The following is a 133,404-nucleotide window of genomic DNA, read 5'->3' as shown; positions in this document are numbered from 1 at the left end:
GTCTTTTTTTAGAGCAACAGCCTCTTGATAGGCAACTTCAATCCTACTGCTGAAAAAAAGGAAGAAAAAATTGTGAAACAATGATATAGAAAAGGTGAAGCAATTAACAAACATGTAGACTGAAGAAAAAAGAAGAAACTTGTAAAACTATATTATTGAAGAGGGGAAAGCAAGTAACAAATATGTAGATATTAGAACATAAAAAAGCTGCAGAAGAAGTTCTCTGTTTAGAGATTGACAATTAACAGATTGAGAATTGGAAGATTATTCCGTTAAATGCAAGCCATGGAAATAATTAATATGCAGATACTGGGAAGAACATTTGTTCAATAAAGCAACTTGAGCAAAGATACTCAGAAAGATTACAGGCTACATATTTGAAAGGTATGTAGTAATCATGGAACACCATATGTATCTGGGCAAACTTCCTCTAAAATTTGAACAGCACTATTCAACAGTGTACCACAGCTTTTCTACCCCACAGCACACACACACACACCAAAAATAGAATAAATCAAATCAAAAATAAAATCAACAGCCAAAAAGGAAGCCACATAAGATCATACTAGCAAATAATTCTAGTATGGCATAATAGTAATACCATTGCATATTATCCAATAAATATCAAACCAAAGTTAGATTATCTAGGAGAACAGGTCTCCCAACAAAAAGAGAAAAAAGAAGAAAGAGAGACAGCTAAACTCTGTATTTCAGGGATTAATGAGTTCTCTGAAAGATTAGAACTTATATTTTGAGAATCCAATTAACAGGCATCAATTTTATATGTTTGGATCATGGCAACAATTATCATTGGAGACCTGAGCTACTAGAAACTCTGTTTACCAAAAGTTGTGATGGATTCAGCAAATGACAAATGCACTGAAATCAACGAGAATGGCTGCCAATTGATCTTGATTGTAAAACTAAATATGGCAGGTGCTGAGGAACTAAAAATTGATTGCAAACACATTCCTGCTGGGGACCACACATTGATTTCGGCATTCCCTTAACCAAGGTAGTCAAATCGAGATTCGAATCATGAATCGAAATTTTAAATTTATGAATCGAGAATCGTGAATCGAATCGTAAGATTTCAAAATCATACATATATATAATATAAACATATATAACATGATTATATCAAAAAAAAATTCTAAGTTATACATTAAACAAAAAATAGTTTGGAGGACATTTTCTTAGTTTGAGATATTTTTTAAGCTTGGAAGACATTTTCAAGTATTAAGCAAACCTATATATTAAAAAAAAAAATTAGTTATTTAAAAAATGATTTAAAAATTAATAAAATAATCATAGAATAATTAAATTATGTTAAACATTAGTTTTTTAATTAAAAAGATTTCTTTCCGTAACAAGATTTTTAAGATAACAAATTAATTTGATATTAAAATTTTAAAATAAAACATTATCTTTTAATTAATCTTTGAATTTGTTTTTCGATAACAAATTTAAAGATTAATTAAATAAGGGCTGATTTGTCTTTTTTTTATTTTAATTCAAAACTCGTATTAATTAGGAATCGTTGATCTTCGCGATTCATATCGATTCGACCGATTCAAACGATTCATTCATGATTCTAGATCAATTTCGATTCTTTTATAAGATTCGAACCATTACGGATGAAAAAGTATGATCCGTAGAATTGTACTATTCTACCTACACTGCCTTTAACAAAACTAAACATTGAAAGCAAGTTACATACCTGAAAATATGAGTGAGAACATAAATCTCTACAGTCCTTCGACCAAGCTCTGTAAGGCGCCTCTTATCCCTCTCAATAGTATATTTATTGAAGTCATCCAAAGAATTTGGATCCTGAATATTTAAATGATAGCTCTCACAAATAAGTAATGCACTCATTTTATTATCCATAAATAACTGGATAAAGTCACAAATGGCATGAAACTTCATGAGCCCATGGGAAAACGCAGAAGGCAAGCCATATAAAAGAAAACAGAAACTCTACAATGTTTTAACAAAGATCATGCAAGAAAGCAATCCAAGTTTACATATGTTGTTCAGAACAGAGTACACAGATACGGAATTTAGGATGTATTCGCTCCCAGTACCAATTCCACACGTTTGTGTTACACATCGCCTTAACCTTTTTTACTTAACATCTCATTACTTTTGTTTCTCACAATAACAAGAGCATTGTGTAAACCACATATCAGTGTCTTTTAATTTGCATCAGAAATGCCCAACATAAAAAGATTACTGTAATATGGTGGTTGGATCCACAAAAGATACAAACAGCATCTAAAATCACCAAGAATTTAAATCAAGCACGTGCTTAAAATATCCTATAGTAAGTATGACATGCAGCTCAACAAAGGTATGAGAACATGACTCACTTCTCAGTATAAGTTTGATGGCCATATTAGCTACTTTTCCTTGCATAATTCCAGAATGACAGTTGACATTAGAAGGAACACTTTCTAAATAGTCTACACAATAGAGCTATAACACATAATGTGGAAAGACTAAACTAAACAATGTCTTGATAATAGCAACAGGACAGAGTAAGAGACATAAGTTAGTTACTTAGTTCTCGAACATACATGGATATCTCTAAAACTTCAAAAATCTCAAGCATAGCAAGCAAATCAGTAAGACTTCAAATTAGAACACATGAGAAAAACAATCAAACAGCTTAACAAGAACAAAAAAGTCTGAGAAAGCAGGAAAATCAATAATCAAATCATGCAATATTATTTTCCCTACCTTTGTACGGTTTTGTGAACCCTTGTCATCCTTAGGAGGCAATGGCAGATGAGGCAAAGGCTCTGATGCTACTCGGTCAAGTAATTTCAAGACATCATCAGCCAAAACAAACATATCTTTCTCCACAAAGACCATAGGAGCTGGAAACTCTTCCATTTCCACTGGCTCTGACTTTCCTTTCTTGTTCTTGCTCTGACATTCAAGAGCCTTTAAACCACTATATAGTGAATCCATTACTAAAGTCGAGGTTACTTCTTTCTCGATGAAAAATTGCTTTACAACAACTTTCAAAATTGCTTCAGTTTTATCCCTTGACATGCGACGCCTGGCATTTTGATCAATTCCTACCCAGAAGGCATGAAAACTGCGTCCACAAAAATATCACAGGTTATCAACAAGATTAAAGGAAACGCTGAATTAATTATGAAACAGAGACCATCAAAACACATGACTATGACAAAAGTGAGATTTACTCAATTAGTATTTGTAGCGCCTGTAATAACATCCCAAAAAAAAAACAAAAAAAATTGAAGAAACTTAGCTCTTACCTTGACCATCTTGAGCCATCCTCAATTAACTTGCAAATCTTGTTTCTTCTTTCTTCAACAAACCGCCGACAGATTTGTTCCACATTTGACAAGTATACCCTTACAAGTTCTCTCCTGTACTGGCAGTCAAGGCAACGAAATGGACGGTGTGCTTTCTCCCTCAAATAACAAATACAGAACCACATGAAGTAATAAGTATCAAGCTTCAAAATCATAAAATAGCAAAAGTAAAATATGGAAAAATAGTTTAATTGCCAAAAAGGTAAGTAGATGCTAAATGTTATACAGAATTTTGAACAAAAATGGCTGTACTGAACTACTCAAAAGTCAAAATGGCCATATTGGTTCTCAGGAGGTCAATATCCCAGATAAAATAAGTTTCTAATAATACAATATAGAGAATAAACAACCATGAAGTTTAAGAATCAAATTGTAAAGCAGAAACTTGTCAGGGATAAGTCATGTTCGGAAAATAAATGCAATGAAGGTAATGAAAAAATTGTTATTGGTAAACATCTAAAGAAGCCAGCAGCTTGAACATGAGCAGCAAGTTTCATTGATGATTATGATGGTATAAACAAACAGTGCATTTGAGATGGTGAATTGGAGATACCTAATAACTTGAACTTGAGCTTTGATCATTAGAGTATCGTTAACAATGAAGCCATCTGACACCTTTGACAATTCCATGAACTTTTTCCATCCCCAATCATGCTCTTTTTTCCAAAACCGATGCAAGGTATCTGTTTGCATGATTGCATCCAATAAAGACTTAGTTTCTATGTTTTTTACAACAAAAGAAATATTGGAGTCACAGTATGAGCAAGCAGCAGGTCACCTATTGAATTTAACTTACCAGAGTACTTAGATTTCTTTGGTTCTCGATTCACCACAGCTATTGTAAACTGTGCAAAATGACTCCAGCCTGATAAAAGTTGAAAAGAGAGAATATTATGCCCGCCATATTAAATTCAGATCTCAAAAGTATGATACCAAGTAGACAAGAACAACACAAACCTGGAAGAAGTTTGTCATGATTAGCAACACAAAGAAACAAAGAGAGATGGTTGCAGACATCACAACCCTGTGGATAAATTAAGATATACCTGAAATCCATTTCAGCAAGATCAACACATGGTAAGGCAGACAATAAGTAATGAGTTGGTCTAGTTCAAATCCCTGCAAGGGGAAGTATGTCTACTAATATGGTATACTTGCAAACAAATAACAAACTAGAAGCTTTACAATGAAATATCAAGAATTAAAACTGAAACTTAGTGTAACCAAGAATATAAACAAATTTAATAAGTTATTTTTCAGTTAATAAGTAAAAAATATACTGAAAGGCAGAGAAAAGTACCCTTAAACATGTAAAAACCCAGCTTTATGTTTTACATGAACCATTCTAAACTTTTGTAAAGGTATTCCACCCGAAGAAGCAATGAATAGATAAATAAGATCCAGTCACATATATCATTATATATGCAGCAGATTTGGTACCCTTCTAACTGAAGTACTCAATTCAGCTGCTTCCTCTTCTATTTCCCACGATATCTATGACATGCTATTTGCACAATTAGTTATACGCACAGGGGGACAAAATAAATAAAGCCTTCTATATTTCTTCTACTGTTTTGCATAATCCTAGAAGAGAAAACTTGTTGAATCATACCAATATTAGTGACAACATAAGTAATGAGCCCACAAACAATAAAGAGCTTCAATCATGAACGTTGTGGTAGCTAATGATAATTGTCCTCAAAAAACAACTGAACTCAAGGATTGGACAAGAAAAACAACAAAGAGAAGCCAGTAGATAGTCAATTCTAACTAGAATGTGAAAAAAAGAAAGCAAATGCAGAGTCCAACGTATGGCTCCTCAAAACAAAAGGTAAACAACTGCAGCTATCCTGGATATAACAAATATTAAAAATTCACTACTGGTAAAAGCTAAATGCTTTAGTGTTATACCATTTGTAGCCACCAACTTCAAATGCATTACTACGCAGTTCCCTCTTGTTGATTGTAGAAAAATTTTCAATTTTCCAAGTAAACTTCCCATAAAGATCAGAAGGCTTGGGGCCTGCAATAAAAATGAGAACGTGTGCGAATTATTTCTGTAGCATAAAGATATAATAGATGTAACTGTCAGATAATATAGAAATGTAAGCTCTTGGATATAAATAGCTAGTAGTACTACCATTGGAAATTACAATTAAATTCTCAATATAAAACCATCAGTTCAGTATTTGCATTTGACACTACAACATTGAGAAAGAAAAATCAAGTTGCAACAGACACTAACATGAACTCAAATCGCAAAAGCAATAATGTCTTTGTAATATATACAGCATAAACCAAATGAAATGCTTTAGTAATAAAATTAAGTTGTCCAGATCCAAAACAGTAAGCCAAAAAACTTTGCATAGGGAAAAGCAAATTCTTATGTGTTGTTCGAAAATGAAAGACTCAGTTTCACAAGAACATGTCACAAAACAATTATTATTGCTTACAAAACAAATAACATGTTTAAAGCCCTAAGAAGAACATTTGCACTGAGTTCTAAGCTCAACAAATGCACCACTAGAATATTCAAAGGTTATAAGGCATTCTGTACATCAGATTACTACGCCATACAAAAAATATTGATATGATATGACGCAAGCTTTTCCAAGCAATGCAATAAGAAATGTAGAATAATGATTTTAAAATCCAATGCTTACAATAAGCAAAAGTAACTGACAACAGTTTTATTTAATTAGCATAACATCAAATAAAGCGACTACAATTTAAAGTTTTGATTTATTTTCATTTATTAAGTAGGCTATAAAAGATCGTACCATGTGCAAACCACATTGACTCAAAAGATACTTCCTCTACCTAAATGTCCTGCTCACAACCATGAATCTTCAGGTAACCATGTTGTCTAAGTCCTTTATTGAACTCCATACAATGTCATCTTAGTTCTCTTACTCCTAGAATCAAACCTTCCACATGAATATACTGTTACAATAATAAAATTACTAGTTACCCGGGTATTAAATGACAACCACTTCCATAGCATTTAAATGATCTCATTTCAGGACGCTCAAGTATCATCTTTTGTATGAAATGCAATCAGCGGCGCATGTTTTGTCCTCTGTGTTAGCATGTAATATGCTGCCCTATCCACAAAGAAGACGGCGAGTTTGCCTTCAGATGGGAAAAAGTTCTCACCTCAAACTAGACATCCTGTCCCAAACTCGCAGGCCAATGAATATCTAGGCATTAAAATATACCTTGCCATTTAAAGTGAACAGCGCAATAACTACATTTCATTTTTTCCAACTCTTAATAGGAAAGTGAGGTAATAGACTATGCACCAAAATAGTCTTGATACAACCCCTATGGAATTCCTCGTTGCTTCAGAAGATAGAAAATTGGCCAACTAATAATATTGTGCAATTACTAAATACCAGGCTGGTAGCTCTATAAAACTATTAAACATTGAAACAGCCTGATCTGCACCTATGGAGAACTTGAGCATCGGTTAAATGTGTACTAATTCAATAAGCTTCCGCTCACTGGAACTCGAGAGAGTGGTAGATTCTACGCTAAAATAGTTTTGATGCAACGCATGAAATTCTTAACTGCTTCAGAAAATACAATCTCGGTGAACAAATAATACCCTGCAATTACAAATGCAAAGGTGATAACTTCAAAAAACTATGTAACATTTACAGACCAGATTTGCATTCATGGAACAATCAACCATTAGTTAATGCTATGCAGTTAGCGTTAAGCCTATGGCTCTAGGCTATCCTCAAACTTTCAATAGGTTTCCACTCAAAGAAGAAATGACACAATCGCTACAAGAAAAACAAGTTAAAGAATGAACCAATGATTTCCTCAAGAGGACAAAAGGTCAAAACCACTGTTGCCTTGTTGGAATATTTACCAAAAACAAAAAATTTCCTTCAGGTTGCTTGATCAGCTCAAAGAAGATCTCTCTTCACAAAAGAAGACACCGCAAGTGTATACACGTGGCTCTATGCAAGGGAAACTCAAGCAAAACACTATGCCTGTATGTAGTCCGTTGCTTGTCAAACTAGGAACAAGAATGTGTTTTTCTCTATAACATGTCACACATTTGCGAACAGATAGAACAATCAAAAGAACAAGTTGACGAAGATAGCTAATAAGGTGATGCTCAACAAAAGCACTACGCACCACAGTCATCTTCATCATCATCAGTGTCCCAGAAAGGTGGTGAAGTGGAAGGTGTCCCATTCTCAACCTGCTCAGAAGATCGCCATTCTGCAAGAGAATCCCCGGATTGGCTTGACATCGCATCTGACAATGTATACCTACCCTCCGTCCCATAATCCTCTGTAATAGTACCGGCCATTAGCCCTCTCTTATGGCAATCAGTAAGCACAGCACACCACCCCTTCTCTCCCTTCTTCTTCTTCTTCTTCTTCTTCTTCTTCTACTTCTTCTTCTTCTTCCAACAAGAAAAAAAAAATGCATAAAAACAAGAGGAAAATGTCATACAAATAACACAGCAAACAATATCAAAACCCTAATTCAACTGAAAACATCACAAAAACACAAACCCTAAACTAGTAGCAAAACCCACCCTTTGATCCCCATTCCCCAACCTCACTCACAAAACTCTCCAATCTAAAACTCCAGACGCCAAACCCCTAACAAATCCTTTTCCGATAAAAGTAAAAACAAGAAACAAAATCCAAACATCAAAAAATAAGTAAATAATAAAAAAACACTAACAGACCTCAAGCCCACAACCGCAGACCCTCACCGACAAAAAAACCCCCAAAAAATCGAATTTTTAATCCATCCCAATACGCGAGAATCATCAAAAGCACAGAGAATCAAAGAATCAGTGCATAAAAAAGCACCAAATAAACAAACTAAAAAAAGGGGCTTGAAGGCAATCCTTCGAATGGGGAATCGAAATCGAAAACGGTGCTAATCGGAAGAGAGGGATCTGTGTGACCAACAGGACTACCTTGGAGCGCGAGAATCGAAGCAGATGGTCGCCGAGAAGAAAACCCAAGAGAGAGAGAGAGAGAGAGAATGGAAAGGAAATGGAGAAAGGGGGAAAACAAGGTCGGGGGCGGAGTAGATTGGGGTGAGGAAGGGCGACAAAAAATAATAAAGAAACGGACAGCTTAGATGATCATTTTTTTTTTGCAAAGAAACCCAAAACAAGTCCTAAATCTTTTTTTTTCATGTAACACCCTCAACTTGTGAATATTTAAGTTTTTTTTTATCTAAAAAGTTGGGTGGAATAGATTTTATTTTTAATATGGTATTTTTTTATTTTTAACATATATATATATATATATTTTAGATTTGATGACGAAGAATGAAAACTAGGATTTTTTTTTTTAATGGTAACTGTATGGTTAAAGAATGATCATGGAAATTGTATTAGTATTTTTTTTTTCTTTTAATAAGTGATTTATTTATGGAAACATTGTTTTTTATATTTACATGAGCTACGGGGACATGAAATACATGCTTTACGGTTTAGTGATTGTTTGTAAAATTTTAAAGATAGCTATGATCTTAGAAATTGATATAAATAGAAATAGTAATAACTATGAGGCTTCAGTAAAATAGAAGGTGAATGAAGATAATCGATAATGAATGAGAGGGATGTATTCTTATCAAATTTAAATTAGTGCAATTTACAAAATTGGTTTTTGAACATGCTTACTTTTTTCAATGAACGAATGATGATTAGGTTACTTTGGTTGTATTATATTATGCAATAATAATTTTTTTTCATATTTATACTAGTGAAAGAATGATTGAGAAAATTGTAAATCCTAGGGTAGATTAGTACTTATTGATGAGAGGAATATAGTTTGGGATTTGTTTTTATCCTTGAAAATGACAAATTTTAGATATTTATCTTGTTTCTAGGTGCACAAAATGGATTAATTGTTATGTATGTTTCTTCTTTTTTTTATATATTAGCTACACCAAAAGTTTTTTAAAAGAAATTCTTATCTTAGTTTTAAGTATCAAACAAATATAAAATAGAAATTTATATGAATAAAATGTAGCAATAGTCACGAGGCGTAACAACAAAAGAGTGAATGGAGATAGTCAATTGTAAAAAATAGGAGTCAGTTCTTAGTGAACTTGGAGTTAATGAAATTTAACTTAGAAAGAATTTTTTTCATTTGACATTTCTATTGTGAGTAGTGTTGGACTTCATTATACAATATTATGATTTTTCTAATGTTCATTATTGTAAAAAAATATATTTATTTATATTTATTAGTAATAATAAAGTTTGGGCAATTTTTAAAAAATTATAGATAAAATTTAAAATTATGAAATAAGTTTATTTAAAAATAATTAGCATGGGTAAACCAAGTGTTTAGTTGGTCATTACTATTTATAAAAAAGTTATAAACTGGGGTTAGTCTAAATGTAGGGATGGCAATGGGGCGGGACAGGGGTGGGGCACGCCTCTACCATCCCCACCCCAAATGGCAATGGGGTGGGGCGTGCCCGGCCCGCCCCATCCCCCTTTTTTCATAAACCGCACGCCTCGCCCCGCCCTCCCTTCTCATTGTTACAAATAAGTAACTAAAATTCCTAAAAACATTTTTAAAATAATTTTTTTTATAAAATATATATTTATAAAAACAAGCTCATAAGAAATTTATTGAAAATTTTTTTAAACAAATTCATTTACCCTTATACTATATAGTATTTATAATAAGTTAAATTACTAGCGGGGCAGGGCAAGGCATGGAAAAACTAAACCCGCCCCGCCCCACCCAAAGCCATCTCGTTCAGGGCAGATCGTGTTTGAAACCACGGGTCGGTTCGGTTTTTGTCATCCCTATCTAAATGGTAGAGGCTTAGCTCATTTAAGCAAGTGGGTTAGATATCAAATCCTTATGTTTGCCCCAAAAAAAAAAGTCACTTAGACAAGGTTGATAAAGTTTCCATTTCCAAACTCTTTTTTTTTATACTTTTAAAATAATAATATTAAAAAACTATATTTCTTAAAAAGGTTCTATGTACTATTTTTTTTAATCTTCTCCTATCTATTTCCTCACCCCTTTTAGAATTTTGATTTTAATTTCTACATTTTATCATCTCTTATGTTTAAAAAAAAAAATTTCAAATTTTTTTTTTTAAACATAAGAGACCAATGTTTTATGTCTTATTGAAAAAAAATCAAGAAAACAATCTATATATTTTTCAAAAAAAAATTAAGACTAGCATTTTAAAAAAAAATCATTTGAAGGCTTGAAGCCAGTATTTCACTGTAGTTTCTCATGTCATGAAGGTATTAGGTTACTTATTAATTTTTTGAAATAGAAGCATTTTTTTTAAATAATAACTTAGTTTTCATAAAATAGTGCTCTTAAAATTTTGGGTTTTTTAAAATAGGAAAAACAAGAAATTTTGCATCTGTCTTTGTCATTTGATGCATTAAACAAAATTAGTTATTATATTTATGTTTCTTCTAAGTACTAGGTACAAGAAAAAGTAAGCGGTTATCTTGAAAATATTAAGTAGCAAACAAATATAAATGGATATTGATATGAACAAAACATAGTAAATAGCTAAAGAGATAAGGTAAGAAAGTGAGTGAAGAATATGATCAATGGTGAAGAGTGGGGTAGTGGTTTTATTGAACTTGAGTTAGTGATATTTACTTAAAATATTTTTTAGATAAGCTTGTTTTTAATGATGAGAAACAACAATTGTTATTAGTAGGGTTGATGTTTTTTCTTTTAACTTTCACTATGGTCGTGAAAATTATAACATATGGAATAAATTCTTTTTATTTGTGAGAGTAGAATAACAATTTAAACTTTTTTTGTTATCATAAGTATAAATTTTAAATTTTAATTTGTGATTATTTCATTTGAGAAACATACAAAATAGTCTCAATTGAATATCATCATACTGTTTAGTAATTAACTAATACAAATTGAAGATAGCAATAGTTGAAAGGCTTGCCTAAGATAAAAGGTGATTTTAGGTTGTTTCTACATATTTTTTGTGTTTCTCATCTATTCCAAAGATGCCCAATGTTATTATGAGAGCATCTAATTTAATGGAAATATGCACCCTTTTGACAGTTTGGTGCTTTAAGATGTTTTTTTATGTTTTCTTGCATTTTAGTGTATCTTCTTTGAACACCTAATATTATTATCATAGTAAGTCCTTATTTAATGTATTAAAAAAAACATATTTTAGAATCTTTTTTTATAATTTTTAGTACCATGTGTTTAGTCATATTATTTAACTAATACTATTATCATAAACACCAAATTTAATGCTAACATGCACAAGTTCAACTTTAGACATTTTATAATAACTATTATAAGTTTTTTGGGTACTAACTTTTTATCCCAACGAGATGCCTAATTTAATGGAAACTTGTGCATTTTCAGAAATTAAGCATTGCTTTTTTATGAATTTTTTGTAATTCTTTTTATTTATCTCATTCAAATACCTACTAATATTATCAAAATAGTTGATATAATAGAAATATAAACTTATTCATCATGGTTGATAATATACTTGAAAAGGTACGAGAATAATGCTTATGCATTAAATATTGGTGATTCAAGTACATTGATTGAATTGGGTGATTCTTTTTGGGGTACATAGTCTAAATATTCATTCATCAATAAAGATAACAACACAAAGGCTTTGTTAATAGACATTTAAATGAGGAGTTTAATCTTGAACACTTTTGCAATGAGAAGCCGTTACACATGAGTTATAGCAAGAAAAATTGGTTTCACCATCAATGTAGATGTTTTAGAAAGTCAACTAAAAAGAATCTTCCAATTTTAAGGTGAATGTGTATAAAGAAAAGATTACACTATTCTATCAACCTGAATAAAGACAATTTTTGTATGTGAATAGTGAAGAATATATAGATGCATGTACCTTCAATATTAGAAATTATATATTTGGTAGTTGTATGTTTGGATATTAGTTGTATGATTGGTAACTGTATAGCTATTATGGGTAAGTGATATTTTAGGAGACAATACTTTCGGAGGACATCTAGTTGGTTGTATTTATAAATACTCACTCTTGTATGCATTGTATCATAAGAAAATTAAAGGAAATCTCTTTTTCTCTAATTTGTTCTCTGTCTTCCAACATAGTATCAAAGTAAGTTTAGAGAAAACCCTAAACTTAATTTCCTTTCTATCTCACTGCCGCCGCCACCTTGCCTTCTTGTACTATCGTCATTGGCTTGCACCCTTTCCCTTGGTTCAGCCTCAAGCTTACCATCCTCTCCAAGACCATAGCCCAACTTTCTGTTGCCACCAGTGTCTTAAAGAAGGTGATTAATGTATCATCACCTATCTTCTTATACCCTCAGAGAATCCTAAAGCAATTATAACAATATGCATATTGAATGGGGATAATTATGACTTATGGAAGAAGACATTGTTAAACCCTTTGAGGGCGAAAAAACAAAGAAGGATTTATTGATGGGTTTATTAACAAACTTGCAGTTGGCATGCCTAAAGTAAACAACTGGAAGGCTTGTAATTCCATGCTAATCTCATGGATTATCAACTATTGACAAGTCTATCTAACCTAGTGTTACATATGAAGATTCTGCTAAGTGCATTTGGGATGATCTAAAGAATCAATTTTTTATTGGGAGCACTCCAAGAATCCATCAATTGAATGGACTAATCACTTCAATTCAGTAATAGGGTATAATTGTGGTAGCTTATTACGCAAAGCTTACAGTGATGTGGGATGAATTGAGTAGCTACTTAAAAGTCTCAAGTTATTCATGTGGAGCTTGCACGTGTGGGCCAATGAGAGTCAATTTGGGAGAGAGACGAAGAGAAACTGCATAAGTTTTTGATGGGCTTGGATGATGCGGTAATTTGGAACAGTTCGGTCCCAAATGTTGAGCATGGACCTAGTTCTTACAATCAACAAGGCTTATGTGTTGATCACTGGAGAGGAACATCATAAATGTCTCATTCAAGACCATAAAGAGTGTGTCAAGGTTGTTGTATTAGTGGTTCAGTATGTGACCAAACCATAGAAGAGGCCTTTATTTGGGAAATCAAAGCAAAAGGAGATGAAAGAAGCGATGCACCCATTGCAACAGGAGATATCATGACACTTTTTTATGTTTTGAGGTGAATGAATACCTGACGTGGTGAAGAGGACCATGTGGCCCTGTGACATCTCACGGTCAAAGCATATTAGCTGGGCTAAACCGTTGCAAGGCCACTATGATTCACGCAAGTGGTAGTTAGCCCAATAACCATGCAAGTTTTCAAGATTTGTCGAATGATCAATTTCATAAGCTATTTAATCTTTTAGAGCACAAGAGTTTTGACAAGCTTTCTAGTAACACTTCTAATAATCGTACTTGGATTTTGGACAGTGGTACGTCCGATCATATGATGGGACGATTGCATCTTATGTGAGATATTAGAAAGGTGAGCTTCCTCCCGTGATTGTGCTTAATGGGGCAAAGATGGATGCGAATGAAAGGTAGAGTTGTATTGAGTGATGAGATCACTTTGTTTGATGTTCTATATGTCCCAAATTTAACATGCAATTTAATTTCTATTAGTCAATTGGTTGTTGACTTAAATTGTCAAATCTTGTGCACTAATGAACTTTGTGTGATATAGAACCCAGCCTCGAGGATACCGATTTGAGTGGGTGAACTTCGAGGTGGAGAGGGTCTACTACTTCAAGTCACCAATGCTCTTTATAGCTTTAAAGATGGAGAGATTGGACTCATTCACAATTTGGTATCAACATCTTAGGCATCAAGTAAGTTAAAGTTTATCTCTTGTTTCTTATGTTGGTAGAATAGTTTCTAAAGATAGTGATCTTTGTGATGCATGTTTCTGAGCTAAGTTGACTCGCTCTACTTTCCCATTAAGTAATAAGAATATGCTAAGAACTCTTTTGATCTTATTCATTGTGATTTATGTGGGTCTTATCATATAGTGTTAACTTGCAAAGCTTATTATTTTCTTATTGTTGTTGATGCTCGTAGTCATGCTATTTGGGTGTATCTGCTCAGAGTAGATAGTAAAGTTGGTAAGTGCCTTGTAGATTTCAATAAAATTGTTGAACCCCAACTCCAGAAGAAGGTAAATGTATATGGAGAGATAACAGGTTGGAATTTGATTCGGTGCCCATGAGAAAATTTGATAGAGATCGAGGTATTTTACATGAAAATAGTTGCATTGGTAGCCCATAGCATATTGGGAGGATTGAGCATAAATATTAGAACATCCTCAAAGTAGCTAAATCTTTGTGTTTTTAAGCTTCATTACCATTTTATTTATGGCATCAATATATGTTGACAACAATTTATCTAATTAATTATACATTCATTGTGATCCTATTTGGAGAAAAGCTGCCTGTTTATCATATTACAGTTTTTTGTTGCCTGCATTCTCTCTAAACCGAATGGTAAATTTGCATCTTGAAGTCGAAGATGTGTGTTTGTGGGATATCGGAATGGTAAGGAGGCATGTAAACTCTCTAATTTTAAAAGGTGAGTTTTCTTTTATTCTCTCAATTTTACTTTTCATGAAGATATTTTTCCTTTTGCCGAAGATGATAATTCTAGCAAGATTGAGGATGTTGCACATCCTCTTCGGGGAGATATTGATTTGGAGTTGAGTGAGAATGGTGAGGATGAAACCAAATCAAGGCACCATGAGTAAGAATGGAGCCAAACAATAGGATTAGAGGGAAGCAAATTGAGGAGTAATGGAAGTGCTTTGCATGGGGAAGAGGAGCGAGTTGAGGGTGTTGCGAGTCATCCAAGGAGAAAAATTTGTCTACTTGCAATATTGGATGATTAAGTAGTATTTTCAGCTCAATGATTACCTTTATCTAAGAAGAACAAGGGGGGAGCTTGAGTCCTTGGTTTCTATTAAAAAAAAGCTCCATTTTCGGCATGAAAAGAGGTTTCAATTTTAGCTAGGAAGGCTTCAACAACATGATAGCTCCTCAGGCATTATGTATCCCTTAGTGAATTATATGACTTTTGATAGTTTTTCTTATGGTTATAAGGCGTAATTAGAGGCAATTAGTTCGAAGAAAAAGCCCAGGAGCTTCACAAAGGCTATGAAAAGACTCGAATGGTAAGATACGATGGTCCATGTAGTAATGGCGCTTGAGGCAAAATAAATGTGGGCTTTGGAAACTTTATCCATGTTGAAGAAACCCATTGATTGCAAATGGATTTGCAAGGTCAAGTACAAGTTGGATTGCATCATTGAAAGATACAAAGCGTGCTTGGTGGCGAACAGCTTTACGCAAATTGAGGACTTGGATTTTCGTGAGACATTTGCACTAGATGCCAAGCTCGTGTTGCAATTGTGTGAGGATACTTCTTCAAGTGGTATCTAAGTCAAGGGATACTTCTTCAAGCACCTCCCATCCTCAATGATGCAATTGCAAGGATTTTGTGACTCAGATTGGGTGAGTTGTCTTATCATGTATCACTCCATGATTGGCTATTTAACCATGCTTAGTTCATCGCCAGTCTCTTGGGAAATAAAGAAGCAGAGCACCGATTTAAGATCGTCAGTGGAGGTAGAATACAATCCCATGGCAGCTGCTATGAGTGAGCTAATTTGGTTAAAGTCTCTTTTAGCCTCTTTGTGTGGCATGCAGTAAGAACCTATGACACTTTTCTGTGACAATTAGTTGGTGATACGCATAGTGGTGAATCCCGTGTTTTATGAACGCACCAAGCATATCAAGATCGATTAATATTTCATTTGAGAACAGGTTCAAGAAGGCAATATTACTATAAGCCATTTCCAGTCAAAGTTTCAGCATGGTGACATCTTCACAAAGGCTTTTGGACACTCACAATTCAACTTTTACTTGGCAAGTTGAGCATTCATGATGTGCATGAGCCAACTTGAGGGGGAGTATTCAAAATTGTATATTTAGTAGCTATATGTTTGGATATTAGCTGTATGCTTGGTAACTATATAGTTATTCTGGATTGCTGATATTTTAGGAGATAATTGTTTGGGAAGATAGATAGTCAGTTATATTTATAAATACTCTCTCTTATATACATTGTATTATAAGAAAATCAAGGGAAATATCTTTTTTCTCTAATATATTCTCATTCTTCCAGTAGCCAATCATGCCATGCCTCTAGGTATACAATCTTTACTAAGGTTAGCCTTTGTGGAACATATTTTAACTTAATTGCATTGTCAAACATGTGTTTGAAGTATTTAGCTTTTATTGGATTGTGGTACCCTGTCCTGATTTTTGACCTCATGTTTTTTTAGATTCTTGTGTATGCATTAGGGGCAAAATGGTCATTTTGCACTAGTGGCATCCTTGCATAATTGTACAGTAGGTTATGTGTGAAAACCAGCCGAAAACCAAGGGCAAAACGGTTTTTTGAACTCATTTCTTTCTATTTTCTATTATTAAGGGCATTTTGGTAATTTCACTTTTCCTTAAAAAAATTGAAAAAAAATTTGAAAATGAAAGGATAAGAAGCAACCTGGCACCTTATCTTTGCTCTCATCCCTTTCTTTCTTCTTTGCTTTCCTTCTTGTTTTCTTTATTCGGCCGATCACCCCATCTTTGAAAAAAATTCACCATCGAGCTTTCTCGGTGAATCAAAGCTTCTTCCTCTCATCCTCTTGAGCTTGGTAAGGCTTCGATCCAAGGTTTTTTTCTTTGTATTTTCGTCATATTTAATCGTTTTCGAAAATCTTTGAAACCCTAAAAATAAACCTTGGTTTGAGTTGTTTTTGGGCTCAAATCGAAGCTAGTGTCATTGTTATTCATTTGTGTGTATGTTTGTAAAGAAAGTTAGTGATTTGGTGATGTAAATTGGCAAGAAACCATTGTTTAAGGCCCGATTATTGTAGCAATTTCTCGAGTTTACTATAACAATCCTGAGGTTACTGTAGAACCAAAAAACTTTGGTCTTTTCTTGTATTTCTTTGGTCCAAATCAAAGTCCTTCTTACTTGGAATCCATTGGAACTAGTTTTACTTTGGTTTGAGGTCGTTTGGGTCCAAAATGACGTCGTTTTTCCCTAAAACTCTAGAATTACATGTTTGACATGTAACAATGCATTCGCATGCATTTTGTTTCCATTCTTGTGTTCATTGGTTCTTGGATTCCCTGCTTGATTCTAGGTGACGAAGGATTCTCCAAGGGGAAAGAAATTGCCGACAAGTGAGTGCATCTCGAGGGGAGATGACTGGTTCAGTGAGTGGTTTAATTGTTAATTGCATAGATTTAATAAGAGTATTATAGTATTTCTTTATATGTTTCATACGTAAATTTGATGATAAATCAGATTTCACTTAATATACATATATATGGATTGAGCATGGAGTTATTTGGCAAAGATGATTCTAGTATACTGATACATATGTATCTTGAAAGAAGCATGTTTACATGTGTACATGGAATATGATTTGATGTTTATATATTAATTTGGACATTTGGATGTTGGATTCCTTGAGTTGGAATCGGAAAGAATTGCATTGTGGTATTTGATTTTGATGGTGACAACGGACATCAGTCCGATACTGCATGAGGGGTTCCACAGTCTGACCTAGTGGGAGGCGTCGTGGTCAACCTTGAGTTTTTCTTGGTCAAGAGGTGCGTGGAGCCATTGACAGAAGGTCTTTTATGTGAGAAACTCGGGGTCACCACACGGGAATCTCAGTGGCCAACACCAAGAAAGGCAGCATTGTGGATTTTAAAAGTCTTAAAACACCTTAGTGGTCCCGTAACTAGTCGCGACCACGATTAGCTTGGGAATTGTTTGAGGCCAGCCTGTATTTTGAGCGATGCTCAATGTGTTGGAAAATGTGACTTACCTGTACTATTTCTAATCATTGTGTTATTTCTTAATCTGTTGAATACTTGGAACTACCTTTTTATATTATTATTATTGTAGTAATTACTATTTGAAATGCTTTATTATTCTGTTATATCTATGTTGTCACCACTCACTGAGTAACATCTATTACTCACCACTATCTTTCTTCTTTCTCAGACTGCGACGTTGGACTGAGTTGTGCCGGATAAGTAGTAGACTAACCTATCTTTTCTACTTGTCTAAGTTAGTTTGTAGTGTGCATGTAAACTTATTGGATACTATAATGCACATACTTATTATAACACATTAACTTGTTATTATTGGCTAAATGTGTAGCATTTAGAGTTTACTAAACCATATATGATATGCACATTTTGGATTCAACTACATATTTTGACTTATCTTCTATTTATGTATATTTGACGTTATAGTTTTTACTCTATTGTATGAGATAATACCGTTTATTACAAGAATAGCTTTTCGAAATAGTTGACTCAAGGTCACACCATACATAGATCCTATATTGGAGCATATTGAATCCATTGTAGCTTTCTTATTGGTGAGCTTAGTTTTTATGTATTTAATAAGTTATTGCTTATTTTCTATGATTTTCAATTTGAAAATGTAGTTTCTATGATTTTTCTTTCTACTTGTGAATCCCTACCCCCTCTTTTGAATTATTTTGTCAATTATTTTGTTTTTTATTGTTAGTTTTTTTTTAAATACCAAGTTGAAACTTTTATTTGATGCAATATTCTTATCAAAATCATACATGAATTTTACTCCATGAAGATTTCTCTTAGGTTACATCATTGTTTTCTTTCGTTCATTATTTTTCCTCAGTGAGTAAAGTTAGCCAAATTTTTTTGTGTTACTTCTTTTCGGTTGTTGGAGCTCAGTGCCTTTTTTTCATTCACTTCTACTAAATTTTTTAAACTCAATATCTTTCCCTTCCATAACTTCTTTTAGTTTAATCTCCTCAATAGCAATAAAGTCAAACATTGTTTAGTATTAGAACAATAAATAGTAGTTAATTAATCAAAGCGCTATAATATACAAATTAAAGACTTTTGTAGACTTTTATTTTTTTTCCTTTCTCTTATTATTATTATTATTATTATTATTATTATTATTATTATTATTATTATTATTATTATTATTATTATTATTGCTAATATACATGTAAAATCTTTGACATCTAACACTATGTTCGTTGTATTTTAGCTTATAACAAACTGATGGTTAATTAAAATTCAGTAGAAATTATTAATTATTCCAATCCCCATACCCATCTTCTATCTACTAGCAATATTCTTTCATGTTCAATGACTTATTCTCTCCCTTGTTTTTTTATCTAGCCTAGATCTATAACTACTAAGCTCTATTATCATGTTCCATCGTCCTTAATGACATTTTAACCTGATTTGACTTCTAGCTTTAACTACCTTGATATTATATCTTATCTTTTAGCAAATATCTTCTCAATGATAATCTTCAAGAGATATTCCCATTAGTCAAAGACATCTAGTCCTCCGAATATCAACAAATCACAAATAAGGAAATGGCTCTAACGCGGAACAACTTCCTTGTCAACGCTTAATGCTATGTAACTTTTGTCATCAAAATCCTTGCGAAGATCCGATCAGATATGACAACATGTCACTGGGACCTTCTTTAGTGAATGTTGTTAGCCCTATCTAGACCTCACTAGCTTCATCCAAGAATAGACCATCTTGAATAAGATAAAAAAAGGCTTTATAATTCAAATGATTGCACATTCTAGATTAGGACGTCCAACCTACCATTTAGGCCTCATTATGTCAGCCTTATTCTTCGGATGCCCGCACCTTAGGAAGTGATCAAGCATGCATATACCCTCTTGGTTTATGGAGCGATATTTGATGAAGGCTTGTATCTGAAAGCATGAAGTAGTAGTGCAGAACCCCCTCCCCCCCAAAGGCTAAGAGTGCTTATTAGTGAAGCTTCTCGTTGCATACCTCATAGGCATGTTCTTTTGCAGCACACACAATGGTTGGTACCTACTTAGGTAGTGTAGTACACGGATGACTTTGACAACATCAACAAATATGCCTGGGCTCAAGCTATCCACAAGTTCATGATCACTGTTAAAGGAAATAAATCATATAGCTAAAATTAGGGATGTAATTAGGTAATAGATGTAATTATGTTGTTAAAGGAAATGAATCATATAGCTAAAATTAGGGATGTAATTAGGTAATAGTTGTAAGTATAGTTTAATTATGTAGTTTACTATTTTTAGATTTTGTCTTCTCTATTTATGATAGGATGGCTCCTTGAATGATATAGTAAATCCGTGATTTGTTTCTCCAGTTTACTTTCTTTACAATCACCAACACTCTCACTATGGCAGAGCAATGAAACAAAGGGACCAAGGATTAGACACTATTTGGGGTTACATTCGGTGATGTGCCATAACCATAACAATATGGTCTATAAGGTCATTGAATTCGGGAAATGGAGAGGGCATGGTCGCTTCCCAAGGATACTCAACTAAGGCAAGTATCCCTATAGTGAGCCAATAGAAGGATAATGTCATCTAATGTCCATTTTTGAAATATATAGGCCAATCTAATCAAAATTGACCATTGGTCTCTTTTGAACATAATTCTAACTGCTTTAACCAAAAACTGAAGGGGAGGTAACCCCACCAGACGAGTTGCCCAAAGATGAGATGACAATACTTGAGGAAGCCCTCTAGACATTAAAGGGCCCCATGAGTGGTGCTTCCTCTTCGTAGAGAAATTCGAGAGCATGGGAGGGCTCACGATCAAACTGGCTCTTCCCTATTCAACTACCTCTCATTGGTCCTTGAAACATTACAAAGGCATAACAACCATATTGATAAGGTCGAGGATGCCGTGGATAATGTCCACATTAGGTTGGAAGAAGTTTGAGAGATTATTATTTAACCAACTAGACTCATTACTACAAAAGCATATAAGGGTGAAAAATGACTCTAATAAGGTCCTTTTACTGCATGCTGATTACTTTGCACTATTAGAAGTAGGTCATATAGGGGCACCTAAAAGGGGTGCAATGCATCAGTGAACACAATCTCTTTGATGGGCCCTACAATAACTCTTGAAAAAGATAGTCAGTGAGTGGATGCAACATCAGCCATCATCTTGTCACATCGCCAGAGATGGAGTAGGTTGGCATGGCCACGCTAGTCGATGGTCACACAGTCCCTTAAGTATGGGGTACCTCTAGTGACATGGAGAACATATACGCTAACATTTGGGCAATAAAGACTGATGTGTGCCTTGAAGCTTGGTGGCCACCAAGTTAAAAATTTAGATGATGTGTTCAAGAGAGATAATTGTGAGGGTTAACGGCAGCTAGCATAGCATAGGGGGTCAAAGATGTTACCAATCAGCTCTGCCTACAAGGTGAGGCTTCTGTCACATATGTAGAGGACATAGCTGGTTGGCTAGGTGATGTAGTAGACCAGACCAGTTGTCCAGTTAAAGATATCACTAGTTAGCTATCAACTGTTATTAATGAGCCCTATGGTCTACTTGAAGACATTGTTGACAGGGTAGGCACTGTGCAGGATTGTGGACCCAAGGCTAATGACTAGATGGCCAAAGCCATTGACCACATATCGACCCGCCCCCGAGCAAGCCACAATTATAATCAAGGAAGACGGTAGTCAACTAACACTACAAGAAAAATAAGAATTTGGCACGATCTACTTGGCACAGTTTTGATTCCATGCCAAAATTTTCACAGAAATCGGCATGAAACACAAGTTAGTCCCAAACTTGTCATAGTATTTGGCATGACTACCGAATTGTGGCAACTTTGTCATGGTATTTAACAACATTTATGTTTTTGTCTAAAATTTTAACAAAAAAATCGTACCAAAACCGTGCCAAACATATTATCCATTTATTTGGCATGGTTTTAGGCACTAAAGGCCCAAAATTGGGCCAAAAAACATGCTAAACGTCATATATTTTGTTGGCACAGAATGTGGTATGGCGAGCCCAAAACCATGCCAAACACATCATTAACTTATTTGGCACGGTGCTTAGCACGGACGATTCAAAATCGTGCCACAAACGGTGCCAAACATGATATATATGTTTGGCATGGAGTTTGGCATGGAAAACCAAAACCGTGCCAAAAATCGGTCAAACATGTCATCCATTTATTTGGCACGGTATTAGGCACAGAAGGCCCAAAACCGCTCCAAAAACCATGCCAAACATCATATATTTCATTGGCACGACAAACCCAAAACCGTGCCAAAATATTTTTTTTATATGATTATATAACTCAATATTTACCTTAGATCCACTTTACCCATCCCTTTGTCTCACGCCCTTTACTGGTTGCCTTCATCGAGCATATCACCTTTTCACTACCATTGCTTACTCCTTTTTACCGTCGTTGTTTACTGTCTCTTTACCGCCATTGCTCACCACTGGCGTGGGATTGTTTGCTTTCACCACAGGCGTATATAAACCATATTCTCTTTTTCTCCTCCCCTTCTCTTATATAGAAAAACCAAAGCCCAAGAGCTAAGCTAAAGCTCAAGCCTTTGGCAACACCGCTCCAGACTCTCCCGTTAGATCCCTAGGGCAGAAAGAGTGCGATCTTGATCTGATTCACTTCTCTCTTGAATCCCCATCTTCATGCTAAATTTTGAGGGATTTTTTTTTTCCTGAATTTTTGGTTTTTTTTGGGTTGTTCTTGAGTTTGGTCATCGTTGCGGCTTGGATCTTGGTTTTGAGGTGCGGGAAGGTGGATGATGATTGTTTTTTAGTGTTTGGGGTTTGGAAATGGTGTTTCGGATGGAGGGTTGGGAGATCGGGATCAAGATCTTGGTTTCTTGATTAAAAACCGTTAGGTTTTTGGAGAGTTTCTAATTGTGATTATTGTTTGTGGGGCGTGTTTTGTGGAATTTGATGTGATTTATTGTGGTTTGAATGAAGGTTTTTGGGTATTGGTGATATTTATTGTGATTTTTTCTTTCCTTTTTAGTTGTTGAAGCATTGTGAGGCAAATGTGGGGTTTGCTCATTATATTTTGAAGCTCTGAATGAGGTGCGTTGTGTTACGAACTCTCTTTCTCGATCAATTTCTTCTTTTTTCTTGAATTTTCAATCGTAAAATTAGCGTTTTCGCATTCATGGATCTCGATCGGTGCTTTTCTTGATGTACGGTGTTCAATGTTGGATCGTAGTGAAACTTGGTTTTTTTTTTTTTATGAGTTTTTGGGAAATGCTATTTTTTGATATTTTTTTTTTACTATAAATTATGAATGTTGTTTCAAATAATTATATCGATGCCAAAATGATAAATAAAACTAGATTTTAATAATTTCTTTTTTTTTCTTTGGGCAAAATATGGTGATTTTTTTAATTTGAGATCTTTCAAGGTGTTTTCTTTTAGTTCTCGTTTAAGCAGGGATGTTATAGCAGTAGAAAATGGCAAACTTTTGGTAGCTTTATCTCACATTGTTACATGTTAGCTTTGATCTCTCATTTAAGATTGAGTCCTCGTACCACAGAAAAACTCTCTTAGTTTTCTATAACTCTCTGTAATCTTCTTTGTGCATTAGTATATTTAGTTTTGCTTGCTTCCATGGTATAAATTTGTTAGATCATTGGTCTTATTAAGATCTATGTGGCCTTCTTGGTTATCACTCATAGGCATAGTCTCTTTCTTTGATATTTCAACTCATGAGAGATTAATTGTGGTAAAATGGCAAGCAAGTTATTATATAAAACATAGGACATGATTTTCAAGTTTGGTGGCACTGTAGCAGTTCATTTGATCAAATCCTTATCAAATTGTCCTCATTTCTACATGCAGATTGTGTGAAATGTGATCCCGAGGTCAATGAAGAAATGGAGAAGAGCTTCACCGAACTTCTCTTGGAGGAACTGAAGCGAAGAGAAGTAGAAGCAACAAATGTTAACTTTTTTTCTAAAGAATAATTAGTATGTTTGGTTGATAAAGAAACATATTTTGCTAAAAGTATGATTGGTCAACAGATGGTAGATTTATTAGTTACCCCCTGCCTCATTCTACTTTTGAGAAAATTGTTGAAAATGTGAATGTTTTGTTGGTCCATAGAAGAAACAATTGGAATTTTGATAAAGGTTATACGTGAAGAAGATTGAAAAGATAAAGATGCATGGTTTTTTTCTTTTTCTTCCTTTTTTTGGTTCATTATTAAGTTCGAGATGACTAATCTAACTTCTAAGACAAAATTTTTTATTTCTATTGTCAAAATTTTTTCTTATGAACTTTGAAATTCAACTCAAGGTAAACATGAGGTTGAGCTTCAAAAATCATAGTCAGTGCCTTAATTTGGGTTACTATTTAGTTATATATTTAGTTTGGCTTTTTATCCACATATTTTTAAGGAGACACATGCTCTAAATAAATGATTACTAAGAATTAGAACTTGTTTCATATTTCTTTTGATTTTGATTTTGGTTTTTTATCCACATATTTTTAAAGAGGATATATTCATTATTAATGATTTCTTACCAATGATTACTGAATTAGGACTTGTTTTATTATTTTATTTGTTGAAGAGTTCAAACATAATATGGTATATTTATACAATGTTCAAACATTAATAGTTGGAGTTCACTAATATAGGTTTTGGATTTGTACAGATTTGGAACTTGATAAGCCCTTTCCACTAATAAATTTTGTGAAGCAACTAAACTTGAAGGTAACCATCACAAAATTTAAATTTCGCTTGTTTGAGTAGACAAATGATTCTGTCATGTATCACCAATATTTATAGTCTGTATGTTTCCTATTGTCCTATTTCTATTATTAGATTGTACATTCATGTGCAACTTGTAAATAGTACCATATTTGTCATTTTTTGGTGTAATCAATATATATATATATATATATATATATATATATGAAGGTTTTATTTTAAGCGAAAACTAAAATACGATATTGTTTCCATTTTTATTTTTATTTTTTGTGTTCATCTCTTCCTAAATTCACATTCTAGATAAATACGTTGTTTGGATCTGCAACACCTCCATTAATAGTTAATCTTGTCCAAGCATTCAGCTCTTCTTCAAAGGAAGTCCATGCTTTGGAAAATCAAGTAAAGTATTATACAAAATTGTTTAATAATGTGCTTATATAATGGTGATCTTGTTTCAAAATTTTTCTCTTCTTGTCTTAAGTTTTAAATTTTATATAATGGTGATTTTTGTGACAAAATTTTCCTTGTACACTAGTTGTTGATATCCTTTTAAATGTATGCCCAAGTTTTTATTTGATGCTTAATGGAACATGCAATTTAATAGAACAAATCAATTGTTGCTTCATTGATTAGCTATTAGTTGATTAAATAAATGATATCAACTTATTGTGTTTTTTGCATTTATTCTATTTTCTGGTTGTTCAAACTTATTAGTTTTAGTTCATTGATGTATGAAATGATATCTAAACTTGACTATGAAAATATTCTTCTTGATCAAGTGAGCCACTGCTTAATATTGTGAATTGTCTACAATAATTGTCTGCCATTATTGGTTATAAAAGTTATGTAAATCTCATTAAGAGTAGCATGGATTTATTATTAATAAAGTTTTTAGGAAAACACTTGCTGTAGTGCTCTTTAATTGAATGACATCTGCCAAATGATATTGTTGAATACATAATTAAAAATGTTGTTCATAGGCCCAAAAATGTTGTCAAGAAAGTGGATGAATAATAGAAATCTACTGGACGAAAATGATTGACTGATGAATTTATTGCTAGAGTGGATGAATTCATCTAATTTACAATTAGTAAAGATGACTCATAAAAAACGAGAGAATATTAGGTGTCTCATATCAAGTGCAAAAATACACGATTTCTTAATCCATATGATGTAGTTTCACATTTATATTGCCGTTGGTTTAAACAATGTTATTGGAACTAGACTTGTTATGGGGAAGAATTGTTCCCAGTTAATGAGGAGCTAAATGAGGATCGTGACCAGAGTGTAGAACATGCGATGAATTTGGGTGACAATGAGTAGATAACTTGGGATAAAAAAAAATGGTATATGATTATCTTTGTTCTCATGTTCCACCATGGGACCCATCTCATTGTAATGATGAAGATGGTCCAAGTGTGCAACCACCGTTAGATGAGCCAATTTTTGGTTTTCGAATTGATGAAAAAAGTCAATTATCTGATAGATTTTTTAATGTGTTAAAAATTGCTGACCAACCCCTGTGTGAAGAATGTGAGAATTACTCTCAATAGTCTTCTGTTGCTAGGATGTTATCTATCAAGTTCGATGCTAACATGTCTGAGGCTGATTTCAATTCCATGATTTTTGCAAGTAAAGAAGTTCTTCCTCTAGATAATACAATGCTAACTGATTATTACCATCATATGAAAACAATGAATAAATTGGGTTTGCCCATGGTTAAAATCGATGCTTGCAAAAAATGGTTTCATGTTGTATTGGAAACATGATGCTACAAAAGTTTCTTGTAAATTTTGTTATGAGCCGAGGTATAATCACACTCATAAAGGGATTTCACAAGAAATACCAAGATACTTATCACTAACACCAAGATTGCAAAGGTTGTATGCTTTTAATGCTATAACAATGCATATGACTTGGTATGCTACTCGTGAAAGAAACAAGAGAGTAATGCAACATCCATCTGATGTGTTAAGTCATTGAAACATTTTAATAGAACTTATCCTAATTTTGCTGAGGAACTTCGTAATATTCGTTTGAGTTTATGTGCTGATGGCTTTGCACCTCATGGGCAATTTGGGAGGACTTATCCATGTTGGCCAATGGTTATGACTCCTGAAAACCTTCCACCCGGCATGTGTATGAAAATACCTCATATGTTCTTATCTCTAATTTGTCCAGGGCCTACGAATCTGAAGAAGATCGTAGATGTTTTTCTACAACCTTTGATTGATGAGCTGAATAATTTATGGGATATGGTGAAATGACTTATGATATTTCCAAAAATGAATATTTTCGTATGAGGGCTGCACTTTTTTGGACAATTAATGATTTTTCTACATATGGGATGCAAATTGGGTGGAGTACTACCAAGGTTTTGGGATGTCCAATATGTATGGAGAACTCCAATGCTTTTCATCTACAACATGGTAGAAAGGCAAGCTATTTTGATTGTCATCGGGTGTTCTTACCATGAAATCATTCGTACCGTAAGGACAAGAAGTTTTTCATCGAAGGTCATGTGGAAAAAAATGGTCCACCACTAAGACTATCGGGGGATGAAATTTTTAATTGGGTTATGATGTTCTCAACAACAGTGGAGGACCCAATTAACACTCCCCCAGGATATGGAGGAGATCATATATGAATGAAAAGAAGTATTTTTTGAGATCTACCCTATTGGAAAACTAATTTGATCTAATACAATCTTGATGTGATGCACATTGAGAAAAATGTTTTTGATAATGTGTTTTGCACTATGACGGATGTGAAAAAGAAGAGCAAGGATAACATTAACGCAAGAAAAAATGTTGGAGTTCTTTGTGACTGTAAGGAGATAGCAGTTACTTTAAACTAACATGTCAAACTATTGATAAAGCACTCTACACTTTAACCAAAGAGCAGAGGAGGGTTATTTATGAATGAATTCACTAATTAAGGTCTCCAGATGGTTATGTTTCTAATCATGGAAGGTGTGTTGACATGAATAAATTGAAAATGACTTGCATGAAAAGCCACGACTGCCATGTGTTTATGTAGAGGCTCATTCCCAGGGAATTGCTGCCATCGTTCATTTGGAATCAATTGATAGAATTGAGCTTATTATTCTAGACTATATGTCTGTTGTGCTTGACATTGACAAACTTATTGACTTAGAAAAAAAGGTTGCAATGATTTTATGCAACTTAGAAAAAATATTTCCACTAGTATTTTTTGATTATGTAGAGCATCTTGTTGTCCATTTACCTTATGAGGTTAGAATTGGAGGCCTGTTCAATATAGATGGATGTATCCTTTTGGGAGGTAATACAAGCCATAATCTAATTTTACACATTAAAATATTTTTTCTTGGCATAGTTTATGTAATGTTTTGTCATTCCTATATTTGTAGGTTTCTTCAAGAATTAAAAAAAAGACATTAAAGAATAAAGCACATGTTGAGGTTCAATCTGTCAAGCATATATTGCATAGGAAATCAACATTTTTGCAGAGCATTAATTTGAACCTCACATATCATGTAGGAGGAGGAGATTGCGGCGAAATGATGAGGATGTGAGCAACGACATTTTCTCACCTTTCTCCATATTCAGTTATATTGGTCGAGGTCAAGGTCGTCCAAAGATTAGGTGGCTATTGAAAAATAAGGTACATGTAGCACATACTTGCATATTACGAAATTTCTAGGAAGGGCAACCATATTACAAGTAAGTTATTATCAATTAATAAAATGTATAATCATACAACGTGTAAATATTTAACTATTAGTTCAATCCATATTCTTAGGATATTCATCAACTAATTGCAAGGAAACCCCTCTGATGCCATCAAAAAGGCGATTGAAAATTTTGTAAGTAATGATATGAATATGTTGAAACTGTATGAAAAAATGTTGCACTTACAAATTGCATTACTAACATCATGCATTTAGCTAATATTCATGCATTTTTCCTAGTCTTTATGATTATTTCCCCTTCTTTTTGTACAAACTACTCTTTTTAGTTGTTTTGATTGTAGAAAGCTGGAGATGACTGAGGAGACTGTCAATCAGCCTTTCTGATAATACACAACCTGTCTGTGGTCTGCGAGAAGTACTTGTGGTCTGTAAAGTGATCTGGGCCCAGCTTCCATATTTGGCTATAAAAAGGACCAGAAAAAGGGTTTTAAGGCAAGAGAGACAGGGAGCAAGTAGCTGGCGGCTGGAAAAAGAAGGAAAGAAGCTCTAAAGACTTTGAAGAAGGCTGAAGAAGGAAAGAAGAACTGGAAATTGAAGAACAGACCCCTGTAGACATCATAGGGAGTCCTCTCAGCCTCGTTGTGCTGCTTCTTGCAAACTTATATTCTTTCTAGTTTTTTTTGTAACTGAGATGATGCGTATGTAAAACTTTTCTTAGGTTTGGGATTAGCCCAAGGTGTTGAATGTTTGATGTGTTGATACTTATTGTATGGATCTTTGTGCTTAAAGGTAGATTTCTTGAGTTGATTTCTGATTTGAGTACACAGCTTGTGATTGTGAAAGCATTGCTTGCTTATCTTAGAGATCTAGGTTAACTGAAAGGGTAACCTAGGCCTTGGAACCTCTTAAATCACCCTGAATATAGTTAAAGGTAATTCTTGAGGGTTTATCACTTAATAACTGTGCTTATTAAGGTTTTGAAAAGGTTTATCTACCACGAAAGTAGGAGATGGCCCTATCAAGACCTAACTTGCTATCTCTTGAAGGAGAGTGACAAGTAGTTTAGGATTATTGCCCTTCAAGAGATCTACCCAAATCCAGTCTAGATCCAACGCATCATTCATGTTCCACCTTGTGGTGAGTTCCCGAACCTAAATCTATTTTAACCTGAATCATAATCCACAGCTTTGCATCCCTGTGATCTTGATTATGTTTTATTTCCTGCTATCTGTTGTTCCTACTTACCATCTTTTTATTGTCTAGATAACCCATTGCTGCAATAGATTGGTAATCATACTTGGTTCTCGTGGATCGATACTTTATTACTACTTGGCAAAACCGTGCGCTTGTTGTTGTGCAACAAAAAATAGTGAAAAATTTCATGAACATTTTTTGGGATGTAGGTTGCAAATGAGTTCAATCAAGTCACAAATCCTCTCTTACAGAGCTTGGCTTGGGGTCCATCTAAGAAAGCAATAACACAACCGGGATATTTCATTAATGGCTATAACTTTCATAATGTCACACATGGCAGAGAAGATCACCATGACTAGTGGTGTTCGTGTACAAGGGGCCAATGCTAATGATACATCTATTGATTTCTACGGTTTACTTGAGCATATAGTCCAACTTGAGTATCATGGTAGTAGATGGAATCATGTCGTTCTTTTTGAGTGTACATGGTTTGACCCAATAAATGGAACTAAAGTTCACCCCATATATAAGTTGGTTGATATTAATCGTAAAAGGATTTATCCAAAGTATGATCCATTTGTGTTGGCACAACAAGTCATTCAAGTGAACTACATTTACTACCTAAGCACAAAAAAAGGATAAGGTTGATTAGTTGGTTATGTGCAAGACCAAAGCTAGGAGAATGGTTGAGGCAAGTTGGCCAGAAAAGGATGGATTTGTATATCAAAAGAAGGAAATCAATCCTTAATAGGCGTCAGTAGTATAGAATAAATTCCTCTTTTGTTTGATCTATAAGGCATACAACTTATTGTTTACTTATCCGATATGTTGCAACCTATATCAGAAGGTGAGATGGGGGAGGATGACAAAGATGAATTGACAGATGATGAAGAAAATGAACAATCTGATGAATTGAAAGATGATGAAGAAAATGAACAATCTTATGATGATGGTGATGATGATGATGATGATGATGATGATGATGATGATGATGATGATGAAGAACATGATTTTTAATAAACTATGCACTATAAAGATCTTCTCTTGTTTTTGTCTCTTTTAGATATGAACCTATTATTTTTTATTTTTCAAATTGGCTATTATACATTTCTTTTGAATAGAAGTTTTCTTTGTGATTCCACAGTGAAAATCTAATATTTTCAAACAGTTTGAGAAATAATTACTTTGGAGAGATGCAACACACACTTAATTTTACCATTTATATTCACATTTTTGCTTCTATGTAGGTGGATAGATTGTTTCACTTGAAGATTGATGGAATGTTTTCAATATTCTAGCTCAACATCAGGTTTGACTATCCATTTGTAATGCCTTACTTTTTCCAAACTTGCATTCAACTTTAATTTGTAAACACATTGAATATTTCTTTGAATGCAACAGTAATAAAACATGTTTTCTATAATATGAATTTAATTGTTATTAGCACAATATTGTGCCCCCACATATCATGTGTTAATATTTTGATAATGAATGTAGTATGTCTTGCGTTAGATATTGTATTTGAATTAATTTAGACATTGAATTTTATTTTATGTTTCTTTGAAAAGGATTGATTAGGTCTAGTTATAATATTAGTGATACCTTTGCAAAAGACTCATCTCACACTTATGTTCACCAGAATTATTAGATCAAAGCTAACTTAATCATATATGTCCAAATGGCATGGTTTTTAAGCCATTCAAATTTGAACTTAGGTTTGAGAAATACCTATATGTCTAAATATATATATATATGTTATATCATGTTAAAACTTCAAAAAACCATAGTAACAAAATGAGCTTGTTCCTTGATGCAAGTGAATTAATTTTTGGTTTTGGCACCTATGCATCAATTAGCACGAAAGGTATATCATATGCACTTATTGTAGGATTTTTGGTTTAGCTATTTAAATTTATATACTTATCTCATTATTGGCCAAGTTGGTTTTTTAGTTTCACCATTCAAGATTAATTTATGGTCGTCTCAGGACGGGGTCAATCTAGATATTGATCTAGTGGTCGATCAACATCGAGTCATGGTGGTCGATCCACATCAGGCTGGGCCCGATGCACCCTAAATATTTATCAAAGATCTATTAATGATGCAATAGCATCTAATACAACTATAGATTTGGGAATACCTCTGTGTATACATTCAAATATTCAGGCAACAATGGCTCCATCGACACCAATTCCACAACCTGCAATAGTTTAGTCAGTTGCGCAGAGTTCTCCAGTTCCACATGCTGAGACTTCTGCTTATGCCATTGAGGACCTGCTCGTAGCAATGAAGTAGCCCTCTAATGAATCTGCGAGAACTGGGCCCCATAGTTTATCACCTAGATAGCCTAATTATGTAAGTAAAATTCCATATTATGATAATTTTATAATTTTGTGTTTTTTTTTTTTAAAGTGTTGTTCTTCATTTTTTTAAAAAAAAAGAGTTTTTATATCATGTTTTTTTTAGAGATCATGAAGTTAAGAGAGCAATCCATGAATTGGTCGAAGGCCACTATAAAAGGTCATGGACTGGATGGAGGAGAGTGGCCAAAGATGTGAGACAAAGGATATTCATCGCTTTTAGGGTAAATATCATTTAAACCATTAAATTAATTCATGGTTTTTAATTATATATGTTAACTATGAGGAAAACAATAACTTAATTAACCTTCTTTTTTCTCAGGGCATATACACATGGAAGGCGCAACATAAATCTTCAGTGTTGAGGTATTTCAACCATGAGGCGAGTGAATGGTTGAAGAAAAATTTGTATCTTGCACATAATCTTTACAAGACTCCAGATCCATGGATGACTCCTACAGTTTGGGAAGGTTTACAGGCATTGGGAATCAGAGGAGTTTAAGAGAATTAGTGAAAAGAACAATCAGAATAGGGCAAAAATTGGAAACTCCTCCACCGTTATTTACTGTGGTGGATATGTCAGTACTGCTGTGCACCACCTTAGACTGGTCGTGCCCCTAATCCATATAAATACCATTAATATTGTTTTTTATAATTTACCCTAACTTTTAACTTTTCTTTAATATGTTCTTCTTTAGGTGGAGGAATTAGGTAGAGAGCTGACATCGAAAGAATGCTTTATTCGCATGCACAAAAAGAAGGATGGCACACTTGAGGTTGGTTGCACCACAGAAATTGTTATAAGTATGAGATAACTTTCTCAAAATAAATGCATTTGAAATTAAAGTGAGACGCTTTATTTAATTCAAATTTTAAGTTTAACATGGTATAAATAAATAAATTAAGGATAAACTCCAAGAGATTATAATTCTATGCTAGTGTTGTTCCCTTTTGTTTGATTTCTTTGGTTTATTTAGCTTTGTCATGTATCATGAGGAAATTATGTGTCTTTGTTTTGTGTTGATTTTGATTAAGTAGGCTTTAAAATTTAATTTTGTGTATTTAGGAGGGACATACTGTTGTAGTCTTCCTTCACAAGCTGATGACCTCTGACTTTTTTTTTTTTTTGAATAAAGGCTAACCACTGACTTTCTGATCATTTTAACCTTTAAAAAAGGAGCAAATATAAAACAACATTGCTCTAGCAATGGACTATTGTTTAAATAAAATGTGATGCTAGCAACAAACTAGTTAATTTTCAGCTAGCCATCTCTGGATAACATGAGCAATTAAAATATCAGATTGACACATCAACAAGATGTAGAAGGAACAAGTTACATAAGGATGGAAGTTAGAAAGATCTTTAAAACCTATTTTTCCCTTCCTAGAAAGAAATTTCAAAAAATAAAAAACCCAAATATATAGATAGGCTTCTAAAAGTGGCAGGCATAAGAAATTAAAATAGCAGAATAGTACATCAACGAGATATAGAAGGAATAAATTAGATAAGAATGCAAGTCAAAAAATATATTTAAAACCTTATGTTGTCCTCACCTAGAAAAAAAAACATATATAGGGTTTGATTTTGATGATAATGCTTTTTAGAGAACATTATACATTTTCAAGATCATACTCAAGATACACCCATGACTTTACATGCACAAGATCACACAATCAGCATGTTGAACCAAAAGTAAAATAAAATTTATTCTTCATCTGAAAAACAGAAAGAAAAATTCACTTACACTTATTGAATTCAGACTCATGTGCATTTTGTACCATCTCATCCTTAATATCTTTTATTGACTTATGAAGTCATTCTTGAAGCTTTTCCTGTAGTTATAGCATTTTATAGATGAACATAGAAAATTTTACAACTGAAACAATGGCTTTCAGACACTTTCTCAAGCTAATGAATGGTGAAATTGAACCAAATAGATGATCCTCAAACTTTTTTTGGTGCCATGGTTCACAAGATAGCAAAAAATACCCAAAATAAGACAACAAGTTATATCTTACTATCCAAGCCTAAAAACACTATTATTCTTTATTACTAAATAAATCAACAAAGAATTATAATTGAGCATAAGATTTCATATTATTCTTTATTACTAGTAACCCATATACATCACCAATTATAGAACAAATATTTTATTCCGCCAACCTTAAAGCTTGGCAAATATGCAACATGAAAATCCTATGCCACTTTAATTTAACATGCAATATGATTATATGTTATATATGGTTTACAGAAGTCGTTGCATAAGCTATTTAGTTTGACCCAAATCCTATGCCACTTTAATTTAACATGCTAAGCTTAGTTTAATTTGGTTCAAATTAGATCATACATTTCACACATATACTATAAACAAACATAATAAAATAGAGTGGGAATTTTATATATATATATATATATATATAAGAACATGTATTAATTTGTATTTATATGTTTGTGTAGTGATTTCACCCAAAAACTCAATTAATAACTAAAGGTAAATTGATGTTTGAACTACAAGGCACCATATCAATTCACATCTCATTTATTTATATTCATTTTGCAAGCTTATTTTCAACTTTCAATGTCATGCATGCTCAAGAGAACAATGGAGGTAAAATTACTATTGTGTATCATGACAAATTGCATGAATATCTTATACTAGTGTATGATGATTTCCAGGGTTACATTCTGAGTATCAAAACCTTGGAAGGTACATTGATATTTTTGTGTTATTTGGATTACGATTAGGTAATGACTTATGATGATTCTAAGAATCTTTATGGATTATAAGTCTCGATTATGTAGTTTTTTATAAAATAAATTAAAATTATATAGTTTACCATTGAAATGGTAATCACATGTCCATAAGTTTGTTTATTTTTTAATGGACGCCAAAGGAATTTGACAAAGAAATTGTAGATAAATGCAGTCACAAGGTAGACAAGAATTCTATTAACCAAGATGAATTATGGGATGAGATAGCCATCGAGAGTCATAACAGAGTGGTAGGAAAGGGTAATATTGTTTGGCAGATGTCTTCTATCAATTATAAGCCATTCTTGGAATCTTCTAAATCAACTGAACAACTTCGCGATAGAGTTAAGGAATTGGAGGCGGAGCTTGATAGGTCTCGAGATGAGGCTGCTGATCGGTTATAGACTAAGTTGGCTCATCGCGAGTTATTTGAATCATTGTTGCTTACTTCACTTCATGGGCAAGGTATTGACCTTTCTAGCATGCCTATTGTTGCTCGCATACCACATGCCCCTCGAGCATCAACGGGAGAGTCACAAACACATGCCAATGAGCACTCTCCAATGTCGAAGAGAGTTCATATTTCTTCGTCTATTGATAATTCTCTTGAAGACTTAGAGGATGATGTAGAGGGTTTATGATGATGTGCATGGTTTATGTTAGAGTTTTGTGGAGTTATGTTAGTTTGGACCTAATTGTTGTAATGCTATGATTATAATAACATTTTTGCTTATTTTACAAATATTGTAATATATTTTGATGAAATTAAGTGAAGGTTCTAATATCGAATAAATCCATTTGTAATTTATTTTATTTTTTCAAATAAAATTTTGCCAAATTTCGTGAAAAAAAAATATCCTAACTAAATTTAAAACAGTGCCAAAAAACATGACAAAAAATGTGTCCGATCATGTTAAATTTAAAATAGTGACAAAAATGTGCCAAATGTAACCATGCTAAAAATCATGACAAAAGCAGTCGTGCCACAAACCATGACAAAATCAACTGCGCTAATAATCGTGACAACTTTGATTGTGACAAAAACCATGATAAATGAAATCGTGCCAAATAACCTTGCCAAATGAAAATATGGCAAATAAGATGCCAAAAAGCCGTGCCTAAAACCATGACAAAATTGGCACGGTCTAGTAAAATCATGACAAAATTTGGCATGGTTTTACTATTCTGTGACAAATTATATTTGACACGCATGCTATAGGCACGATTATTGTTCTGTGCCAAAATTAGTTTGTCATGGTTTTTTTGGCTCATTTTTGTGCCAAAACTGTCGTGTCAAATTCCTATTTTTCTTGTAGTGTATGTAGCAATGATAAGTAGGTGGTGAACTCAACTTATGTGGCGAACCCATATATTGCTGAACAACAAGGTTCAGTAATGGCCTCAACTAATCCAAATCGGCAGGCAACCATACTCGATGATGCCTATGACCTTATAGGGGATAAAGCTCAAATGGTGGCGATATTGGTTAAAGAGATCATAGCTCAAGTTATCGACAAACATGATCGATAGGAGTGTTTAGTTGATAATGGACAGATTATCACCATTGCTAACCAGGTATCTGATGGTTGGGAAGCTACTACATAAGCACCGAGTGTTGTCCAAGATTTCGCTTGTCGGGTACACTCCGAACTTGAGCAAGCAGCACATATGATAGAAGAGATCATTGCCCTTTAGCGCTTAGTAGGTATTTGTGAGGGTCACTGTCCGTTAGGTACAAATATTAAAAAGTTCCCATCTATAGCTTATACACTTAATGGTATTGATCGACTAACCTCTAGATATTAACAGGTCAAAAAGTCAACTAAATAGGTAGCTTAAGCACTCTCTGTAAAACAGCAAGTCATAAGCTTCAACCAACTCATGGTTGGTGAATAGCTTAAGAACGAAAAAGGCATCTCCTGAGGAAATTCCACGATCAAGGAACGTGGGATGTTATCTAGAAGCACGAAGGAGTGCAGTACCTGCTAGGCCGGATTGCCAAACTTATGCTCAGTTAAAAGGTCGAGGACGATGTGATGGATATCTTCTCTATCTCTAGAGGTCGGCCATCATGGTGAAAAAGTACATGCCTACAACATATCATATGAGTGTGGATGTTTGCGGTGGCAAGTTCTTGTGGGATTCGTCTTTCTTGGGTATGATGGAGCACATGTTAGGCACAAATGTAGTTGTCAAACTTGTCTTAGTCCCCATTGTTAGCAATGACCATTGGTACCTTCTGGCGATGGACAAGTGGTAGAAGTAGCATATGCACTACTCATCGTCTTAGAAAAGTCCCAACTACATTGACGGCTTTGGAAATGGTACAACATTCTTCACTCATCACTTTTTTCGAGTATAAACCTATTAGAACAATTTTAACTACTCTATTGCATTTACAAATGTAATGGCAAGGGTTTAATAAGTATATAATTGAAGTTATGAAGTAATTAAAGACTAGGATGTTGTCGTTTATGAAGGATAGAAAATGTCCCTAGTAACCACCGGAATCCAATAATTACAACACCTACGTAATGTTGTTCGCAAAGTTATTGATGTTTAAGCAACATCTTAGCCTAAAAAGGGCTAATGTGCTGGTGTTGTGACTTACATACCTATACCGATTACTACTGGACACAAGTCTTGGGAGCAACTGATGATATCAACACCTAATAACATATACACAGAGCCGGATGTAGGTGCTTAGTGCTGTGTTTTTTTTCTTTCCCTTGAAGTGATTGTGCAACTCCAAGTGCAACCACATATAATTTTGTGGTTTTCTTATAACCAATATAGAGGTATAAAAGTTGATCTATGATTATCTATGTGATCCATAACCATGTATTACCAACATATATATGTAATGAAAAAAGCTACTGTATTAGCTAAGAATGTTATAAATTTACTAATAAAATTGATAAGTGCTATATCATACAAATTCTAGTACTATCTTATGCACTTAAAGTTGTCCTCAAAAGTGTTTTTATGAGTGATTTGGTGCTTAGTTTGTTCCATTTATACTTTCAGGCCAATATAAACACAACTCGATCTAAAGCATGAAATTGATAGTGAAAAGAAGCCAAAAAAATATTAAAAAAATAAATTGGCAAAGTACACACCAATGTATTTGCTTGTGTACCTCTCAAGCATTGGCAAAGAGGAATTTTCAGAGAAATATATGGACCGTGTACACGCCTGTGTACATGGCCGTGTACTCCCTAGCTCGAGTACAACAAGAATCCAAAGAAATACATGGGCGAACTACATGCCCGTGTGCATGCCGATGTAAATCTCAAGATTGAGTAGCAGATTTTCCAGAGAAGTACATGGCAGTCCTCGAACTACATGCATGTGTACATACCCGTGTAACCCCAGAATGGATGTTTTTGAAGTTTCCAGAGAGTTACAAGGGCAAAGTATATGCCCATGTACTTGCTTATATACTTACCCGAATTCTGGGGATATAAAAGGAAAGCTAAAAAAGAGAAAATGGGACTGGCTTTTGGGATTCACTTGGAATAGAATGATGGCGAGGAAAAAGAAGAAGATGGAGTTTGAAGGAGTTGCCATAGGAACGATCCTTGGTAATGATATCGTCTCACATCAATTACCATTGTTGAAGACATTAGAAGGGGGTTCTTTCTTCATAAAGTTTGTTCTAGTGCGTTGTTTTCTTTGTTTTGAGATGATCATTACCCCAATGGAAGGCTAGCTTCCTTGGGTGTTCGGATTTGATGTAGCTTAGGATATTTTCACTTTCATATTGTTTTTAATATATATAGTCTTTGTTGGATTCATCTATGTTCTTATCTTGTTGAATGAGCGTAACGCGAGTGGCTAAGTCATTGTGATTGCGTGATTGATATCGAAAGATTCATTTCGTTAAGATCATCCATAAATGAAGGGAATCAATAGCGCGCACTAGAGATAGGCCGCTTTGGCTCTTTTGGTTAGAATCGTTGTAGCAAAACTCGGATTTTTTATTAGGGGTTTCCTAAATCTCATTGCAATTGTATGAAAGCAGAATTTAAAGAGATTTAATTCTACCATAGTATAGGATTAGGTATTGAGATGTCTCGAGAGACCACTTGATATATTCTTGACTCCTCTTGGTCCAACAACACTTAGGCCTAATCTATGTTAATTGCAATTACTTTATTTTAGTAACCCCAAGTGAAATCTTATCCGGACACCTCTTTCATTCAATTGGTTAAACACTTCTTCGAGACGTTGATCTTAGTTCTTAGAAATTTTGAATTTTAATTTCACAATTCACTTCTCTATAACTTGATTTCTAGATGAACGAGGATAGAGTTAGTACAAGTGATTTTTAGTCCCTGTAGATACAACAACCTTACTCATGCAATCACTATTACTTAATGACATGTACACTTGCAGATTAGTGCATTACAAACCTAGGCATAAAAAATGGCACCCCAGTAGTTAGACTTGCAAATTAATTTCCTTCTTCTGGAATTAGAACCTCATTATCAAGTACGAACAAGAATGCTCTGAGAACCACTAGTTAATGCATAGTTGAACCATGTCTTCAAAAGAATGTCATGTGCTGAGTGCCTTATGTTTTTTTATGCTATCAATGCAAGTGCATGCCTACTATTTGGTGATGACAATATTATGTGAACATTTGTTAAGGACTGCGCTAGTGCAGTGGTTGCAGTGCAATGGTTTTATGTCAAAACACCTTACAACTCGATTACCTTACATCGTGGTCAGTCAGGCCTCTTCTTCATCACTTTCAGCGACATCTGAATGTCATCTTCAACAGGTGTCAGCCTGTCAGTATTTGGTATTGGGTAAATGGTTGCTTCATAATAAGCCCAACATAACTCAATTGTGAAGTAGCACTCTACGTAGGAATAGATTTTATGTTGGTTGGTAAAATTGTGGCATAAGCATGCTTGTAGGGAAGGTCATAGACTTTCCACTGTCTATAAGAATGTATGTGCTCTTCCAAATTAATGATGTAACTCTGGTCATTGACTACCTCAAAATGCACACCATTCAATCTCTTGACACTGAGGAATCTAGCTACTATGATAATATCTTCTAGTTTTCTGTGTATTATCAGACACAAATGAGTCTCCCATTTTTTTAATTACTCCCAATGATTCCATAATATTGTCATCATTATGAATTTATTGCGAATGAAAAATGTTAGATGAAGACATGATAATGAAAACCACCGACCCTATTGTGGTGTACACTAAAGGGGTAGTAGTTATATGTCGATAGTCTTTCAAATAAGGTTAATGCAGCAAATTGCTGGGTTCAGTAGGTTTGCCGGCTAGCCGGCAGAAACCCATCTTATCATTTCAATCATCATTATTATGGGGAGCATTCTCGCATCCTGAATCCATGTTGTTGTGGAACAAATAGTTGCACCACTATTGCTAGTTGGACTTCTTTGTAAACCACTTATAAGCATGCTCTGAAGCATCGTGCAGTTTAGCCACACTGGCATTATACTTTGACTACATAAGTGAGAAAGTTATTCTTTTCAACAACCACACAGTTTTCCCTCAAAGGTTTAGATGTATTTGCCAACACTTTGTTGAAGTTGGAGTTTAGATGTCAGAGGCAATAAACATCAGGAAAACTAGGGAAAATGGTCTCAATGGCATTGATGAGGCCTTTTGATCCGTCAAAGACAAACATGATGGTTTTCTTATACCTAGCATAGCCTCCATGTAGCACCGCCTTAACATCTCCATAAACAATGTACAATTGTTGTTTGTCTTATTGTCGACTATGGAGAACATGACATGGAACTATGCATTGCTCCAATCCTTCACAATTGCGACTAGCAGTGTTCCTTCGTACCTTCCAAGCAAGTATGTGCTGTCCAATCTTGTTATCTAGCTAGGAACAAAGTATCAATGAGTGCCAAATCAATTAAATATAAGAATGGAAAAAAATCAAAATCATAAGTTAAGGGTTGAGAAATCAATAGGAGAAGGTGTTTGAATAAGAACTCACTTAGGAATTTAGAGTTAAAATAATTGCAATTAAATATAGTTAAACCCTAGTATTGTTGGACCGAGGGATTTCATATATATATATATATATATATATATATATATATCGGGTGCTCTCTCAAGACTCCCCAATACCAAATTCCATGTTACGGTAGGATTGAATCTCTTCTAATCCTACATTCGCAAGATTGCATAGAGCCCTAGGAAATCCCTAATAGAAATCTGAGCCCTCGCTTCTCGACTCTAATCCAAAGAAATTACAAGTGGCCTATCTCTAGCACACACTCTTGATTCTCTTCATTTATGAATGATTTTACATGATAAATCTCTCGATCTCAATCACAAAATCAATATGAAATAGCCACTCTCATTATGCTAGATCAGCAATATAAAGACATAGATGAACCCAACAAGCCGAAAGAAATCTATATTAAAAGCAATATCAAAATGAAATTATCCCAAGCTACATCAATCCCGACACCTAAGGAAGTTAGTCCTCCATGGGGTCAATGTTCAAATCAAAGTAATGATAATAAAACTCTAAAACACTATTTATGGAAGAAGAAACCCCTTCTCAATATCTTCAATGCAGGAATAGATGTGAGCCGATATCGTCACCCTTGGATCGTCACTCCGGAGACCCCTTCTAACTTCTCCTTCTTCCTTAGATTTGCTTCGAAACCCTAGCCATCAACCCTCAGTCACTTTCCCAAAATCAGATCTCCAAATAATTTTTTCAGCTTTCTATTTATATCCCCAAGAATCTGGACATTACACAGGTAAGTACTTTGCCCATGTAGATCTCTAGATGAATCAAGAACTCAATTCCTGGGGTATACAGTTAGGTGTACACGACCTTGTATCTCTTTGTCTGGTCATGTATATCTCTAGATGATCTTCTCTTCAGTTCTTGAGATGCACGGGTGTGTGATTCTCTTTAGCTAGTGTTCTCCTCTTTATCATATTATTTAAAATCCTAGATGTATATGGGCATGTATATCATTTACATGGCCGTGTTCTTCTCGAAAGGATTTGTGTTTGGGGAGTGCATGGCTATGTGAATAACATGTGTATTTCTCTAGATGCTCATCTTGCCAATGTCTGAAGTGTACACGAGCAAGTACACAGGCGTGCACCTTGCCGGTGTATTTATTTGTTTGTTGCTTTTGGCCCCGTTTTGCTCTTGATTTCATTTTTTTGGATTTTGTTGTGCTTCTTTTGTCTTGAAAGCATAAATGGAACAAACTAAATACCGATTATCCATTAAAAACACTCTTGAAGACCACTAAAGTGCACAAGATGATCAATATGATATGTATAATATAGTACTTATCATAGTATCCAAATTGTGGTGGTACATGTCCATTGAAGACAATCTTGAAATATAAACAAATGTTGGCTACAATAACATCCTACATAAACCTCTCTAGACCCTTGGACAAAGTTAACACTGAGGACATCATCTAGAGAGTTGCAGTACATATCATCTTGTCTAGACAATCATGAAAGCTTAACTACTATTGGCTATGTTGACTGCTTACATAGACCTTGCCAAACCTTGGATGAAGTCAACGCGATGACTGAATCAATTGAGCATTTGTCTAGGTAAATGTAAAATATAATGTCATGTGCAAACCTTGCTAGTCGGCCTAGACGGAGTCAACATGATAACAATGCCCAAAGAATAGCAATGCACGTGCATTCATGAAATTATATAGTTTGAATAGTTGCATTGACCTTCTATTCAAACATGATAACAACATCTAGAGAACAGTTGCATGCCCAAAGATCAGCCTATTCAAACAAATTGTGTATTGATATTAGATAGCTGAACAACTAATAATGCTAACAACCAAGATCTTACCCACTAGGAATACAAGCTTGACTACTTTTACAATTTATGCATAAATTGCAAATTGGACACAATCAGATAATGGAATTTTATACCGTGAATGATGCGGGCAAAGGTCTTTCCAATGCACCCCCCATGTAATCGACCTACATCTCCACGAGTTGCTTCTTATATAAATTGTGAACTGTGCATATCATACATAAGTCACCCTCACTTGTAACACAATAAGTAGTCTTGTTCTCATCGAGGATGATATACTTCCTCTTAATAGAGTTTGAGTGTAGGCCTTAGCTGGCACAGATGCTCTTTAGTACTGATTGCCATGGTGAAACTATAGTAAAGTTCACAGTGAGATGTTCTCTATGCTTTCTCACTACGTTATTGAAGGAATCCATCAAATAGCTCAAAAATTGAAGCGGAAGCACAATTGTGAATGAGTGTGATGATCAGGGTGAGGTCCAAGATAGCCACTAAGCACCCTTAATCAGATGAAGCATCCACATTTGGTGGAAATTTTTCCCACTAAAAACATAGACTAAGGGATTGCATTCAATAACAAATTGTAAAATGTCTATTAGATGTTTGCAGAAACTATAAAGTCATCTAGACGTCTATTAGATGTTTGCAGGAACTATAAAGTCATCTAGATAAAAAGCAAAGCTTTTACCGTCAATAGGAAAGTTAAAAGCTCTTATTAGTTAGTACAAACTATTGAGGGATTGTACAGTAATTTTCCTTTATTTAATTTATCATCCAAAGAAACAACTAATGGTTCCACATCACAAACAAAATAAATAAATAAAAGTAAAATAAATAAAGAAACACAATCCGGTTTAGACTAATTTTGGCCTTAATTTTTGGTAGTTAATTCATTCAATTTAGTATCATGATCTGAAACTTCAAAGCTGAACTGATAACAGAAAACAGCACGAATAAAACATAAACAAATGAACACTTTTTTTTGTTCTATTTTTTAATAAACCGGCCTGTGCAACATTTTAGTTTTGACCCAAATATGCACAACCCTGGAAAAAACAATTTGCAGGACACATTTAAAAAAAAAAAAAGGAAAGAAAAAAAAAGACAGCGACGATGACAACAACAACAACTACTCTAAAAGTATGCTCTGAACGCCAGAAATGAAAATTTAAAAACCAAATGGCTGTTATTCCTCTTGCCAAAATATCATTTTTCCTCTCAATAACCAGAACTATGACACTTTTTCTGAGATACAAGCTCCTGATTCATCACTATAATTATACGAGCTGAAATCTAAACAGTTAAAACAAGAAGAAAAAAAAAAGGGTTGACTAGTTGCATCATATTTCTGCAACAATCAAACACATACGTGTATCAGCCTAGCCATGGGATGAACTTGCTGGTAATCTTAGAAAGCATTTTGAGCATAGGTTATAGGGGCATCCTTGGATGTTACAGAGATTTTGGCAATCCTACCGCAAACGGCTCAGGACTGTTGTTCAATGTCTAGACATATTACCTATCTCCTCCGAACATACCACCTAGACCACCCATACCACCCATCATGTCCTTCGAACCCATCTGCTTCATCAGACTCTGCAGGCCACCCATCCCACCAATCTGCTTCAGCATCTGTGGAGGAAGCACCTTGCTCATGTGCTGCGCATTCATGTTTCGTGACAAAGCACTCATTTCGCCCTTCTTTGGGATTTTGAGGCCCTTCATCTTGCTCCAGATTTTGGCTAGGCGCTTGTACTCTTCAAACATATCCATAACGTCTCTGACAGGACGACCGGAGCCCCTGGCTATTCGCATGATTCGAGACTCATTCATAAGCTTAGGGTTTGTACTATCGAGCTCTGCATTAAGTATACATAATAACTTTCAGATTCAGCATTTTATAAGTCCATGAAACTAACAATGTTTAGCCATGAATATAAGTTTTGCCTTCAAATGAACTTCAAACAACATTCATATATATTACTTCAAAACACAAGTCGCAATACCTGCATTTGTCATGGAATCCATCATGTGAATGTACCTTTTGATCTTAGCCTGGCTTTCCTTCTCATGACCCTTGGGCATCAATTCTGCACTAAATCCAGGTAACATAGAAAATACCTGGGAATGAAATATTGTGCTTAGCATAAGTTAGAAAGAAAATTAATGCAGATCTTATCACATAAATAAGAGAGAATCTATGGTAGCAACGACAGATCTTTACCCATGGGGAAGATAATGCTTTCCTAAGAAAAAGAAAAGAAAGCCCTAAATCAAGATATAGGTAAAGAGCCAATGTGGGAAAAAAAAAATACTGAAGAGACTGTTAATTATCAGAATGCACATAATCAATACAGAACTCCTTTCCAAAATTTCAAGAGGGGCAAATAATTAGTGAATAATGCATAAAGATAATTATCACTGTGATCTAGATGAATAAATATAAGAATTCACTGAAGCATACCTGGCCAATAGGACCCATTTTGAGTATATTTTGAAATTGCTCATACATAAGCCGTAGAGTAAAACTACCCTCAGATAGTTTCTGCAGAAGCTCAGGCTGTTGATCAGTAGGGACGACTTCATGGATTTTATCCATAAATCCAGACCAGTCACCCATACCTAAAAAAGGAAGCATGTATGTTAGCAATTGCATATATGACTGCAATAACATTAGAAAAAAGGATGCAACAGAACAAGTAATAAATCACCTAACAGACGGCTGACAAATGGTTTGACATCAAAAACTTCGAATTCATCCATATGCTCTCCAGTACCTATAAAGATGACTGGACTTTTTGTGGCTGCAACCCTGCATATAAGAACCACCCAAAATGAACATGTTTAATAAGAACTTTTCTTGTTGAACAAAATTCTTAATGTAGAACTCATATTGTTGACAAAAATAGACTAGAAATACACAAATAAACTGAATAGAGCATTACAGTAAATGCAAAGCATCAATAGCAAAGGAGGGAAAGGACAAAAAGTGCCAGACAGAATGGGCAGTCATATTAATCAGAGGAAATAGAAAGGAATGCCAAGATGTAAAATAAGCTTCCAAAGTCTTGACTTCCTCAAGGTGTTGACAGCTACCTAAAGCATTGATATCTAACCAAAGAAATATGACTTGATCCATTTTATTAAACTTGAAGATACAGGCAGTCACTATATGGAGTATTATTATTTTAGTCAGTCACACAGAAAGCCTTCCTTAGGTTCACCAGAATGAGATAAAAAACAACTTTCACATTTTAACATGCTAATTTTATTTCTTCAGAAGGAAAAGCTAGTCCTCTCTTTTATTTTCTAAACACAAAGCAAATTTATAAATACTAAAGCAGACTATTTAATACTGCACACTCTCAAGTCATCTTAATTCTTGAGCAATCAAGTTCCAATTCTGATTTTTGCTCTAGTACACAACTACGGAAGATTTTTTATTGCTTATTGTAAAATATTCTAGCATTAGAAGCAAGATCAATCATTCCCATCTTGGGTATAACCAAAATCAGTTCTGTCAAGGGCAGTCCATTTTTTTAACCCATATTTTAAAATCTAGCAGACAATAAATTTTGACTAGACATGGATGAATTATAGGAGCACAAAGGCAGTAACAAAAAGGAACTTCAAAATCAAAGCGTTGGAAAGTGTTATTGCATAGGTTTGCAACAATGATGGGGCTTCCAACAAAGTTAGCAGATGGTGTTCAGGTTGCGCTCATGTCTACACAGATTCAACACAATCAACTTACACTTGAAATAAACACAACATATTTATCAATCAGGCTAGGTTCCTCTACAATGAACATGATCCATTTGATAAAACCGTCGATAACACAAAACACATAACTGATTTGATAAATATGTTATGTTTACTAAACACACTTAACTCATGGCATTGCATGAACTTTTCTGTATCAATAAACAAGTCTCTGTCTAAACGAAATCCCTTAACCTGCCTTGGATCCCTGTGGCATGGTTTGCACATTGATAATTTAAAATCTATATTTAGTTCTACCTAAATAGGAATAATACTCTGAAAGCAAAATCCTTATACGCAATGCAGAGAAAAAAACCACTACAACTCAGATTAAATATCTATATTTGTCGAAGATATTAATTATAACCAAATTTAAATATTTTGTGGACCAAATGTTGATATATTTTGTGTATATCAAGTACTTATTTCATTTTAACTTGAAAAACAAACATGAAGTTACTCTTTTTAAACATTTGTATTCAATAAGGAATTATATTTATAAGAATAAAAATTCATAACTCCAATTAAGTTTATGAACTAGTATTTCATAAAATATTATAGAAAATTGGTAGTGTGCCCAATTAGCCTTTTGGTGTCTTCAATCATGCCACTACATTGAAGTAGTAATCTGACAACTGCCTCGTATATGCTTGCTAACTAAAGCATCATCCTAGGTAGTTGCATGTGCGCTTCAGTGGACATCTTTTATTTTCTTGAAGTGTTCAATTTAGAATATTTCACAATCAAAATTGCACTTTTATATTAACAAGCTGTCTGGAGAACTCTTTCATCTTTCACAACTTTTAGCTCCCAAATGATTACCATAATATATATCAAATATTATTGAAACATCCCAAAACATTGTTCCTCCTATTCATCAGTTTTGATAAAATTTCTAGAATGCCATGCCTACGAAATCCATCTCTAAGGGTGAAGATCAAATTCAAGCTTAATACTCAACTCAAGTACGCTTCAGGTCTAGGATTGAATTTGGTCAAAACATATATACCAAGATAGGAAAGCTTAATTCAATACCAGCAAGGCAACAAAATTGTGTCTAAAAGCTATTCTTCCAAAAATTCCTTTTGAACTGTACTATTATTACTCTGGTGACCATTTTCATTTGCCAAAACTTCCTAACTTCTCATGATAATTGTCAAATTGGCCTTCAGAGAAAAAGGTAAAGTTGTCCCATTACAAGGAGTGTGAGCTAATGAAAACTGAAAGCAAGACTAGTTTGATTTTTTTCCCCTATAATAACAAACAAGATTTTAAAAATACCATATTTGTTTTTAAGCAGTAATCTTACATCCTGGCATAGTGAATGTGTAAGACATCTATTCAACTAGATAACGCAATATCTAGATCTGGATCTGCACGCACTGAACAAATCCAGTTCTATGCACAAGTCCAGGAAGTCAAATTAAAATTAATGTGGTTTTAAATCAAATCCAAAAAAGATGGCCAGAAACATATGCAAATCCAACTGAACCTGAATTCAGCTTTAGCAGGATTTGAACTCAGCTGCTTTCAAATCAGGGTCGTATGAGGCTGCTTGATCATAGTTCACAAAAACACCAGATAGCTGGATGTGATGCAGCTTTCATAGTCAAATATAATAACTAAATCATACTGAAGCAAACATCACCAAACTTAATATTCAGCTCATGTTTAATGTATTCACCAAAAGGACAAAATAATATTCAAGCCAGACACCAGGACTCAAACATTTCAGTAAGTTCACATTATTTAAGCTTCCCAAGGCATATGCCCTCTTTCATTTATTTGAGTGAAAATAATTCCAAAAAGCAACAGAGCCTATATAAATCAAGACATGGTAAACACAACTAAAATTAAAATGAAAGCGTACTTACGCACTAAGGGCACCGCCTCCTTTAGCATGACCATCCATTTTGGTAACAATCACAGCTCCCACTGCAACACTTTGCTTGAATGCTTGTGCTTGATCAAATGCAGCTTGGCCAATACTGCTGTCCATGACAAATATCACAAGATCGGGTTTCTGGAATAACAGAAAGAATAATTAATTCTTCAAGTAAACACATTTAAACACAACACAACATTTTAATGAAAATAGCATATCTACCGTTGCTTCAGAAACTTGGCGCATTTCTTCAAATAGAGCAGCTTCCTGTTTGTGTCTTCCACTTGTGTCTACAATAATAAGATCACAGTTTTCTTGCTTAAACCTATCTACACCCTCAACAGCAATTTTTACAGGATCTGATTCTGTATAGCTGCAATGATGATAAAAGAAATTTCATGCATCAAATCAAACATCAGCTTAACTAATTACCTTCAGCATAGAGTTCAAGTTTTTGCATAATTTACACAATCACCATATATCTTTTTCCACAAAGAATATATAATACCTTCCATAGAATGGAATTTTAGCTTTAGTAGCATTTTGTTTCAGCTGATCAAAAGCACCTGCTCTGAATGTATCTGCACAAACCAACGCTGGCTTCCACCCTTTCTTTTGATGATAATATGCATATTTTGTACAGGTTGTAGTTTTTCCAGAACCTGTAAATATAGTTAAAATTGGAGAGTAACCAGTAAGCAGATTAAATTCACAAATAAGAAAAAAATAAATCAAAAAGCAAAAATTTTAACTTACATTTTTCAAAAAATAAAGAAAAAAGAAAGAAAAATTTAACTTCCAGAAAATCAAATGTATCAAGGTGCAAGGCAAATATTGGTGTATATGCTTAGACATAATATGATAAACATAAAATTATCATAGTAGGATGGAAGTGCCAAAGTCAATTACACAGCAGGTTGCAGATGATACTTTACAAATGCAAAAACGGATCTTTACTTTTATATAAAGGAGACTATGTGTTACCTTTACAAATGATAATAAAATAGATTTTGGGTGTTCCCACAGTCAAAGTTATTCATAATATTAAAGAAAGACCTATAAAATGTCCACTGAATCAAATCCTTTAACACATTACAAATATCAGTGGACAACCTAATTAACATTTAGAGTGGGCAAGTTAACTGTTAATAATGTGCACAGGAAATAGACAAGATATACTTCTAAGCTCTCTTGCATGAAATCCATTTGATTTTAGAACCAAAACTATGCTATCCAACATAAACATAACATACTTATGAGCTCTCTTAAATGCAACCATGTGTTTTTAGAGTCAAACTAAGTTACTAGATAATGACTTTAATCGAGGTGCCAAATTCTTTCTTGAGGAAACAAGAACAAAGCAATGCTCCAAATGTGCTTATGCCTTATCTATCTATATAAATATCCCGATTAGCTATATAAATATTGATCTTATGCTTTGCAAAGATTCACACAAATCTTGAGCATTTATCTCAAGCATTTTCTTTTTCCTTCAAACAGAAGATAGATTCTTACATTATCCAAAGGATTCATGAGGAATTCACCATGGGAGTAAAACCAACTATAAACTATCAATGTTTGCAAAACAGATCATGACATGGAAACTAGTATGCACAGTATTACTGTCAGTGTAATTAAAAGCGCTAGTCACCCTTTAAGGCGCTGAGACTTTTTATTGTTTGAGGCGAGAAGTGCCACAAAAGGCGTGAATGTTTTTAACACTTGTACCAAAGAAAATCACAGCACAAAGAATAATCATGAAAGTGCGAAATATGGAAGCTCAAAACTCCAAGGTCTACCAATGGGAGTCAAACTAAACAGTTTAGTAGACACTAACAAACACATTGACACATTCTTTTTATATACATCTAAAGGGTGACATCATTAATTTTCATTGTATTGGCTGGCCCAACTTTTAAATTCTCCAGTGTTATAAATGACTAACAGTAAACATAATCTCCTAAAGCTTCAAGTTTATCATATAAACACCTAATAATTTTGCAAGTGTTTCTAGGGTTTAAAACCATTGACCAATAGGGTAACACTTCAAAATATATATATATATATATCATGCTACTGCCAAACCACATGTTCTAATAGTTCTTAGTACCTCTCAACAAAAGCAGGAGGATATTCCACCAGATCAATTTAATTCTGAGAGGTTCAACATCAGAACAGCATATTTTCTCTTTAAATGTTAAGGCAATTTTCATATAATTGGGTTTTTATTTCATTTCATGAATAAGGATCATTTAGGTAAATATGTTTCTTAAACTTGCCTTGTAGACCCACAAACATGATAACACTCGTCTTCCCTTTCTTGGGTGTGAAGGAAGGCTTTCCCGGATCTAACATTTTGCATAACTCATTAAATATTGCCTGCAAAAGAAAAGCAAAAATGATTTATGGCAGCCAAAAACAAAAGTATGATAGAAACCAAATATTTTAAAAAATGTCATTTATACTGTCAATAAGGCAGCTTCTATTTCCTCAGCTGAGGCTAATGCATTAAATGATCTTTCCTCTTGCATATAAAAAATGGAAGTCCACAAAAAGCAAGGGATGCTCATTAATTATTTACATAAAGAAACATGAAAACATAGTCTTAATATTCCACCAAAACAAATTCAAGATAATTACAAAGAAAGTATAAAAAAGAGGAAATGAAAGAAAAATACCACAATGATAAGATAGAACCAAAGTTTCACTTCTGAAAATTATGAACTACCCAAACACAGGATGGCATAACACAAAATCCAAATTAATATAATATGAAAGCAAAGGGACATATGATATTAGATTACCAAAATAGTTGAGGGCAATCCAATATGCCATGTAAACCTCCTAATAATCATATGGTATTCAAGTTTAAATTGAATATGCTAGATTGCACAAGTATTGATAGAACCAAACAGACTAAGTTACAAATCACTCAGAAGCTAATTTTTTTTTTTTTTTTTCTCTTTTCTCTTGGTGGAAATAACTTGGGACTTGATGATTACATTGCAATTAAAAATATTAAGTCTATTACTAGCATTAAACAAAATTTCATAAAATATATGTAAAATAATCTATTCATTCGACAGATTTGTCTAAATCACCTAGTTGCCAGAAATGTGCCTGTAACATACAATTCATGGAAATCCATAAACAACAAACAGTACAAAGGCCTGATTGAAATTACAGAAACATGCCAGTGTATCTTAACAGGCCATGGTGCACTTGCTAAAGAACAAGCTCAATTGTTTGTTTAAGATATTTAATTATGCAAAAAATGGTGAAATACTTTATGATTGTTCTTCCTCTACATTTCCTTCATGTGCATATCCATGGCCAAAATGTCATACATGACACTTGATGGGAAATAAATGTTATTATCAATAATTAGGCCAACGGCAATGGTGGCTTAATACGACATGAAAGTTAGAACAAGGTCTACAAAGGAGAAGCCAACCACTATTACTGATGAGGTAAAATATTGCACCAATATGGCTGTTATCATGCATCTCCTCAATAAGGTCGACAACTAAATAGACCTCCAATTGCACAAAATTCTAGTGTTAACTGGCATCAAAAGTAAAGTTTGATGTATAGTTTATATTTTATATTTTATATTTTGATCCCCTCATAGACAGCCATATATTCTTCCTGATCGCAAAACAGTCTTCAGCAAAAGCACCTTTAGTACTAGGTACTGTTCCTAAGGTTTACTAATATGACGCCCTTACATAACAAGTTTAAAAAACACCACATGACTGAAAAGAAATTGTTTCGATTTACATATTTAATGCAAGAATCTATAGCATTGAGTTATGAAGATGCTCATCATTTACCATTCCCTGAACATGATCTGCTAATTAAGCGAGCAACATCAAGATAATAGATACTCATTGAGCAAGTAAAACTTTCACTAAAGGTTGGAAGAGACTAAAGTGATCACCCTCAACCCAATACCTACCAAGCAAGTAAGCAACCAACCCTACTCCTCATTGGGAATTTGACAACCTAAGGAGTCAATACCAGGTTCACCAAGGGACTAAAAACTCTCCAGCTAATTAATTATTGACACCCAAACCAATCAGCCCAGGCAATAATTTTCACTATTTTTTTTTTTAAAAAAAATTGTAACTCTAGAACACACTTTAAAATCCTGGACAGAGAAATGAAAAACATGAGGCAAAACGAAACTTTGACATTAACATCCAAATCCACATACCACATTACACATCACAACCGCAAAACTTCCCCAGCCACAACCCCTAAACTCCAGTATCAAAATTGCCTTTGACACCACACTTCAGGACTCCCAACCCTATGCGCTCAAGTCAGCACTTCAACAATAATCAAACAGAAACCTTCGCATCCACATCCACAAACAAACCTAGATCCACTCCAAACCCAACCCTAAACACCACCATCAAATATCCTTCCAAACATGCAAGACATCTCAACAATTTGGAACCCTAATTGCAATTCGAACACAGAGATTAAAAAAAAAAAAAATTCACCTGCTGGATGATGCGACGCTTGTTGTGGCCAGCCGCGAGGTCATCCAAATTGACGATGCGCTTGATATTGGACTGCATATCGCGCACCATCTTGAACTGAACATCAGCCTGCAGCAGCGCGCGAGAGATCTCGTTGAGGCACTCGCTGAGCACCTTCTCGTCGATGATCGTCGCGTTGCTCATTTGCTGCAGGGCGCGGGAGATGCTCCCGCCCAACTGTGCGAGCACCATCGTCGCCGATTATGGGTAGAACGCCGGCGAACGGAGGAGGAAGAGGAGAAGGACGAGGGTTTCGATCGCACGATTTCTCACCGCTGTTCCCAACAACGATACAAGGTTTCGCGAACTCCTTTTGGGGATATCATGGGACGGTTTGGTCCGGTTCGATTTCGGATCGGTCCGGTTTGAATTTCGAATCGGTTCTTGTGGCCCGGACCTACTTTTTGAATGAATGAGAAATTAGTTCAACTTTGAATTCACATGGAAGTAGAAATTTTATTATTATTATTATTATTATTATTATTATTATTATTATTTTAATTTTAATAAAACTGGGGTTTGTTTATTTTGGATTCTTAAAGTTTTTTTTATAAATATTATTTTATTTTTATTCTATGTTTAAGAAAAAAAAAAGATGTTTATTTGAATTGCTTTAACTCCGAGTTTTAAAGATAAAAACACAAAATGATTTTATAATTATAATATAATGAATAATGAATGCGCAAATGTATTTTTCATTGCGTTATAATTAAATCATAAATTGTTATTAAAATTTTTTTTATGGTCAATATTTAATAAATTTTTAAACTAAAAGAATATAATATCCAAAAATATTTTAGTGCATCTTTAACGGTTAGATCATCCAAGTTTTTTATTTTTATGCCAACTCATCAATCTATTAAATTTTTGTCGGTGAGTCATATAAATATTATAAGTTTCTTTATCTCACAAAAATATTTAATTTGTTCATCTCACAAAATTATGTCATTATTTAATAAAAATAATTAGTGAATATATTATAAAATTTAATATTTTTAAAAATAAATTATTAATATATTTCATAAATAATAAAACACATTAATTAAAAATTACATAAATAATAAAATTTCAATACATTAAAATACAATAGATAAATATGAAATATTATATTTTGATTTTATGACATTGCACATCATGATTTTTAAGTTATTCAACATTCATGTTGCTAGTAACCAAGGTCAGAATTTGATCATCAACCACCATTTTAAAAGATTTCTTCAAATTTCACACTTTAGCTACTTTTGCTTTTCTCCATCTTGTAATTCAACCCACCTTTCTTCTATTTCTTTATGATAGAATATTCATTTTAGTTCATGTACTTATTTTATTTTGCCCTTTTAGTCCTCCTACCTCAATTTAAGTTCTTTCAATCTCTCTACTCTTTGAATGAGTGCAATCAAGTCTCCTAAGAATGTTCTAATCATAAAAATAATTAATATATTACACAATTCATCCATAAAAAATCTTTGTAATATACACAATTCAGGTTAATAATACAAATTCTTTATTTTTTATATGATTCATAGAATATATGAGCAATAAAAATTAGTAATTGGTATGTTCAAAGTGTATATGGAGGACTTGATTGCACTCATTCAAAGAGTAGAGGCATTAAAAGGGCTTAAATTGAAGTAGGAGAACTAAAAGGGCAAAGTGAAAAGAGTATAGAGACTAATATGGGTATTCTACCTTTCTTTTTCCACATTTTACCAATCACACTTGACTTCTATTCTTTTTTCCCTTTTTTCCCCCTCTTTTTGACTAATGGGATGAACTTCAACCTCATTACCATTTATATAAAGACTTATATCTTCATTAGATCAAGAAGTGTGGGCACCGCTTTTGTTGATCTTTGTTTTCTTTGAATACCTTGGAAGAGGAGTGCTTGCTTTCCATTTTGTTGTCTTGTATTTTGTTAGATTTACAAGATATATTGTTGTTGTTATTGTTATTATTGAAAAGTTAACATGAAGAGAGATTGTACTTTAGATTTTATCTCAAAACAAGCATGTTCTTCGGCAATCAATTGAGGCATGCTAAGTATTTTGCAACAACAAAGGGTTTAGAAGAAAGATATTTAGAGAATGATATAAAAAAATATGTAAGTTCAAATTCTGTCTTTGGATTAACACCATTGCTTGTGACTAAGGGCAACTTTAACAACATTAAACAAAGAACTCATTGAGCGCTCAATGGCGGCGCTTCTCATTAGAAGCATTTGGTGCCCACAGCCTCTTATTGGCAACTAACTGCTCAAAGATGGGCCCTTTTACTTTTGTTTTTTTGAAAAAAAAAACTAGCCGTTACATTTAAATTAAATAACCATTGCATTGCAATGATCATTTATTTATTTATCAATTATTTTAAAATTTAAACTTCTATAAATACACCATTGTCTTTTAATCTTCTACTATTTTTTCATTTCTTTCTTACACTATGACATTCTCTTTCAATCTTTCACTCATTGATAGAAATGCGTCCTCATCCTCACAAAATCCAAATTCAAATAATTTTCAAAATTAGCAAAATTTTCCATACTCTTTTCCCCACAAAATAAATAAAATTTTTAATATCCGCCTTCACAAGATTTTTCTTACTTTCTTCCAAATGTCCAAAATCAATAAGGTTTTCTATATTCTTGTCCTCTGTATTTGAGACTAGGTCTTTCTAATCCATGCATGCCAAACCAACTTCCCAATGTAGAAATGAGTAACCTTCCAATTCCTACAAGTGAACCCAAAAATTGTGGTGGAGCTTCTCATACCAATCATCGATGTGGAATGGAAACCATTTTTTTTTTTTTTTTGGACTCTCAATTTCCTCCTTAATCCACATAACCAAGGATTGAGAATGTTGTTCTAGATGGAGAACAACATGAAGAGCAAGTGAAAAATTGTCCACCATAGAGCATAGAAGATGATAAAATACTATGAAAGAATGAGTTGAAAAGAGATGCTCAAAATAAGAAAAAAAGAACCCTTCAAATGTGCAAAGCCGTTATGTTGCACTTGCTATGTTTATTATTAATTGGCTAAGGTTTTTGCTCACTTCTAGCCCCCTTCTGCAAATGTGGCTCATGCTTGATTGCATCTACTATACGAGCAACTTCTTGCTTTAAAGCCTTTTTCACTAATTGTTTCTTCGTAGGTTCTCTATCCAAGAGGCTTTTAGGATGTTAATTATACTCTCTTCAACTAGAGAATCATTAATGAAACATTCAAATTTAAAATAAGGATCAATATTCTTAGATACGTTTAATGAAATAAGGATAACATAGGGGAAAAAATACAGTAAATCAAAAATGTACCATCCACTATGAGAACAATATATATTGAGAGAATTAATGGTGTTTTGCATGGAGGTCATGATGGAAATTGTTGCTGGTTGCCAGGTTAAAATGCATATTGTGCTGAGAAGTATTTTATCAGTGATGGAGTAAAATATAAAAAACATTAAAAAAAAACAATGATATAGTTACAAAAATGCAAACAAAAAAAATCATAATATAGATGAAGTTTACATATTGGATAGCAACATAAACTTAATAAAAACATGGAATAATGAGAAAAAAGAATTTATTTTTAACATGCAAACAAAGAATTTCCACATCCTCAACTCTATTTCTTCCAACTATGAAGATTATGATTGTAAAAGAAACAAAATAATAATAAAAAAACCCCAAAAGATCAAAGTTCAAGATGAAGAACCAATATCACTGTGAATAGTCAATATAGATGCCCATTCTTTGGCCTTTTTGCTTTTTAGGTAAATACCATAAGGGCATCATTCATCTATTGCAACATTATTAGATACCTCAACCTAACACAAACAAGATATTAACAATAAGAAACAATTCACACAAAAAACATGAATTTGTATCATATTAGAAAAAAAGGTATCATAGAAGAAACAAAACAAATTTAAAGTTTCAAATATCCAAAAGGAAAAAAAGACAGGAAATGCATACGTACATCTCCATTTGATGTTATTGGTACGTTGTTGTTCTATCTGATACTGTTGCACGGAAAGTGGTGGCACTATTCATTATATAAACACATCAAAACATAAAAGAATCAAATACTGTATAATAAGTATGAACCATCCACTAGGAGAATAAGATATATTGAAAGAATTAAATGGTGTTTTGCACTAAGGACGTGATGGAAATTGCTTGTTGGTTGGCTAGGTTAAAGTGCATATTGTGCTTCTCAAGCATGAGAATTATTTTATCATCAATGAACTAAAATATAAAAAATATTATACAAGCAAAAAATCATAGTATTTATGAAGTTTACAGATTGGATAGTAACATAAACTTAAAAAAACATGGAATAATGGGGGAAATAATTTATATTTAACATGCAAACAAAAAATTTTCACATCCTTAACTTTATTTTTTTTTTTTCAACTTTGAAGATTATGATTCTAAAAAAACACAACAAAAAATAAAACCCAAAAGATAAAAGTTCAAAATGATGAACCAATATTCATGTGAATAGTTTAATGTAATTGCACATTCTTTGGTCTTTCTACTTTCTAGAGAAACACCACAATAGCCTCATTCATCCATTGCAAGATCATTAGATGGCCCAACCTAATCCAAGAAAGATATCAACATCAAGAACCAATTCACACAAAAACAGGAATTTGTTTCAAAATAGAAAAAATGTCTCATAGAAGAACCAATTAAATATTCAAAAGAAAAGAAAAACAAGTATGTAACATCTCTATTTTAATAAAAGAAAAGAAAAAAAAATTAAATATTTAAAATGCAAGCATACCATCTCTATTTGATGTTGTTGTTATGTTGTTGTTCTATCTGACGTTGTTGCTCTATCTAATGTTGCCGCATAGAAAATGGAGGGACTATTTAGAATATAAACAAATCAAAACATACAAAAATCAAATACAATAAAACAAGTATGTACCATCCACTAGGAGAACAATATACATTGAAAGAATTAAATAGTGTTTTGCACTGAAAACATGATGAAAATTTGCTTGTTAGTTTCTCAAGTTATAATGCATATTATACTGCTCAAGCATGAGAATTATTTCATCAGTAATGAATTAAAATATAAAAAAAACATAAGAAAAGAATAATATAATTACAAAAATACAAGAAAAAAATCATCGTATTGATGAATTTTACAGATTGAATAAGAACATAAACTAAATAAAACCATGGAATAATGCAAAAATTAATTTATATTTAACATGTAAACAAAGAATTTCCACATCCTTAATTCTGTTTCTTCCAAATATGAAGATTATGATTCTAAGAGAAACACAACAATAAAAAAACCCAAAAGATCAAAGTTCAAGATAACAAACCAAAATACATGTGAATTATTCAATGTAGCTGCCCATTTTTTTTTTTAGGTCTTTCTACTATCTAAACAAATACCACAAGAGCTCCATTCATCCACTGTATGATCATTAAAAGCCCCAACCTAATCCAAAAAAATATATTAACATCAAGAACCTATTTACACACAAAAATTTGTATTATATTAGAAAAAATGTATCATAGAAGTAACAAAAAAATTTAAATATTCAAATATTCAAAAGAAAAGAAAAAACAAGAAGACAAGAAATGCATACATACCATCTCAATTTGATGATGTTGTATGCTGCTGTTCTGTTTGATGTTGTTTCTCTATCTGATGCTACTGCACAGAAAGTGGCAAGACAATTCATTATATAAATACATCACAACACAAAAGAATCAAATACAGTAAAACAAGTTTGTAAAATCTAGTTTGAGACTAATATACATTAAGATAATTAAATAGTATTTTACATTGAGGACATGATAAAATTGCTTGCTGGCTACCATATTAAAATGCATATTGTGAAGCTAAAACATGATAATTACTTTATCAGTAATGAAGTAAAATATTAAAATTATTAAAAAAATGATATAGCTACAAAAATGCAATTGAAAAATCATAGTATTAATGAAGTTTACAAATTGGATAGCAATATAAACTTAATAAAAACAAGAAATAATGAGAAAAAAGGATTTATTTTTAACATGCAAACAAAAAATTCCCACATCATAATCTCTATTTCTCCAACTATGAGGATTATGATTCTAAAAGAAACACGACAATAAAGCAAACCCAAAATATCAAAGTTCAAGATGAGAAACCAATATACTTGTGAATAGTTCAACATAGCTGGCCATTCTTTGGTCTTTCTGCTATCTAGACAAATAGCACATGAGCACAATTCATGTATTGCAGGATCATTAGAAGCACCAACCTAATCCAAATGAGATATCAACGTCATGAACCAATTCACATAAAAAAAATAGAAATTTGCATCATATTAGAAAAAAATTATTATAGAAGAAACAAAAAAAAAAAATTAAAAGATTCAAATATTCAAAAGGAAAAAAAACAAGAAAACAGGAAATGCATGCATACCATCTAAATTTGATGTTGATGCTATGCTATTATTCTATTTGATGCTATTTGATAAGTGCTTGAGTAGACATATATCTCTAAATGTTTTACGTGCTTTGAGCATCATTTTTACTATGGTTTATGTCTCATATAGTGTATTTGGTGTTCTTTTGTGCAATTAGGGTGTGCATGCTTTGAAGGAAGAAAAAGAAGCAAAGATAGGTTATAAAGACACATTTTGGAAGTTCTTGTGCAAACCAAGGATCAAGACACAAGAGGAGCTCATGTACATGGAGGTGTGTGCCAACTTCCAAGAGGATTCAAGCCAATTTGCTAGTTGGAAGGGCACAAAAGCAGTCACATCCCCATGTCCCTACTCAATGTAAAGAATAAAAAAGCATTTATTGTAGTAGTATTGTAGCAAAAACAATGTTCATGTGACTGTGTGAAAATTCCACGCGGTTGCGAGGGAATTTCTGCAGCTCACGCAGGTGCATGAAATCTCACGCGGTCACATGGAGGCATGTGACAGATGTGATTTAAGCTTATACATAGCCATTTTGCACTATTCTTTTGACATCTTTTGTGAGGCACTTGAGGAGTGAGACGGTTAGGGTTTGGATAGGAGGTCTTTGCGGCTTCGGAGGCGCTTCTTCACCAACTTTGATTGATTCCTTCTCCGTCATAGCATCAAGGAAGCCACCGGCGATCCTAACTTTGGAGTGGATCCTTCAAGACGTCGAAGCTCTCCATCAAGGCCATCAGTTCATATATAGGGGGGATTTATTTCTATGGGTTTTATATACTTTCATTCATTAATGGTTTTTTTTTTTGTATATGATCCATGGAGAGCTAAACCTCTAGAGGGTATTTGAGCTTGTGAACCCTAGGATTCTAATCTTTTGTGGATTTGCTTTGCGTTTCTATTTAATCCGAGTTTGGTTGAGTTTAAATCTTGTTTGCCTAATGCTTTCTTGCCTTATGAAGCTTATGGTTTTCTGATTTGCATGATTTGTTTCCTTGGTGAAAGAGAGATATTTATTAGGATTAGAACCCCAATATTGAAGAGGGTTGAGAGGGTGAGTAATGAGATAGTGGGGGCGTGAGATTGAGCCGCTAGGACTTTGTAGGGGGTTAGAGACCTTTCATCTAGAAGTAGGGTTAGGTTTATTCTTAGGAATTGGATACACTTTTTGGAATCCCTAGAGTGCTTTGTGGTCATATGTGGTGTGAGATGTTGAGATTGAGCGATTTCTCCATCGGGACCTTGTAGGGGACTAATATCGGTGATTTGGAGGCAGGATCCGATTATCTTTGGATTTTCACGACTTGACTTACTCATTTTAGAAAAAACTTTGCATACCTAGTACCTAATACCTAAATCCTAGAGGGAACATTGCCTGAATACCCCACTTTTACTGATTAAGATCTCTCTCTATTTTAGCCTTGCATATTCATCTTCAGTATTCATCTCTTTGCACATTAGATCATCACATCATCCCATTTATCATTAGGCTATATAGTAGAGGAGCAGTTAGTACTAGTAACCCTGTTCCTTGTGGATTAGACTACCCAAATCACCAAGTATTTTATTATTTCGACATCCACGCACTTGCGGTACACACACGCAAATCGGTCATGTCACTATTGCTTTATCTGATGTTGCTATATAGAAAGTGGTGGGTCTATTTAGTGTACATGCACATTAAAACACAAAAGAATTAAATGTAGTAAAATAAGTATCTACCATCCATTAAGAGAACAATGTACACCAAAAGAGTTAAATGGTGTTTTGCACTAATGACACGATGGAAATTAAATGCTGGTTCCCCATGTTAAAATGCATATTATGATGCTAAAATATGAGAATTGTTTTATTAGTAATGAACTAAAATATAAAAAACATAAAAAAAAACAATGATACAGTTACAAGAATGCAAGCAAAAAATTATAGTAATGATGAAGTTTACAGATTCAATAGCAACAAAAACTTAACAAAGATATAAAATTGGAGAAAAAAGGATTTATTTTTAACATGAAAACGAATAATTCCTGTATCCTCAACTCTATTTCTTCCAATTGTGAAGATTATCATTCTAAAAGAAACACAACATTAAAGAAACCCCAAAAGATCAAAGTTCAAGATGGCAAACCAATATATATGTGAATAATTCAATGTAGTCCATTCTTTGATGCTTTTGCTCTCTAGACAAATACCACCCTAAACATTAAGAACTAATTCACACACACACGAAAAGAAAGTTGCATTATATTAGAAAAATGTATCACTAAAGGAACAAGAAATTTAAAGATTCAAATATTCAAAAGAAAACAAAAAACAAGAAGATGGGAAATGCATGTAAACCATCTCCATTTGATGTTTTTGCTATGTTGTGTTCTATCTGACATTGTTGCTCTATCTGATGTTACTGCATAGAAAATGGCAGGACACAAAGGAATCAAATATAGTAAAATAAGTATGTGCTATTTACTAGGAGAACAATATACATTGAGAGAATTAAATGGTGTTTTGCACTGAGGACATGATAGAAATTGCTTGTTGGTTGCCCAGGGTAAAATGCATATTGTGTTGCTCAAACATGAGAGTTATATTATCAATAATGAACTAAAATATAAAAATAATGATATAGTTACAAAAATGCAAGAGAAAATTCATAGTATTGATAATTTTTACAGATTGGATAGCAACTAGGGGTGGCAATTTGTGTAAATGTGGCTAATTGTGTCGTGTCAAGATTGGAATATAACACCAAAATGCTAGACACAGATGATATGATTATTAGTTGTGTTTGACTTCATAAACATATACATGACCCATATATAAAGCGCATAAAATGATACGACTCAATTAACCAGCTTAATCTGTAAGTGGGTCGTGTAACATGACACGACCCACTTAACACTTTTAAAATTGGGTCGTGTAACACTACACAACCCATTGAACCTACTTTTACATGAAATCTATAAATCAACAATGAAAACAAACTTGGATTAAATCCAAAATATATCAGTTCAAAATCCAACAAACATATATTATTACTTAGATACTTAAGTCTAACATACATTAGTACTTAAATATCTAAAACGCAACATACATGAAATAAAACATTAAAACTAAAACAGTACTTAAACAATCCTTGAACATTAGTTACATCACAATATTTTCAATAATTCTTAGAGAAACAATGCAACACAAGTGTTTTTACTACAACCAAAATATAAATCAAGTTTTGATAGAATTTGATGATAAAAGATGCCATTCCTTTCCATCTGTGCAATTGATAGTGAGATCCATGATGTTGTTTATAAGTTCTTCAAACTCTTCAATTGCAACTGCATTTAAACATGATAAAATAAGAATGTTATATATAACAAAAAAAGTTATCTATAAAAACAAACTAAAAAAAAATTTTAAACTAAAATATTTCAACCAAAATAAGCAACAAACTTTCAACAATATATTAAAGCATAACAAAACCTAAAAAATAATAAAAGACACAACTGATTAAATTACCTTGTTCTCCATATAACCAATCTCTAGTACAAATTAATGTTTCTACAATATCAGGCTTCAAGGAACTCCTATATTGATTAAGAACTCTCCATCCAACACTGAAGGCACTTTCGAATGCAATAGTGGGGATCGGAATAGATAGGATATCTCTTGTCATTACATCAACTTTAGGATATCTATATTGGTTAGCTTTCCAATATGTCAGCACATTCAATTTTTTTTTCCTATCTATTCTAGGATCCTCCAAATAAAGCTCCAATTGTGTTTTTTTGTGGTGTAGCTACACTTTCAAATGGATCAAATTCCAACAAGTGAAAAGAAGTTATCATTAAAAAAAAATTAGCAACAATAATATTATAATTTAAAAAACAAAAATCAGTAATAGACACAAGTAATTTAGCATTAATATATATTTGGATGTTGAAGATTAAACAACTTCTTTATTCATGATTGACATCTTGCCTTCTTCGATGACATGGAAGATGATGAACTTGGAAATCGGTGGCTTGCATTTGAGTAATGCTCATAAAGAGCACATAGATCATCCTTTATTTTATAAGATTCAAAATTTCCAAGTTCCCTATATAGTTTCTTGTAGCACCACTCAACAAAATTAAACTTTTATCTTGGGTCTAAAATCATTGCTATAGCCAATATCTTGATACATTTTCTCCAATATTTTTCAACTTTACAAACATTCTACTTGCCATAGCTTGCATGTACTTATCATCACTCTTCATTTCTTCTTTCATTGACAGGTGAGTAGCAAACACCCAAAGAAAATACAAGTTTGCAGTTGGATATTTTGTGCCAGAGCAAACACAAGTACTATCACAAAATAGCTTTAAGAACTTGCTAATTTTTTGGACCGTCTCCCAATCACTCTTAGATGGACAATGCTTGTAATTTAAATCACTTAATACTAGATGCACAAAGTCACGTTGGTAATACAATGCACTATCAAGCATAATAAAGGTGGAATTCCATCTAGTTGGGGCATCTTGCCTTAAATATTTTTTGTTATCAAGAGAACTATGAGCTACATGATTGCTTCCCCGCAAGTGTACTAGATTGCCAAGTAATACCTCGTGTAAAAACACAAGGATCGTATTCCTGGGGGTTAAGGATCTACTATTACTCCTTCGCCGCCTACTTTCAACCCAACATCTTAAGTGAGAGAATCTACTTAACTAGATACAAGAAAATAAATAAGAGATTACAACACAAATTGAAGATTTAAGCAAGAGGTTACAAAGACAACAAAGATGTCCAAAGGGCTAATGGATGTGGATCCCCTTAAGGGGTCATCATGATATAAGGATGAAGAACAAAAGATGCAAGGGTGATTTGGACCGAGGGATTTCTAGATTAGATCAACCCCAATCTCTCGGCGGTTGAACCCTAATCCCATATGAGTATTGATTGGAATCTCTTCCAAATCAACACTCCTACGATTGCATTAAGAACAAGGAAATCCCAAAATAAGAGTGAGCTCCTTCTAGGTTTACTCTTAAGAATCGGAGGGCTACCAATATCCAATCTCTCAGCATGTTGATACAAGAAACCCCTTTTAATCCATTCAAGATCTAATACACGTGAGTAGGTCACATCGACGTGTATAACTCATAAAAGAATTACGGATCTCTCCATATGTAATTCTAGAATGAAGGCACAATGGATTTAATCACAAATCAAATCCAAGCAATAGAATTAAGTAGCAATCATCCAAAAGACATGATGAACCCCCCAAGGTTCACTAACATCTAGTGGCTTTGGGGGTCTAGTGTGCCATCAAACAAATGCAAACAACAATATAAATCAAAATACAAAAGTTCATAGATGCACTACCTAGATGAAAAGATGATGAAGATGGGGTAGATCTGGCCAAATGACGCTTCTCTCTCCCAAGGATCGCCGAATGATGCTTCCCCTAGCCGAAGGTCGCTTCCAGGTCCTAAGACTCCTTTCTTCCTTGGTTGTGGATCTCCCTTTTGAAGGATGATGCTTTAAAGCCTCAAAAGCCCTTGAAATCGCCTTGAAAGATCACTGTTGTTTCTAGGTTTTTTCCTCTTCTAATGGTGGCTAAGAACTCCTTTTTCCAACCCTAAAAGACTCCTTTTACATCCCCCAAGCCATATGGGTTGTATAGAGATCGTATGAAGACTGTACGAAGCCCAAATGATGAGAAAACGTTGTATACCAGGGTTAATACCGGGGGGCATATAGGTCTGATAAGGACCCGTATGGAGGCCGCATGAGTTAGGCAAAAGTTTCTATCTCGAAAAATCTCAAGGTGCTACTGTAACTATTACAGTAAATCTGCTACAGTAATTCAACTGCAGTAAATTTACTATAGTACTGCACAACCTGGTTTTCTCCTTTTTTTTTTAAAATCGTGTCCTCATGTTCTCCATGGCTTCTCTATGCCCTACAAAGCAAATTGCACATGATTAAGCATAAAATGGGCATCAATTATTAACAAAATACATGCTAAGTATATAAAATACATATAAGAAAATACATACATTTAGACACTTATCACTACACATTTGAGAAACTTTTGTTTCTAACTTGAGAACCCTTCACATGATACTTTTAAGAATTAGCATTACTGAATCATCTATATCCTTTAAACATTCTTGGACAACTAGGTTTACAATGCGAGCACAACATCTAAGATGAAAATACTCACCTAACCTCACAAGTCCTCTTTTTGCGCACAATTGATTTTTTAACAACTCAATAGAAACATCATTTATAGAGGCATTATCTAAAGTAAGTGAAGAAATCTTCATATCAATACCCCATTAAGTTAACAATGTATAATTTTTTCAGACAAAGAAATACCATTGTGAGGTGGTGGCATGAAACAAAAATTCAAATGTAGTCAATGATGGCTAATAATTAGAATTCAAACTAATCCTTCCTAATGTTGCCTCTAACATGGATTTGATTTTGTTTTTTTCTCTCTTTTACAACTTTAAACAATTAGATTTGCATGTGTTTCTACTCACAGAATTAATATTGGTTCTCAAGTATTGCAACAAAGATCCAATCCCAATCCATTCCACAAAACTAAAAGGATGATCATGCATAATGACACAACTACATAACAATTCTCTAAATTTTTCAAAGTTGAAGTTAGGATTGCTAAAAGTACCTTGAGAAAAAACCAACTAGCTAATGTCTCGATAATCTCTCATTGGACATTTATCACAATGATTTTTCATATTATTGGCCCCATTTTCACTCGATGCAACACAATCCACATGACACAACTTGCATTTAGCTATTCCCTTTTCCCATCACCTTTAATCATATCAAAATTTTGCCAAACTTGTAAAGTGAACTTTTTTCTTATAGTCGTTTGTTGTGTGAATTGTTAGTTTCATTGTTATCCAACTGAATGTTATCATTTTTTTCATCCCTTTCCAGTTGTGAGCCATTTGCTACAGATTATGAATTCATAAATTTTGAAAAAATATATAAAAAGGAATTATTTATTGTTAAACCTAATAAATTACACAAGTAAAAAAGTCAAAATTCTCACAAAACCACGTAGCAGGAAACATTTCAAAAAATTAATACTACAAAAATATAAATAATCTAATAGAAAATATTATACTTTAAAAATATCAAGATATCCAACAAAATTAATATTTCAATGTATAAAAAATCAAAATAATAAAAATATCAAAATATAAAAAATATATATAAATCTAATAGAAATGATAGTTCAAAGTTAAAAAATGGATTTAATATTAATACTTTAAAAATATTAAAAATATCAAAAAAAATTAAGCCTAACTTGAAAATAAATATAAATGATAAATAAAAAATGAAACAAAATGAAACAAAGGAAAAATAAATAAATAAATAAAAATAAAACCTTAAGCACTGCATGAGCATAGGATAAGGAAGGCAACTAGTGAAGGAGGTGCCTGAAAAGGAGTTAGCGAGCAAAGGAGGCATTAGAGGAGAAGGCAGTGGCTAGCAGGTGAAAGAGGAGAGAGAGGAGGAGGCGCAGGTGAATTGCAAGGGTTTTCGGAGATAGAGGAGGAGGACATTAGGCAATGCCCGGCCAAAGGTTTGAAGGTGAACTTGAGGTTCAATTGAGAAGGGTTTTTTTTTAGCCATTCAGGAGAAGATTAGAAACATAGAGCTAAAGAGCGGCCGTGTGGATCTATGGTTTGCAACTTTGCATAAGATGTATGCATATATATATTTATATATGTTGGCTATAATTAAGTTTTTACCCTTATATTCAAGTTAATTATGTCCTACACATGTTAACACGATTACTATATGAAACCATTTAATTTGAACGTATCTTAATCGTGTTGACCCGTTTATGACACAAACCCATTTATACTAAACCCATACATGCTTTAAACCATGTCGTGTCGTGTAATCGTGTAAGTACCAAATTTCCCACCCCTAACAACAACATAAGCTAAATAAAAACAGGAAATAATGGTAAAAAAGAATTTATATTTAACATGAAAAAATAAAGAATTTCCCCATCCTTAACTCTATTTCTTCCAACTATGAAGATTATTACTCAAAAACCCAAAAAGATCAAATTTAAAGATTATAAATAGTTCAATATAGCGGTCATTCTTTGTCCTTTCTACTCTCAAGACAAATACCACAAGGGCCCCATTCATCAATTGTAGGATCATTAGAAGCCCTAACCTAATCCAAACAAGATATAAATTTTAAGAACCAATTCAACTATAAACTAGGAATTTGTATAATATTAGAAAAAATGTATTATAGAAAAAACAAACAAAAATCAAAGATTCAAATATTCAAATGAAAATGAAAAACAAGAAGACAAGAAATACAAACAAGCCATCTCCATTTGATGTTGTTGCTATGCTACTATTCTATATGACCCAGTTGCTTTATTCGATGCTACTACATAGAACATGACATGACTATTCAGCATATAAATAGATCAAAAATTCAAAATACGATAGAAAACAAGTATGTGTCATACACTAGAAGAACAATAAACATTGAAATAATTAAATGGTGTTTTGTAATGGGAACAAGATGTAGATTGCTTATTGTTGCCCATGTTAAAATACATATTGTGATGCTAAAATAAAATAATTACTTTATTAGTAATGAAATAAAATAAAAAAGGCATACAACAAACTAATGATATAGTTACAAAAATGCAAGCAAAAAATCATAGTAGTGATGAAGTTTACAGAATGAATGACAACATAAACTTAATAAAACCTTGCAATAATGGGAAAAAGAAATTTAGATTTAACATGCTAAAAAAGAATTTTTCCACATCCTTAACTCTATCTCTTCCAAATGTGAAGTCCAAAATGTTAAGATTATGATTCAAAACAAACACAACAATAAAGAAAACCGAAAAGATCAAAGTTCAAGATGACGAACCAATACACATGTGAATAATTTAATGCAGTTGTCGATTCTTTGGTCTTATATTCTCTAAAGAAATACCACAAGGGCTCCTGACAATGCCCTTTTGCGTGTGAACCGCAAGTACACGGGTTTGTCGAAGTAATAATACCCTGGTGAGTGAGTAATCGTATCGTCAGGGAATAGTGATCAGAAACACAAAGATTGCTATTTAACTAAAATGAAGATGAATTGATAGTGGTGTGAACAAAATCAATAAAAATAGAAATAAGGAAAGAAGAAGGAGGCGTAGGTAATTGATAAAAGAGGCAATCGACAGAAAGTGGGGTATCCGGACATTGCTCATCCTAGGACTAGTGTTTCAAGTGCAAAACCAATCATTATGTCTCTCAACCAATGCTCAATAAGTTGTGAAAATTCTAAAACACACGGTCCCAAACCTAAGGTCAACCGTGACTAACCCTATACTATGCTCCAACGGAGAAATCGCTCAGTCTCAACGCCTCACACTGTGCAAGGTTGCTTTAAGCTCTATGGACTCCAAGTGATAAATCCTATTCCCTAATATAGATCTAACCCTTTGGTCCAAGCGAAAGACCCCTAGTCATAATTAAGCCCCAGATACTAAGGATTACTTCAACGCTTCACTCTATTGCTTATGCAACTAAGCCCCAGCGGAGTTCGTCTCTTAACACTTCACTCTATCATGACCGCAAAGAACTTTTGGAACATGGAGGTAGGATAAATCATTCCAGAGGGAAAGGATGACGTTCCGTTACCTCTCGACTCACCCTCTCGACCCTCTCCAATCTTGCTTTGTCTAACCCTCATGGTGTGCCACTCACTCACAAATATTACCAATATAGATTCTCAACCCTAGTGTCACTCTAAGGGAAAATCCATTCAACAAGCAGTCAAGATTGGAACTCAATTAAAGACATCAATTAAAGAAACATAATAGAAAGGTCAAAGAAACAATATCATCCTAAGGTTTACAAATCCAAGTACCCACTAGGGGTTTAGCTCTCCATGGAGAAAGATGCAATCAATAATGAAATAGAAAGTAAAAACATGCAATCCATAAATAAAACCCCCTTGGTATTCGTGTTGATGGTCTTGTGGAGTGGCCGCGTCTTCTTCAAAGGTTCCCTCGTCAAGCCTAGGGCACACCTCGCCGGATCGATGCCGATGAAAGCTCCCCCAATAACTATCTTCCAAAAGAACGCGGTGTTGAAAGACATAGAACTCCTCGAAAACCCTTGCCAAAGCCTCTCCAAACCCTAGTCGTGGGAGCCTCCAAAGATGAGAAAAGATGGGCCAAAAGATGGGAAAAAGGATCCTCAAAACTGGCTGAAGTCGTGACTTAAATAGGCTGGAATCGGGCATCTACACAGGTGTGTGGAATTTCCACACGCCCATGTGAATCTGTAGGAATTGATTTTTCAGCGGCTTGTGAACAGTAGCTACTATAGTAATTTGCTACAGTAACCTACTACAGTACTCCGCCAAAATATTTCCGCATCCACACTTTCATCGAGGCCACATAAACGGGCACACATCCATGTGGTAGATCATGTTGCATCTTCAATAAAATCACATTTGACGACAATCTTGCTAGCATTACACAAGTCGGAACACATGAGTATGACTGCCTTTGTGCCCCTCCAATTTGCATGTTCACTCGAGCACAATGGAGGTTGGCACACACTCATATGTCTTTGAGAACAACTTGTGTCTTCACTTTTGTTTACTCCAAGATTTCATCAACAACATGCATTCATAATCTACTTTGGCTTCTTTCTTCCATACTTGTCTCCACAACCCTACATGCACAAAAGTAACACAAATACACATGTATGAGCGATAAAATCTGAGAAAAATAATGCTCATTGTAAGAAAATAATACTTCATATTACTAATACACAAACACTTATCAGCTCCATTCATCCATTGTAGGATGATTAGAAACCTCAACCTAATCCAAACAAGATATCAATATCAAGAACAAATTCACACAAAAACCTAGAATTTGTATCATATTAGAAAAAATGTCTTATAGAAGAAACAAACAAAAATTAAAGATTCAAATATTTAAATGAAATGAAAAAACAAAAAGGCAGGAAATGCAAGAATACCATCTCCATTTGATATTGTTGCTATGATGTTGTTACATACGACATTGTTGCTTTATTTGATGCTGATGTATAGAAAATGACAGGACTATTTAGTATATAATCAGATCAAAAAAAATTCAAATATAGCAAAACAAGTATGTGTCATACACTAGGAGAACAATAAAAATTAAAACAATTAAATAATGTTTTGTAATGGGGACAAGATGTAAATTGTTTATTGTTACCCATGTTAAAATACATATTGTTTTGTTCAAATAAAATAATAATTTTATTAGTAATGAACTAAAATATAAAAGGCATACAACAAATTAATGATATAGTTACAAAAATGCAAGTGAAAAATCATAAACTGTGAAGTTTACAGAATCGATGGCAACATAAACTTAATAAAAAATTGCAATAATGGGAAAAAGAAATTTATATTTAACATGCTAAAAAAGAAATTTTCCACATCCTCAACTCTGTTTCTTCCAAATGTGAAGATTATGATTCTAAAACAAACACAACAATAAAGAAAACCGAAAAGATCAAAGTCCAAGATGACAAACCAATAAATATGTGAATAGTATAATATACTTGCTGATTCTTTGGTCTTCTACTCTCTAAAGAAATACCACAAACACCCCATTCATCCATTATAGGATGCTTAGAAAACCCAACCTAATCGAAACAAAATATCAATATCAAGAACAAATTCACACAAAAGTTGGAATTTGTTTCATATTAGAAAATATATATATCATAGAAAAATAAACAAAAATTAAAGATTCAAATATTCAAACAAAAAGAGAAAAAATAAGAAGATAGGAAATGCAAGCATGCCATCTCTATTTGATGTTGCTATTATGCTGTTGTTCTATATGACTCAGTTGCTCTATCTGATGTTGTTGCATAAAAATGACAAGATGATTAAGTATATAAATAGATCATCAAATACAGATAAAAACAAGTATGTGTCATACACGAACAATAAACATGGAAATAATTAAATGGTGTTTTGTAATTAGGAGAAGATGTAAATTACTTGTTGTTGCCCATGTTAAAATACATATTGTGCTGCTCAAACAAAGTAATTATTTTGTGAGTAATGAACTAAAATATTAAAGGTATACAACAAACTAATGATATAGTTATGAAAAATCATAGTATTGATGAAGTTGGCAGAATGGATGGCAACATAAACTTAATAAAAAACATGGAATAACGGGAAAAAGAAATTTATATTTAATATGCTAACAAAGAATTTTTCCATATCCTCAACTCTGTTTCTTCCAAATGTGAAGATTTTGATTCTAAAACAAACACAACAATATAGAAAAGCGAAAAGATCAAAGTTCAAGATGACAAACTAATATACATGTGAATCGTTCAATGCAGCTACCGATTCTTTGGTCTTCTACTCTTGAAAGAAATACCACAAGGCCCTCATTCATTCATTGCAGGATGATTAGAGACCCCAACCTAATCCAAACAAGATATCAATATCAAGAACCAATTCACACAAAAAGTTGGATTTTGTATCATATTAGAACAAATGTATCATAGAAGAAACAAACAAAAAGTAAATATTCAAATATCTAAACAAATAGAAAAAAGACATGAAGACAGGAAATGCAAGCATATCATCTCCATTTGATGTTGATGTTATGCTTTTGTTCTATATGACACAGTTGCTCTATCTAATGCTGCTGCATAGAAATTGACAGGACTATTCAATATATGAATAAATCAAAAAATTAAAAAAAAATCAAATACAGTAAAACAAGTATGTGTATACACTAGGAGAATGATAAGCATTAAAACAATTTAATGGTGTTTTGTAATGGGGCATGATGTAAATTGCTTGTTGTTGCCCATGTTGAAATATATATATATTGTGCTGCTCAAACAAAATAATTATTTTATCAGTAATGAACTAAAATATAAAAGGCATATAACAAACTAATGATATAGTTACAAAAATCCAACTGAAAAATCATGGTATCGATGAAGTTGACAGAATGGATGGCAACATAAACTTAATAAAAAAACATGGAATACCAAGAAAAAGATATTTATATTTAACATTTTAACAAAGAATTTTTCCATATCCTTAACTATATTTCTTCCAAATGTGAAGATCATGATTATAAAACAAACACAACAATAAAAAAAACCGAAAGATCAATGTTCAAGATGACGAACCAATATACGTGTGAATAGTTTAATGTAGCTACCAATTCTTTGGTCTTATACTTTCCATAGAAAATACCAGACGGCTCCATTCATCCATTGTAGGATGATTAGAAACCTCAACCTAATCCAAACAAGATATCAACATTAAGAACCAATTCACACAAAAAGCTGAAATTTGTATATATAAGGAAACATGTACCACAGAAGAAACAAACAAAAATTAAAGATTCAAATATTCAAACGAAAAAAATACAAGATAGGAAATGCAAGCATAACATCTCCATTTCAATACAAGAAAATAACAATTTTTCCATGGATGATTCTGTGGGTTACACTTTAAAAAGCCCTGGGCAAATCCGTTTACCTAGGGAATACCCAGGGTTTTGAGGCCCTAGTTAAATCGCTTGTGGGGAAAATATTACCCATGATATTTCCTATCCCTAGGTAGATTGCCCATGGATTAATCTCTGGGTACATAATTTATATCCCTAGCTAATTAATTCCTAGGATTTGATAAAAAAAAAAATCGGAATTACCAACGGATTAATCCCTGGGGAACCTCTGGGTAAATGTCTCCATGAAACATCCCTAGGTAAGTTTTAGGTAAATATATTTTTAATAATATAAAATATGTGGGTAATCCCTAGGTAAATATTCTATTAATAATATGAAATCTGTGGGTAATCCTTGGGTAACATTTTTGTGAATTATATGAATTCCCTGGGTAATACTTGGGTAATTCTAATATTAAAATTTAAAAACTCTTGGGTATTCGATAAGTAATTAATTGAACCTACATCCATTAAATCACAAATTCTAATATAATTTAAAAATAGAAATCTCTAATATTTTTATAAATTATAATATAAATAAAAATAGCAATGCATAAGTATTTAGGATATCAACAATACCACTACATAAGTATGTAAGTCATCAACAACAATTAGCAATACAAAAATACCCAAAGTTAGACAATCAAAATAAAGTAGCAATTAAAGCACAAATATTTTACTAAGTCCAGGATCTTCACCACCATATCCATCCCCATCACCATTTCTTGCACCTTCACGCTTCTCTGGTTGATTGTTCCTTGTATTTTGTGTTTCATGTGGAGGAGATATACCAATGTAATTGCGCAACATCTATATTGTTCTTTTCAAATCAACTATCAAATTATCTTGTGCCTCTAGACTCTTGCACATAGTTTCCAACTCATTTTGAAGCTACTCTTAATTCTGTGACTCAAAAGAGCTTGCACCTGACTTGCTTGCATTTGTATTACCATCACAATAATTAGAAGATGCTTGAGATCCAAGACCATACACCCTTCTCTTTTTCTAGCCACCAACTGCCTCGTAATAAAGTACAACCTCATCTATTGGTTGAGAATTGTCATTTTTAGGTCTAGAAATTGCTTGAGGTGCCTTTCAAACTCAACACTTTATCCTATATGCATAACATAAAATATATTAATAAATAATTACAAATAAACTATGAAATGTATAATGGGAAAAATCATGATGATTTAAAAGACTTTACAAACTTGCGTTGAATGAATTAGACTTTTCATCAATAAAAGTTTGTCCATCATGCTTCTTAGTAGAGTAAAAGAAAGAACTCATGTGGTATAGGAATTTGACTTAATGAAGATGCCTATGACATATACAAAATATACGCTTTAGCTATGATTATTTAGTTAACAATAAAAGCATATAAAATTTTAGACATGAATAAAAAAACATATGTAAACAAGGTTTGTCCATCATGCTTTTTAGTGGAAGTTAAAAAAAAAAACCACTTATGTGGTGTACACATCCAACCTAATGAAGATGCTTATAACATGCACAAAATGTACACTTTGACTATAATCATTTAGTTAACAATAAAAGTATATGTAATTCTAGACATAAATAAAAATAAATATATCCAAACAAAAAAAAAAATCAATGTTCTTCAACAAGCACAGATTTATTAAATTTGTGAATAAATTACTTTACTTTATACTACAATAAGCACAAACTCATATAACATGCAAGTGAATTTTATTTATATTGCAACCAACACAAACTCATCATTTATACAAATAAATTCTATTTATACTTACAAGTCTCTTGCCATGTTCAACATTGGATACTGACCCTCCATTATGAGATGATGGTCTTGCAATGCTACTCCGATTATTTGATTTTTTTTCTCATTTCATCTTAAATTCAAGTTTATCTTAAGTGGCTTTCCAATGCCTCCAAACATCTTCAAACATGTATTCTGATTTCTTTTTAGAATTTCTTATATCTCGCAAAAAAATCATTGTATAGTTGTGAAACTTTCGCAACCCATGCCACCTTCACTTGCGCCTCTATTGAAGAATCCCACACACAATGCTTCTGTAAAACAATAAACTTGTTGATATTCAATAATGAAAATAGAATGAAATAACTAACTTGAATTCAAAATAAAAATACCCTAAACTCCTTAAAATAAAAATCTTTTGTAGCTTGTGAAATTGTTTTCCTTATGTAGCCATCAGTGTCCACCTTTTTGCTTGAACACCTTGGTTATCACACGTGAACATTTGCTAGAGGGTTCTAACCTGTTATAATTATAAACATGTAGATACGTACATACATAATAACATATAGTAATGTTTTTTTTTTTTGAAAAAATATTTACAATCCATTCAAAACCACGATGCGAAGTCTACCTCCATTAGCTGTTGCATCAAGTGGATCATTGCTAGCTTGTGATATAGTAAGAGTTGGAGTTGTAGGATTTGGGACATTGTTTGCAATATCACAAGATGCATTTGTGGGATTAGGGGCCTCAGTTGCTACATCATTAAACTGAATGGCATTCCGAGGATTTGTTAAGTTCTCTTCATTTGTAAGATTTGTGTGCATTCCAAAGACCTTTCTCCTCGATATGGAACAATCCTTCCCATAGCTCTAGGAATGTCTACAAAAATGACTAAATTGACATATATAAATTATAAATTTAACAATAATAAATAAATTCAAATAAAGCATTGCAAACACATAATAATATCATAAAGCAAAACTTAGAAAATGCTACATAAAGTTAAAAGCAAATTATACTTAGAATATTAAAATAAAACATGATGTAGAAAATGTTGTATAAGGTTTAAAGCAAATTATACTTAGTACATAAAATAAAACACGACTTGGAAAATGCTACATGAGGTTAAAAGCAAAGTATGTTCAATACATTCAAATTAAAATAACACTATTCATTATCAATAGACATGTTATCGTCTTCATCATCTTCATCATCTTCCATATATGTTTTTTGCAAATCAGGTTCAACTGCATCTTCTAAGTCAACATCATCATGTCCATCATCTACATCAACAAAAACGCCATTTGAATCATTTAAAGGTGTTATTGCATTGTCAATCGTATCAATCAAATGCATTTCTACTTCATCATCTTGGAATCGCAAATCAGGTAAAGGGATATCAATAAATGATCTAGATTTAGTTCTACACACAACCCACTAGTCAACCTTGTCACACTTCATACTTGGATAAGGTGCATAATATACTTGTAATGCTTGTTCCGCCAAAATGAAAAGTTCATATTTGTTAAATCTTCTTTTATGGTTGATATCAACAGGATTGTAGTCTTTATGAACTTTTTTCCCAACATTTGGAGTTGTTTCAAACCAATCACATTTGAAAAGGACAACCTTTAAATTGAAAGTGCCGGATATTCTAATACGATAATTTCCTTAAAATACCATAATAATCACTTGATAGCTCACTATAATTAGAACCTTTGATACACACTCCACTATTGATGTTTGATTTTTCCGCACTATAATCGCTTGTTTGGAATTTAAACCCATTGATAAAATATTGGGATAACTGATCACATTCCTTAAAGGCCCCAAAGCAACATCCTTGATGATTTGGCTAGTGACATTATTGTTTGGATCATGTACCTCTTAAATAAAATAAAATTATTATCCCAAAAATATAAAAATCATAGAGGAATTATAAGTAATAATACTTCCATAAGATCTAAACCAATTGGCAAATTCAGTATCGAGTTTAATATCAACTTGCTCATCAATCATATTTGGCACATTTAAGATTGTGTGTGATTGGGTGACAAAACTCAAGTTTTCAGATGGGTATGCCTCAAATATGGCAAGGTGTGTGGACATGAACAAATATAAGCTTTTTGGAATGAAAAGCCATGATTGTCATGTGTTTATGCGACTGTTAATTCCAATTGCTTTTCGTGAATTATTGTCAATGTCCGTGTGGAAAGCATTAATTGAGTTGAGCTTATTCTTTAAAGCCCTTACATGCACTATGATTAAAGAAGAAGATATGATTAGACTCCAAGAAAATATTCATGTGATTTTGTGCAAACTAGAATGAATATTTTCTCCTAGCTTTTTTGATTCTATGGAGGATCTTCTCATTCACTTACCTTATGAAGCAAGAATTGGGGGACCTGATCGTTGGATATATCCTTTTAAAAGGTATGTGAAGGTTTATAATTTATAATTTCTACTTATAAAAATGTTAATTTATGAACTAATAAAGATATTTAATCATGAGATAGGTTCTTGAGGCAATTGAAGTTAAAAGTAACCAACAAAGCAAGGGTTGAAGGTTCAATTTGCAATGCATACTTGGTTCAATAAGTATCAATCTTTTATTCTCATTACTTCGTGCCTCATATTAACACAAAATTAAGAAAAGTACATCGTAATGATGACAGAGGTGAGATGGAAACATGTGAAGAAAATCTTTCTATATTTACTTATCCCGGTCGATCATATGGGTGACAAAAATCAAGATGGTTGACTGATGAAGAGTATAATGTTGCAATAACTGGAAATGAAAGACATGGGAGTAATTGGAATCGATCTTTCTGGTAACCTGGAAGTCATAGAATTATAAACACATTAAGCATGCCATTGATAATTTGAATTAGTATTGCATCTAGAAAAGATAATGCTTGTTCTGTATTTGGATTGTTAAGCAAATTCCCCTATCAGCTTTTCTCAAACTATAACATGCATCCATTAATACAATAGTGGATTTTCTCACATGGAAGACCTAACTCTACAGTAAACTTCTTTGTTTCATAAAAACTACCAACCAATTTATTATCAGTTGGTAATGCTTCATTCATTAATTACAATGTTGCATCATAAAACTTCACTAGCATATGAATCTTAGATTTGATATTCAACAATCTTGTCATAGCTGACAACTATGAGTGTTTAGAGCAACCTGGCCACAATGGCCACATTAAGTCAAAAGAAATCATTAAGTCAAAATTTATATGAGCACTTCACTCATCCGGTGCCAAATTTTCTTAAATTTAATAACAACTTGTTTGCACAAATACTTAACCAAACTGGTATTTGGGAACTTAATTGGTCGTTTAAACAAAAAGAATAAAGTGGTTAAGTGTTTTTCTTCATTAGTCCAAGTGTTTTTCTTTTCATATTTATCATCTAAAATATATTCACATTTCACTTTGCAAAGCGAACAATAGTTAGTCAAGAAAGATATGTTAAGGATTTCAGATTTTTATTAAAATTGAAAAGAAATATTTATATATACATAAAATTTTAAGAAAATATCACTTGAAAAAAAAAAATATATAAATTTGTTTAACAGTATTATTTCACATTCACACCATCAAAAGAAGACACTTTAAAGATACTCAAGGGTTTTGTTTTGAATAAGTACATATATCCATATCCAAATGAGGAAACACAACTTAAAGTTGCTGGGCTGAACTGACCATCTAAGGAAAGAAAAAAAAATCTTAATACATATTATATAATGCACAAACTTTGAGAACAATGATAAGGCTGAAGAACATAAATAACATGGTGCTTTGGGTGTGAATGTTTTGTTCACGCCCAAAGCAACACATAAAATATTCTTTTCATTACATGCTGATTTGGGTGTGAATTTTGTGTGTTAAAAATAAATAAATAAATAAAATATTTATTTCACGAAAATCAAAATAGTGACTTTTGAAAAACTGTAATTTGTTTAAGAACCTAATCCAAATAAACAAACTGAATTTAATATATATATATATATATATATATATATATATATATATATATATATATATATATATATATATATATATATATATATATATATATAATAAATGTTCATTCTTATGTAAAAAATTATGAAAAAAAATTATGAATATATCTCTCACTAAAAATTATCCTTAAAAATTCAATTAAAATCTTTATTTTCATTTTCCATATTAATCTAAAATTACTTTTTAAAAGTTTCCAAACTCGTACAGCTAGCCTCGATTTAGCTTCAACACTCGTACACAAGCATTAAAAGCCAACAACACAAAACCAACAAACAAAGGATATGCGATAACCTTATCAGAAAGTCTTATCTATATTTTTATGGATTGTAGTACTATTTAGCTTCAACATTCTTGCACAAGCATCAAAAGACAACAACACAAAACCAACAACCAAAGGGCATGCCACAAATGCTTGAACTCAATGCATAATACATATATCATTTGCCCTTATCCTGTTAACTAAATACCAGTTCTTATTCATCAAAATATCACACCGCATTAGAGCAAACTAAAAGAACTATAAAGAAAAAAAAGGAAATTTTAAGCTGCTCATGAACAAAGATTTTCAATCAAGGATAGAAACATGAACAAAACCTTCATTCAAAATCACAGATTAGAAAAAAAAGCCCCAGCAAAACCGGTTCCTCTTATAGCTAAAAATTACTCAATACTAAATAAGTAGTACTTTTGGCAAAATTTGCACAACTACTTGGATCCTAGTTTGCAATAAGAAGCTGAGACACCAAATTGAAAAACCAATTGTATAGAGGCTACAAAGAGCCCTAGAATTTCAATATATAGAACTTAATTCAAGCACAACATACTAATTAGAGCATGGCATGGCATCAAATTTGAAGTGAGAAAAGCAAATACTCAAAAATTCGAACCAAATTGGTGCAACTCAAGGTGTTTCCATAAAACCCTAACCAGAATACTAGATATACAAAGACGTGAGCATTCACATTACTCCCAATTCCCCACCAAACACAAAAGGAAGATGATGAGACCAATAAAAATTCAGCAAATTGAAAAACCGATCTCCAAACTTCCAATAATAATTTGGAACACGTACATCTCCATGGCTCAGAAATTCAGCAATTTTTCATTAAATCCTAAGATCAAATGGAATGATTCCTAAAACCTTACGAGTGGAGAAGACAAATGGATTCATGGACCTCGAAAGCAATCAAATTCAACCCTTATTAAGGAGGTTGCAAAACTAATTGAATGAAAATGAGAAGGATCAAGATCTCACCAAGGATGACCAGCGGGTTCTCGAGCTTTGATGAACTCCAGTCCCTTTCGCACCTTCTCAGGGATAGTGAAAACCATCAAATTCATGCAGTAACAAATTAAAAATCAAGAAACCTAAATGAATCACTAGGGAATCAAGAAAACATAAACCCTAAAATGCACAAACAAGTGACAACCTTGTTAATTGGGATGAGCTAATTTTGTCCCCGTGCGCTGCTCTCGATGCGGCCATGCTTGTGCTTGATGCTTTGGATAGTTTCTATTTGGATGAGAAGGAAATTGGGTTAAGAGAGAGAAGAATACCATGAGAGGAGGTGGAACCTCATCTCCATCAGCGAAATGGGAATAATGACTTGAAATATGGTCTTCACACTAAAAAAATTAGGAACATAGTAAATGTAGAGCCTCACCTCCTGCAAAGCAATGAGGCTGAGCTCATTCAGCAGAAAAACTTGGGAATAATGAGTAGAGATCACCATCCACGGACGACACCAAAGCAGAGGACTTTGGGAATAATGAGTAGACAGGGCTGAATCAAGGACTATCGCAGAAAAACTGAATCATATGAGGTTTCGTTCAATGCTTGGAAGTGAGAAAAGTAAACCCTAACCAGGGATCAAGATTTCAGTAGCGGCTTTAATGGTGGCCTTGTCCTCATGGTCCTGCCATAGATTGATCCCCTAAGTGCAAGTCACTGAGGGAGAAAAAGAGATAACTAGATCAAAGATTAGCCAACAAATCAACGATGGAGAAAAGAAGGAGAAGAGATCGAGGAGAGAGGCATACCGCCAGCGCTGATGAAGTAAAAGAACTAGATGAGCTTCGAAGCGACCTCCAAACCGGACAATCTGATGTTTTAGAGAAAAAGAAAAGGGATTGAAACCAGAGAAGGGATTAAGGTGACTTAGGAATTTGGGGGTTTTCTTTTCTTTTTTCTTTTTTTGTTTTTTTAAAGGAGTTTTGTATAATATTTAATATTTGGGGAGAGAAACTATTATAATTTGTATAAAATTGAATCATAAAATTTATATTATTATTTGGTATGCATAATAATTAAAAATATTATAATTACAATAATTTTATTTATTTATCTTTAACTGATCTCAATTGAAATCAAATATTTATTGGCCAAATTAATGTTTTAAAAAAATTTCTTTTAATACATAATTGCTTATATTAAATTATATAATCAAATAAAAATTATATGTCACAAACTGATTTATATAAAATAACAAGTTGATTGATTTTCATTGGCATCTATTTAGGAATCAATGGTAACTCTACTGTTTTTTGTTTATGTTTAACTAGTTTAGTTTTTGTTTTAAATTTTTTCATGTATGTCTTATTTATATTTTATATAGTTTCAAATTTTATAAATGTCTGGTGAGATTTTGAATAAAAGTACAAGTGATACTCTTATTTGTTGTAAATTAAATAATTCTCATAAGTTTGTAAATTAATTAATTTATTTATATATCCAATTGATTTTTTATTAACATCTTATTTTCCATGATGTTCTTATAATTTATAGAATAAATTATTATGATATTTTTTTAATTATTTTTTTAATTATTTTTATAATGTTTATTTTTTTTAATTTAATTATAATTCTTAATATAAATCCAAAATTCAATTTTGATAATTCTATGCTCTATCAAATATAAATATAAAAATTAAATATATCTCAAAATAATATATTAAGAGAAAATTTAAAGTATTAATTTCAAATTAATCACCATGAAAATGGATCTTGGGTAAAGTGTGGGTAAATGTTTAGTATCAAAATCTTATCTTTTAATTCTTATTACATTAGAATCATCTACGGTCTATTTACCTACAAACATTTCCCTAGATAATCCATGCCTAAAATTAAGGCAAAAAGTTCACATATTTTATTAACCAGGGATTACCCACAAATATGTTGCCTACGGACAACATGTCTGGGTATTTTGTGGTTGATGTTGCAAAATTAAATTCCTTTTAAGTTACCTAGGGGTAGGCATGGCCACGGTTTAGGAACCGCCTATTCTGGTTCCAAAAAACTTTGAACCGAAATCGAACTGCCTTAGCAAGGTTGTTGGCGGTTTAGTTCTAGTTCCGGTTCTGATGGTTTGGTTCAATAGTTCCAGTTTGATGGTTCAAATGGTTTGGGCTATTTTTTTTTCTATGCCATTCACCTCCACCGTCCGATGAGCGAAAAAAGTCACAACGATTCCATCCCATCTCAGAAGGAACTCCTCAGAAATCAGAATGATCGGATGCAGCAACCATGAGCGTCTTCTCTATCACGTCAAGGATATCTGAGATCAAACTATGGAAGAACTATCTCTAGTAATCCATCCAAGATGAACTCCCAGCCATCTCGCTTCCGATCGAGCTTGCTACTCCCCGCCTTCTCCACAATCATGTCGGTCTTCCACATCTGTAGATCGATCCGGCCAACAGCCTCTGATAAAGATCTAGGATTAGGTATTCATCTGAGGGGATTTAGGGTTTTCAAGTCTCCAAGAGAGGGCCGACCAAAAGAGAGAACAAATCAACAAAATAAAAACCTAATCAATTGGTTTAATTCAAGTGTTCAGACTTAACCTAATCAATTGGTTTAATTAAAGTGTTCAGACCTAACCTAATCAGACGATTCACATGACTCAAAGTTTCAAACGATCAAACCTAATCAGATATCATAAGTCATAATATTGTTTTATATAATATTATATATGTAATTAAGTAATTTGATATTTTGAATATTTTGATTCAAGTGGAACCTGCGGTTTGAACCGCAGGTTAAACTATCGATTCCACAGTTTTTAAATTTTGAAACCGGAACCAAACCTTATTTGAAGGTTCTGGTTCTACTTCCAGTTTTTGGACAGTTATGGTTTTTCTGGTTCCAATTCCGGTTTTTAGCGGTTAAGTTCTGATTTGATTCCATGGTTTAGGTTCAAAATGGCCACGTCTACCTAGGGGTTACCCATGACTGTAACATCCACAAACAACTATGCTGGGTAATCCGTGGAAATATTATATTTACCCATGAAATGTTCTCTCACACAAATATTCCCAGGGTATGTCGTGGGTAATTTCCAGTCTTGACCGACCCGGGTTTATTTACCCACAAATTCCCCAGGGATGTATACTACCTGGGTAAATCCGTATCTATTCCCTAGGTAAATTTGATATATTTATTTTATAAATTCCTTGCTTTTATTTAGGTATTCCCTGTGTATATACCCATGAAACGTGTCTCTGGGTAAATTATCGTGGGCAAATTGAAAATTTCTTGTAGTGTGATATTGTTGTTATGCTGTTGTTCTATATGACGCAGTTGCTCTATCTGATGCTGCTGCATAAAAATTTACAGGACTATTTAGTATATAAATAGATTAAAAAAAAATCAAATATAGTAAAACAAGTATGTGCCATACACTAGGAGAACAATAAACATTGAAACAATCAAATGGCGTTTTGTAATGGGGACAAGATATAAATTGCTTGTTGTTGCCCATGTTAAAATACATATTGTGTTGATAAAAAATAATAATTATTTTATCAATAATGAACTAAAATATAAAAGGCGTACAATAAACTAATGATATAGTTACAAAAATGCAAGTGAAAAATCATGGTATCAATGAAGTTTACAGAATGGATGGAAACATAAACTTAATAAAAACATGGAATAATGGGAAAAGGAAATTAATATTTAACATGCTAACAAAGAACTTTTCCACATCCTCAACTTTGTGTCTTCCAAATGTGAAGATCATGATTCTAAAACAAACACAATAATAAAGAAAACCAAAAAGATCAAAGTTCAAGATAACGAACCAATAAACATGTGAATAGTTCAATGTAGCTGCCGATTCTTTGGTCTTCTACTCTCTATAAAAAACACCACTAAGACCTCATTCATCTATTGCAGGATGATTAGAAACCCCAACCTAATCCAAACAAGATATCAATATTAAGAACAAATTCACACAAAAAAATGGAATTTGTATCATATTAGAAAAATGTATCATAGAAGAAACAAATAAGAATTAAAGATTCAAATATTCATATGAAAAGAAAAAACAAGAAGAAAGGAAATGTGAGCATACCATCTCCATTTGATGTTGCTGCTATGTTACTGTTCTATATGATGCAGTTGTTATATCTGATGCTGCTACATAGAAATTTACAAGACAATTCAGTATGTAAACAGATCAAAAAACAAAAAAAAATTCAAATACTGTAAAACAAGTATGTGTCATACACTAATAAACATTGAAACAATCAAATGGTGTTTTGTAATGGAGACAAGATATAAATTACTTGTTGTTGCCCATGTTAAAATACATTTTGTGTTGCTCAAACAAAATAATTATTATTTCAGTAATGAACTAAAATATAAAAGGCATACAACAAACTAATAATATAGTTACAAAAATACAAGTGAAAATCATTGTATCGATGAAGTTTATAGAATGGATGTCAACATAAACTTAATAAAAACATGGAATAATGGGGGAAAAATTATATTTAACACGCTAACAAAGAATTTTTCCATATCCTCAACTCTATTTCTTCCAAATGTGAAGATTATGATTCTAAAACAAACACAACAATAAAGAAAACCGAACAGATTAAAGTTCAAGATGATGAACCAATATACATGTGAATAGTTAAATGTAGCTATTGATTCTTTGGTCTTCTACTCTCTATAGAAATACCACAAGGATCCTATATATCCATTGTAGGATGATTAGAAATCCCAACCTAATTTAAACACGATATCAATATCAAGAGCAATTCACACAAAAGGCTGGAATTTGTTTCATATTAGAAAAAAAAAAATGTATCGTAGAAGAAACAAACAAAAATTAAAGGTTAAAATATTTAAACAAAAAGAAAAAACAAGAAGACAGGAAATGAAAGCATACCATCTCCATTTGATATTGTTGCTATAATGTTGTTCTATACGACGCAGTTGTTCTATCTGATGTTGCTGCATAGAAAATGACAAGACTATTCCGTATATAGATAGATCAAAAAACAAAAAAAAAAAATCAAATACTGTAAAACAAGTATGTGCCATATACTAGGAGAATAATAAATATTGAAACAATGAAATGGCGTTTTTTAATGTGGATAAGATGTAAATTGTTTGTTGTCACCCATGTTAATATACGTATTGTGTTGCTCAAACAAAATAATTATTTTATTAGTGATGAACTAAAATATAAAAGGCGTACAACAAACTAATGATATAGTTACAAAAATGCAAGTAAAAAATCATGGTATCGATGAATTTACAGAATGGATGGCAACATAAACTTAATAAAAACAGACAATAATGGTAAAAAAAAAATTATATTTAACATGCTAACATAGAATTTGTCCCCATCCTCAACTCTATTTCTCCCAAATTTGAAGATTATTAATCAAAAAGGAACACAACAATAAAGAAAACACACAAGATCAAATTTGAAGATAAATAACTAATATACATGTGAATAGTTCAATGTAGTTTCCCATTCTTTGTTCTTTCTTCTCTCAAGACAATACAAAAGGGCTCCATTCATCCATTGTAGGATCATTAGAAGCCCTAATCTAATCCAAACAAGATATCAATATTAAGAACCAATTCACACAAAAAAAACAAGGATTTCTATCATATTAGAAAAATATATCACCGAAGAAACAAAATAAATTAAAAATTCTAATATTCAAAAGAAAAAAAAATAGATAGAAAATGCATGCATACCACCTCCATTTGAAGTTGTTGTTATGCTGTTGTTCTATCTGACATTGTTGCTCTATCTGATGCTGCCATATAGGAAATGGTAGAACTATTCAGTATATAAATAGATCAAAAAAAAAAATCAAATACAGTGAAACAAGTATTTTTCATCCACTAGGAGAACAATATACTTTGAAAGAATTAAATGTTGTTTTGCGCTGAGGACATGATGAAAATTGCTTCTTGGTTGCCCAACTTAAAACACATATTGTGTTGCTCAAACATGAGAATTATTTTATCAGTAGTGAACTAAAATATAAAAAAATTAATGATAAAGTTTATAAAAATTCACATGAAAAATCGTACTATTGATGAAGTTGATAGATTTGATAGTAACATAAATTTAACAAAAAGATGGAATAATGAGAAAAGGTAATTTGTATATAACATGCAAACAAAGAATTTCCACACCCACAACTCTATTTATTTTAACTTTGAGGATTAGGAATCTAAAAGAAACACAACAATGAAGAAAACTCAGAAGAACAAATTTCAAGATGATGAACCAATATACATGTGAATAATTCAATATAGCAACCCATTCTTTGTTCTTTCTACTTTTGGGACATATACCACAAGGGCATAATTCATCCATTGTAGGATCATTAGAAGTCATAACCTAATCCAAACAAGATATCAACATCAAGAACCAATTCACACAAAAAACATGAATTTGTATCATATTAGAAAAATTGTATCATAGAAGAAACAAAAAAATTTTAAAGACTCAAATATTCTAAAGAAAAGAGAAAAAAAAAAAGAAAACAGGAAATGCATGCATACCATCTCCATTTGTTGTTGCTACTATGATGAGATTCTATTGGATGATGTTGCTCTATCCTATGTTAATGCATAGAAAATGGTGGGACTATTCTTAATACAAACATATCAAAACACAAAAGAATCAAATACACTAAAATAAGTATTAGCCATCATCGAGGATAACAATATATTTTAAAATAATTAAATGGTGTTTCGCATTGAAGATATGATGTAAATTGTTTGTTGGTTGCGCAGGTTCAAATATTCAAAAAAAAAGAATACAAGAAATTCATGCATGCCATCTCCATTTGATGTTCCTGCTATGATGTTGTTCTATTTGATGCTGTTGCACAGAAAGTGATGGGATTATGTTATATATAAACACTGAGTAAAAATTTTGAATGATCACTATACTATGCCCAATTTCCACTTTGTTCACTGAATTTCAATTTGTATCTTTCCAATCACTAAACATCAATTCCTATTCACTGGGAGGTCATCCATAGGATTTCGGTTAATTTTTGCTGAGCTGGCAGCTGGAAGTACATGTTAGCCATTAAATTTGATTTAATTAATTCACACTGGTGGTGACAAGTCACCTAGAGAACCTGTCACTAGAGTTTTTATCCACATCAGCCTCCAACTCAGCAGAGCTCATCCACGTCAGCCCTACTTTCCCCCTTCTATTGAGAGAGCCGCGACCACACTACCATCTCTCACTTTCTCCTTTTTCTAGCCACGACCCCACTCCATCTCTGACTCCACAGCCGTGCAACCGAGAAAGAAGTACCTCACGGCTGTGCCATCATCCACTAGCGGTGCGATCTTTCATCGGAGGTATCATCTTTCACAGGTGGGGAGGAGACTGCACTTGACATCCAGCTGATCATGGGTGGAAGTGCGAGGAGAGTGGCCCAGCATCACCAGCTATAGCAATAGACCAAGGAAGAGGGAGAAGAACAGATCCCTAGTTGCGTAGGCTTTTTTTTTTTTTGCTACAAGAGCAAGATTTTGTGCACCATGAATGGGAGTTGGCGCATAAGATGTGGGAATGATGAAGCCCCGAAGTATTGTAAGGCTTTTACTAATCTCATTCCTAGTTTTTTTTGTTAGAGTTACATGCAAGAAAAGATTAGGTCGAAGTTGAAATTAGGGTTTCATTGTTTGTGAAGCCCCAGATGTTATTGTCACATGTGCTCTCATGAGGTGTTCGTTTAATTTATGTATGACCTGTTCAGAAGTTGTGAAGATGTTTAGGGCTCTCATATTTTTTTTTTCGATGGTTTTCAACTATTTGACTCAGTTTTCATAATGATTCAGACATCCATGTAATATCATTCTCCATGTACTATAATTCCTTAATTTCAAATACACCTGCACTTGTATATTGTTGCATGTTTCTATCAAGGGTTATTTGAGAATTCCTTTAGTGGGGAAAACTCAATTATGACCATTTTTCCCAGTGTGCTTCCTTACTCGATGGTGTCTATATTAACCTTACTATGTTTTTTGGTTAGTGGGGACAACCCTGTACCAAACTCATTGTAGGTTTCATGGATATAATTTCTAATTCATTAATAAATTCCATTTTTTGTAGTGCCCATCATAGAGTACTTCACAATATGCATGTAATATGGGTTAGGTGATTTTGTGAATTTGAATGAAGCTAGATTTGGAGGATATGTAGACTTTTGTGATGTTGATTTTATTTCAAGGTTAGAGCTTCTACAAATGGCTAGGGAGATGAAATTAGATGTAAGAAATTGCAGTTTTTGGTGGAGGGAAACTAGGGGTCAAAGGGTAAGGATGGTTGAAATGTGGAATGATTTGGATGTGATTAAATGGCAAAATTTGTGGGTGACAGTAGGAACATAAATATGTATGTCAAGGGGACTACTCAAATTGGAGATACTTGGGGGGCTGGCTTAGAAAATGTTTCCAATGTGGGGACTAGTTACGGTTATGCATATGTCATTCTAGAGGAAGATGTAGAGGAGAATTTAGTTGAAGCACAAGAACAACCACCTGTAATTGGAAAATTACATGTAGATGAAGATGGTGGAGAAGATGAATTAGGAGATGAAGTGTATAGGGCAGGTAAGAATAGGCAGCTTGCTGATGCTGATGAAAGTGATATTGAAACTCTGAGTACAGCTTCCATAGTGAAGAAGATGCAGCGGAAGATGCACCTAATGGAGATGAAATCCTAATGGTAAGTATAGGGGTAGAAGAAGAAGTGTGTAGGAATGTAGATGATGATGATGAGGAGGATGTTGTGATGATGAGTTAGAGTCATGTTCTTCTACAGATAAAGATGAAATGAAACCAGCCAAACCTAGATACAGTGAGTTCAAAGAAGACTTAGACATGAAGGACCCACAATTCAATATTGGCATAAAATTTAGGAGTTTCAAACAATTCAATTAAGCTGTCAAGAATTATGGAATAAAATATAGGTGTGTGTTGAATTTTGGGTGAAATTTTAAAACCAGATGCAAAGCTTACAGTAGGAAGAATTATCCCTTCTACTTGTGAGCATCACCAATGCATACAGACATAAACAACATACAAATTTAGGCAATAAATCTGAAGCATGAATGTTCCCAAGATCACAATATCAGGCATGTTACTGCTGAATGGATAGCAAAGCAGTACATAGATCAGTTCAGATCAAATCCAATTGGAAACTTGCTGGTATCATCCAGGCAGTTAGGACAAATCAAGAGGTCGACATCAGTAGGTTGTAGGTTGAAGTCATGGAGATAAAAAAAAACATAGTAATAAGGTATATGATTTTCATAACTGTTCCTTTTGGTTATATATTAGTAATCAACACATTTATTCTTAGCCATGTTATTTTGTGTTTGTTAATTAATATTTTCAATGTCTTTTCTATAGTGATTTAGGATTCTTGATGGGGATTAGCACACACAAATGTGTAGTTTATACGACTACAGATTAGAGCTGTTTAGATCACATCTTGGCTCTACAATAAAATTCAGATGTAGTGAGGATGTGTTCGAAGCCATGTATGTGTGCTTGTCTTGCTAAGGGCAGGGTTTCTAGCATGGTGCAGGCAGGTGATATCTGTTGATGGATGCTTTCTGAAGGGCCACTACGGGGGTAGTTGTTGACAGCAGTTGGCATAGATGCGAATGACTACATCTATCCAACTGCCTGGGTAGTGGTCAACAGGAGAATTACCAAAATTGGCATTGGTTTTTAGAGCTACTGACAGAAGACTTGGAAATATCCAAGTCTCACCATTGGGCATTTATGAGTGAACGACAGAAAGTAAGTGTATTTAAACTGTCTTTGTGATTGTTAATTCTAATACTTACTTATGTTTAATAGTTTTTTTGCCTTTATCTAGTTACTGACTTGAAGTTTTTTTTTTTGTGTTATGATTTTTTATCACTTCATGGGGACTTGTAAATTAATCTTACATGGAAAAAATAAAATAAAACATTGACCATGTAGGGCCTCCAAAATTCAATTGAAGAGTTATTCCCATACAGTGAACATAGGTATTGTGTGAGGCATTTGCATACAAACTTTAGGAAAAAATTTAGAGGCAAGGCTCTTAAGGATCAGTTGTGGTCTTGTGCCAAGTCCAGTTATATACAAGCATTTAACCTAGCTATGGACACTCTTAAATGTATGTCAGCGGATACACACACTTATATGAAAACCATTGACCCTGTGCATTGGAGTATGTCACAGTTTAAGTCTTAATTTAAGTGTGACATGTTACTCAACAACCTGTGTGAGTGCTTCAACATCACAATTCTTGAGGCTAGAACCAAGGGCATAGTTAGCATGAATGAAATGATTAGAACCCAACTTATAACCATCATATAAAAAAGAAGAGATATAATGAGAAAATGCACAACAAAACATTGCCCCAAGATTTTGAACAAGTTGGAAAAAGCCAAACAACTTAGTTGGTCATGTAAGACAACTTGGAGTGGTAGGGATAAATACCAAGTTGTATGTGCAGAGGGCCAGGTCATTGTTGATTTTGATGAGTAAAGTTGCAATTTTAGGAAATGACAATTAACAGGTATCCCATGTCCTCATGCAATTTCATCTCTATATTACAATAAAAAAAGACCTGAGGATTACCTAGATGAGCACTATAAGGTTACTACATACCTACCAACTTATGAACACATCCTCCACCCAACCCAAAATTCTAATTATTGGCCCAAAAGTCCACAAGGCCCTATGATTCCACCTGAACCAACAAACATAAATAGGGGCAGGAAACCTATGCTAAGGAGGAAGGATCCACTTGAAGAGACATTGGCTTTACAAAGGGGAAAGTTTGCAGAAAAAAAAAGTGACAATCAAATGCAGTATTTGTGGGATTGCAGGCCACAACATGAGATTCATGGACTGCAAGTAAGTACTGGTTTTTAATGTGCATCAAATTTTTTGTTGTTGATTGCTTTATTTGAATTTGACTTAACAATACGCATGCATATGAACAGAACATTAATCAAACTGCTGGGGGGGTGGGAATAGTTTGCTGTGAGCATATATGCAAAACTCAAAATTGTTTTAATTATGCATTTGTAATGGTTCAATTGATTATAATAACCAATTTTATTTTGGCAGTATGGTAGCACTGAAGAGGACCCCATGGAGAACATTGATCCTCAAGTCCTTGAGAAGCATATTATTGAGGAATGTACATGGTGTAATATGGGATGAGATTTTTAATTTATCATAGAATAATTCCGTTGTAAATACTAGGCTGAAGAAATATAGGATAACAATGTAAGTGGAGATAATGTAGATGGCAGGACAATTGCGACTCAGGAACAACTTTCACAAGTATTGTCCTACTTACACAATGTGACTACTTTAAGCTTTAGCTTATGTTAACTTTGTCTATGTCAAGGTAATTGACATACCTGTCCACAACCATGGAAGAATACCAACTACATCATCATTTGAGCAGGTATTGCTGTAATTAATTTCCTTGACTCGTTCGGATGACCTTTATTAACCAGGATATTTGTTTTCTATTGGTGTGGCATGTTATATGAAGGTATTCAATGTGCCTGTTGATATCCTACCTTAAGAGAGTCTTAAAGTAGCTAAAAATTTATCAGTTTCATCAAAATCAAAAGTATGTAACAATCAATTCTCAAAATAATGCCTGAACGATGATTAAAAATATCTACTTTGTTTTTTTAACACATCCCAACTTGACATACTTGGTCACAAACTGTCCAACCTACCAACTGCATACCAGAATCTTACAGAAGATGGAACTAGGGCAACTTCATCAGTATTAAAGGTATGCATCAACTAAACTAGAAAAAAAATACTCAATTCCATAATTGCAGAACACTAACCTTCTCATGCCCTTTCAAGTGTAGATCAATAGAATAGTAGATCAACCCATCTCTAGACCTTTGACTCCATCTTCAAAGTCAAGTGTGGAGGGAGTGACAACAACAGTTGGGACTGCATGAGGAGAAACAAAGCTTTGCAAAAGTCAAGCCAGGAAGCAGTTTCCAACAAGACCTCCTACATTGTGAGGAACAATATTTGATAAAAAAATCTGAAGATAGCAACAAATTGGGTGGTTTGGGGGAAAAAAAGGATGGTGCGGCTTCCATAAGGTCCTGGAGGAGGAAACAGTGGAGTTGGAAGACAATAAAATACATCCTCAGAAAAAGTGATACTTTAAATTTTATACCTTTTTTTTAATTTCTTTGCAGTGCTTGCAGGACCTTGTACACTTTATTTTGTTTAAACTTTATCAACTTTATCAGGTTTCGCATGTAAAATTTTGGAACATGTATCAAAAGTAACATGTGCGTCTGTAGCAAACTAATTCATGTATGCAGATTTTGTGTTTATGACTAAACACAAACTTTTTAATACTAAGGTCATCACTTTCTTTGTTTGTTATTGAAATCAAATGCAGAGTTGTATTCATCCATTTCTATTTCTACAATATTGCATTTTGTAGTGTAATAAAGTACATTAACAACAGAATTATTAACATAGCAAGCTCTATTCTCATTTCATTCACAAATTAATTATAGCATCTACAAATTAACCTCCCATGGATTCAACTCCCAGAAGGATCGAAATTACCTAAAAAAAATCAACCAAAAAACAAAAATTATGCAATCAGTGATCTGTTGGTGATCTTCTCCCACTTCCTTGGTCGAATCAGCTAGTGATCTCCTCTCCTCCCACTTCCTTGGTCAAATCAGTCATTGATTTGCTCTTCCCTCACTTCCTTGGTCGAATGCTATAGCTGGTGATGCTGGGCCACTATCCACTCCATCTTCAGCCAGATCTCGGGTGATGTACTATTGTGGTCTCCTCCCTACCGGTGAAGAACGATCCCTCCGATGAAAGATCATACCGCCGGTGGAGGATGGCACCGTTGGCGAAGAACTTCTTTCTCGGCTACACATCGAGAAAGTGGAAGATGGAGTGGGATCGCGGCTCTCTCAAGAGAAAGGGGAAAATGGGGCTGACACAGATGAGCTCTGCTGAGTTGGAAGCTAACGTGGATGAGCTCTGTTGAGTTGAAGACTGACGTGTATAAAAACTCTGGTGATAGGTTCTTCAGGTGACGTATCACCACCAGCGTGGATTAATTAAATCAACTTTAATGGCTGACGTGTACTTCCAGCCGCCAGCTCAACAAAAATTAATTGGAATCCTATGGATGATCTCTCGATGAAAAGGAATTGATGTTCATTGATTGAAATATTCAAATTAAAATTCAATGGGCAAAGTGGAAATTGGGCATAGTACAGTGATCATTCAAAATTTTTACCTATATAAACACATCAAAACACAAAAGGATCAAATATTAAAAAGACAAGAATATAGGAAATACATACATACTATCTGATGCATGGAACAAGCATGCATGGATATAAGAGCTATAGGGATATGAAGGGGAATGGAGGAGAGAGAGAGGAAAAGGACATGGAATTCCCTATAACTAATGGAGAAAAAAGTAGACAAGAAGATGATGTTGGGATTCTTAGTATATAAAAGCCTAAAAAGCCAAACAATAACATTGAGAAAGGCAAAAAAACAAGCCCAAACATTAAAAAAAAAAATATAAATTTTTTTTTAAAGTGACATATATTATTCAGAAAATTATTTGAACTTTTTCAATTTCACCAATCTATTTCTAAAACTTTGAAATGATTTATAAGTCCCTCCTTTTCAGCAACTTACTTTTTGATCCTTTAAGTTTCTACATTCTATCAACTACATTAATTTGAGCATATCCTTCTTATAACCCGCTTATCAACAACTTTCCCTCCCATTTTTGAACCTTTTTTTTTTTGCAATGAAATTGCCTATATTATTTATACTTTGCAAAATAATATCATTCATTTGTCTTCTTTTTCTTGTCATGCCATTCATCGCCTTCATATGTTTCAGAGTTTTCTTCTTCAATTTTTCATTTTATACAACACCTTTCCTGGGTGGCAACTTTCTCAAAATAGCATTATTTATTAGCATTAGTGAAAATAAAAAGGAGGTATACATTACTAAGCTCACAGTTTTATTTATTTTTTTATTGCCAAGTTATGTCAAGTTGGCTTGTACTATTCTAAGTAAAAAAGGTATTCCATATTGGTTTTACAATGATGAAGATTTTTAGATTTTGTATTGCATAAAACAAGTGTTTAATAAGAGTGTTGTTAATATACACATTAGTGATGTTGAATGACTTGATAATCTCTATGGGGTATAGTCAATGTAGTGTAAGATTGTAAGGTATACTTTTAGAGTTTCTTAGTTGTTAGAGTAAAAATTTTGATTAGTCACCGTACTATTAACTTTTTTCATTTTGGTCACTAAGTTTTGATTTTTATCTTTTTGGTCATTAGAATCCAATTCTTTCTCATCGGGAGGGCATCCGCGACATTTCGGCCGATTTAATCGAGTTGACTATTGGAAAGCACATGTCAACAATTTTTTAAACTTAGTTAAACCATGCTGTCCATGACACGTCAGCCAAAGAAATTCCAATCCTTCATAATCCCTTTCAGCAGGCCATGTCAGCATGAAGTTTTAATCTAATACAACATAATAGCCAACTCATCACCACCTTCTTTCTTTTCTTTTGAGGGATCATCGTCCCTTTCCTTCATCCGAGCAAGGGAGAGAAAAGGGGGTTCATCATTAGAGCTCCAGAGTTTTAGTTCTTCATCAGTGGGGAAGTGAGCAAGGAGGAGGAAGACCAACGCCCTAATTCGGCACTAACGACATGCGTTAGGGCAAGAAGAAAGGCCTTTGGTGTTCAAAACTTTGTGCGACATGGACGGAAATTGGGAGATAAGAGACGCAAACGGTGAAGCACCAGCTTATTGTAAGGCATTCTATTATCTGATTTTTCAAATGTTCTGAAATATGGAAAAGATATGGACTATAGAAAGTATGGAAAATATGGGTTAGTGTTAAACTGTCCAATCTAGTGGGGTATCATTAGGTTTATTTGTTGAGAAATCTCTATGAACAACCAATTTATGGAAAGATTAGGTATTAATTGTTTAGGGTTTTCAGTCTGCCATGACATTCCATTGACAATTTTTTTAGGTATTGATATGGGTTTGATTAGGTTTATCCGTTGATAAATCTCCATGAACAACCAATTCTATGAAAAGATATGGTTTTTTTTATGTCATTATTATTCTTCTTGATAGGGAGGAAGCAGTGTATTGATAAATTTTTTACATCTGCAAAGATGCTATGAATTAATTTTAGGTGTAGTTTTGACATTCATACCAGGTAGAGAACATTCTTTAACTTCCCATTGAATTCTTCCATTGGATGTTCTAATATGAAACATTCTTTAATTTTCAATATTTGTTGACATGCTGCATTTTTAGTTTTGGGTCTTTTTGACTGTTAGGCCTTTTTCTTCCTTGTTTAACTTCTATCTTTGTTGGTAATTATTATATGTTTCCATTTACTAAAGTGAAGTTCCTTTATGGTTTGTTAGTTTTTTTTGGACCCTTTATGCTTTTGTCCTGTGTGATGGGCCTCCATGTAGTTCTTGATGCAGTTAATTATTTATTTGATACTTCATGTGCTTGTTTTATGTATTAAGGGCCATTTAAACATCATAGCTATTTAATTAGGTGATTTACTTTAATTATGATGTTGTAGGAAAAAAATGTCTATTAACCTATGGAAAGAATGGGATTATATTGTAATACATTAAATTTATTTGTTAACTTCTAATATAAAATGACATTGACTTAATGCACACTTGAAGAATGACAGTGATGATGATTGAGAATGCAAGTGATGATGACAGTGATTTGCATGACTTTGAATACAACTTTCAAAGTTAATGTGATGATGGCGAAATTGATGTGAATGAGAATGCCATACCTATAGCAGAGGCACCATTTACACAGGATGAAATTAGAAGATAGGTAGATGAAAATGAGGATGATGTAGTCTCAGATTATGTAGCATCAGATGAATTGCAGTCTTGTTCATCCATAGATGAAGATGAGATAGATCCTTTAAAGCCAATATATTCTAAATTCAATGAAGAAATGGACATGAAAGACCTTCAGTTCAAAGTTGGCATGAAATTCAGTAGTTTCTCATAATTTAAAGAGGCAATAAAAAAATATAGAATTAAAAATAGAGTGGTGATGAATTTTAAACCTAACAACAAGGTGAGATGTAATGCTTATTATAAGAAAGGTTGCCCATTTTACTTGTGGGCTTCACCAATGCTCAAGGACAAAAATACCATCCAAATAAAAGATGGGAACTTGAAACATGAATGTAGTAGGGATCATAAAATCGGGCATGCCAATGCTTAGTGGATAGCAGAACATTACCTGGAGCAATTTAAAGCAGACCTCTCTTGGAAGATTGCAGGCATCATCTAGGCTATTTAGACCAATGAGGAGGTTGATATAAGCAGGTTGAAGGCATGGAGAGCAAAGAACATAGCTTCAAGGTACATTCCAATTTCTATTTTTATGTTATTTCTTTAATTGTGACATTACTTAGGGCTAATTATCTATTGTGTTTGTTTTTAATTATTTTTTTCCTGCATACCTACTGGGAAATAGAATGCTTAATGGGGATGAGCGCACACAAATGACTAGATTATATGATTATAGGTTGGAGTTACTCAGGACACAACCTGGTTCAACAATAAAATTTAGATGTAGTGAAGGTGTGTTTGAGGCCATGTATGTGTGCTTATCCCCACTCAAAGCAGGATTTCTAGCAGGTTGCAGGCAAGTTATTTCTGTAAGGGTATTATGGAGGATAGCTATCAATAGCTGTTGGTATAGATGTAAATGACGGCATCTATCAAATAGCATGGGCAGTTGTCAACAGAGAAAATTACCAGAATTGGGTCTGGTTTCTAAAGCTATTAGCTAAAGATCTAGAGATAAGCAATAGTAGTCACTGGGCTTTTATGAGTGACAGATAAAAAGTAAGCATATTTAATTAAATTTGTTTGTTCTTCCAATTTATGAATCTATACTAGAAATTTTTTTTGCTGACTGATTTCTATTCTATTTTCAGTTTGCCTTGCTTTGTTTTCCATAATCTATTTGTTGGTTCATGATTCCTTAAATACAAATGATCACTTAGGGCCTATAAAATGAATTCTCTGAATTATTCACGTACAGTGAACACAGGTTTTGTATAAGGCACATACACACTAATTTTAGAAGAAAATTCAGAGGCAAAGCTTTTAAAGATTAGTTGTGGTCTGGTGCTAGGTCTAGTTACATCCCTGCCTTTAACCTAGCTATAGACACCCTCAAAGACATGTCAATAGAAGTTTACACCTTCATGAAAAATATCAATCCTGCAAGTTGGAGTAGGTCACACTATAAAACCCAATTTAAGTGTGATATGTTGTTGAATAATATGTGTGAATGCTGGAATAGCCAAATATTGCCAGCCGGGACAAAGGACATAGTCAATATGAATGAAATGATTAGGACACAACTTATGATAAAAAATCAAAAAGAAGGGACAAAATGAAACATGTACTACACAACACTGCCCTAAAACTATGAACAAGTTAGAGAAGGCTAAGCAACCGAGTTGGTTATGCAAAACAACATGAGATAGTGGTAATAAATATCAAGTTGTATGCCCTGAAGGTCAGTTCATTGTTGACTGCACAGAAAGAAGTTGCACTTGTAGAATGGCAGCTAACAAGAATCCCTTGTTACCATGCTGTCTCATCTTTATATTACAACCACAAAAAACCTGAGGATTTCCCACATGATTGCTATACTGTAAGCACATTCTTCTCAACTTATAACCACATTCTACACCTTACACAAGGTAGCAATTGTTGGCCAAAGAGTCTAGAAGGGCCCATGATACCACCTGAGCAAGCAAAAAGAAACAGGGGCAGAAAACCAATACTTAGGAGGAAGGATCCACTTGATGATAACACTAGCCTTACAAATGGAATAGTTAGTAGGAAGGGGATCACAATCATATGCGGCATATGTGGAATTACAGGGCATAATAAGAGATACCATGGGGTGCAAGCAGTGAGTAGTTTTTAAATTTTTTTGCCTTATTGAATGTTTCTTATTTTACTGGGATTTCACTTAAATTTTCATCATTTGGACAAAATAGAGCCAAAACCCACAGATGGGGCCACATGACCAACTAATGCAAACATCCAGTAGTTGTCTTGTGAGTTCAAATTTTCAGTGTTTACAAATTTTTTTTTTTTGGACAATGTTCTGTGATAAAAATGAATAATTTGTTTGCAGGGTGTTGACAATCACCAAGACCCCATGGATGCAGTTGATCCTCAAGTGCTAGAGGAACATTTCCTTGAGGTATGTGGCTGATCAAATATAAATTCATGAAATTAAATTTTGCCTAGTCTAATTCTAATTCTTTGAACATGATAAGGTCGATCAATTAAGAAGAAACAATGAAACTGAGGATCTTGAGGTTGATGCAGTGCAAATTGCTTCACAAGACCAAGCTTCACATGTATAAATTAATATAACTCAATATGATAATGTCATATGTTTTCAATTATTTGATACAAGGGTTCTTCATCCTGTGATGGCTAGCAAACTTGCACACACATCATTAGAGAATCAATAGAAAGCACTTATACTCAAATTTGTAAATGTTATGCTAAAGAGAAAAACCTTATGTTTTCATGCTAGTAATTGGTGTGCTATACAGTATGGTTGATATGCCCTTTGCGTATATACTGCAAGTGCATGGGTGTACAAAGTAATAAAGCACCTAAAAGTTGAGTCATCATATTCATAGGCAATGAGAATACTAGCTCTAACTCCAACTCTGTTATCTAATCCTATTCATGAAGTTGCAAGAAATGCATATTGGAAAAGTGATAAAAAAGACTATTAAACCGGAGAACAATTAAGAGAGAATGCAATAAAGAGAAAATGGGTATTGGAACATTGATCCCCTAGGATTTGACTTTACTCACAAGGTTCAATTACTTTCTCTAAATCAACGGGAATGAGCCACTTGAATCCAAAGACACTGCGATTCCATTCTCACGCCAATCAATGACTATCACAATAAGAGGTTCTAGCGGTGATCTCTCTCATCATTGAACCACCTATGGATGCAACACTCTAGGGACCCCGGTTGATCGACTAGATTCCCCAAAATAGATAAAACGCTCTCTCAAGTTATATAACCCCTAATCCTATACAAAGCCCGTTGGTGATTTCTCTCGTCACTAAGATTTATATGATTGCTAGGCGCACATGGGAACACGAAGGTAGGCATGATCAAATTGAAGGGGAAAGTGGACACTCCTATACCTTAGGCTCACTCTTTCAACCCTCTCCAATCTTGGTAGATCTAGCCCTAGTGGGTCTATCGACTCGTTACTAGTTCAAATCAAACACATAATTGGGCTCTTGCTAAATAGGATTATGAGATGAAGGAAACTCAAGATTGAAACTCAAAACATGAAGAATTAAGAAATAAATAAACTAAACATTAAAACATCATAGGGTTCACAAGTTCAAGTACCCACAAAAGAGGTTTAGCTCCTCATGGAGCAATATAATTCAAATATAATAAGTTGAAGGAAATACATGTTAAAACAAGTAAAAACTCCCTCCAAATCTATGGCCAAAAATCTAAGAACAAGTGTTTCCCCTTGAACAGGCGAATGATGCTTGTTCGTGCTCACCAACGACGGAGGAGACAAGGAAGATGATGGATGTTGATGACGATTGTCATAGAGTAGTCCTTGGTCAAATGATCCTTTCCAAATTAGGTCAGTGGACGCCTTTATCTGTTTGCCAAAAAGCTCTCTTAGTTCCTCAAAACTTTCCCATGAATGCCCATGTCTCATGATTGTACACTGCAATGTAAAGATTTCCCACGACAGTGTATCTCTCTACCTCCGGTCCAATTTCTGATGTAATTTCGCATGGCCATGTACAATGATCCATACGTCTGTGTATGTTCCTATATTTTTCCAACTCCTTTGGTTTGTCCCATATACGGCCATGTATAGTTACCTTCATGGTCGTGTATGTCCCTGGTTCACCTTGATTTGTTCAACACGGTCATGTACAGCTCTGAACTTCCTCAAAAGTTATCTTTTTAGCTTCATTTCTTCAACCAACGATCTTTAATCATCTTATTTGCAAAAATGAACAATAAAGATACAAATGAGCCCATAAACTGATAAAAATCATACCCTTACAATATAAAATGCTTACTCAAAATATGTTGCAACAAACACTTATCAATGGTATATGTGATAGCCCTTGTTTCAGGATGTTATACAAAAGACTACACTACAAGAAGTTGAGGGAGTATTTAGCATGCTTCAATCTTGGTATGTCCATAATAGAGAATGCTCCATAACTTTTCCAGAGATTAAAAAGGGCAAGTTCAACTTGTTTCAATGGCAATGCTACATTAAGAAATTTATTAAACAAAAAAGTCTCCATATGTTCATAGGCATGAAGATGAAATTCCCTATCGATATACACGAACTATTGAGCTACATCTTTTAATTTGTCCATGTTTTTTATGTGGCTTATGGGAGGATTCATCGTGAATTTGTCCTTTACCACCCTATTGAGTACCTTAGTCCATATTTTTTCAACCAGGAAGGAAGAGTTGTTTCTTGTTATTGAAGATTATTTGAGTGTGGGTGATGGAGCTCTGGCCCCATCGCCATGGGAAGTGGAGGATAAGTTAAAGTAAAAGCAACATTATTGAAAGATAACTTTATATTCAATATATTTTAAAAATAACTTTGAAATTAATAATATGGCTTTTCAAAGTTTTTTATAAACATATTTTATATGAATGCATTGTTACAATAAAGTTATAAATTTAAGTCCAGTTATTAATTGTTTAATACTCAACCATTTGATTATTTATCTAACAACTAAAAAATATTCCATAGATTAATATAAGGTAAAATTCTAAACCTAGTCTTTAGACGACCCATTCTTCTTCATCTCCTTTATTTAATGATTATAATTGATCCTTATTTAATTGTCTTGCGATCCATCTCTCTTGATTGAGTGATACTTTTTGGATCCTTGTGCCTTGATCCGAGTCTATTCCTAACATTTTCATTGCTCCATATCTAGTTCTTATTCCCTTCTTTGAAATTTTTTGTTCCCTTCTTTATCAATTAGTAAATCCTTTGATTTTATTTGTTCTAGATTGTATAGTTAACTTATTTTATTTTAGTTTTGATTTTTCAAACATTCTTTGTTCATTTCTCTTTTCTTTTTAATTTTATTTTAAAAGTTAAATATTTAGAAAGGCTTCATTTCTTTGTTCAGTGTTCTTTTAAAGCCCCTCACTCTAAGTAAAATCCTTAAATTATTAATTTTTCTTTTTAATTTTCTTTAAATAGAGTACTATTTTGTGTAATATAAATTTTTTTTCTCTCTATTCTTTCTTATTTTCTTTACATGTATGCACTGAAAAATTACTTTGTAAGCATTCTTAGAATATTTTGTTTAAAGTAATTTATTTTTATATTATTACTAGCTAATTTTAAATTTGAATATATATACCTCAATGTTGGTATTAGTCTATAAAAATTAATAAAATATTAAACAAACGTATAATTTGTTATGTTAGTTATAGTTGTTTGCTAGATGTTTAAATCATAGATTAGCCTTTTTTTTTATTAACATGTATTGTTTATTGTTTTCATTTTAATTATATTTTTAGCTAAAGTTCATTTATAGTTTATGTTGATTTTTTTCTTCTTGTTTTCTGAAGTTCTTATTCCTATATATAGACATATCTAAACTTGATTTGCAATAATCATTGATTAATGTTGATATAAATCCTATTCAAATTTGCACTCATAGTGAAGAAGTAGAGATATAACTATCTAAAATAAAAGTCATAGAAATTGAAAGAGGTCCGAAAAAAATTTCTAAATTTGGACAAAATTTGAAATTGTAAAGTTTTAAAACAGAAATATAGTAATTCAAAAGTATTAATGCCACTATTGCAAAAAAGAAATCTAGAATTTCTAAATCATGAACAACTGCACATCTTAAGAGATATTTAGATGATTATTTGTACTTTAGAAAGCAACAAAAGTTCCAAAATTTATCAACTTATATCTTGCAAATAGTATTGTCATTTTCTGCACATTATTTCATTATTTTTCACATAACAAGAATCAACAAAGTTATTGTCACGTCCCAGCCCCACAATCGGGCCTGCGGACAGATCGGCCGCATCCAATGGGACTGGGCCCCACTGGGTGCAAGGCCTCAGTCTCGACCTGGTCAGAGTCAACCCTAACAAGCAGATATGAATAGTAACACAATAGCACAAATCGGATACTGGAAACTGAAACACTACAAGTACGGGCTTTAGCAGCCCTATAGAATACAAATACAGTCAGAATACAAGCCTTACACTCACAGAAAAGGAAAATACAGAGATACTGATAGCGCAGACAATACGACTCCCTGACACCCCCAAATCTAAACTTGATCTTCTCCTGCGAGAACAGAATTCATAAAGTGTATGAGACACAAGGGCCCAGTAGGATTGCATGAATAAATACAGAATAATACAGATATAGCAGAATAATTAATAATTCAGACAGAATACAGAAATAATCAGAAAAAAAATACAGAAAAACACGCAGAAAACAGATATGTACATCTCCCTAACTGATAACAGAAATCAACAGCACGAGGCTGGATCATCGACTGTGAAGTCGGAACAGAACAGAATATCAACAGCCGGAGCTGGATCTTCGACCGCAGTCGGAACGGACACGCATGTCCGGTAGCGCTACTACAGAAAACATGTGCACATGGCTAGGACTTGCTCCTCCTAGCTGGGTGAGCCAGGAATGGAGATTTACAAAAACCGCAGAAATACAGGATACAAATAACAGAAATACCAAATAAATAATGCAATAATAAAATAAATAAATAAATGAAAATATTAAACAATGCAATAATTAAATAATGATTATTGCTAGAAATACGGAATTATACAGTGCGAGAGCCTACCTGGCTCCGAGCTACAGAGTTGGGTTCACCAAATCCCACGCACTAAGATTCTCTACCGAAATCTAACCCAACAAAATAAGCTAGCTTAGATTTACAAGACTAAGACTGGGTTTATACTTGCAAATAACATGATAATTTCAAGAGGAAGAACAAGCATTAAAAAATAATAATGATCATTTTAATTTCTAACTAACCACACACCTGCAGAACCCACTAACCCAACAAAAATCAAAACATGTTATCAGGTTACTATGCAAGCTATATAACATTCTCCATGAATGCTATCAAAATAACAACCATCACAAAGCTTCCACTAACCCAAGATTTAAAATGAATAAATTTAAATCTATAAGCATACACACACATTAGCTAAATAAATCAATTCAGGAAACATGCTTTGCAGGCTTATAATTCCAACACAACATGATTTAAAGAAATCAGAAATGCAAAATATATATATATATATATATATATACACACACACCTATATATATATATACACACACACACACACCAAACCCTATATGATAGCAATTAAAAGAAAACCAACTAATCCTTGTCCTTAATATAAAGCCTGCAGTAAGGTTCACAAGAATTCAAGGTGAATTAAACTAACAGAATCAAGGGAGATTAGTAAATTCCATGACAAGAATCGCTAGAAGGTAAAAAAAATCTGAAATGTATGCATGCTTTCATATATATGTATATACATATAACATCAACTAAAAACCTTATCAAAGCTTTAACCATCATAAGATTCAAGCAACCAAGATACTACATGCAGCACAATCACACATGCAAAAAAAAAAAAAAAGATTCAGTTACAAGCTATAATATAACCAATAATAACCAAGCCAAAGAGAACCATAATAAGGATGAAAACCTTGAATCTTGGAGAAGAAATAAGTCCGGTAAAACTCCGATTCTCTAGCAGCCTAAGAGTTCAAGGTGATGCAACAAATACCCTCTTCACAATAAACTCCTTAGCCAAGAAAACCAAGGTTTGGTTGATGCACAAGATGAAGAAGAAGGAGTTTATTGAAGAAGCACACAATCACTGCCAGCTTAACAAGTCAATGATTGAGCATACAGTAACCCCGACCAGATCCGCTAATCAAGGGATTAAGAAAAGTTGTGGGCTCCCAAACAAGCTCAGTTAAAGTCAAGGTGGTCAACTTGGTCAGCAGCTCCATTGTAAAAGATATTACAGTTATATCCTAGTCGATTATAGCCATTTAATATGATGGAACATTTATTGGTTTATTGTACCAATGAAATATGTGAATTATTAATATTAAAGAATTTCTAGAAACATAGTAAAATCACAATGAGTGAAAGTATATGAAATTGAAAAAGGAAAGCTGAAAATAAATCTAGAAAATATTGAAAGAGTTTGTCTTACATCTGAAGCTTGGACTTTAAATTAGACAATAGGATAAATGTGCCTAATTGTACAATTTATTGATTTTGATTGGAAACTACAAAAAAGTATCATTAATTTTTACATTGGATTTAAGATAAAGTTTTCATAATTATATTAGATAATGCAACAACTAATGATGAAGTTGCAAGAAATTTAAGATCAAATTTTGAATCAAAAGATAAGTTATATCATCAAGATCATATTTTCTACATCTGTTGTTGTGCACAAATGTTAAACTTGATGGTTCAAGATGGTCTTAAGGAAATAGATGGTGTAATTCACAATACAAGAGACTATCAAATATTTGAAAAAAAAATAACCATCTACATTAGTCAAATATGGTGAAGTTGCAAGGCAACTTTATATTTACCCCAAAAAGGATTGCCTATTGATGTTTCTACATGTTGGAATTAAATGTATGATATACTATATGCTATTTATACTTTCAAAAGTGTTTTTGAGAAGTATGTTATTTGAGATGTGAATTAAAATGTTTGCTTTCTTTTGAAGAATGGGAAAAAGCTAAAATAATTGTTGAATTTCTTAGAAATTTTTTATGATGTTACACATTTTTTCCTAGTTGTTAGTATCCTATTGAAAATAAATGTCTTCATGAGATTCAGAATGTGAAGGAAGTTTAAGACATTTATTCAAACTCTTATGATCTATTTTTTTTTAGAAAAATCACATTATTAATGGATGAGAAGTTAGACAATTATTAGAAAGATTACAACATGCTAATAATGATTACTATTGTTTTAGGCCCACAACATAAAATGTAACTAATAATTTTCTGTTTCCATTGTACTTACTTTAAATTTATACAAATTGAGAAAAAAAGGTTTGAGCTAAAATAGCTATGTTCAATATATATGAAGCATACGCAACTGAAAATGCAAAGGAGCATAAATCTTCCAATTTTGTTGGCTTATTTTTAGAATCTTCTAGCAATACCGTAGGTCCATAGTTTCTTCCACAAGAAAGCTAAAAGGTAGAGAGATATGAATTTGTTGAATTCAAAAGGAAGAATGATCTAACACAACCTACTAAATCTAATTTGGAGATTTATTTGAATAAAAGAATAGTGGAATATGAAGAAAAGATAGGTCTACGTTTAATATTTTGGCTTGGTGGAGAGTGAATTCTCTTCAATTTCAAACTTTGCCCAAAATGGCTCTTGATTGGCTTACAATTCCAATGACTACAATTGGTTCAGGATTAACCTTTAGCCCAGGTGCAAGATCAATGTTCTCTTTCTCCATGAAAAATTGATGCATTAGTATGTACAACAAATTAGTTTAGAACAATTAAAAAAAAACAAAAACTCAAAGTGGTAAGTGTGTTTATTTAAATGATTTTACAATTTTAGATTAATTTAATTTATTTTACTTCAATTTTTAATTTAATTTATTTTACTTTGCATGGCATTAGTTTTAATTTCTTACTACTTTTTATTTTCAACATGAAGTATTCATACAGTTTATTATATCTTCTACTAAATCAATTTCAATTTCTTCAAGTCTGAATTAAATGAAACTCCCAAAGCACCAAATAAAGGGTTGGAGAAGATATTAGTTTTCTTTAAAATATTATATTTTATAATTCAATATGTATAATTAATTGAGCATATCTTTCATTTATATATTCATTTTTCAGGTAATGGAAATACATAAATGGTTATGAAATTGTTCAATACCTATTAATATCTTATGAACATGTCGGGAAAGCACTCCTTTTTTTTCTTTTTTCTTTTTTTGAAAATGTATGGTTGAATTCGCGATCGTGAGGTAATGTTCTTTTTGGAAATTTAGAATGTATTTTTGAATCATTAATAGGTATTTTTTTTTGAAATTTTGAAACCATAATGTAATGTTTTATTTTGAAAATTGGAATAGCATGCTTGACTATGATGTAGTTTAATTGTGGATTTATATGATTTATTTATGTTTTTGTAGTTTGTAAATCAAGTATTTCTATTGAAGTTTGTGGTCTAGTGCATTTTTCATATTGTTGTTAAATTCTTTTCACGTATTTTTGAATTTAATTTATTTTGATGCTTTGCAATTCATGGTTTTATTTTTATTTTATAGGTTTTATGATAATTTTCATATTTTAAAAAAATAAATTTGGAGTTTTTTAAAATCAAAATCAAACTCAAACTCAAAATTTGTAATTTCAAATTGAACTAATTTGACTCTCTTAAGTTCGACAGGTATTTGGTACATATCCTTTATAATAGAGGAGGATGGTCAACTCATATTGAACCAAGTTATAAAAATTCATTACATATAAAGTGAAATAGGTACATGCAAGTGTATTTAAAAGTAGATAGGAAAGAATATATCCTTACGATTGTTCCACTCTTTTTGGTATGAAATTATGTGCAAAGAATTAAATCCTAAGTTTGTCATAAATCCATTATGGTTTCTATTTTAAATCCTAAAAATTAATAGGGGTTTTAAATATGTTTTATTAGGATTTAGGTAGACCGCCTACTATCAAACAAAAAAAAAAAAAATTGATGTCCTAATTGTAATTTACTCAAAGAACTAAAGAGGATGAAACACTAAGCTTTATAAATATTTTATTTTACTTTATCTTATAATCAAAATTGTAATTTTTAAACACTTTAATATTTTATCTTATTATCTAAATTGTTTTTTTATTAATTTAAGACTATGCGGAAACTTTGCTTAGAAAAGTTTAAAAAAAATCAACTTAAATATATTTTTATACAGCCATTTTGGGGGGAGGAAGAAGAAAAATGGGATTCAAAGTTTATATATATATATATATATATATATATATATATATATATATATATATATATATATATATATATATATATATATATATCCCTCTATTGAATACCAATAATAGAAGAATAAGGAAAAGGCGTTTGAGGGCATAATAAATATTAGGTGTAATCATTAGAATAGTTCCTCTACTCTTGTCACACTGCCCTTTTGGTCCCTCTACTTTTTGAATTGGTGCAATTAAGTCTAACCCAGTAACGAGCATCACTTTCCTCATTTGATCATACTGATGTGGCATTTTAACCAATAAAATAATAATAATAAAAAAATAAAAAAACTTGTCTCCTTGAGAGTTGCAGATTCAAATCTCTCTCCACTCTCCATCAATGAACACTCCCATCTCCACCGAAACCCTAGCTTTTCTCCTAACCCACCATCACTGTTGCGGCACCTTCGACTGGGGAAGTTTCGAACCACAACCACTAGCACCACAACATCCTCTTCCCTATGGCTTCATCCTCATACCTCTCACAGCCCGATTGTGGTACCGGTGGAAAGCCCTCCAGTCCCCTTTCTTGGCCCTCTATGATTATACCATGAGGAGAATCTACCAGGCAACTGTTGATTTGTAGCATCATGTTTATATAGTTTGTGGTAATGGTTATTCTTCATGTGATTCTTTGAAAGGATTGTGTTGATTCAATTGGTACTGGTATGGGGCTCCCTTCCTACACTGACATTGACCTATGAAGGTGACGTTTCTAGAATGAGGGTTGGATTTAATTTCTTTTCTAGAATGGGGGCTGTATCATTGAATATTGAAATTCAATGGTTTATTTATGTCCTTTTCTATAATAAGTTGATTATACCCTTGTTTATGTGTACATTGCTAGTTATGTTGGATGAGTGAATTGTTTTGGACAATTTGAAATTGTCTTCAATAAACCTATGCTTGGTGGTGTATAATTGTATTGAATAAAATCTCTTATTTTTTCAAGAGGATTGATTGGATTGCTCCAATATTTTGAAAGATCAAAGCTTTATCACTTCTATTTTTGGCTCTTTTGTTTTCTAAAGATAAGCTTCCTCACTTTTATTTTTGGTTCTTTTGTTTTCAGTGGCCTTTAAAAGCTCTTGGTATAACTTGTGCCTTGTTGGTTGTTAGCCCATGTTCTATGGTCCCCATTCTACATCGGATTTATTTTCACTACAAATCATGAATTATTATTATTATTATTATTATTATTATTATTATTATTATTATTATTATTATTATTATTATTATTAATTCACCTCTACAGTAAAAACAATTTTAGTCCTTATTATTGTTAGTAAATGTTTTCAGTGGCCTTTTGGTATCTTTGATATAGTTTGGATTCATTCAATGAACATTTATCTTTGTTGCACATGAACAAGCTCTGTTGAAATTATGGAACGCATGTGACATTTTAACCATGTTTTTTATTAGCGATTGGAATTGAATTACAATATCATATTATACTTTCATTGTCGTATATATTTTGCACAGTTAAATTTTTTATGCTGATTTCATTTAATTATTTTAATTTCTTTATTCTTTATAGCATGAAAACTTGGTATGAGTATATTATTAGCTATCACCATGGTGGAACACTACCAAGAGATGGAGATAATGACTATATCAATGTGGTAGTTTCTGATTTTGTTGTTGATCCTGACAAATTATGGCACTGGGATTTGATAGGAAATGTTAAAGAATTGGGGTATGATATCAAGAAGAATGTGGGCTTGTTTTATAAGGATTGTGAGGGAAAAATTAAAAGTATTTGTGATGATGCAACCATTGTGGGTTGACTGATCAATTAAGAACACATAAAAGAATAGATGTGTATGTTGAAACCACAGATGCTAGGGGTGATAAAAGCTTGCCAGAAGCCTTAGTGTCTAGTTCTGATACTGATGGTACTAATAGTCAAGCAAGTAAGGATGATGATGAAATGTTGGTTGGTGTGCCATTCATAGATCCTCTCTCAAATCTTGATGATGAAAGAGAAGAAGCTAGTCAAAAATTGAAGAGCTATGTTGAAATGAAGAAGACAATACAAGAGCATGGTGGTGAATGTGGCAATAGAAATGAAGATGAAGGAAATCCTACCAATACTCAATCAGGTCCTAGTACAGTGGGAATGGGACATCCAACAGCTATTATTGGGAAAGTCACAGGCTATGAAAGTGAATACATGGATTCCTTAGATCCTGGTAGCTATGAAGGCACTAGTGAAGGGTCAAGTATAGATGATGCAAGGAGGCATTAAATCAGAAAAAATTACTACAACCCTAATACCCCCTTAGAAGATCTCTACTTGGATCTCAAATTTAAAGACTTGAAATTGTTCAAGATAGAGCTTGTTGAATTTTCTACCAGAAATGGATTTGAATTTTAGTATATAAAAAATGATGCAAAGAGGGTAAGGGCAAGGTGTGTTGCAAAGGGTTACAAGTGGCTAATCTTATGTTCATGGTGCAGTGGAAGACAGATGTATACCGTGAAGCATTATATGGCAGAACACTCATGCCTCCTAAGGACCACAAATAACAAAAGGGTTATAGCTCGAGTGGTTGCTAGGAGATTTGAAGAAGTTATTAGTGTCATGCCTTTTATAAAGCCAAGGCATCTTAAGGCTATGGTCCTAAAGGAGATAGGTGTCTTCATCTCCAACAAAGTTTGTAGAAATGCTAAGGCAATGGTTGTCAAACAAATTGAGCAGCAATTCAAAGAAGATTTAGTGTGTTGAACAACTATACAATAGAGTTAAAAGGAATAAATCCTGGAAGTAATGTACTTGAGGTGTCTAAAAGGAAAAATTCTACTGAATTACCTGTCTTTCAGAGAATGTATGTATGTCTCACAGTTATTAGAGAAAATTTTCTTGCCGGTTGTAGGAGGTTGATAAGCCTTGATGGGTGTTTCTTGAAGGGCTTGTTGAAAGGACATATTCTTGTGGTAGTGACAAGAGACGGAAACAACTAAATGTTTCCTATGGCATGAGCAGTGGTTGAGAAGGAAACAAGTGACTTGGTCATGGTTCATTGAACATTTGCAAAGTGATCTGTGCATGGGAGATGGCCTTGGATGGTCACTAATAAGTGACATGCAAAAGGTATGGAAAATTGTAAACTTGTATACAATCTGTTTAGAATTTATTTATGTAGCAAAGCTCTATTTTAATTCTGTGTGTGTGTGTGTGTGTGTGTGTGTGTTTTTTAAGGGGCTAATCGTTGCAATAAGGTCTCTATTGCCACTTGTAGAGCATGGAATGTGTGCAAGACATCTATACAAGATGAGAGAAGAAACACAATGGAAAAGAACTTTAGCTTCAATTTTGGAATGCTGCCAGATCAACAAGTCAATTAGAGGTTTTAAAAACAATTACCCATCATGAGGCAAATAAATTGAGGGGAGAAAGCTGTTGAGGAGCTGCTTGAGAAGTAGCCCATTGAAGGTTGGTGCCAAGCCTTTTTTAATGACATTGTAAAATGTGATGTGATAGATAATAATATGTGTGAGACTTTTAATGGGGTAATTATAGAAGCTAGGAGTAAGCCCATCATTTCTATGTTAGAAGATATTAGACAATATGTGATGAGTAGAGTAGTAGTCAAAAGAAGCTATGCATTGAAGTGGAAAGCTAACTGTGGGCCTAACATAGTATCCAAAATTGAAAAGGAAAGAAATAATTGTGGAAAGTGGTATGTTGAGTGGAATGGAGGTGCCATTCATGAGGTCTTCTGGGATAACTTGATGCTACATGTCAGGGAAGCTTACACTGTTAGGTTACATGACCATAGTTGCTCCTATGGAAAATAGAATAAATCTGGGATTCCTTGTCAACATGCAATGGCAGCAATTGCATTTGATGGGAAAGATCCAATTGATTATATCTCTGACTGGTTCAAGAAAGATGCATACATAAAAGTATATCAATATCCTGTTAACCCAGTCAAAGGAAGGATGTTTTGGCCTACTAGTGAAGAGGGTCCCTTGCTAGATGGTGAAGAGAATGCCTGGTAGGCCACAAAAGAAAAAGAAGAGAGAGCCATTGGAAGGGAAAGATTATGAGCCAAACAAAGCTTTTAAGGCATAATAGGGTCATGAAGTGTAGAATTTGCCATTGTCAAGGTCATAACAAGTTGGGTTGTTCACAAAGAAAAGAATCTATAAGTTTGTTATTGTTATGAGTTTATTACTTCATTGGTCCCATTCTTAAAGCTAGGTATTCTAATGTTTGTGTTTATGTAAGTTTTGAGTGATAACCCCTAAAATGAGTCACAACCATGCAGACAAGCATCTCCATCAAATAGGCAAAGAAGAAAAAAATTTAATGATGTTGCTGGACAAGCATCCAGGGGAAATGAAGAGCTAGGTGCAGCAGCCAAAAGAAAGAACTAATCATTTGTTGTTGTTCATGGGCCAATCCAAATTTTGAGAGGAAGGATCAAATTTCATGAAATTCTGCATTCTTCCATAATTTCCTAGTTTATGTGTGTTTCAATGATTCCAAATGGCAATTAATATTTTCCATGAATTAGACATAATGATGAAAACAAAAATCTAGTATTAATTTTCTTAGATTGTGTACGTTATAATAAAAACAAAAATGTTCTATTAACTTGCTTTGCATTAGTTTTCATGGGCTAATGTTGATCAATGGTGATTGTATAATGGCTGTGTATGCTATATGGCAATCAATATCTTCATGAATCAGACACAATGATGAAAATAAAAATCTTGTATTAATTTTCTTGGATTGTGTATATTATAATGATTGCATATACCAATGTTGATATTGGTGTTGTGTCCAAGATTAATTACATTCCTCATTCAGAGAGGATAGTTAACCATGTTTATAAAAAATGTAGGGTGCTTATATTGGTGCACTTATTGCTGGAAGGGAGGTGGAACATGGTTCTTCATTCATCACAATCAGTGAATTGCAAGTAAAAGCTGATTTGAATTTTAAACCAAACTAAACACATTATTTAATTATTTTCTTAGTAATGGATGTATTTCTGTCTGTTAATTTACCTAGGAACAGAGGAGGAGAAAGCTTGCTGAAAGGAAAGAACATAATCAACAAAGAAGTCAACAGACCTCAATAACAAAGGAGTTCCCTGACTTACCAACACAGCAAAGCACAACAGACTCTGCACATGAAACAAACCCTTCTGTCTAAACTTGTACTTGCTTGTGGATGCTTTTTTTGGAACTTATAGTTTTTTTCTCTTCTTTGGTTTAGATGTGTTGTGTAAGAAGATAACAAGCAAGGTTGTTCCTTTTTGTGTTAATTGCATGTCAATTTTTGAATAGGGAACTAATCTTTGGTTAACATGGATAGCATTATAGGCAACACAATTGTTTACCAGGACAACCTTTAAAGGTTTTTAGTTGGCAAGTAAAGACACTCTGGGGTTTTCTTCTTGACCTCCTGGGGAGGGAACCTCTTGGGTTGATTTTGCTAAAGTCGTAAACAAACTGCCGGAGAACTCCTTGCTAGTTGGAGGTATGACTCTGGAGAGGCTCAAGTCTTCTGTTACAGACTTTGTTAGGATTGATGGGGAGTCTCGGTTTAGAGCTAACCAGAGATTTTAGCATGCACTTTACACAAAATTTCTTGGCAATGCTATTCTTTGGAGCAAGTCCGGTTAACTCTGAAAGAGAGATGGAAAGGCCTTGACGAATTTAAGGTTGTTGATCTACCCAATGGATATTACTTCATCAATTGTGAGAGTCAAGAGATGCAGCTTAAGCTTATTTTCGATGGACCTTGGACAATGAATGGGCTCGTTCTACAACTGGCACCATGGCAACCAAACTTCCAGCTGACCTTTTCCCGTCTGTCTACGGCAGCGGTGTGGATTCAACTCCACCACCTACCTGCCGAACTGTGGGAGGGGGACATTCTTGAGACCATTGCAACCCAGTTTGGAAAGCTTCTGAGAATTAATGAACTCACTCTTAATCTTAGTAGAGCTAAGTATGCTCGGGTATGCGTGGAGTTGGGCCTTTCCCAACCACTTAAACGTGGTGTTTGGATTGGTGATAAGGATGAACGGGTGTTCATTGTGGTCTTATATGAGTGGCTCCCAAACTTTTGCTACCATTGTGGTGTTGTTGGCCATGGAGCTGGGGTATGTAACCAATGTCAAGCGGCTCCCTTGAAGGCAAGGACTGCACCCGATCTGTCAACAATTGGAGGTCGTGGTGATGTACAGGAACGCAAAGATGAGGTGCTTGATCCCATCGAAGTGGATGCTGTTGGTTCAGAGGTAACCCTGCCAGCAGATCCAAGTTGTTCAAACTCGCATGGCAATGTTGAGAAAGAGGAAGACAAAGGGTTTGGACCTTGGATGCTGGTTTCTCATTGCCGAAACAAGGGCCGTGGACGGGGAAGGGAACTAATTCATCCTCGGCGGTCTAAAGGGTCAAGGGGTTTTGAAGCCACGTGGCTAGCTCTTGCAGTTGTGGATGGCCATGCAACCCATGGGGATGTTCCGCAAGCTCCACATGGGGCAGGAGGGGGATGACATGGCAGAAGGGAAGGTCACATTGCTCGTTTCTTGTGCGGTGATGAGATGGGTGATTGGAATAATATGGAGCCACTCCCAGACCCAGAGTTGTTGGAGTTGTTAGGATCCAACGGTCGTTTAAAGTCCTTGAAAGTAAAGCAACATGTGGTGACCGTTGATTCTTCTCCAACAGCTCAGATAACCCCACCATTACCTAACCCTTGTCCTAGGCATTTGGGTGATGATCACCTTTACCCTTCTGAAATATGGAAAGACCGCCATTGATTATCTCCTCCAAACTAAGAGATAGACATGATCTTCAGGATGAGAAAGTAGATGACCACTCACTGGTGGTGGAACGAGTCACAAATGCTTTAGCAAGATCAACCAACCTACATGATCTCCATGATGCTGATATGCCGGGCCATGGGAAGGTGGGTGTTGATAGTGCTGATGTGCAAGACATCGACATTGAGGAACCGGAGGATGGAATGACCCTTGATCAGCTCCCGGGTGGGTGTAAATAGTGTTGATATGCCGGACATCGACATGCTCACCGGGCTCTAAATATTAGTGCCTCTTCTTCAAAGAAGAGTAGACTGAGCAGGCAAGCTGTTTAAGCTTGGTCCTGTTGATGGCTTGGCCTGAGTATTTCCTTAACCTTTTCCTTGCCCTTCTTGTTCCTTCTTCTATTTTGTTATCCATGATGTCTACTAATATGATTTGCTGGAATTATAGGGGCATTTCTAATGTTAATATTGTTAACCGAGTTCAAGATCTAATCCATAATCATAAACCAGTGGTGGTTTGCTTGGTGGAGACCCGAGCAGATGAGCCAAGAGTCCTTCATTTTTGTAGGAAATTTAACAGGAGCTGGGAATGGGTTGCCGTTCCTGCGATTGGTATGTCCAGGGGTATTATTGTGCTTTGGAAGGAAACGATTGGTTGAGTCTCGCCGGTGGCAGTTACCAAAGCTTGCTTGCATTTGGTAATATCCCCTACTCCCAATGACTCTTGGGTTTTATCAATTATCTACAATGGTTGTACCCTAGCATGTAAAAGAAGTATGTGGGCTCAACTCTCTGGTATGTCTAATCTTGAGCTCCCTTGGCTGCTTATTGGAGATTTTAATTCTATTGTCTCTTCTGATAAGCATAGGGGGCTCTTTTGCTTACTACTCTCGCAAGTCTCCTTTGTTTAATGATTTTATTGCTAGAAATGGTTTGTTGGATGTTGGGTTTGTTGGTCCTCCATTCACTTGGTGTAATGGCCAATCATGGTTTGCCCGCCGGTGGGTGAGATTGGACCGGTGGCTGGCTAATACCCATTGGACCTCTAGATTTAGCTCTTATCTCAATTCCCATCTCCCTAGAATTTCTTCTGACCATTCCCCCCTTGTTCTCACTGCTTATCATAAAACTTTGGTTAAAGGCAAAGTTTTCCTATTCGATAACTACTGGCTTGGTTATCTTGATTGTCATAGGGTGGTCAATAGTTCTTGGAATTTCAATCCCAAAAGTAATCCAATGCATGGTTTTTCTTATTTGGTCTCTCACACTAGATCCAACCTTATCAACTGGAGAATTTTTTGTCTCAATTCCTTGGACAAAGACATTAAAGCCATAGAGTTGGAAAGCAAGTCTCTAGAAGCTCTGGATTTAAACAATGAGTCACATATCTGGGCTTCTAGTAGACTTATGATTCCTTTACAATCATTATAATGCTCTACTAAGGCAGAATTCTATCAAGTGGGCCCAAAGGGCTAGATTGATGTGGGTTCAAGGTGGGGATATCAATTCTAGTTTCTTTCATAAGACCACCTGCATTCATAAACATCATAATAGCATTTCCCACATTACTGATTCTGAAGGGTGTCCTGCACTCCTTTAGAGAGGGGATTGAAAATATCTTCATTGATTTCTATGACAATCTCTAGTCCTCTTCTAGCCCCCAACCCACCAACCCACTTTCCATGACACTTTAAATGCTCTTCCCCCTAATCTGAAGACTTTGTCGAATGAGGATAGTATGCACCTTATCAGACCTGTTTCACATGTAGAGGTTTACAAAACTCTTTGATCTATGCCTTTTGGTAAGAGCCCTGGCCTTGACAGCCTCAACGTGGATTTTTATCATTTGTTTTGGAAGGATGTTGGTTCTCACTTATTCAGAGCCATTGAATCTTTAGAACTTCTTCCATTCCTAAAGCTTGGGGTAATACGTACATCACTCTAATTCCTAAAATTAAAAACCCCAAATTTGTTCCTGATTTTAGACCAATTTCTTTGTGTAATGTGAGCTATAAGGTTATTGCTAAAATCCTTGCCAATAGAATTCGAAATGTCCTTCCGAGTTTAATTGGTTGGGAATAATGTGGCTTTGTTTCTAGAAGGTCCCCTAGGATGTTAATGATGATTGATATAGAAAAGGCGTATGATGCCTTGGAATGCTATGCTATTCTTGCCACCCTTGCTAGAATGAGTTTCCCTCCAATTTGGATCTCATGGGTCAAAGCTTGCATCACTTCTCCCAGTTTTGCCTTTTTGATTAACAGCCAGCCAACCAAGTGGATCAATGCCTCTTGTGGCATTAGACAAGGAGACCCTTTATCCCCCTATCTTTTCATCATCGGTTCTCAAAATTTAACTGCAATTCTTAACCATGCTCTTGCTATGAATTTGGTTCCTGTTTTGACTCTAGAATCCCTAGAAACTTCAACCACCCCATGTATGCCGACGACCTTATTCTAGTTACTAAGGCTTCTAGAGCTGTTGCCAGGAATGTTAACTTGTTTCTTCCATCTATTTAGGTCTCACTGGGCAAAAACCCAACCTCTCCAAGTCTACTGTCTTCTTCCCTAGTTGGTTCAATAAGAGAGTGGCCAATTCTATTAGCTCTATCTTGAGGTTTAAACTGGGTGCTTTTCCTTTTACATAGCTAGGAATCCTCATTTCCCCTAATAGAATTTCCATGTCTCATTTCAAGCCTCTTGTGTCCAAAATCTCAAATATCTTGGCTCCTTGGCACAATGCCAGTATTTCTCCTACTAGTAAAACTGTATTGATCAATTCTTCTGCCCTCTCTGTTCCAATCTACTATCTTTCAGCTTACTAGCTTCCTGATAACGTTGTTGACTCTATTTCCAAGTTGGTTAGAGACTTTCTTTGGGCTAAGGGTGGTAATAGAAATAGCATGCATTCTATCAGTTGGAATGTTGTTACTCTTGATAAGGCTGAGGGGAGTTTGGGCCTTAGAGATCTTAGGATTGCCAAAATTTCGTTAATGGCTAAGCTATTTTAGTCTCCTTAATGATAAAGATAAGTTGTGGGTTGATATTGTCAGACTTAAGTATGGTTTCTGCAGCCCTTGGTTTTTTGCTATCCCTCCCAAATGCTCCTGGCTGTTTAGAAGCCTGTGCAAAATTGCCAAAATGATTACCCCAAATTTGTGGATCAAGACTGCTAATCCCAATACTACTTCCTTCACCAATTACCCGTGGTGTTTTGAAATCCCCATTGCCCTCAAGCCTACCTTTGTCAATATGGACTTGGATTTTGAAAACTTTTCCCTGCATGATGTTTTGGTGGGCAATTCCTGGGACTTATCCAGGTTCCATCAGATTTTTGGGTCCAGTTTCAACTCTCCTATAATCAACTATGATTCCCTTGATTCTGATAGGTCCCATGAGTGGGTTTGGCTTCCTCCTTCCAACAACACCAATTTCTCTTCAACTGTGTACAAATTCCTTAATAAGAGGAACATGGAGGATTATACTTGGTATGGTTGGCAAAACTTGTGGAAGCTTTGGGTTTCTCCCAAAGTTAAATTTTTTCAGTAGCTTCTCATGCATGGGAGGGTCAATACCTATGATCATTTATATGCTCTCAACCTTGGTCCTGCTGTGGAGTATGTTTTCTGTGGTCTCTAGTTGGAAAACTCTGAGCATCTCTTTAATTCCTGCTGTCAGGTTGAAAGGCTTTGGTCTAAAGTTAGTAATTTGATTGGTAAGCAAATCAATTTTCAGAATGGTATCCTATTTGGCAATTGGTTGTCTAGGATCCACCAAGTGGAGGCCAAACATACTGCGTCCATTTTCGCTGCCACTATTTGGTTTATTTGGAAAGTCCGATGAGACTTAATTTGTAGGGGCTTGAATCCGGATCTTGACTTGATTCCTCTTAAAGCTTGTCATCATGTCACTGAGTACAATCAAACACGCATCTCCCAAATGAAGAGATTCCTGCTCAACATTAATGTCCATGGAGTTTCTGGACTGATGCTATTCTCTTATGCTGCTTGGATACAGGATTCTGCTGTAGGGGGAGCTGGGTTTATTGTCACCAATACTAATCTCGAAATTTTATGTGTAGGTTGCTATCCACTCAATGCAGAGTTTGCTCTGGTTGCTGAAGCGTTGGCCCTCAAATTTGCACTTAGGAGTGTGCGGCAATAGGGGATAATCCTTGAGGATATCTACATCGACTGTGCTGAATTAGCTATCGCCATTAGGGGTGTATTTGAGCCGAGCTGTTCATGAACGGCTCGGTGTTCGGCTCGGTTAGGGCTCGTTCATGTTTGGCTCGTATTGTAAACGAGCCAAGCTTGAACTTGATTTTCAAGCTCGATTAATAAACGAGCCAAGCTTAAGCAGCCAAAAGCTCGGCTCTTTTTAGCTCATGAACAAGCTCATGAACATAGCTCGCGAGCAACACAGCTCACGAACAAGCTCGTGAACACAGCTCACGAACAAGCTCGCGAACAAGCTCATGAACAAAGCTCATGAACAAGCTCGTTTATAAGCTAGTTTATAAGCTCGTATATATATATATATATATATATATATATATATATATATATATATTTATATATATATATTAATATATATATACATGTATATCACATATGTTGTTGTTATTATTATTATTATTATATACATCTATATTAAGGTGTATATGTGACTATGTCATTATTGTCATCATCATTATGATTATGATTATGATTATGTTTGAATTTGTCATTTCATATTTTCAATTTATTTATTGCAATAGATGATTTATTTTGATGTAAAAAATGCATAAGTATATTATTTGTGAATATATAGGTTCTATTTTTCATAAACGAGCTTTATAAACGAGCTTTGCAAACGAGCTTCATGAACGAGCTTCTAAACGAGCATTTAGCGAACACGAGCTCAAACGAGCTTCTAAATGAACTCGAGCTTGAACGAACTAATAAACAAGCTTTGTCGAGTCGAGCTTGAGCCGAGCTCGAGTTTAATAATTCCTCAAACGAGCCGAGCTCAAACAATATTTAAAGCTCGATTCGAGCCACGAGCCGAACTCGAGCTCATCTTTTTAGTCACGAGCCGAGCTTGAACACATAAAAGCTCGGCTCGGCTCGGCTCGAATACACCCCTAATCGCCATTAGGAACACAAAATCGACTTCTAATTGGCGACTATCAGGAGAAATTGTGGAGATCAATCATTTAATTAGGAATGTGGGGGAGGCAACTGTCAACCGAATTTCAAGAGAGTGGAACGTGCTTGCGGATAGGCTGGTGGCGCTTAGAAGCAGCTAAATGACTATCTCTCTCTATCACCGGGGCATGGACCTGCCTCATTGGATGATGAAGACAACATTGAGTTTTGGCTTCTCCTTTTAAGTCTGTGTGTTTGTGTTTGTTTGTGTTAGTCTCTTGTTAGTTTAGCTGCTTGCAACTTCTTTATCCAAAACCCACACACAATGTTTTACCAGTCAAATTTCTCTTGATCAATGGAGATGAAAGAATTCTACTTATCAAATTTTCTATTCATCATTTATTGGTTATTTTTAGGTGATTTATTTTAAAAAACTGTTTTTTCTTCATGTATTAAATGATTATTTTTAAGACAAAGTGGTTGTGAAAATGTGTTAAGGCTATGTATCAAGATTATGTGGTGTTTATTGTAATTAATAATGATAACATAAAGAAATGAATATCCACATAAATAAAAACAACATTGAGGCAAAATTTCAATTAAATCATACATCAAAAACATATATGCACATTCTTCTCCATTCCTATACAATACAGACATTCTTCTCCATTCATCCATTTACGAATTTATAAAAAATCTGTAAAAATTCAGAAAAATTTTATATTCCACCAAGAATGGAATTTAAATATTTTTTTATACAATTTAGAAAACATATCTTCTTCTTCCATCCAGAATTGTCAGGGCAGAGGGCCAAGAAAGAGGATTGGAGGGCTTTCCACTGGTACCACAATCGGGTTGTGAGAGGTAGGAGGATGAAGCCGCAAGGAGGAGGATGCCGTGGTTCTGGTGGTTGTGATTCGAAACTTCCCCAGTCGAAGGTGCAACAATGACAACAGTGGGTTAGGAGAAAAGCTAGGGTTTCGGTGGAGATGGGAGTGTTCGTTAAGGGAGAGTGGAGGGAGATAGTGGGAGTTAAGATTCGGATCTGGTAAGAGATTTAGATCTGAATCTGCAACTCTCACATGAAATAGAATTTTTTCTATTATTATTATTATTATTATTATTATTATTATTATTATTATTATTATTATTATTATTATATTTGTTAAAATGCCACATTAGCACGATTAAATGGGAAAGTTGACGGCCATTACTGGGTTGCACTTAATTGCACCAAGTCGAAAAGTAGAGGGACTAAAAAAGGCTTAAATCATTGTAGAGGGACTAAAGGGCAGTGTGACAAGAGTAGAGGGACTATTATGATGATTACACCTAAATATTAAAATTTTGAGCAATGTTATATATCATTATAATATTTAAAAATAAAAATTTTGACAATGATATTAAAATAAAAATATCATTAAAATTTTTGCTAAGGCATGCAGAATAATTATAATATCTAAAAATAAAAAATTATTTTCTTTAGATTAAATTATTGTGCGTGGATAAAAAATATTAACTTTTCATTACTTTCATAAATAATAATTATTTTATTTAATAAGTAATTATATATATATATATGCATAAATTTTTTTTTCTCTTGAGTGACAAATAAAAATTATACCTTTAACAATTACCATCATGCATAATGGTTAGGTTTATAATAATAACTTTCAACATTCCAATGTGAGAAAAATTTGAAAGGTCAAGTGCGTCTTTAAATTTTTTTTTGAATAATTAACATTAAATTTTTTTTATGTGAACATAAAGTCTCCTTCTTAAAATATATATTTTTGTTCTTGCTAAAAAATAGATTTGAACTTATTTATATTTTTACTAAGAAAATAAGTTACAAGTTAATTTTTTATTTGTGCACCCCCACTGTTTGACATGATTTGCTCCCTTTATAATAAAAACCAAAAAAATAAAGGCAAAAATGATAGCAGTTTAGCATGATTGCAATTATTATTTATTTAACTTTATTTTATTATTTTATATATATATTTTTAAAAAAAATTGTTTTATTTATCTTTTTCCTTATTCAGAAATTAGAGTTGTTCACTCATCCCGTCGAAGCTACCGAACCCTCCACGTCTCTCCATTCTCAACAACCCTAATTCCTCCCCAATCTCTTAACAAGAAGAGCAAAAGAGCTGCATTGCTGCCATGGAGACATTGGCTACTGAACACTGCTGAAAACAGTGCCCTCGGTGATTTTGGATCTGCCCTTGTTCCCTCCAGCAGCCGATCTGAGTGTTCGCCATTTTGTCAACCATGGTATGCTTTGCTAACTGGTTCTAAATCTCATGCAAAAGCAATGCCTGCCCTTGTTTCTAGGGTTTTGAGTTGGATCCTAGTGTTTATTTCTTGAATTTCGGTTTTGATCGTGGATCATATTGTCTGTAGGAGAAGGAAGCAAAGAAGGAGGCTTTTAGGAAGTATTTGGAGTCCAGTGGTGTTCTTGATGCTCTCACGAAAGGTTTTTCCTTTTTTTTTCTCTTTGTATTTGAAAATGTTTCTTTTTTCCATTTCATGATTGAGGTTTGGTTGTTATGTATATTGCATTTCATTTCAATGACTATGTTTGATCTGTTGGTTGTAGTTCTTGTGGCATTGTACGAGGAGAGTGACAAACCAAATTCTGCTATTGAGTGAGTTATCTGAAATTTGTTTAATTGCTATATGTGTTAATTTCTCATATTCAGATTGAGTTGCATTTATAAGTTATGTTTGATATCACAGCTTGATATTATTGAATAATGACAGAAATGTGAGTTATCTGAAATTTGTTTAATTGCTATATGTGTTAATTTCTAATATTCAGATCGAATTGCATTTATAAGTTATGTTTGATATTGCAGCTTGATATTATTGAATAATGCCAGAGATGTGAGTTATCTGAATTTTTTTTAATTACCATATGTGTTAATTTCTAATACTCAGATTGAATTGCATTTATAACTTATGTTTGATATCACAGGTTGACATTATTGAATAATGCTAAAAATGTTCATACTTGTCCTTATCTTTCACATGAGTTTCCACAAATTGATATGCATCATTATTATTTGTTAAGATTTTCAGGTGCATTGAATGAAGGAAACAAATCTGGTTCTGTTTTCAATTTTATCCAACAAAAATTAGGTGGGCCATCAATCTCTGACTATGAAAAGCTTCAAGCAGAGAAGTCTGATTTGCAATTAAAGTATGATGAACTCTTGGCACATCATAGAGAAACATGTAGGAGGGTAAAGTTCTATACCTTATAGTGTAAAACTCTTGCTCTTTTTTTTTTATATCATTTGAAGATTTTATTTTTCTATTTGATGATTACTAATTCTTCTTTGGTGAGGATTTCTTGATCTCTTGTTTGATATTAATTGTAGATTAGTGTCCTTTCTTCATAGGTGCCCAATATATTGCTTCATTCTCACTTTTTAAAAGCAGTTTCAATGTCTGTAGACCATTGGAAACGAAATTGTATATAACTAACTTTAATTAACTCATGCATGAGATTCTTGAGATGAGGATGACATTCAAGTTTAAATTTAAAAACCTACTGTGAAATGCTCATTTTCTTGTAATTAATCAAGCCTCCATGATCTTGATAAGGTTACCAATAATTATGGATTGAAAACTTATTCACCCTTCTAAAGAAAATTCTGTCTCTTATTTTTCTTGGTCTTATCTCTTTTTATGATGGCAATGCTTCTCTTTATCATGACTTGGTTCTTGTTGAATAGTAGCTGCCCTTTTTATGTGTCAATGTACACGTGTAGAGTCATGCTTACTTTTTCATTTATGTGTATGTTTGGATGCATGTAGTAAGTTTCATCATTGTTAGTCTAGTTAACTAACCCTGTATTTGAAATTAATTATCTAATAAAATTTACCATGTAACGGATTAACTTTACTTAGATGGGGACATTTCATAGCCTTGGTGTGTCCCCTGCTTTTAAAACACTAAGGCCGTGTTTGTTATGTGGGACAAATGGGGACAAAACAAAAAAAATTATAATTTAATCTTTTGGTGCATTTGGCAAAAAACAAAATAACTATTTTCATTATATATTATTGGACAAAAACTTTTCAATTTATCCCATGCTCACCCGTGGGATAAATTTATCCTATCTGTGACAACTTTTTGAAGTTAGCATTTCGCCAATTATATGCTATTCTATCTTTCCATTAATATACCTGCCATTTGCACGTATACTCCTATGAAGCATATTTTTTTTCAATTTATAATTTATTATAATTATTTTTTCATATATCTATACAATTTTTAGTGACATATATAACCCTCTAAAAATCATTCTTTTTTGGCATAAATGCCCCTCATAAATATATGCAAGACAAATTTGTTATTGATGCTTCCATGCAAAACCTTTATGTAATCTTATGTGTGTGCACGCAACCTTATAAAAACTTATTTTTGCATATATACACTTTTAAACTTTGAAATAGAATATAAAAAAATATTATTGCAAATGTACCCTTACAATGGTATACATGAAGCTAAATCCATTTTTAACATCTACATATATACCCTGATAAGATTAAAATAAAAAAAAAATTTAGATTCTTATGGAGCATATATAAAAAAAAATCTAGGATATATATATCCTAAATTCCCTATTTGTCGCCTATTTCCAAAATTTTTATTTTATCTCCTATTTTGAACTAATAATAAGTTAATAACTAATAATATATATTTTTTATTAATAAAACCTAGATTTTAGAACATTTTATAAATATTTATCAGTGAAAAATATTGTCCAAACTAATTTCAATCTTAAGAACTAAATTGTTATAGGGTTACTAGATTGTTCTGTCCAATCTTGCTTGATCCTGTCCACATTTTACTTCTCTGTTCCAGTTGCGAAATGCTACCACCTAGATTCCAGCTTGTGCACTCATAAAATGCTGACTGCCCTGCTTATTATTTGTTGCACATCTTTAGAGGGTTCTATGTGGTATAATGAACATAGATTATATGTTTAGATGATTCAAATAACTCTCAAAGTGCTCTTTTAGTGATTCTTAAACCAATCCATCTTTGTTTCTGAGGCTTGTTTTCTTGCAATTGGCTTGCTAACTTCTAAGTGCTATTACTCCTATCTATTAATTAAACCAGTTACAAAATTCAAAATTATTGATGAAATTTCAAGGCATGTTTTACTTTTTGCAATGGGTTTAGCAATATAGTTTGATCTTAGCTTGGCAAAGTTTTATTTTGATAGGATTATTTATTCTGTTGTACACTATAGTTACTGCAAGTAGGGTAGGTCCATTTGCTTTTCTATTTTTGTGTAAAATTATTAGGCACAGAAAAATGTACAATAAGAATTCATAATGTAAACCTAATAGTTTAAACTAGTGTGATTGGCATGCAAAACAAAAGCACCATCCTATGATCAACACAACAACTAGAAAACAGGATGGAGGTACTTGTTATGTGCGAATCTTATGTATTAAGGTGAATGGGGATGGTACACCGTAGATGAATTTTGACTCGAACCCTTACTTTATGCCTATTTGTGCCTTTATCTTTATGAATGCTTTACAGAGAGTACAGCATGCAATTTTATAAGCTTTGGATTTAGTAAAACGCAGGATGTGAAGTTGGTTTTGGTGTCTTGGTTAAATTGTCTGTCTTGAGATATTTGACAATGAGAACAAAAGAATAAAATTGTTGAAGGGGAATTTGATTTGGTATCATGTGCTCTATGGAAATGGTTTAGAAATTTAATGCCGTAGTCACCAAGACTGATGAAAAGGATGTAGGATTAGTGCATTTGTTAGTCTCTAAGGCTATGACAATGTGGTTCTAAGATCATTTGGTATATGGTAGACCCAAATATGATGGATGAATGGCAACTGATTTGTTGAGGAAGTTCCCTTTTTGGAAACCTAAAGCCAAGTATATAAAAATTAAAATTTAAACCCTTCTTTGTCAGGATTTTAAACAGGAATGAGAGAAAGAGATATGCATATGAGTTAGCTGTTGTTTTTATGAGATCCATGGTCGAGTGCTCACGGGAGAGTTTACTTCCATGTGTTTGTGGCTTTAAATCATTTGTTTGTGGGATTAAGGATTAAGTTCAACAAAATGACTAAGAGAATATTGATGGCACAAAAAGGATGGGGTGAATGATGTATGACAGAGATTAAGTTTGTTGATGAGAAGATGGTTGGGCAAACTAACATGCAGTGGAGAATATCTATCATGGATAAGTAAAGTGGGCTACCAAGTGCAAATTTCCGCTGGAGCTTGTTCAGACAAATCTCAGTGGTAGTTTATTATTGGTGATTCTACATCCCGTTTAGAGTGGATTCATAAAGATGGAAAGACCCCTTGGGAAATAAAATGTCTTGGGATTGGTGGATGAAGGAAGTTGATAAAAATACATGCTTGCGTAGGTTGACTGGCATAAAAAAAAATTGAATTGCATACAGTTACTTGGCTCCATGTGTGGTTGTCTGTGTTAGTTGTCATGGATTCAAACCATGTTGATTAGGTTGTTTTAATCAATATAAAAGTGGGGGGCATCCTTAAGATAAGGAGGTGGTTTTACTGATTGAGGAATCCACTGTTGCAAGGCTACTTTTGGTTTTAACAAATGTTGAATCATATGATGGTAAAAGGATTCTTTTGTTGTTGATACAGCTGAGCATATCAATGTAATGGTTAAGATTAGTGTGCAGATAGATTATCTATGAACTAAGATTAATCAAATTTTGCTTAGATACTGTCCAGAATCTAATCGTGCAGGCTGACTGAGAATGTAGACATTATGGAGGTTTTTGAATATGTTCAATTTGGATCAGTAACTGGAAGAACCTCTCAATCAGATGGAGATCAAAGGGGAATGCAAATAATTAAATCTAGCAAAGCAGTGCTGATGGGTTTAATGGTTCCTTCTATCTTTCTTTTGGAGGCCGTGTGTTTGCCTCATTACTTTGCCCTAAAAGAGAAGGTTTGAAATCCTTGCTTAATATAAACTTACAAGTTCACAATATGTCACGTTTAAAGGATTTATGAGGATAATTTGCCAACAGATGGAGGCCTTGGTTGCTTGAGTTGATCAATAAGTGTTGATCAATAGCAGTGACCTTGGAGATCATTTATTGTTCTAGAACTAAGAAATGGGAGGGTTTTATGCTTAACATTGATATCCAAGGAGCTTATGATTGCGTCCGTTGGGCTTTTCTAATGCAGGTACAGTGATCTTGTACCAATATACAATGATATTATCCAATTGGTGTTCAAAAATCTTGTTTAGTAGGAAACACGGTTTAAAATGAGAATCCATTATTGCCATATTTTTTTCTTTGTTTTACTTGTTTAGAATCCACTGTTATAATGGGAAAGATTTCTTCATATTTAACCGAATTGATGAATAATTATCAATTCTAGTTACTGCATCCATATAGACTTACCAGTAAGATGCCTGGATATGGTATAGTAACAATATCTATTACAAATGAATTTTTTTAGCATTTGACTTCTTATTGGAGAAAGATTTACCAGTAGATTTGAAAGCAGAATGAATAGTTGGATTTTGGGTTTATATGAATTGTAAATGGGTGAAACCACAATAAAAAATGCTGAAAATGACAAGGTAAGATCTTTATTTCTTAATTGAAAGATGAACTCCTTCTGACACTTGAATTGTCTTTCCATAATATCAAACATAATATTAATATGAAGGCAGTAAGATCTTTCCCTTCCTTGCTCATGTGATTTAGGTTTTGTATTTCATTCTCTGGCCAAATTCTATGTGAATTAATTAAGTCAACTACTATACACTCCTATAATTAATTCCCCTGGGTAAATTGCCTTATGCTTTGTCTGTAAAGGTGTAAACTAGTCTTGCTCTCTTCTACTTATGTGACATGTGTTGTTTGGTTGGTTCTTCCTTTTATAATACGTTTTCTTTCTTGTTCTTAATTTGGTCTGAATTTAGAAGAGCTTCATAAGAAAGAACACTCTGAAAAACAAAATGTGGATCTTTTTCTAAAAGCTCTTTTCTAGTTTGCTATAAGAAGCTCTTTTATGTAAAAAGTCAATGTATCAATTGATTATCTTATTGGTTATGCAATTAGCATGATAATCACTAATAAACGGCCAATTTACATGTACGCAGACTTAATTCTACCATCTAACTGGTGTTTTCCTTGTTTCAGCTGGAAGAACTTAGAAACACACTACCCATGGCAATCTGCAAGGAGAGTGTAGACCGAGAGACAACAAAAGATGAAATGCCGATGATCTGACTAAAGCCATCATTTGTTATCTGTAATGTGTTTGTGTTTAATAGAGATAGACTTGCCATGTTTTGGAATTAAACCTTTTGGCAACGCATACTGATATGTAACCTTTCACAAATCTAAGTATGAAGTCATGCTTATTTTTGTTATTGTGAAGCGATTTATATACTTTTTATAGTATTGAGGTAAATCATCATGTGGTTCGACTTTGGGTTGTCATTTTATGAATGTTAAATTGCAAGATCTATATATATATTATTTAAAATTAATGGTTTTCATGTAATGGTGATTTAAGAAACATTGGTGAAAAATAAAATGAGGTAAACATCTGTTGTCCCCCTTTTTTTTATATTCATTTTATAATGCCACTACCTTGATTGCCCTACTTTATTTCTCTCTAGCATATCATAATTTTTGAAAAAGATAAATTATATATATTATTTTGTTGTTGGCCCGGAAAGTAGGGTGATGTACAGAGAGTTTTATAAAAAAATAAACTCTTTTCCCTAGTGAAATTTTTTTCCATACACGAGTTTAGGGTCTTTATCAGAGGTTTAATAGCGGGAGGTTTAGAGTGTGGAGTAGAGTGAGGACAAATGTGAGTGTTTTTCCCTTAGATATAGTGGTGTCAAGTAGGCTGCCCCCGCAGAGTACGCCACGATCCCACTATGGCTCGATCATTGTGCGTGCTTGAGCCAGTATGACCTATGTCCTCACCGTGCTGGGTTGGAACTGTTGGAATCTTATCACTTTAACAAGGGAATTATCATGCGAAAAATATATGCCAAAACGCAGTGGATAACACAATTTTTAACTGCAAGTAAATATGATAAAACCTTAGCGCATGCCAAAACTAGGATTAAATTCTAAATAAATAGATAATTAAAGCTTATACCTTTCTTTTGATGACGATTCTCAATGCACCCTTGTTTCCCCGAAATCAAAAGGGACTGCAAATCGCTAATCCCCTCTACTATCACGTACACATGAACGCCTCTGGAATCAAACAGGTATGCTAGTACCTCAAGAAACAACACTTGTTTCTTGGTTCGAATAGCAACACCTGAGATTCAAGAGAAAAAGGGGTTGTAGGTGCGGGGCGGTTGGTTCCGGCGGTGGATCCGACGGCGGCGGCCAAGGGAGATGAGTGGATGGCAGCTAGGGTTTCTTAAGAGGCAATCTCTCAATCACTCTATATTTTTTCTCTTTCTTCTTTCTTTGTTCTCATATTAGGGTTAGACCATCTATTTATATTGGAAACCCAAAACCCTAATTTACGAAAAAACCCTTCACTCCTGATCAAATTAGGAATCTCTTCTTTACTTAATTAATTAAACCATTTTAATTAACCAAGTCGATTAGATTGGATCAACACTTAATAAGACCCAACCAGAATAAGCTATTCGCTCCACCTAATTTAGGTTTTTCACCAAAACCCTAAATAGGTAGTCCAATAAGTAATAAATACTGAACCTTGATCTCGATATTCTTAGTGTATGATCCTGTAGGTCCATTTAACATTGGCAATGAGCTTAAACAATTTTAACGCTCATAAATCATAATTATTTTCTAGCAAGATAATACGATTACCCAATATTAAATGAAGGTTAATTTCGAGAATTAACAGAACCTATCGCAACCTCATACAATCCTTTGCAACTGAATATCTTAATTAGCATAAGGTATGGAGCGAGTCACCCTTATTTTAATGCTAATTAATTTCTTGATCTTTTAGTGAACTGACTAGGTCAAGTAAATGATAACTCTTATTATTTTCCTTGGGCGTGGACACGCACTACTCAGTCTCACTAATCAAGTGGGCGGTGATATTCACTCTCTCTACAGAGAGGGGCAATCCCTTCACTTCACTCATGTCTCTCAGCATGAACCGCAACATGCCCAAACATACCCATACTTGCCACTCAGTTACGAATGACATTAGGGGTAAGTTAAAGCATGTAAGGATTCATCCAAGATCTATAGTGATTTCAGGTCGAAGGATTCGAGTACAAGAATTGCTTGAGAAAAATACTTATGACTTTACAACCATGTAGTGTTCTCAAGAGCGGATCGATCCAGGTACACTGTTCCCCAACATGTATGTATGTCCTTTGATTGATATCCCATATCCTATGACCCGTAAAATAAGGTCATCTCACTAAAGACATACTAGTCTTAATTTATTTTCATTCCTATGAAAATAATCGACTAGGGACATTTAGAATAATGTTCTAGTTTATGTTTCAAGGTTTTACTATCCAAGTCACGCATTTGATAACTTGAGCAGAACCAATATTCAAGGATAATTTGTCTTATTAACTATGCACAGAAATAATAATAGATAAAATGATACCTCATAATAATTATCCAAATAATAAGAGTTCATACAATTTATTGGGCTAGAGCTTACACTAACAGGAACAACCTACCGACCCCATAAGTCTGCTCAACATGGGACACGGCCCATTTTGGGTGGGCTCATGCCATGCCGGCCCATACTATTTAAAAAAAAAAACTTTAAAAATTCAAAATTTTTGAAAAAAAGATTAGTGGACATTGCTATTTAAATCATCATCCAATTAACTATATGATATAATTTGAATGTTTAAAAAAATTAAAAATCCAATTATCCGTTGATATTTTTTAGACATCCAAAGATTACAGACAATCAAAACTTCAAAAATAAAAAGATTTACTCTTACTATTCATCAAAATAAAGAATAACCCTAAAACCCCCAAACATGAAGAAAACCCTCATATGTGAAATTAAAGAAAGTAAGCTTTAGACTGTCTTTATCACTCATAATAGACATTATGAATAGACTGACATGTCTTTTCGTTTAAAAAATGCTCTACAAGTATTCCAAAGAATAATGGATGATATATTCAGAAAATATTCAGATTTCATTATAACTTATATAGATGATATTTTGGTTTTTAGTAAATATTCAAAGGAACATGTGTAGCACTTAATGATATTTTTGAAGAATGCCAAGAGAATAGTTCAATATTATCAAAAAAAGAAGATCAAAATAGGAAGTAGAAGAATTGAGTTTCTTGGTGTTATAATAGGACAAGGAGAAATTTATCTCCTAAAGCATATAACATCTAGTATCTAAGAAATGCCAAATAAATTAGAAAATTTAAAACAAATTCAATCCTTCTTTGGAAACTAAATTATGCTACAAATTTCATACCTAATTTAAGCTAATTAACAAGACCATTATATAATAAGACACAATAGACGGGAGAAAGACATTTTAATAATGCAGATATAAAGTTAGTATAACAAATAAAGGACAATAAGAAATTTAAAATTATTAGAATTGCCTTCCCCAGGTAGTTATTTAATCATAGAATCAAATGGACGACTAGGTGGTTGGGGAGTTGTATTAAAATGCATACATACCATATTTTCTAGTGTAAAAGAAGAAAAGATAAGTAGATATGATAGTGGTACCTATTAGGGGTGGCAATTTGTGTAAACGGGGTCTAATCGTGTCGTGTCAAGATAGGAATATATACCAAAATGCTAGATACAGACACAACACGACACAATTATTAATCGTGTTTAGCTTCCTAAACATATACACAACCCATATATGAAGTGTGTAACACAACATGACCCACTTAACCAGTTTAATCTGTAATTGAGTCATGTAACATGACAAGACCCAACCCACTTAACACACATATAATTGGGTCTTGTAACCAATGTTATCAGAACTAGACTGGACAATGAACTGTTCAAGGTTCCTGGTCACTGGTTCACCGGTTTAATCACCGGGTCAATTGGGTCAATGTTGGATCAATATAAATATTAATAATAAATTATCATGTGTGATAAATAATAAAATATTATGTGAAATTATTTAATGTTTGAAAAGTTGTTTTAAAAAAGTAAATAACTATTAATTTACAAACAAATTTAAACATGGTACAACCAACAAATTTTAAGTTTTAACATACAAAATCTAAAATTGAAAAAAAAAAATATTAAAAGTCCACATAATTAATATCAACACATACATGATCCATTCAATACACAATCTCATGAGTAATGACAATAGATTTTTAGTCTATAAGACAATAACATACATAAACTAGTGAAATTAAAAAAAAAATAATAATATTAAAGATCCACAAAATAAAAACACATGTATTTCATTCAAGATCCATATGATATAACAACAAACTTTAACTTTTAAACATACAAAATCTGAAATTAAGAAAGTAGTATTAAAAATCCACAAAACATCACTACATAATACATACATTTTAATCCACATCCATATAACAACAAACTCCAAGTCTTTAACATACAAAAACTAAATTTTAAAAAATATTGATATTAAAAGTTCACACAACATGAAACCATTTATTTCAATCCACATCCATAAGTGGCCAAGGACTCCAACTAGGGGCAACATTTGGTTGAGATGAATTTTTCAAATTTGAAGGCACATCACCAAAGATTGTAGTAGAAGCCATATTTGCAAAACCTTAATTTCTATCTTCAACTTCATTAGTATCATCATCTTCACTAAGCACATCTTCTAAATTTAAGTCATCTACATGATTGAAATAAATTGCATTAAGCAATCAACAAAATGTGAAAAGGTTATATATATATATATATATATATATATATATAACTTACCAAAATTTTGAGTGCTAATATTGCAAGATTCTAGTTATTGATTGAAGGTCTCCAATTCATCAATTGATAAAGTAGTAGGCTCTTTTGCAAGCACCCATTCTCCATTTTCCTTAAAATCTTCAAAGCTGATAGGATCATAATTGTGGCCATTAACACAATTCGTCGACAAAGAGTAAAAAAACTAATAATAATTAGTCTGTATTAACTAAAAATGAAATTATTTAGTATAATAGAATTATGCTTTGTACAAAGTACCAAGAATTTCAAATATGTATAAATCATACCTTTGTTGAAGTCTCAAATTATAATGGACATATACCAAGTCATTCAATATTTGATGTTCCAATCTATTCTTTTTCTTTGAATGGGCATGCTCAAATATACTCCAATTTCGCTCACAACCAGAAGCACTGCATGTTTGACTTAAAACACAAATAGCCAATTTTTGCAAGTTTCATGCATGGCTTCCATAAAATCCCCACCATTCATCTAAAAATAAAATATAACATTCAAATCAATAATAATAATAATAATAATAATAATAATAATAATAATAATAATAATAATAATAATAATAATAATAATAATACAATTTTATTAATAATGAATTGAAAAAGATTAGGAAACAAACTCATAACTGGAAGAATTACATTACGATCGGATATGGCGGGTATGAGATAAAAATCTCCTTAAGCATTCTTAAATATTTTCATCTCACTTGTCAACTTACTTCTCAAATCAGAATTCTCATGAGAATACTTTTCAATAACATCCAAATGCCTAGATATAGTGAGTTTGTGCTTCTCCATTCCATTGTTGTTATATTGATTTTTGGGATTCAACCAATAACAAGCAGCGTGGGCATTCTTTCCAAAAAGTGAAATCCAAAACAAGATCAATAGCTCTATTTTCATTTCTTTCTTTGACAAAAGCTAAAGTAGTCCATTCTTTTGAAGTCACCATAGATCGAAGTGCATCTTTTTGTACTAAAATGCTTTGCAAAGCAATGAAGTTGGTAGCAAAGCAAGTTGGAGTAGGATGAAGTATTTCATGTCCATTAGTATTTTTTGATGGATGACCTTTTGTTTAAATAGGAAGTCAATTACTCGGCCCTTATGTCCTTATAAAGCTATCATCAATATTCAAAGATGTCACTAATTCAACACTATAAATTCAAAAATGTAAAAAAAGAAGAAATAAAAACCGATATGAACAAACCTTAATAGATACACACAGTAGAAAAAGAACTAGCAAAGAAGCTCCAGAATAAATGCCAAAGACTACAATGGTTACATTGATTAGTGGCAAATC

The 133,404-nt window shown here is 33.4% G+C and overlaps 4 protein-coding genes and 1 long non-coding RNA gene across 5 annotated transcripts in view; 2 read left to right on the top strand and 3 right to left on the bottom strand.

Moving 5' to 3' along the window:
* The window catches only part of LOC120277684 (TNF receptor-associated factor homolog 1a-like), a 17,679-nt gene extending 9,243 nt beyond the window's left edge, over positions 1–8,436 (bottom strand). Inside the window, exons 1-10 of the mRNA XM_039284537.1 lie at positions 8,302–8,436; positions 7,500–7,773; positions 5,262–5,373; positions 4,308–4,396; positions 4,147–4,215; positions 3,904–4,033; positions 3,291–3,449; positions 2,743–3,106; positions 1,721–1,833; positions 7–49 (exon numbers count right to left, since the gene is read on the bottom strand). Of these exons, the coding sequence (XP_039140471.1) occupies positions 7–49; positions 1,721–1,833; positions 2,743–3,106; positions 3,291–3,449; positions 3,904–4,033; positions 4,147–4,215; positions 4,308–4,396; positions 5,262–5,373; positions 7,500–7,677 (1,257 nt within the window). The 5' untranslated portion in view covers positions 7,678–7,773; positions 8,302–8,436. The remainder of the gene's footprint in view (positions 1–6; positions 50–1,720; positions 1,834–2,742; positions 3,107–3,290; positions 3,450–3,903; positions 4,034–4,146; positions 4,216–4,307; positions 4,397–5,261; positions 5,374–7,499; positions 7,774–8,301) is intronic.
* Positions 8,437–15,512: 7,076 nt separating this feature from the next.
* LOC120277683 lies at positions 15,513–24,279 on the top strand. Its single transcript, XM_039284536.1, has 4 exons — positions 15,513–15,702; positions 16,833–16,987; positions 17,483–17,555; positions 24,042–24,279. The coding sequence occupies exons 1-4, from the start codon at positions 15,513–15,515 to the stop codon at positions 24,164–24,166; spliced, it is 543 nt and encodes a 180-aa protein (XP_039140470.1). The 3' UTR covers positions 24,167–24,279.
* A 19,600-nt stretch (positions 24,280–43,879) lies between these two features.
* On the bottom strand, positions 43,880–53,104 carry LOC120277471 (signal recognition particle 54 kDa protein 2). Its single transcript, XM_039284330.1, has 9 exons — positions 52,874–53,104; positions 50,645–50,744; positions 48,874–49,027; positions 48,588–48,738; positions 48,355–48,503; positions 45,430–45,530; positions 45,183–45,340; positions 44,725–44,839; positions 43,880–44,577 (listed from the first exon to the last, which is right to left on the bottom strand). The coding sequence occupies exons 1-9, from the start codon at positions 53,102–53,104 to the stop codon at positions 44,234–44,236; spliced, it is 1,503 nt and encodes a 500-aa protein (XP_039140264.1). The 3' UTR covers positions 43,880–44,233.
* A 49,328-nt stretch (positions 53,105–102,432) lies between these two features.
* Positions 102,433–103,968, bottom strand: LOC120278092. The gene is made up of 3 exons (XR_005541558.1): positions 103,900–103,968; positions 103,017–103,078; positions 102,433–102,493 (listed from the first exon to the last, which is right to left on the bottom strand). It is a non-coding gene; the product is annotated as an uncharacterized LOC120278092 (long non-coding RNA).
* A 10,039-nt stretch (positions 103,969–114,007) lies between these two features.
* On the top strand, positions 114,008–127,589 carry LOC120277682. The gene is made up of 6 exons (XM_039284535.1): positions 114,008–114,254; positions 121,205–121,436; positions 121,566–121,638; positions 121,762–121,810; positions 122,244–122,407; positions 127,350–127,589. Exons 1-6 carry the CDS (start codon positions 114,008–114,010, stop codon positions 127,437–127,439), a joined length of 855 nt encoding a protein of 284 aa, XP_039140469.1. The 3' UTR covers positions 127,440–127,589.
* Positions 127,590–133,404: the final 5,815 nt, after the last annotated feature.

The sequence above is a fragment of the Dioscorea cayenensis genome, chromosome 15 (assembly GCF_009730915.1).
Source record: "Dioscorea cayenensis subsp. rotundata cultivar TDr96_F1 chromosome 15, TDr96_F1_v2_PseudoChromosome.rev07_lg8_w22 25.fasta, whole genome shotgun sequence".
Classification (NCBI taxonomy): domain Eukaryota; kingdom Viridiplantae; phylum Streptophyta; class Magnoliopsida; order Dioscoreales; family Dioscoreaceae; genus Dioscorea; species Dioscorea cayenensis.
Note: the sequence above shows the minus strand (reverse complement) of the source record. Positions and strands in the feature narration are given on the sequence as shown.

Bases quoted from the DNA above. Each gene is read 5' to 3' on its own strand.
- LOC120277682 (XM_039284535.1), top strand. From the start codon at position 114,008: ATGGAAAGACCGCCATTGATTATCTCCTCCAAACTAAGAGATAGACAT. The intron at 114,255-121,204 runs GTGGGTGTAAAT...TTCCTTATTCAG, and splicing joins GACCCTTGATCAGCTCCCGG to AAATTAGAGTTGTTCACTCA. The intron at 122,408-127,349 runs GTAAAGTTCTAT...TCCTTGTTTCAG, and splicing joins ATAGAGAAACATGTAGGAGG to CTGGAAGAACTTAGAAACAC.
- LOC120277683 (XM_039284536.1), top strand. From the start codon at position 15,513: ATGTTGAAGAAACCCATTGATTGCAAATGGATTTGCAAGGTCAAGTAC. The intron at 15,703-16,832 runs GTATCTAAGTCA...AAGGATAAGAAG, and splicing joins TGAGGATACTTCTTCAAGTG to CAACCTGGCACCTTATCTTT. The intron at 17,556-24,041 runs GTGAGTGGTTTA...TTCTACATGCAG, and splicing joins GAGGGGAGATGACTGGTTCA to ATTGTGTGAAATGTGATCCC.
- LOC120277471 (XM_039284330.1), bottom strand. From the start codon at position 53,104: ATGGTGCTCGCACAGTTGGGCGGGAGCATCTCCCGCGCCCTGCAGCAA. The intron at 44,840-45,182 runs GTATGCTTCAGT...TTTCATTCCCAG, and splicing joins AAATGGGTCCTATTGGCCAG to GTATTTTCTATGTTACCTGG. The intron at 44,578-44,724 runs GTATTGCGACTT...TACTTAATGCAG, and splicing joins GGATTCCATGACAAATGCAG to AGCTCGATAGTACAAACCCT.